Below are 128,125 nucleotides of genomic sequence, written 5' to 3' on the forward strand. Positions count from 1 at the left end.
CATTTTCCACTTCCTTTATTACATTGCACATCATTTCGTACTGACTTTCTCCGGTTAATTTCGAAACAAAAAAATATGCCACTGGCATTCTGAAATCTGATGAAATGCTTTGGTAGTAGAAGCAGAGTAAATGGGTAGCTAAAGATTCACTCACTCCAAGCTCTTCTCTAGATACATCATTTTCACCAAAGAACAAATCAAGCTTCCGATCGTAAAGGTATTTTGCCTTTATTGCCATTTCATCAAATATCAATGATCCTAGTTTTTGGTGATCTTTTTCTAATTTTTTGTATTCCTCTTTCAGTCTAAATTTGACTAGTGAAGTTACCCCCGTTTCACCTGATGTACTCCCAAGGTAGCGTTTAATTGTCTTGGGGTGAGGCAAATGAAGTATTTGAAGTTATCTTACGTACCTATAAGGAGCGGGTGATTTCTGGTTCCACAACACACTTACTCTTATTGTTGCATCTGTAAACTTAGCTTTTTTTACCAAAGAAAAACAACCGAGACTTCCATTAACTATTGCATTGTTAAATTTTGTTATTTGCGGTAATACATTTTTCCCCAATACCGTAGTGTTACTTTTAAAATCTTTCAATTTTGCCTCAAGTTTTTTAGGACGTGCATGCGCTTTTTCTAATTTTTTTTTAAGTTTGGCAATAATTCGTCCTCGCGTTTACGGGATGACGTTGGTTTTTTTGACTTTCTGTTTTGATTTATACTTGATACTTGAATACCAACATTTTGAGTATTAATAAAGTTGGGAGTTTCATTAGGAACTTGGTCAATTCTTGGAAAAGTACTAGGGGTTGGATCACAATTTAGCTGTATATCACAGTATTCTTGACTATGCACATCACGAATATCTTTCAAAACATTTTCGGCTTTTCTGGTTAAATTTTTTGGAGATAGTATATCTAGTATGATTTTCGATCTCTTCATTGAAGTTGGACTGATGTTTAAATCCGCTTACTCGATAAGGTTTTCAAGAAAATAATATTTTTCGTGATATAGCACCATTATTGTTGCTCTGTTGGCTTTTAATAGTTAAGGCTTGAGTTTGTACAAGAGGTGATCTCTTCTGAGTATTTTCTTCTTGGTATAGCTTTGATTCCTTATTAACATTTGTGCAATTACGATTTTTCGAGACGGAAATATGACTAGGAATTAAAATAGGCTGATTCTTTGGATTGACTTTGGTGGGTGTGTTTTCAATGTCTAGCTTTGATTTCTTTACCAATGGCTCGCCATTAAAGACCGATGGAATGGCATTCGGTAATAATCTTTTTATACTACTAGTTGAAATATTGAAGTCCCTATCTTTGAAATGTTTGCTGCCAATTCTTGAATTTTCATAGACTTTACATTTGATAATATCTTGCCATTTTTCTCGTAGTTGCTTATTTTTAGGGAAAGAATGGAGGCTTACTGTTGTGGTTTGACTTCCATCCTTTTTGCAACCCTTTATAATGCATACGTTAACCATTTTTCTTCTTTAGTTTCCACAGTAGAAAACAAAGTGTCTTTAATGAAAATAAATTAACATGTTAGTTGGTTATTGCCAAGGCTTACACAAATAAGTTTTGATAATATCAATTAAATTCAATTTTAATTTAGTAGTATGCCTGTATAAATATTACGTATGCTTTTTATATATTTCAAAAATATTATTTTATAAGAAATTTAAAGTATGAATGCAAAAATACCTGATTAAGCAGCGATAAATTCATCAGCAAGCACAATCCGCCATTCCCTACAGTCTCCGATTGCCTAGAAATTGCGCAACCCGAAATAAAAAACCCAGGAAAGCGTCCTCTAACGTGAAAACTTGTCAGATAGAAAATGTCAATAAAAAAATTGGCACGGCCGACATTTCTAGGCCTAGTATTAGAGAAGGCAGTGGCCTGACAGATGCAGCTGGGGATTGCCTATCTCCCAGAGAATTATTTGGTTGGAGAGACTGATTCAGTCGGGGAGATCGACCGGGTTGCAACGGAGAAGTATTGGCAGAAGGGACTGAATACGCAGGGGCCAAAATAGAAGAAACTGTGGGACTGTAGGTAAGAGAAGCTAAAGTTTCATCCATTACTGCAATTATGTCACCAAAACCCGCTTCTGGGACTTCTCTGTGGCCAAATGTTCCACCTAAACCCAAAACATGAACTAAGCGCTGCTCAATCGGAGAAAACTGTCCAGGATTTGCAACACCTTCCTCAATTGCCTTCTGGATTTTGTGAGCCTTGGCCCTAGTTGCAGACTTCCAGTCTGTCAAACTCTGTAAATATTATATATGTAATAAAATGACTATTTTTAAAATTAAAACTTACTTTCTTCCACTGTTTTACTTCTTTGGCCGCTCCCCCACCACAAGAGTTGAGCTTTTCTACAAGGCTTACCCACAAAGCATCGTAAGAGTCATTTGTAAATGACGCGTCAAATGTTCTGGTTACAAACCGTTCGTTTGTTTCCATAAATTCTACGATGATTAACTTTTGCTCACCTGTTACTTTAGCTGTACGACTCATTGTTATTTTGAAAAAAACTTACAATGAAGTTGAACGTAAAAAAAACAAATGAAGCTGTCAAACTCAAAACAGCAGCAGACGAATCCGACGCAAAAATGTAATGACGCAATCTCTAAAATTCGGCTGCTCATTGGCTAACTAAACAGGAAGGACGTTCGAAAACTCGCTTGGCGATATTCCCGGCATAACGACATCTTGGATAACGACAGGTTGACAAGAATAGGGTTTTTGGCCAATGTCGTTATGGCGAGGCGATAAGGCGGAGGCGATAAATCTGAACCGAGACAAGAATAGGCCCCCCAGGGCCGTTTTAACCTTTCCGTAGGCCTTAGGGACAAATCTCTCATTTACCGCCTTTTCGGAACTTCGTAGGCCCTATTATATTGAATCGTAGGCCCTAATGTCTACTAAAATTTTCGTAGGCCCTAGGCACTTTGTCTAGTCTGCCTTATGGATAAGGCGGCCCTGGTCATATCTACTTTTGAGGGTACGGAATTATATTTTATCCTTAGTTCTTAAGCCTGGCTAACGCGTTCTATTCTAAACTTATAATAAAATTGAGCGAAATAGAATCATTTTCTCAAACTTCTCATCATCCTAAGCGTTACATTTCAAGTATTAAAATTTGTAAATGAAAATAGCTTAACGACAAAGTGGACCACGAGCAGGCGCCATCTGGTAAAGCTTACTTCAATGAATTACTTAATAGATCATTTATTATAAATTTTGTATAATAAAATAATTTTTTTTAATTTTTGTAAATTAAAGTTCTTGTATTTGTATAGTACATTAAATTAATAGAGCACAGATGGCGCCAAAAAAGTAAGAAACTCAAAAATCCGTTTATGACTAATCTTTCGGTCGCTACCTTAGAGCAAGAGTCAAGCAAGTCTGAAAACCCCTATTTGAGAAAAACCAGTTTTAAGTTCGAAATATAGCATAATAAAAATGATAATCTAATAATGAAAATTGATAGAAATAGAGTGAAAATATATATTGAAAATTTTGTACGGAGTCACCTTAATTTAAGGATTCTTATTTTGAATTTTTTTCAATAGTCACGTATCTCGACTTACTTGACTTTTGCTCTTTGGTTGCGTGGTTTAAATCTTCATGTTCAAACTAAGGGGGGCTCAACCACTACCGATTGTTGGTAGTAGTTGAGTTCCAGCTGATAGTAGTTGAGATCAACGGGTTTTATACCAATGTCTTTTTTAATTAAATTCTTGTTACGATTCTTCGAAGCTAATAAATTTTCTACGAAATTCAAATTCTTTTTACTTTTTCAATTTTTTTTTCTGTAAGCCTTTGCTTCAATGTATAACCAAAAGCAGGATAAAAATACTTCGACATAACAGTGGTAATAACAGCAGAAGTAACATGAAAAATAAGTATGACACTTTATATTGTTTAAATGCTAATAAATATATTCATTTCTACCTTGAATATCTAACCTATTCTACCATCTGGGAATAGGATGGGCGGTGCTTTTCTGCGTTTTACGTCAAAACATCAGAAGAAAGACTCGATCCAAAAGTATTTCCGCTTTTAAACGGTTAAGAAAATTACTTATCATTCTTAGAAAAATACCTGTTGATTATCGTAAATTACGGTATTTTCTATTAATATTTTAAACCTATTTTCTCTCAATCGAAAAGATACCATATAACATAACCTTCCTCCATGCATGTAAGTACGCCTTAAAAGCCTTTAATGAAACCTTGTTATATACTAGGGCGTCACAAAACTCCAACGGGTATTTTTGACAAAAACCTGAGCGGAACGAGCTAGCGACAATATAAATAATTCAAATATTGAACACACATTTAAAGAAATTAAGGTAATAACTTTTATTTTTATGACATTCATATCATAGTAGTTTCAGCCTCTCCAGTTCTTTTTTTTTGAAAGCTAGCCCGGTCTTACTATTGACTTTCAAAAGTCGTTCTACGTTAAATCTGGGATCGAAAATTATTCCATCCAATGTTTTTACGCGCGAAACGACAACGTATGCCATGCCGAGAGCGAATTCGTTGGGTCCGAGATCAACAACTGCTTGCTCAAGTGTTAAGCCCTGGGAACGATGAATGCTGATTGCGTAAGCAAGTTGCAGTGGGAATTGCTTACGAGTACAAGTGGCTGCCCCCTTTTTAAACGAAACGGTGTCTGGTGGGATCGGTATCAGATTGTTGTATAACGACGGACCTGAGTATGTATGTTGGAAAATTAACAAGCACACAAAGTGGCAACTCGTTTAAATACTCGCGAGTATCGGTGGAAATATAGATAATATCAATGACTTTGCCTATAGTACCATTGCCAGTTTCCCTATCTGTCAATAAAAAAACCGTCGAAGGGATTCCCCTCATCAATTACTGTTTTCGAGATATTACGAAATTTCTGCGAATTATCAGAGCCCCCACCCCCTCTACTTCTCTACAAAACGTTCCCGTACAACTCGCTCCTATCCCCACTGAGCGCCCCCCTCTACCCTCTCGCTCTCTCTCTCTCTCGCAACCCGTGGCTCATACAATTCCTCTTTCTCTTCCGCCCCCCTCCTTTGAAACTTACTAACGGACGACCGTTCCTATCCCCGTCTAGCACCCCCCTACCCTCTCGCTTTCTCTCTCTCTCTCTCTCTCTCGCAACCCATGGCTCATACCATGCCTCTTTATCTTGCGCCCCCCCCCCTCCTTTGAAACTTACTAACGGACGGACGGACGGACGAACGGACAAAACTTTCCCATTGAACTCGCTGCTAAGAGAGCTACGCTCGCTTCGCTCAATAACGTAAATTGCGTAACTTCCAACTCCGTGACGAAAAACGCGTCATTTACGTTACTGATGGGAAGCGTAAGTTAGTGAAGCGGATTTGGTAACTTTAACAATATATAGCTTAGCTCGTGCGTCGCGATCACGTTATTTCGTTTCCGTGGAAACCTTCTCAATACTTCAAGAATATAATAATTTACCGTTTTTGCGTGAAACAAGGTCTCATTGAATTTTGGGCTATGGAAATGTTACACAGAGGCAAACTTGTGAGTAATTATGTTAACTATTAAGTCACGTAGAAAAAAATTTAAGAATTAATCGTCGCGCTATAAGACTTGGTAATAAAAATGGTCACGTTTCTAGACGTTGCCCATGGAAACAAATTTAGAGCTACGGCGCGTGATCAACGTCATAACAACGAAGCCCTTCCCATCCCCTCGACTGAAGGCAGACTACCTAACGCATTTCAATACAATATTCATAGTTAAAATGAATTAATTCGTGCTATAACCAGATATACTGGGAGTCGCTGAGCTTATAGGGATGCGAAACTCTCTATAGGCTTCGTGCGTAGTTTAAATTTTGGTCATAAGTATCGCCACCTACCGACCGAGTTTTAAATTGAATATATGAAAGCTGTCTGCTCGATCATAATTATTTCTGCACAACAGCTGAAAGTTCAACCTAAATCCAAAAGACGTCGGCTACATAGTTGACGGATATTAAGGCAGATGGCGCTATATTTCCTTAGCTCCAAACCTATACCCCATCGAACCTTGTTTTTAAAAATTTCGCCGAATAGTTTTCTGCACGTAGTCAGGGCCGTAACTAGAGAAAATGGCGCCAGGGGCGAGCTGCAATTTTGGTGACCCCTAATAAAATAAAATGGACCAATTTTGGCGCCCCTGTACCCTATCGCGCCACCCAGCCCTAGCTACGGCCCTGCACGTAGCTACGTAGCTCTTTTTATTATGGTTGTTTACATACGTTTTTGGGGACTAACGCCAACGATTCACCCAAGTTGAAATTAAAATTTAACTAAGTTAAATAAATAATTGGTATTTTTATGCGCAGCGACATCCAGAATCACTGCTAAAACGTCGCCAGCCTTTTCTCACCGATCCTTTTTCTGACACTGACACTGTAGCTCAGCTCTGACTTGAATTTGCAAACGAACTGGGTAGTAACCGCAGTATATTATCGTCCTTGGTAATACAGATTTAGACTTGGACATATTTAGACACTAAAGTATGCTGAACTAAACCTAAATTGCTCAATAACTCTGGAAATCAGCTAATTGTCATACTTACTGTTGTTACGCAACTTATGATAAGTTTGTTTACGCTCTATGAGGAAAGTTTATTATCGAGTAGAGGCGTAACCTTGGCCTTGGACGAAATTCTATTCAACTAGATATTATTTTATCTCCCTCTCATCGTATGTAAATATCCCCAGGCCCGACGCAGGAAGTAGATTTTTAAAAGTAACGTGAATGCCTGATTTCGGAATTCATTCGTGTTTACATTTCTGAGTATTTCTAAAAAAAGAAGTAATCTATGGATTGCAAAAATGCCAAATAGTTATCGTCGTAAAGTCTGTTCTTTAGTTTCCACTTGAACACGATCCCGAAATCATGTTTGAAAATAAAACAGTAAAGCTATAGTCTGCAAGCAGCAAGCTTCTCTGCTATAAAAGGTAAACATTTCAAAAATGTATTTCTTTGATTATAAATAATTCACTTTCTTCAATTAATAACGGGCAACAATAATGTTCATGTGAAAACTTGAATTTCAAAAGAGTAATTGATCAGGCCAGAAAGAGAATTACGACGGTGCTAATAACTGCCATATTTGTCGTGAAAAAACAGCGCTGCCAGGCAAAGGAATTTTCAGCCGATAAAAATAATATAGCAGCGTTGCCAGATTCAGTTTATTTTGTTTCAAAGACGCCCAAAATGGGAAAAGTTCTCCCGCCAAAATATGGAGGTAGAAAATTAAAATACGACTATTTTCAACAAAGAGGTTTGATGCACGTACAAACTGGCGCCATAATGATTGTGGATGATTCTTGAGATGGTGTGTGTGCAGTTCGAGATGGCAGAAATGATGGAAAAGGATAAAGTCTCATCAAAAGTAAATATTGAGATAAAGTCTAATACTATTGCCTCGATTGTAGATTCTAAGCCTTGCCATTTTAGCTGGTGTACTTTTCCTAATTTTGATCCTTTAAAGCCTTAAACTCATAAAACATAAAAACTAATTAAGCTTACCTTTAATATTGGTGTTCTCTTAAATACTAACTTACTAAGGAAATTAATGGTAAATCACAAAGCTCTAAAAGTGATATTCCACACTACAAGCCTAAAACTTTTTTAAAACTAATAGAATTAACAGTAGGATAGTAGATACTGTATGGAAAACAGCTTTTCATCAACAGGGCTACCAGAACATTTTTATGAGCTTCAATTTCAGACGCCGCAAAAGGTCTATAGAGCTATGTTAGTTATTTAATTTGGACCAATACTTGTATTGGTTAAGGGCGTGTGAAGAAACGAGCAATGCTATTTTCTTCTCAAATAATCACAAGTTAAAATGAATTTATTTCTTTATCTTGTAGTAATTTTATTTATTATGCAATGAACATTCATAAAACGTTAGCTATTTGATAATTATCTGTAAGATTATTAAATTATTGGTTACAAAAAGGCACATTAAATTATTTTTGCCTTAATATCTCGGCTTTAAAAATCATAATATTGTGAAAGACTTTTATTATAGACTTACATTGTTAGTACTTTAAGGCAATGACACCTCAGGATTTTTGGGCATCCTTGAAATAGCGTATTTACAATTGTTAGAGGTTATGCCACCAGAGGCGGTCCCTACGTTTCGCGGCTGTTTTCGTCCTTCTGAAAATATTTCTTTGAGCTAAATCGCCCTAAAATCGTTGCACCCCAATTTAGCTGGTTGGGAATGTGCCCGCTTTCTTCGTCCCCTAATACGACCTTAAGTATGTATTCCGCTTATTTTGCCCAATTACAGATAATAATCTAATCATAAAACTATTACAGATAAAAGCCTTTATTTCGGGTGGCCGGGTTACAATGCGTTGGAGGGCTGTGGCACGCCCTCCATACCACGTGAGCCAACAGCTCCCTACACTATCTATTAAAGTTACCAATACCAGAAGATACAAGAGTTACACTTGCACTATCGTTACAGTCATCTCGATAAATTATCGGTGCTATCATAAGACTATCAAGGCCAGGGCCGTGCTTAGGGGGTGGCGAGCCGGGTGGTCGCCCAGGGCCTCTAAAATTTTACCATTGGGATGTATATACTGGAGGGCCGCCCATGTATTTCGCCCGGGGCCGCGAGACCTCTAAGCACGGCCCTGATCAAGGCCCCCCTAAGTTTGAATTGGCCATAAGGGCCCACGTATTCAGCACGACGGCACTAGACAGGCGCGGGAGAAATCAAAATTAGGATCTACAAACGTTAACTGGCGGAGAAAAAGAGCATATCCTCCCAATCCCTCTCACCTCTTTCCATCTACGAAGCAGTTTCCGTTAGCATTCATTAGGGTATTTGCGCGTAAGTTTCGTTATTTCACCACCAGGTGATTGATGTCAGTTTGGCCAGTCGTTAGCCTAAAGTTAAAATCCCATTCGTTTCAAACTTAAGGGGCTTTACTAATATTTTCATTTTGAATAATGTCGGTAACTTGCTTAGATTCTATAATTTGGCTTTCCTGGGGCGCGTCAAAATTTTAAGAAGGAATTCTTCTCTTGAGAAGAGTTTTTCGTGAGAATTTTTCTCCCCGTAAGAACTCGCTAAAAAGCGTCCAAGGGTCATTCCAGGACAGATTTTCCCACTTGTTCACCCGACCATCGCCGAATTTCGTGAAAACTTGTATTTAGGGTTATTTTGGCCGTAGAAGTCGATTCTGAAATTTTCAGGAAGATTGATAGAGCGGTTGCTGAGATACATTGTAGTCACATTTTTGAAAATGACATTGAACCCTACCATTAACCACTTTTTATCTCAGCTTCTGCTTAACCCAAAAATTCGAAAGAGGGCTCATATTAAAGGAATTGAAGAGCGGAATGTAAATAAGCACTTAGGTTCATGCTATGTATAAGATAAAATACAATAAATCAAGTTTTAAATGGTTGACCTTTGACCCTGAAAATAACTCATTTTTAATTTTCAAAATTTAATTTTTTTCCGCATTCCCTATACGCGCTTTAGTTGCAGTCAAAAACTGCGAGGGTAATATTCTTTGTTTTCGATAAAAAAAATTATTTTGTATACCCCTCCTTAAAAAAATATATACAGGGTGTTAACCAAAAAACAATACAGAGCCAATTACTCAACATGTGTTTTAAGTAAGAATTTTAAATTTGCAGGTTACATAGAGGGTGCAGAGGGACAAATGTTAATGAAAATTTCAATGACCTTGAACCTGGTCTTCAAGGTCATTCAAATTTTATCTCGAGAACCATTAGGATTAGAAAAATGGTTCTACGTTTAATTTTAAGTCTAATCAACTTTGACCCGATCTAATTTAACCAATGGGAAGCCGAGAAATGTTAGACCAAAAACCATAAGGTCGTGTTCTATTCTTATCTTAAATTTCTATATATTTTTTAAGGAGGGGTATACAAAATAATTTTTTTTCTCGAAACAAAGAATATTATCCTCGCAGTTTTTTGACTGCAACTAAAGCGCGTATAGGGAATGCGGAAAAAAATTAAATTTTGAAAATTGAAAATGAGCTATTATCAGGGTCAAAGGTCAAACATTTAAAACTTGATTTATTGTATTTTATCTTATATATAGCATGAACCTAAGTGCTTATTTACATTGCGCTCTTCAATTCCATTAAAAGGAGCCCAGTTTCAAATATTTGGGTTAAGTAGAAGCTGAGATAAAAAATGGTTAATGGTAGGGTTCAAAATCATTTTCAAAAATGTGACGATGGTCGGGTGAAAAACTGGGAAAATCTGTCCTGGAATGACCCCCAAAGTAAAAAGATTCTTCTAAAGATGGCGGCTTACGAGAATGCCATGAATGTTGTAATAGAAGCCTTTGACAATAAATGTTATTTTTACAGTATTTCACGACAATATTATGAGGGAATAAAACAATTTATTGATAATTTAAAAGGAATTTTTTCACTATAAATTAACTTAACATTCGGTTTTCTCTGAAATTCATTTTCGTCCACAAACATATCATAATGTTTATTTTCTTCAGCATCTAGTAAACTGATTGTAATATTAATTATATTATATCCCCCCTTTTTGCCCAAGTGAGAATGCTCGGAGGCATTTTCACTCTTCTCAAGAGAATTCGTGAGAAGAGATTACATCACCTCCTGTGAGAAGGACCGACAAAACGTATTTCATTCATAGATATAAGAAATATATATAAAGGTCTAGATAAATTTCGGGGCGTCTAAGCCTAACATAAAATACGGAATTGACACCTAGCAGACACCGAGGAAGGCACGTGACCAAGAGCGCGAGCTCTCTTAGCAATTTAGTACTACAGGCCGTAGTCTTTAGACACCATCTGTTGGTGACTTTTAGTATAATTTTTAAGTAGGAGACAATGGCTCTCGCGACGATAGCACGAGCTTTCTTACCGATAGGTAGCGCCTTATAAGGATAGCCTGCAGAAATTACGCGTTTCTGCTAGCAGTCACCTCCGTATTCACTCCCTTTGAAATATTTTATCTAGACCTTTATATACGTTTCCTATATCTATGATTTCATATGCCCGAAAAATTTATCACAACTTTTGTTGGTGATTTAGTCGTTCAATTTATGTTAACTTTACTGGCGAATTTCATTTGTTCGAATAATCGTTTGTCCGTTTTTACGAACATTAGGAATTGTTTTTTTTTTAAATATTGTTAATATAAGAAAATAGTAACATTAACGTGAACCTAACCTAACCTAAAATATCCACAACATTCAACGCAATTCGCACTAAATACTAATTTAGTGACAGAATTCGGTCAAGTGATGCTACCGATTCGGACGAATGAAACAAACAAGTTTTCCAATTCGAACAATTGAAACATTTGTTATTTCGGCGGTTCGGATGAATGAAATTCGAACATTTGTTCCACCGTTCGGACGATTGAAATTCGAACAAATATACCTACCCCCATCAAGCGACTTTTAAATGGAATACCTTTAATTTTATATAATTAAAATAATAATAATAACCTATTACTACCTATTGAGCCAAAGAGTAACGCGATACCCGAAGAGCCAAGTTTCAATACGGTTTTTGAAGAAGAGTTTGTCTTACGTAATTTCATCCCGCCGACATTTTCTCAGGGATTCCATATAGCTTCGCTAAGGGAGATATGAAAGTTTTTCGGGAGGCCGTAGCGCCATCTAGTGGAATGGAGTAAAGCTAACAAAAAACACGTGATAATTTTTGGGAAATAATTTTTTTCTCCCTGCCCCTGACGCGCTTTAAATCTTGATTTAAAGGATATCTTACTTAAATTTAATTACTATTTATTATTTTAGTTTACTAAGATTTTCTGTATTTCCGCCATTGAAATACATTGCGATTTAAATCAATGATTTTTCAATCACTTAATTTAAATCAGCCAACCTGGGAACGTGGAGGAACTCTTTAAGATTCGCAGAAATTAGAATTAATTTTAGCACGAGGAAACGGATAATAAATAACTCTCAACCAGATGAGCTCGTTATAGTGATTGCCATACTACACGTACTTCGTGAAAGGAATTTGTTTTTGCATTCGCCACAGGATTTGAAAGATTGAAATTCGATCGAAGTATATACTATCCCAAACTCAAAGTGCAGACTTTTCCAGTACATTAAGTTGTATCATAAGTGGATAATAATCATAAGTATGGCACAGATAGTTAATGATAGTCTGTCGTGGAGTGATTGCGAAATAGGAAGTTTCTGAACAGGAAACACGATCGTTTCTACTCTTTCCGGTGACTAAATAGTTGGTTAGATTGTTGGCGAGGAATACGAGCGTACACGCGTTTAGGTTTGAAATTCGAAAAAAAACTAAGTTCTGAAATGGAGCCAGTGTTTACAATAGTTATTTTTATCTTCCGAAACAATAATTCATCATTATTTTCCAAAAGTAAGCGTTATTTACACTTTTGAAAGCATTTCAATTTCCAATAAGCCTTGGCTGGTCCGTCGAAAAGGCTGCCGACCAGGACCGTCGGCGATTTTCCGGGCATCCTGCAAATACTAGGCGCAGTTTGCGGAGAGTTGTCAGTCCACCGGTACGTAATCGCTTACGTTGTCATTGGTGACAGTGTGAGAAATAAGGCACTATCACAGGACAATCGCCAGTTTAAAAATTAGCTGGGCCAGTTTAAAAATTAAATGCTTGGGGTGTTAATGGCCCTGGTGACCACTTAATTGGTTCAAAGTTTTTCCCTTCAAGATTTTAGTTCATTAAAAAAGTACAATATTAATCCCTAAAATTGTTTGGTCTTTGCTTCTACGCTGTGTGCTTGGACTTGTGTCAATTGCGTGTATGGGTGGGTGATTGGGTGTCGCGAGTATGTTTACTCGGCACTAAGCGAATTTAGCTGTTCGCAAAATGAAATATTAACACTCTCTCTCTCAGTAGGCTTGATCGGGTCGGGTCTATAGCACATTTTGTCAAGAATAGATAATTTGACCATAAATTATCAAAGCCTGATTTTGAAGGTTAAAAATGTTAAGTGGCCAGTGGCTAGTTTTTTAATTAAACTACCTAGGCTCTACTGGCCACAGGTCCAGTTTAAAAAAATTCCTTATTTCTCACCCTGATTGGCGATACAGACTATCATTATAAAATTTGCATTGTGGGAATAGGAAGTGTCATACTTATGAATTGTTTATTATCTACTTACGGTTTTATCTACAAGTAGAGTTTAATTGCAGAGGTCTTTAATTTTTTGGATCACAGTAGTTCTGTTTGGCCGTTGCCATTAATTCAAGTACATGTAAGTAATTCGACGACCGATTGAACAAGGCCCTGTGGATTTAAGTCTAGGGTTATTTCGACTGTAATTTCCGGTCGGGTAATAGGTTTACCCATGGGAACAAGGATCGTATGTTCCCAGGACAATCCAAAGGCAGCTGTAGCTGTCTTCAACCCTCAGGCACAAGTGATCGTGCTCTACGAAGACTCTCACATGGTTGTGGTGGACGTGCTTTTGGGGAATCTAAGCTTATGCCTGTTCTCTATTTACATACCACCAAATGATGACATTGAATTCCATATCGATAAGATTGCGAATCAATTGGAAGTACAGAGTGGAAAAAAGGTTATCTTGTGTGGTGACTTTAACGCCCATCACGCGCTTTGGGGATCAAAGCATCACGATGAGAGGGGTAGGTTGTTAATCGACTTGTTCAACTCGTTTGATTTGAATGTCGAGAACGATCCGGGTAGTGGCCCGACGTTCTGGACCGTTAATGGTAAGAGTTGGGTGGATCTTACGGTATCCAGTATGGCAATTGCGAGTAGAGTAATTGAATGGCGTGTCAGCAACGAGGAAACATGCAGTGATCACAAATACATTTTCTTTGAAATTGGTGATCTTGTCCTGGAGAATGATTCGAATGCAATTCGTGTCAAGGATATCGATCTTGAAAGGTTACAAGATATTATCGTGCCTGACTTGGAGAGGTTGATGGAGTCTCCACTCAACAATGAGGTTGAGGTCGAGGCATGCGCGGTGGAGATTAATAATCTCATTATTGAGCGTTCGAAAGAATGTTCAAGGTTGCGTAAGAATAAGGGGTACAAGTCCACTCCCTGGTGGACGAGCGAACTCAGTGAGAAGAGGAAGGAGTTACGAACGCTCAGGAGGAGGTTCCAAAGAACCAGGGACCATGCAGCCCGGGAGGCGCTAAAGGTCGAGTACCGTCGTGAGTCAAAAAGCTATAAAGCACTTATAGCGGACTCAAAGCTTAAGTCCTGGCAGGATTTCTGCACTAGGGTTTCAAGGGAGGATCCTTTCTCCCTACCCTATAAGTTGGCCACAAAGAAGGTCAAATGTAAGAATGCATTAAATTGCATCAAGAAACCAAATGGTTCTTTGACCTCAGGTATTGAGGAGACGTGGTCTACTCTGATGGATACTCTTTTTAAAGAGGACTCCTTAAATGATGATGAGGAGGTTCATACGACAATAAGGGAGTCATTGCACGAAGACTTCATGAGTCAGAATGATGAGCCATTTACGAGTGATGAGGTCTTGGAGACTATCAACTCTTTTAAGAAGGGCAAGGCTCCTGGTGAGGATGGTATCACCATCGAGCTCTTCAAGATATTTTTCTTAGCTTGCCCAGCGTTGTTTGTCAGGCTTTTCAACACTTGCCTCAGTATGGGATACTTCCCAAAACTTTGGAAGGTTGCTAAGTTAGTTTTTCTTTATAAAGAAGGCAGAGACAGGCAGGACGCTAAGGCCTACAGGCCAATCTCGCTTCTTCCGGTGGTAGGGAAGGTGCTTGATAAGCTGTTGTCAAGAAGGTTGTATTACTTTCTCCACAGCAACAAATTGCTTAGTGATAAGCAATTTGGGTTTAGACATAGTCGATCCACGACTCACTGTCTAACCAATATGGTGAACCAAATCAGGGATAACAAAGAAAATAATTGTCACACCAGTCTGATATCTCTAGATATCGAGGGTGCTTTTGACAATGTGTGGATTCCAGGAATCCTACACGGTTTAAGGAACTTTAAGTGTCCGAAGAACATATATGAGACATATGTTAACTATCTAAAGGATAGAGTTGCAGTGGTGAGGGCAGGTAGTACCTGTGTACGGAGAGTACTGACCCGCGGCTGCCCTCAGGGTTCATGCAGTGGACCTCTGCTATTCAATGTGGTTATGGATAGCGCACTGAGGATTGAGTATCCAGAGGATTCTCTAATCCAAGCCTTCGCGGATGACTTGCAGTCATTATTTTGGGGCACGTCCAGGCGTGCTCTCGAAACCACGGGTAAGGTGATCGTGGATAAATTGACTAAGTGGAGCCAAGTCTATAAGCTGAGTTTTTCCATTAAAAAGTCGGCGGCTATCACCTTCGCCGCAAAATCCATAATGAAAAGGCTCCCAATCTATAAGATGGGAGCCGTCAACATTGCAAATGTTGACAAGTTGAAAGTTGTCGGTGTCACCATCGACAGCAAGCTTACCTTTCTTCCTCATCTCGAGGAAGTAAGTGTCCGGGTGACGAAGCTGGTGCAAAGCATTGCTTGTTTTGCAAAGGTTGAGTGGGGCCTCGACCATAAAGCGTTAAGGACTATCTACAATGGGTGTATTGTGAGAGTAGTGGCTTACGCTTGCGGTGCTTGGTGGAAGAGCACGCAAAATAGTGTGATGGTGAGGAAGTTGAGCTCAATTCAGAGAATTGCGGCCCTTCGTATTACTTGTGCTTACCGGACTGTCTCGAGCGATGCGCTGCGGATCCTTGCTGGTATTCAACCGTTAGACCTGGTGGTGAGTCAGGAAGCTGCTGTGTTCAGGTCCTTTTCTTTTAGGGAAGACAGTAAGCATTGTGGGGTGGAGTTACGTGGTGGTAACTACCTCTACCCAGGCGACCCATGGGAGGACCACCCAGCGGTCAGTAGCAGTATAAACATCACAGAGCAACTACCCAATGGCAATGGGATAGAGGTGTTTACTGACGGTTCGTTATCCGGTCGGGGTGCCGGAGTGGCATTTGCTGTGTACAGAGATGGTGTGGAAGTGTACAATGAGGTCACTCGCATTAATGGTAAGGTGGATGCGTTTTCTCTTGAGCTGTTAGCAATACACGAGGGTATTTGCTGGTTAAGGACGCATGGTCAACGTCCTGGTGATGGTGCAACGGTTTTTACAGATTGTCTTTTTGCTATTAACGCATTAAGCAATCATAAAAACAATCATGGTTTATGCCATGATATCCGTAAGGTGTTAAAACGGATGGAGACTCAAGTCAACTTTACTTGGATAAAGTCGCACACTGGGTGTGTAGGGAATGAAAGGGCTGACTTTCTTGCAAAATCAGCAACCGATCTTCCCGAGGAGAAGGAGATGAAGCCAACTAAGTTGGTGATTAAAAGGTGGCTCAATGAGGTGACGACTCAAAGGTGGCAGGAGTCATGGGATGAGAGTGAGAAGGGAAAGGTAACTAAGAGGTACTTTCCTAAGGTCAATGGTAGCTTCAACACGAATTACTATTTGACGCAAATCCTAAGTGGACATGGTAAGTTCCCACTCTACCTGTTCAACTTGGGTCATATTGCATCGCCCAAATGCATATGCGGTGCTCTGGAAGCAGACTCAGAGCACTATGTTCGTAATTGTCCTAGAACGAACCATTTGTTAAGGAGACCAATCCGCGAGAATGGTCTCCACAATCTGGATAACGAAACGATCAGCGATCTTGAACGCGTAATGCGTTATATCGTTGTGAATTTTGACGAACTCACGAGTGAGTCGTGAGTAGGAGATGCAGGTATACGGGTGTATACCGTTGTGTGTATGTGATTTAGGAAGCATTTCCTATCTTTGTATACAGGTCGACGGCTCGGCCGGGACAGATGATGAGTAACCCCTGTAATGCTTTGGCGGTGCACGGGGTATATAAATACAACAATCTGATGTAATTTCCTCTGAAAATCCGGGGGGGGGGGGGGGTAAATATCGTCTGCTTAGCGGATAAAAATCATCGCGTTGGCCGCTACTTGTCTTTTTTTACTTAGTGTGACATAAAACGAATAGGCACAAAGAAAATATCGAAGTCAGTAGAAGATGGACCGAGGCTTAGTGTTATTAATTAACATTGTAGCTACAATCGTGCCCGGTTTAATTTTCTGTGAGAAATTTCGACCACTACTAACTATTTCAACACCATTCTCTTCAAAAATTTCATCGTTAGCAATTTCATTTACAATTAAATATAAAAAATTTAACTTCTTTTGGTTTTCTGCCTCAGAAAGAAATTTTAGCGCCATTTTCAAAACCACCGATGAGTGAAATAAAATACTAGGTCAGAATGACGTACAGGCTCAGTGATTACAAATTTTAGAAAACAGTTGTTTTTAGTCGATGAGCTCTACTGAACGTACCCAGCATAGATTAACCCACTCACATAGAGTGAAAAACTATCAGCGAAGCTTGTGAACACTTTTCGTACGCAATAAATAGTTTCCGAGGCGTGGAATAAACAAGTTGGCCTAAAGGTAATGTTCAATATCTGGACAAAAAGTAAGTTTATACTCTAATAAATGTAAAGACAACAGCATCTATCTTCGGACTATATTTATTCACGCCTAGAAAACCAGCCGGCCCGTTAGGATTAATGTTTCACGCGCTTCCATAGGGCCTTCCACTCTATGCGAGTGGGCTACTATTTGATGTTTTTCGTATTTCCAATTACCTAAATAACATCGAATTTTCTAATAGCATGAATTGTTTTCTTTTATCAGATATTATCAGGAATTCATACAGCTAACTTGGAATGCTTATCCCGCCATATCCCCTATGTTACGATGTGCCTGATCGTTTAGGCTCCGCCCACTAGAGAAAATATTCCCTCTGTTTCGTTCTCCCTCGTGTAGCTGTTTTGATACTAGAAAATTCTCCCGTATTTTCTACTTTGCTTAGCAGTACTATCGTCTGCTATTCAAATTTTATTTTATGGCGTCGTGATGATATTTGAATCCGCGATTAAAAAAACCGTCGATCTCAGTCTCGATCTGGAAGCCAAAACAGTTCATGATATTTCATCTTCAAAACGGTTAGTAATTATTTCGCGTAAAAATCATTTCTTTTTCCCGAAGAACCCAAAACAAAGGCTTAACGGTGAAGATTTGGATAAAGATGCCTTATGGAGCGAATTGAACTGCTATAACAACCCCATACGCGTTGTAATAACATCCACCAATCTTAGAGGTAGTCTTCAAGTATTTGGAACTGAAATAGAATTTGCAGAGCCTGTGATAAGCTCCACTTCAATCGTGACAGTTCCACAAACGCCACAATAACACAATTTGTACAAAGTACATAATTTTATACCTACATTTTAAAACAATCTGTTTTCCCACATCAAGGCCTTCCTCTATAATTCTTGAGTTGCTGGCATACCACAAACCTAAAAATTTTGCCTTTTTGGTATTATTGCTATAATTTTCTAGACATTTTCTCCATAAAGACATGCACAGTTTTTGAAAATCATTATCTCTATTAGGACTATTATCTTTACCATCTAAAATCTTTTCTTGACTTTCACTCAAATTGAAAAGTCCATTTTTTAACCACGAATTTACTCCTTCAATAATATCGCTTGACTCAATGGAAATTAACTTTTTAACTTGACTCAAAGCTATCGCCTTCGCGAACATTTTAAGCCTAGTCAACTCATAAATTTCAGATACTGAAGCAGACGACTTCACGCTGAATTTTGGGTCCTTTTGGGAGATTTTGGTAGTCGTTTTTTAAGCCAATGAAACGCGCCGAAAAAAAACGTGTATTTTGACGTCAGAGGGAGGAGTCTAAGCGATCAGCCAGATCGAGACGAAAAACAGCCCGGATAAACATTCCAAGTTAGCTGTATGAATTCCTGATATTATCTAAAACGTGTTTTAAGTAATTAAATAATTAATAAAAGCAAAACGTGAAAGATCTAAAATTAAAATGTTTTGTGGTTTTGAATTGGTACAATTTGTGTTATTCTTATAATGTGTTTTCTTACAGTAATTGCAAGAAAATGATTGGTCTAGAGATAACATTAAACCAGGTCGAAAAGTAAAAAAAGACCAACAACGTTTGGGGAAACTAAAATATATGTATTTATTAACCGAAAAAGCTATGACCAACTTGGTTACTTTTCATGACCTCGTATCTTTATGAGAAATCGATCTTTTTCAAACGGACCAACTTTATTTGTACGTTTTCAAATGTGCTCTATAACTGTATCGTTGATTACTGGTCAAAATCATTTTTTTTTTGAAAAACATTAAAATTATAAATTAGAATTTTCCCTACGTCATACGTATATCCCGAAAACTTCAAACTCCGACACCCTGTATTATATTATACTTATTATGAAAATATGAATGCCAGTTTGCAAAAACATATATTTGGTTTCCAGAACAATTCAAGAAATAAATATTTTTTTCTAAACCATATCTTTATTTCTGATTTTCAGAGATCTCAACCCTTTTTAAACCGATTTGTAAAGAATCATTCTTAAAACGCGCACACAAGGTGAGAACTGGAAATTTCAATACTTTTATAGGTTTTCTCAAGAATGTATTTATTTATGCTTAAGGGGGAAGACTACAGTGGCCATAGTCTACGTTTGCGCTATTTCAAGTTGAACTCTTTTAATTTTGTATTTTAACTTATTAAATTAATATTTATGTGTAGAACAGCCTCTTGTTTAGTGATTAAAATAATTTTGGCAATTTTCAATTTAAAAGTAATTAAGTTATTACGTTTTAATTCGGACCCCCGGAGCTAAACAAGTTGGGCAAGCGCCCAAACTACCCTTTAGTTAGGACCTTATATCTCTTTAACTACTAATATTAGAATTATCAAAATTATTTTAAGCACTAGGGGAAGGTTCAGCTTAATAAGAAAAATCTAATTCAATAATTTAATTGTTAAAACAGAAACGTTCAGCTTGAACGAAAAATATGCTTTTACTGTATTCTTCCCCCTTAAGGAAAATGACCATAGAGTAACCCACTCGCATAGAGTGGAATGCCCTATGGAAGCGCATGAAACATGAATCCTCACGGGCCTTCTTGTTTTCTAGGCGTGAATAAATATAGTCCGAAGAGCGATGCTGTGGTTTTTACATTCTTCAGAGTATAAACTTACTTTTTATCCAGATATTGTACATGACCTTTAGGCCACCTTGTTTATTTCAGGCCTCGAAAACAAGACGTTGGCTACGAAAATTATTAGCAAGTTTCGCTGATAGCCTTCCACTCTATGAGAATGATTATGCGACATGTTGATCGAACGTTCTCGCCTGCCTACAGGCTGGTTTTCATTTGGGCGAAAACGCCCCGACGGTGAACGGCGACGCGAAAAATTCCAGTTAGGCCTAATGCAATATTTTCGCGTTGACTCTCGCCGTTGTGGCGTTTATGCCCTAGTGTAAACCAGGCTTAAGAGGGGGAAGGAAAAAGCGCGTCAGTTTGAGGGATTCAATGAGATGCCGGGCTGATTTGACTATGTTGGGGGAAGGATCTTATACTAATCGAGCATAAGGAGGATTGGCAGTCATTTTGCAAATTGGTGTTAACATGCTCCCTAAGCATAAATAAATACATTATTTTCCTGACAACGAATTATTGATTTATTTATAATCTTACACGTATATATTTCTTGATTTCAGGACAGCAACGCTTTCAACGAGATCAATGAAATTTCATGGTCAATTCTCTTAAACGTTGGTTCTCTCATATTTGATGACTATTTAACAAATTGAAAAGTTCTGAAAGATGGAAATCGCGGTGATTGTCGCTATATTTGTAATATTGCTTCTTTGGTTATATGTACTATGGGACCAAGCTGAAGTTCCACAACTGAATAGAGGTTACGTCCAATTACAAAATGAAAGACGATATGGTGGTTACATACTCCAAGTAAACCGACATGAATCTACATTAAATATCAGAACGCGAAATACCGCGATAAGAAACGAAACAGCATCGCCAGTTCATCCAAAAGTAGCTAGAGTCAAGGTGATCAAAGTTCCTGACGGTGATGGCGTCAAGGCGTTTGATGATAAAGCTAATACAACCTTGATTGTCCGTTTGATCGGTATCGACGCTCCGGAGATGAAGGGTCGACAACCATTCGCGCTCGAAGCCAAAAGGCACTTGGAACGTCTTGTGCTGCACGAAACGGCGATTTTGACCAAGTATGATCTGGACCAGTATGGCCGTGTTCTGGGCCATTTGCGGGTGCCAGGGCGGGTGGACAATGTCTCCCTGGAGATGCTCAAAGCGGGTCTCGCGGAGGTTTACAAAGGGAGAGGTGCCGAATTTGGAGGAATGTGCAAAGAGTTTTACGAGGCCCAGCATCGGGCCAGAATGCAAAAGAGGGGACTTTGGGCCCAGGATAGAGTAACGTCACCCCGGGAACACAAAATAATGCAAAGATTCACAAACCAGACGACTTCTTCTAGTTGGTGTTAGCAGACCAAACACGGATAAAATGTTCATGATAACATCAGTATGACACTTTCTTCATAGTGACTCTCAAACTATTTTCACCACCGTTCGCTTGTTTGCCGTTTGAGGACAAGGCTTATCGATACTTAGCCCGCTTTCAAAATTAAAACTAGCGCACGCTTTGGAAAAATAACGAAAAATTATTATTCTAAATAGATTTGTTTATAGGGGATATTTTTCTAATCTGATATATAAACGCTTTTTTGTGTTCAGGGTTAGTACACGACCTGGAATACCTGGAAAACCTGGAAAAGTCAGGGAATTTGAAAATGTTTCCAAAAGGTCAGGGAAAAGTCAGGGAATTTGAAAATGTTTCCAAAAGGTCAGGGAATAGTCAGGGAAATTTAAAATGGTCCGAAATAGTAAGGGAATTTTTAAATGACCACATAAATAAATCCGGAACATAAATTTTTGAAAAATGTCTTAAAAATAAATAATTATAATTTTTCAAGATTTTACCTCAAAACATAAATTTATTCTACAAAAATGGTCAGGGAAATTTGTCAATTTAGTCGGGGAAATCCTGGAAATGTCAGGGAATTTTATTCCGGAAATTTTGTACGAACCCTGGTGTTGAGTTTATTAGCCAATGTTGAATCTAGGATTTCATTTCGCATGGGGTTTAACCTGTGCACCCCACTCTTGAACCAAAACCCAATAAAGATTTTCACTCCCTCTTGAGAATTAAGTTTCTGAACTCCCAAAATGCCCCTCACTTTCCGTACCTCGTGACAGTAAATACGATTAAAAAAATTTGGCCTTTTCAATTCCCTATTCCCGAAAGTCAAACGATTCGCATGCCCTTAAAGTCGAAAGAAACATATGTTAGAGAATTCATACTTATATTTCCAATATGAAAATTTTATGTTTTTCCAATGTACTTCCAATTAAACTCCATTTTAATATAAATTTTTTTTTAACAAAAACGTGTTTTACTTCTTACAAAGGATTAAGTTTGTAACTTTTCCAGATTATAAAGTGTTTCAGAAATAGACCAAGAAACAGATCTCAAATTCTTTGGAGTACCAACTGGGAGAACTAGGAAATTGGATGATTTCTAGTTAGGGGCTCACTTGGATATACCAAAAAAAAAATAACTACGGTTTTCCACTTTATTTTTTAGAAAAAACAAGGTATAGTAAGTTAAACTATCTTTTCGCAATATATTTATGTATAATTCATAATTAAAAAAATAGTACCTTATAAATATTAAATGAAGAAAAAGAGACGTGTTTTTTACGCGAAGGCGCCATATTAGTATACGTAGTTTTGAAGGCTGTAGAGGTGTTTAGAGCGTTTTGACGCGTAAATAATGTCTCTTAAAATTTATAAATCTTTAATAATAACAAATCTTTATTAATAGTATATATATATAGCAAATTCACGAGTTTATAACCGTTCTTAGGTAGTATTTTCTGTAAATCTAATTAGTTTTAATAGTAAGAATCTTAAAACTAATATAATTGAAGATAAAAGATGCTTAGGTACATCTTTGGAACTAAATAGGTAAAAGGTAAAAGATGATGGTCTTCAGCCTGCATTTCAAGGAGGGTGATTTCTGTTCAGGTTTGCACCTTTACTATGGAAAAAGTTTCAGACAGATAAAATTACAAACCGGCCCTTTCTAAATATACAATATTCTTCTAGGTTTAAAAAGATAAAAGCTTAAAACTTGTTGAAACCTAAAATTATAATTTATTGCGCTTATAATATATTTTAACTTAATATTATTTAATAAAAAATGTTAAAATAATATATTTACCGTGAAGTTACAGTTATCTTCTTTTCACTTTTTGTTTTAGTTATTTATTTACATGTGTTTCAAGTATTAAACAATAATACTATGTTGCTGGCAGCATCTAGAGGATGTTCTTGGTTTCTGTTTAACTCTTTTATAATTTATAAAAACCTTAAAAAATTTGAATCATGAAAAAAATATTATACTATTAGTTAAATATTAACCTACATTCGGTTTAATTCAATGTTTTTCAAAATTTTATTTAAAAATAATTGTTTTTTGTGGATTTTTCCTATCTAACTAACGTAAAATTTTGGTCGTAGCGATAGCCTGGTGGGAAAATATATACACGGTAAATTCAGGCGATTGACGGGGCCGCTAAAGCGCGGTACGCGCGATCGAAGTTGGCCGTGCCTATGGAGCCATTTCCCTTTAGGGTTTTTCATGTTATATGAAGGTCTACCAAACCCCCGAGTTTGATCAAAATTGGTGTGTTACACCTCGGGTAGTCTCCTTGTTAGTCAACACTAGATGGCGTTCGGGAAACCGGAAATTTCTGCTTGATTTTGCCAAAGGTAATTTAAACTTGTACCCTAGATTCAAAATCACTCTATCGCGCGTTGCCGATAGTGTTTACCCACTTCCCGCCGGAACTCAGAAAAAATTCGCTACATGGTTTGCGCCTTACCGCAACCGATGGAGCCCGATTTTTCTGAGGTCACGTGCCGGAAAAGGGTAAACACTTCGTAACAAAACCGTCAATGGGACAGCTCTCAGTATTCGAATCTAGGGTACGAGTTTAAATTATCTTTGATTTTGCTCTCATTTTTTTAATTCTCCCTCCCCCCTACTAAAATGGCCGCCTGTATTGGTGGACGACCAATTTAGTACGCGTGAAGGTACCAGAGTCATGTCCTAGATTGATCATTATTTGGCCCATGCAGTAAGCTTCTGCACCCTCAATCAACCTACGCCCTGGTGACGTTGTTCACTCCTCCCACAATAAAAACATTCTCGGTTATAAGGAAAAAAAACATGTATTTTGACCCTAAAATCTTTCTTTTTCCACTAGGTGTTTTTATAATAATAATCAGCTAGGCTAATACCCAAGGAAAGTTAAAAGGAACCACCTATGGACTGCATTGTAAAGGATGATAAAATTAGCGAATAAGTAGATAAGTCCATTATGATTAGGGATAATAAAGCTAAACCCTAAACAAATTTGAAGAAATTTAAAAACTTACTAATAGCTCGTACCGATAGGTCTTCGAGCGAACAAAAAGACGCGAACCTCGGACCAAATAGATCTTCGAGTGAAAAATTTTAAAATAAAATAGCCAGAAATTCCAACGGTAGACCGGTTTCGTCCTATTTGGGACTCTTCAGTACCATGCGGGAAATCTGGTTCGCGACTATAACACCGAATAGAGAAACTAAGCCTAAATATTAAAAATTTCAAAACGAGTTGCGTAACAACGGAAAGCTGAATAGGGGGAGAGTGGTGGAGATTAGTATATACTTATTCGCTAATTTTATAATACCCAAGGCACCACCTTAGACCTAAGTCATCAAGTGACTTTTAAAGCCATTAATTCAGGTGGCCCGGTTACAATGCGTAGGAGGGTGGTGGCAAGGACTTGTAGGGACTACAGCGTTTTCCAAAACAGCCACGCGAGCCAGCAGCTCCCTACAATCACTATTACCGCTAACCTCAACAAGCTTTTATGGAAGGGGAAACCGAAGAGCTGGGGCGAAAACCCCTATAACCAGTGGGAAGAGAACTTGTAAACCCAACGCAGAAGGAGTTGTTTGCACCCAAAGCCACAAGTTGGAATCGAACCCGGCTCCTCTTGCTGCGAGGCGAAAGATATCACGGACATTTAAGTACACACAAACCTATCGATGTATTATATATATTTGGAATACTAAATTTAAATTGGAACAAATTTGCAATCATCTTGTACATTACTATTAGAGATGGCAATGAATCTATCCGTTTCTTCGAAAACACGTCTTTACTGGAGAGCCTGGTACTGAAGCGAATGTTTCAAGTTCGAGCGAACAGCATATTTTTTGAGCGTTATTTGAAGACCACTGGTTATTTTTTTCAGATTAGACCGAAAAGAAATGCACTCAACGAGAGAGAATTATCTTTAACTTTTTGTTCAGAAACGTTTTTAACAAAAAACCCTTCGCGGTAGTTAACGAAAATATCGATCTTTCGTCGCGAAAGGACGGCGAGTTACAGAGGTGGGCAAAACTTGTGAGCGAATTCTGAAATGAACGCTCAGACATTTTTAATTTGAGTGATCAAGTAAGCTAGTGCTCAATACTGGTGATGCTATTTACTCTATCTTAAACTGAACCAGCTCAGGCCGAGCGCCGTGAAATTCTCTCAATCACTGATCGTTCACGGTGCGTTGAGCGAAATCAGCTGATCGACACGCTAGCCTGCTCAATAAGAAGCGCCACGTCCTCTAGCGGCGGGATAAATCGTTCACTAAAAAGCGCTGACGGCGGGCTCAGTGAGATCGCGCTGAGAGAAGCGCTAGTTTTTTACCATAGGAATTTCTCAACCCACTGAGCAACGGGATAGTCTTTTTTCCGGAATTCGCTCACAGCGCGGTGAGAAAAAATTATACAAATAATATTTTTTTGACGATATTTTTTTCTCACAGCGCTTTGAGCGAATTCCGGGAAACAGTCTACCCCGTAGTTCAGTGGGATGAGAAATTCCAATGTTAAAAACTACCGCTTCTCTCGGCGCGATCTCTCTGAGCCCCCCGTAAGCGCTTTTTAGTGAACGATTTATCCCGCCGCTGGAGGACGTGGCGCTTCAAATTGAGCAGGCTAGGGCGTCGATCGGCTGATCTCGCTCACCGCGCCGTGAAAAATCACTGACTGAGCGAACTAATCGGCGATCACCCTGAGCTGGCTCAATTTCTCATTCTCGCTTAACAAGACCAACCGACCTTCGTATTTGAAGTGCTCACTCGTTTCGAGAGGATTTTCAAAAATGAACGCTCACAATGTTTGCCCACCTCTGGTACTCGAACATCATCGAGTACTCGGCATTTTTTGACCTCGAATAAGTAATTGGAAAATACTCGTCGATTATCGAGTTCCAAAAAAGTGCATAGTCGGATACACGATTACTCGAAAAAGCAACGTCTTGTTTCCGAGGCGTGAAATAAACAAGTTTTCCTAAAGATCATGTATAATAACTGGATAAAAAAGTAAGTAACAACACCATCGCTCTTCGGACTATATTTATTAACGCCTCGAAAACAAGCTAGCCCGTTAGGATTAATGTTTCATGCGCATCCATAGGGCCTTCCACTCTATGGGAGAGGGCTACTCTATGGTCTATAGCTAGAAGCCGTCACACCATATATTTGGAGACAGATGGCGCTTGTATTCCGAATATTACGTTGGTACGAAATACAAATTTCAAAATTAAAATGAACAAAAACACTAAATTATGCAAATGACCAACTTCTCGGGCTCCGATTTAACCAAAATTAATTGGGCTACCGACGGACCATTTTACTACAAATCTGTTGAGCGTTATGCCCCAAACGGTGGCGGTGACAACGGCGGCGGCTACGTAACAAGTGAAAATAGTACACACAAATCTCTAAGGTATTGTGAGTAAAGACATTTCTATAACACGTTACTCATCGGGAAAACCGACTCTTCAAGCCGATGACCTCGATGAGCAACCTATTAGCACTTTCGACTCGCAGCAAGAAGAGCCGGGTTCGATCCCAGCTTGTGGCACTAGGTGGAAACTCGGAACAACTCCTTCCGCGTTGAGTTTCCAAGTTCTCTCCCCACTAGTTTAAAGGGTTTTCCCCCGAGCTCCTCCATAAAAACTTGTTGACGTTAACGGTAATAGTGAGTGTAGGGAGCTGTTGGCTCACGTAGCATGAAGGGCTTGCTACCACCCTCCTAACCCGGCCACCTGTTTAAGGCATTAAAAGTCGCTAAATGACTTGAGCCTAAGGTGGTGACTTGGGTGCGTTTAATCTAAGAGGAGCAGAGAGGGGGGGCGTTTAAGTACTATAGGAGATTAGGAGTGGGCCAAGGTCATTGAAGAAAAAAATATGGCCCCCGTCTATCGACCAGGATAAAATGTTGTTGGCACTATAAAGAAGAAGAAAGATGTTCACAGCGATAATTTTTACACCGAAAGGTTAGTTTTCGATTATTTTAATGTTTTATAATTAATACGAGTAGTTTACTAGATTTAGAAATATTACGTTTCTAAAATTATCATTAATAAGTTAGGCCTTTGTTCGTCTAAATAGTCCGAGGCTTAGTTGAGTAGTTGATATTTAGACAGAGAGAATACACGCACTGTTTGCTTTTCGACATTTGAGTAGGCTAATACATACTACGCATTCCTTGTAAGGTAAATATACATAAGACTTACAGTGCCCCCGCCAGCAGTAGGCACAAGTAGGCACGTGCCTATGTTCAAAAATTTTAGGCCTATTTTAGGGGCCTCTAAAAGTTTAAAAAAATTGCCTCTGGGGCCTCCAAATGTGATTTTTAAATTTTATTTATTTTTAAAAATTAGTCATCTAGGCCCCTAAAAAAAGAACTCCCATTCAATTTCAATTTCCAAGAGTCCTAAATGGCCCTAACAAAACGTTCCCTTTTGAACCACCTATACTCGAAATCAATATTACTTGAGTACACAAACAAAGGCAGCGAACTCTGTGGTTTCTGCTTTTGGTAGTGTACTCTGTTAACATTGATATAGAGTATATGACAAATGAATGGCCCGGGATGGGGAAGTCCGTCGTGCAAGGAAAGCAGCAAAAAAAAACCACCTGTTCGCCTCAGTGATAACTTAGCTCCAACCAACACAATAAACATAAGCTTAGTTTCTAGAAATTCTACAAAAGGGGGCATAAAGTGAGAAACTGGATTTCTTTAGTACGACTTAAACCGTTGCAACGCTTAAACGAAGGGAAATCCCAGCGGAGCTGAAGTCGAAGCGTAAAGCATCGTACCAGTCACTACTTTGAATAGAGAGCGTCCTGGGGATTAGGGTTTTTTCTTTTTTACTCCTTGTCCCTTTTGCGAAATCACGTGATATCAGTGACCACTGATCGTAGAGAAAGGACCTAGACCTTCGGTGGTCGGACTTGTCGCAGATAACGCGTTTCTTCATTTCGTTTTCTGCTCCTGAACAAACAGGTAGTTCTCAATTTCGATTCTCTCCCAGTCAAATTTTTTCTAAGACTCTTCCGAGACTAACTTTGCCAATACAGCCTTTTTAAAGGCTATTTAGCTGTTTTAAGCTAATTTTTAAACACCCTTTTTCAAGGCTAATTAGCTATTCTAGCTAAATTATTCAAAAAGCCCTTTTCAAGGCTAATTAGCTATTCTAGCTAAATTATTCAAAAAGCCTTTTTCAAGGCTAATTAGCTATTCTAGCTAAATTATTCAAAAAGCCTTTTTCAAGGCTAATTAGCTATTCTAGCTAAATTATTCAAAAAGCCTTTTTCAAGGCTAATTAGCTATTCTAGAAAAAATATTCAAACCGATTTTTTCAGGGCTTTGATATAGCTGGTATTATTAAAATGTCTGTTTGAAGACTACATAGCTTTAACTAAGCTTTATTTTCTTAAACCTTTTTAAGGTTATTTCGCTATTAGTATATAATAATAGCATTTTCAAATATGAGTACCAGAAAATTTTTATCTGGGTCCCAAAAATGAGAAAAATGGAAAAGGGAAGATAGTTTCGTTAGTAATCAGAAAGGTGCAATGGCACGTTTTTTGAAATCGTCGGCGCAAAGCCATAACTATAGTTCTGAGAAAAACCTAGTCAAAGAACTGGGGAAAGGGTTTAGAATCCTTGGAGACTGATAACAGTCACTGTTTTAGTAATACTGCTGAAGTTCTTCCAAACGTCAGTACTGATATGGAAATGGAACTGAATCATGAAGGAGAAATTACAGAAGTAATTGCAAACCCCAACTCTAACCATGCATAAAATACATCAAACAACGTGTCCAATTCAAAATAAATGGGCTTGCACGCGTTGAATAACTTGGATATTAGTCTAGATAAAGATTGCCTTCCAGTTCAGCCTAAACTAAATCCTTTTACTAAAAGATTAATTGGCGGTAAAAATCGAGGTTTCAATTCTTCTTGGTATGACAAATATCAAATGATTGAATATTCAGTTGCAAAGGATGCAGTGTTTGGTTTTTGTTGCCGTCATTTTTTAGGCAGTAGAAACACTGCATTTCTAAAGGGATTTTCGGATTGGAAAAACATGGGGACACAATTCGAAGAACACTTCACTTCCAACAAATCTTCTCACCAACTAGCCTACAAAATGTACTTAGACTACATGGAATCCAAATCCCGTGGATCAATAGTTTGCCAGGTTAACGACCACCATAGACTAGACGTTATTAGAAACAGAGAGGTCCTATCTACACACGTGGAAGTGATTATTTTATGTGCCCAACAAGATTTAGCACTTCAGGGGAACACTTACACATCCGCCGACAATATTGGGAATAGGGGAAACTTTATTGCAATATTAGATATTTAAAAAAAAATGTCATGATTTAAAAGCAAGTTTAGTGAGAAAAATTATTGTTCAAGAGGTCAACTACTAAAGAGTAGTTTGGGCGCTTCTCCAACGTGTTTAGCTCCGGGGGTCCGAATTAAAACGTAATAATTAGATTACTTTGAAATTTAAAATTGTCAAAATTATTTTAAGCACTAAACAAGAGGCTGTTTTACACATCAATATTAATTTAATAAGTTAAAACACAACAATAAAACAGTTCAGCTTGAAATAGCGCGAAACTAGACAAGCCTAAATAAGTAGTTGATGAATTTGGGTAAAGAGGTAATCGTAGGGTGGAATTCTTCGTTTAAAAGTAAAGTTGGTAATATTTATTTGTAAATAATATACTTAATAATAAAAAAATTATTAATTTAATAATAATAAAACTTTTATTAATTTAATAATAATAAATTTTTTATTAATTTAATAATAATAACATTTTTATTAATTTAATAATGATAACATTTTTATTAATTTAATAATAATAAATTTTTTATTAATTTAATAATAATAAAAATTTTATTGATTTAATAATAATAAAATTTTTAAATAATTATATACAATTTGGCTAGTTAAAGAACAACAAAAATGACAAAGGAGTTTTTTATGGGGGCCTCTTAATCACGCAGTGCCTACTCGCGAAACAATCCAGGCGGGGCTACTGAAGACTTAAAGCTTTAATTAATTTAAATAATGTTAAAGAATGAAAAATGACAGAGAATAGAAATTCCGCCTTATTGCAACGCCATTTTGAAAATTTAAGTCACGTGGTACAAATGACATTCGCAGACTCCCATAGAACCTTTCGGGCTGATCGAAGCGCGGGGAGATGAAATTTATACAGTGGGAGGCTAGTTGTCTAATTATAATAATTAAATGGTTCTCTGAAGACGTTATTGTTTCGCTATTTTGCATTGTAGTTTCCTTTGCCATGAATAGATGGCACCACAATCTCCAATAAAGTCGTTATACCCGAATATTTACTAGATTCAAGTTACCCGAGTTACAAAACGGCGGCCATTTTTCAAGATGGCGGACAACCATACCAGAGTGCACCGACTTTTCCGCATCCCGCAATGATCCTTTTGACATCCCAAAAGAGAAATCGAATGGACATCGAAGTCATACGTGGGCAATTTTCAGTGGCGTAGCTGGGGGGGGGGGTGGACGGCCCGTGTGCCACCCGTTTCGGCGTGATTTTGGGGTTATTCCGTTTGCGATCAGTCTAGTATGCGCTACAACTGGCAGTTTTAAAAAAACCATTCTGTTAATTTCTCGGTCACTAAAACTCCAGTAGGAAGGGGATAACGCGCCGTCCTTTCGCGACGAAAGATCGATATTTTCGTTGACTACCGCGAAGGGTTTTTTGTTAAAAAAGTTTCTGAACAAAAAGTTAACGATATTTCTCACTCGTTGAGTGCATTTCTTTTCGCTCTAATCTGAAAAAAATAACCAATGGTCTTCAAATAACGCTCACCGCTTTGCACGACAGCGCGTTAAAAATATGCCGTTCGCTCGAGCTTGAAACATTCGCTTCGGGGCTTCCGCTAAAAAGATTCGTGGTTCGAACGACTCCCCGACAGATCCCAGTTTACCCTTTCGCGGCGTCAAAGTTCACTATTTTATAAATCGAGTTTGAGTGTGTCTGTCTGGTATTCAACGTATTAAAGGGGAATTGTCACCACCCTAAAATTGGTTAAAAACCTTTTAAATGGATAGAGGACGTCCGAAAATGGTTATACAAAACATTTCATGTTAATATTTCCAGTATTTGATTTATTATTAGCAAGGATCCTATATGTTAGAAGGATAGGTAGCCCTCCGGCCGGCCCGTGTTTTGAAAACGCCGGCAGCGCCGTCGATATTAAGAGAGCCTCTAAACGTCTTGTTTCTATTCCCTGAAGAACAAATTTTTGGCGGTGCTTCCTCCATGTTTTGTCCTTGACGGAATCTAAAGACGGATTCTCTATCGCGCATGACCCACCGACGGCGCTGCCATTTTTCGTCCCTCGCCTCATATCCTTCTAACATATAGGATCCTTGTTATTAGCAACCAAATTTCGTGTTTTATCCTCCCGACTCGAGAATCTCAGAACCGGTTGGTTGAACCTATACCTGCAGCGCCATCTCGTGATAGAAATATTATTTTCCCCGGTTTTATCGTTTTTCGGGTCGGAACTGTCGTCTGCTACGACATTCTCTTTGGTTTTCAAACGAGTTATACTCGTAAATTGTAGTTTATCGTGTTTTTAAAATGCCTTACACGCCGCACTTTCTAAAATTTTTGCCGCTTCATTTTTTTGCCGCTGCAAGCTTGGAGGAATAAAACAAGTATACAGGAGCTACGGAGAGCTACGAAATCGGTTTCGTCAGTGACCGTGAACTCGCGCGAGACGGAGGTGTTCAAACCTGACTAGCGCCAACTACATACGGAATTTTGCAACTATTCTCATTTTATAGCATTGTTTTCGCGTCGTCTGGTTTGTTTTGAAACCTTTCTAAATTCTTTGCGCCTTTTTCCAAAATGACTCGTATTTGTTTGGAGGAATAAAACAAACCAGACGACGCGAAAACAATGCTATAAAATGAGAATAGTTGCAAAATTCCGAATGCAGTTGGCGCTAGTCGCGTTTGAACACCTCCGTCTCGCGCGAGTTCACAGTCACTGACGAAACCGATTTCGCAGCTCTCCGCAACTCCTGTATACTTGTTTTATTCCTCCAAGCTGCAAGTAGGTTCAACAGCGATTTCTTAAATTTTTGGAGCCGTTTGATGTAGGTTGCGGAAAAAGTAGCGTAACTTTTTAAATACTTTTCCAATAACTATAATATATTTTCTATCATTCTGTTAAAAAACCTCGTAAATTTTGGTTTTGGTGACAATTCCCCTTTAATGAACGTTTATCCATGCCAAATTTAAAAATTCGTTCATTAGGAAAAAAATTAATTTTTTTCTGTAAAACATGAAACTACATACACGCTACAGCTTTAGGATATCATTTAATATCAGTCAATATTTCAAATCACCACTTTGTATTTTAGCGATAAATCTTAATAAGCTTTTGAGAAAATTAAAATGGTATTACCATTCGTACGCGTTTTGACTCACCGTGCAATTTTGTTTCGTCTACGTCTACTATCTCTAGTCCAAGATGGCGGCCATATTATTAAAAACCACGAAAGGTTTTCTTGATAATAACCACGGTATTTCTTTTTCAGGTTTTTCGTTTTTTTTATATCCGCTATTCGGATTCTGAATTTTACCCGGCAACTGCAAATCAGCTGTAAAATTATATTTCATTATTTAAAAGCGGAATTCGGGGAATAATCGCGAGATGCTTTTGTAAACTACGAGATAAAATACCATAGAGTAACCCACTCGCATTGAGTGGAGAGCCGTATGGAAGCGCATGAAACATTAATCTTAATGGGCCAACTTGTTTTTGAGGGTTGAATAAATATAGTCCGAAAATCGATGCTGTTTGGTTTTACATTTTTTACAGTATAATACCTAAGGGATTTGTGTGTACTATTTTAATTTGTTACGTAGCCGCCGCCGTTGTCACTGCCGCCGTTTAATAATAATAATCAGCTAGGCTAATACCCTTGGCACCACCTTAGGCCTAAGTGATCGAGCAACATTTAAAGCCTATAATTCAGGTGGCCGGGTTACAATGCGTAGGAGGGTGGTGGCAAGCCCTGCAAGCTCCCTACACTAACTATTACCGTTAACCTCGACAAGTTTTTATGGAAGGGGAAACCGAAGAACTCGGGGGAAACTCCATTAACGAATGGGGAGAGAACTTTCAAACTCAACGCAGAAGGAGTGGTTCCGAGTTTTCATCCAGTGCCAAAAGCTAGAATCGAACCCGGCTACTCTTGCTGCGAGGTGAAAGTGCTATTTATTTAAAGGCCCTGGTTCCTTTTTTGCGGGAAACTGTATATGTTGGGTTTAAATATAAAACAAACCCGCTCCCCCAATGCAAAGCCCATGAACTAGCAGCTGCTCATTAGCTACAATAGAGCTACATTTTCAGATAAAATTGACAATTGGTGTTACACTTATCGCAAAATATATTAAATTGAAACTAATTATAACACACACTAGTGTTCCAGTGGTTCCTTCCTACTCAAAATAGTCTGTACAATCAATTTAGCGCAAAAAAGAAATCAATTGTTAAAGGCAACACCTGTACCAAGTGCAAATGTGGACCGATTCCTCAAATCCTCAATAGCGCTCCATTGGATCAAAGGCAAGGCACTCAATCATGTGCCTCGTATCTGGAACCACGTCAAGGGTAAAGAAAATCCCGCAGATGTCCCAACAAGAGGGTGTACAGTTCAAAGCCTGGTCTCGAGTCAAATTTGGTGGAAAGGTCCAGAATGGCTAAGGTCCGAAGAAAAGAACTGGCCTGTCACAAAGGTAGAAGAACCCCGTAAAGAAGTCGTAGAAGAAGAGTCTCGTACGAAGTACCTCGAGTCAATTCAAATGAACTGTACCGTCACGGAAAACTTCAAGCCCATCCTTAACTTAAAAAATTATAGTTCCTTGACAAAGGTAAAAAAATAATGGTCTATATATTGCGATTCGTACAACTTATCAAGAAAAAAGAAATCACTACGGGAATCCCAACAAGTGAAGAACTCTACGAAGCAGAAAAAATACTTGTTAAGGAAGCGCAGACCGAAGATTTCAAAGAGGAGTTAACTTCATTGAAAAAAGATAAACGTCAACTCCCCAATGGCTACGTTGAATCTAGTATTGGACGAAAATGGGCTGATCCGCGTTGGAGGACGACTACGTATTCATACAGCGAGAAACATCCCTACATACTGTCCGGTAAAAACCGATTATCTGAATTAATCATCTTGTCTTCTCATAAAAGGCTCATGCATTCTGGTTTCCGAGATACCTTGAACGACGTCAGAGAAAACTTCAGGCTAACCCGAGGAAGACAAGTAGCAAAAACTCTACTAAATCAATGTACCGCCAGTAAGAGGTTCACAGCTAAACTTGGTTCAAATGCCATTGCACCATTACCCAGAGAGAGGGTGACAGAAACTCCGCCATTCAATGTTACTGGTCTGGACATTTCTGGACCTTTCTTTGTCCGGGTTAACAAGAAGAAAACCGTTAAGGTCTACATAACGATGTTTACCCGCGCAGTGACACGGGGACTCCACTTGGAACTCGTTTCAAATATGGAAGCGGAAATGTTCTTGCTAGCGTTCAGACGGTTCGTATCGAGAAGTGGAGTGCCATCCATTATCTACTTTGATAATGCATTGAGCTTCAAGCGAGCTGACAAAGACCTAAAAGACATTTGGGCCAATCTGCAATCTCCGCGGTTAAAAGAATATGTCGCTAACCATAACATTACTTGAAAATACATAGTCGAGAAAGCCGCATGGTGGGGTGGCTTCTACGAGAGGCTGGTCAGATCTATCAAATGCGCGCTGAAGAATTGCAGACTATCTTGACGGAAGTCGAGGCCGTTCTCAATTCTAGACCTCTAACTTTTAGCTAAAACGACGTCGAAGAGCCAGCACCCTTGTGTCCGAGTCATTTTCTCGTCGGTCAGCGGCTCATGGGCTTCCATCCAGAATCTACGATGTCAACAGAGCTGTATCCTCCACCAAGCGAGATCTCACAAGGCGACTGAAATATAGACAATCATTGCTTGATCAGTTCTGGGGACGTTGGCGAAATGACTACATCATGGAGCTCCGATCCGCTCATCAGTACCAGAATCCTCGAGAAACGAGAGAGATTAAAGAGGGAGATATCGTTCTTGTCCACAGTCAGTACCTACCGAGAACTCACTGGAAAATCGCCCGTGTTGAAGAACTGTTCCGTGGTAGAGACAACAAAGTTCGTGCGTGTCGAGTCCATCTTGGAAAAGGAAGCTATCTTCGAAGACCGATCCAATTTCTTTATCCATTGGAAGTTCAATAAAGACAAATTGTGTAACCAGAAATTTTGGATGTAAAACTAAAATTAGATAAGAAAAAAAAGAGTAAAGTTTTTTATGACATTTTATTATCTTGTAAATATATTATATTTTTTAACTCCGGTATATAAACCGGCTTCACTATTGTAAAAAGCACTTCATCATCATGTAATAAAGAGTTCTTACCAAAAATTAGTACTTGAGAAATCCTTTCGTAAACTTAGCCAGCCAAGATTCGGGTAGCTGCCTTCAACCGAAAGAAATTTTACACTTTATTTTCCCCTAAAATAACCGTAAGGAAACTAACATTTAGTGTGGACTCTAGGGATTACTTAATCGTCGATAATTTCGCGCCAAGTTGTGGGCCATACGATTATTTCAAAGGCGTAATATAAAGCACTCTACTTTCGATAACCAGACCTAAGCTTTCAATTTTGCCAGAAAACCGGTTAAAACTGTAACTTTTAATATAGTTTTCTTTTTTTTGGTAAAGATTTTTATAATTGGGTCACGCTCGATTTAAGCGTTATTAATATTTTTGATTTTCATAAATAAAATTTTTACGGAGTTTAACGCTGAAATCGATAATTTTCAAACCTCGGTACTATAATTTGATTTTCAGGATCTGGCAGCCCTGGCGCGGAAGACAAAAAGGAAACGAGAATGCGATAAACGTCTCTCAAATAACGATATTTATAGTTCTTACTTTTTATCATCAAATTAACCTTCACCTTGCAGCTACTCATTAGATTAGACAAGTTGCATTTTATAACCTATACCGCTAATGGCATTCCCGAGCGGCAGGTCACTTCCATTTTGGGTGCGTCTTAATCATAGTAAAATGATTAAATCAGGGTAATCAAGATTAACAAATCTAATCAACATTAGAAATTCTAATCACGATTTAAACGAGATTTAATCATTCTAATCATGATCTAATCTTTTTAATCAGGATTTAATCATTTAAACGAGATTTAATCATTTTAATCATGATCTAATCTTTTAATTATATTTAATCATTTTCATTATATTTAATCATTTTAATTATATTTAATCATTTTAATAATATTTAATCATTTTAATTATATTTAATCATTTTAATTATATTTAATCATTTTAATTATATTTAATCATTTTAATTATATTTAATCATTTTAATTATATTTAATCATTTTAATTATATTTAATCATTTTAATTATATTTAATCATTTTAATTATATTTAATCGTTTTAATTATATTTAATCATTTTAATTATATTTAATCGTTTTAATTATACTTAATAATTTTAATTATATTTAATCGTTTTAATTGTATTTAATCGTTTTAATTATATTTAATCATTTTAATTATATTTAATCGTTTTAATTATATTTAATCGTTTTAATTATATTTAATCGTTTTAATTATATTTAATCATTTTAATTATATTTAATCATTTTAATTATATTTAATCATTTTAATTATATTTAATCATTTTAATTATATTTAATCATTTTAATTATATTTAATCGTTTTAATTATATTTAATCATTTTAATAATATTTAATCATTTTAATTATATTTAATCATTTTAATTATATTTAATCATTTTAATTATATTTAATCATTTTAATTATATTTAATCATTTTAATTATATTTAATCATTTTAATTATATTTAATCATTTTAATTATATTTAATCATTTTAATTATATTTAATCATTTTAATTATATTTAATCATTTTAATTATATTTAATCATTTTAATTATATTTAATCGTTTTAATTATATTTAATCATTTTAATTATATTTAATCGTTTTAATTGTATTTAATCGTTTTAATTATATTTAATCGTTTTAATTATATTTAATCGTTTTAATTATATTTAATCGTTTTAATTATATTTAATCATTTTAATTATATTTAATCATTTTAATTATATTTAATCATTTTAATTATATTTAATCATTTTAATTATATTTAATCATTTTAATTATATTTAATCATTTTAATTATATTTAATCATTTTAATTATATTTAATCATTTTAATTATATTTAATCATTTTAATTATATTTAATCATTTTAATTATATTTAATCATTTTAATTATATTTAATCATTTTAATTATATTTAATCATTTTAATTATATTTAATCATTTTAATTATATTTAATCATTTTAATTATATTTAATCATTTTAATTATATTTAATCATTTTAATTATATTTAATCATTTTAATTATATTTAATCATTTTAATTATATTTAATCATTTTAATTATATTTAATCGTTTTAATTATATTTAATCATTTTAATTATATTTAATCGTTTTAATTATATTTAATCATTTTAATTATATTTAATCGTTTTAATTATATTTAATCATTTTAATTATATTTAATCGTTTTAATTATATTTAATCGTTTTAATTATATTTAATCGTTTTAATTGTATTTAATCGTTTTAATTATATTTAATCGTTTTAATTATATTTAATCGTTTTAATTATATTTAATCGTTTTAATTATATTTAATCATTTTAATTATATTTAATCATTTTAATTATATTTAATCATTTTAATTATATTTAATCATTTTAATTATATTTAATCATTTTAATTATATTTAATCATTTTAATTATATTTAATCATTTTAATTATATTTAATCATTTTAATTATATTTAATCATTTTAATTATATTTAATCATTTTAATTATATTTAATCATTTTAATTATATTTAATCATTTTAATTATATTTAATCATTTTAATTATATTTAATCATTTTAATTATATTTAATCATTTTAATTATATTTAATCATTTTAATTATATTTAATCATTTTAATTATATTTAATCATTTTAATTATATTTAATCATTTTAATTATATTTAATCATTTTAATTATATTTAATCATTTTAATTATATTTAATCATTTTAATTATATTTAATCATTTTAATTATATTTAATCATTTTAATTATATTTAATCATTTTAATTATATTTAATCATTTTAATTATATTTAATCATTTTAATTATATTTAATCATTTTAATTATATTTAATCATTTTAATTATATTTAATCATTTTAATTATATTTAATCATTTTAATTATATTTAATCATTTTAATTATATTTAATCATTTTAATTATATTTAATCATTTTAATTATATTTAATCATTTTAATTATATTTAATCATTTTAATTATATTTAATCATTTTAATAATATTTAATCATTTTAATTATATTTAATCATTTTAATTATATTTAATCATTTTAATTATATTTAATCATTTTAATTATATTTAATCATTTTAATTATATTTAATCATTTTAATTATATTTAATCATTTTAATTATATTTAATCATTTTAATTATATTTAATCATTTTAATTATATTTAATCATTTTAATTATATTTAATCATTTTAATTATATTTAATCGTTTTAATTATATTTAATCATTTTAATTATATTTAATCGTTTTAATTATATTTAATCATTTTAATTATATTTAATCGTTTTAATTATATTTAGTAATTTTAATTATATTTAATCGTTTTAATTGTATTTAATCGTTTTAATTATATTTAATCGTTTTAATTATATTTAATCGTTTTAATTATATTTAATCGTTTTAATTATATTTAATCGTTTTAATTATATTTAATCATTTTAATTATATTTAATCATTTTAATTATATTTAATCATTTTAATTATATTTAATCGTTTTAATTATATTTAATCATTTTAATTATATTTAATCGTTTTAATTATATTTAATCGTTTTAATTATATTTAATCATTTTAATTATATTTAATCATTTTAATTATATTTAATCATTTTAATTATATTTAATCATTTTAATTATATTTAATCATTTTAATTATATTTAATCATTTTAATTATATTTAATCATTTTAATTATATTTAATCATTTTAATTATATTTAATCATTTTAATTATATTTAATCATTTTAATTATATTTAATCGTTTTAATTATATTTAATCGTTTTAATTATATTTAATCGTTTTAATTGTATTTAATCGTTTTAATTATATTTAATCGTTTTAATTATATTTAATCATTTTAATTATATTTAATCATTTTAATTATATTTAATCATTTTAATTATATTTAATCATTTTAATTATATTTAATCATTTTAATTATATTTAATCATTTTAATTATATTTAATCATTTTAATTATATTTAATCATTTTAATTATATTTAATCATTTTAATTATATTTAATCATTTTAATTATATTTAATCATTTTAATTATATTTAATCATTTTAATTATATTTAATCATTTTAATTATATTTAATCATTTTAATTATATTTAATCATTTTAATTATATTTAATCATTTTAATTATATTTAATCATTTTAATTATATTTAATCATTTTAATTATATTTAATCGTTTTAATTATATTTAATCATTTTAATTATATTTAATCGTTTTAATTGTATTTAATCGTTTTAATTATATTTAATCGTTTTAATTATATTTAATCGTTTTAATTATATTTAATCGTTTTAATTATATTTAATCATTTTAATTATATTTAATCATTTTAATTATATTTAATCATTTTAATTATATTTAATCATTTTAATTATATTTAATCATTTTAATTATATTTAATCATTTTAATTATATTTAATCATTTTAATTATATTTAATCATTTTAATTATATTTAATCATTTTAATTATATTTAATCATTTTAATTATATTTAATCATTTTAATTATATTTAATCATTTTAATTATATTTAATCATTTTAATTATATTTAATCATTTTAATTATATTTAATCATTTTAATTATATTTAATCATTTTAATTATATTTAATCATTTTAATTATATTTAATCATTTTAATTATATTTAATCATTTTAATCATATTTAATCATTTTAATTATATTTAATCATTTTAATTATATTTAATCATTTTAATTATATTTAATCATTTTAATTATATTTAATCATTTTAATTATATTTAAACATTTTAATTATATTTAATCATTTTAATTATATTTAATCATTTTAATTATATTTAATCATTTTAATTATATTTAATCATTTTAATTATATTTAATCATTTTAATTATATTTAATCATTTTAATTATATTTAATCATTTTAATTATATTTAATCATTTTAATTATATTTAATCATTTTAATTATATTTAATCATTTTAATTATATTTAATCATTTTAATTATATTTAATCATTTTAATTATATTTAATCATTTTAATTATATTTAATCATTTTAATTATATTTAATCATTTTAATTATATTTAATCATTTTAATTATATTTAATCATTTTAATTATATTTAATCATTTTAATTATATTTAATCATTTTAATTATATTTAATCATTTTAATCATATTTAATCATTTTAATTATATTTAATCATTTTAATTATATTTAATCATTTTAATTATATTTAATCATTTTAATTATATTTAATCATTTTAATTATATTTAAACATTTTAATTATATTTAATCATTTTAATTATATTTAATCATTTTAATTATATTTAATCATTTTAATTATATTTAATCATTTTAATTATATTTAATCATTTTAATTATATTTAATCATTTTAATTATATTTAATCATTTTAATTATATTTAATCATTTTAATTATATTTAATCATTTTAATTATATTTAATCATTTTAATTATATTTAATCATTTTAATTATATTTAATCATTTTAATTATATTTAATCATTTTAATTATATTTAATCATTTTAATTATATTTAATCATTTTAATTATATTTAATCATTTTAATTATATTTAATCATTTTAATTATATTTAATCATTTTAATTATATTTAATCATTTTAATTATATTTAATCATTTTAATCACGATTTAATTAAACCTGATTTAATCAACTTAATCAAAATAATCACGATTAAATCGGATTTAATCTTTTGAGGGGTGCGTAGAGGATAGCGCCGCCGATCAAACGCCGCCGCCGCCGATTATTTAGATAACGCCGAAACGCCGCCGCCGATAAATTTAATTTCGGCGGCGCCGCCGCCGCCGAAACATTTTCATTTCGCCGCCGAATTAATTTTCATTATTAAAGTATAATAATTACGTTTTGAGATCTAAACTAGATAGATTTTTCTTTTGGTAGTGCTAGGCTGTTGGGTGCACCGTACTAGCGTTATAAAATTAAAAATAATTAATAATTTCCAAAAGATCTGGCACCACTGCACCGCGCGCAACAAGATTTTCTGCAGCAAATAGCTGGGATAGGAGAGAGAGAAACGAAAACGGCTTTGGAGTTGCCTCGTCTCGTATTTTGTAATAAGTACCGAAACGTATCAGCTGCATTGGCTGCATTCAGCAATAACTATTCTATTACATTTTAAAAATTCCTTTGATTTTTGATTTCTAGTAACGGTGTTCTTCTATTTGCAGAAATAGTGGTTTTTGGTTTGTATAAATAGTGGTTTTATTTTTAGAAGTATTGGTTTTGAAATTTCTAGTAATAGTGTTCTTCGATTTGCAGAAATAGTGGTTTTGGTTTGTAGAAGTAGTGGTTTTTGATATAATTTGTGATAATAGACTTAAATGCGCGGGGGAAAACTGGATTTGGGAGGATGAAATTTATGCGGTAGAGGGCTGGCTCGTTGGTTGTCTGTACGATAATGGCGGCGCCCAGCAAAAGTTTCTAAAAAGAGTGTATAGATAATAATACTAGTGAAATGGTAGTAAATTAGTACAGTATTGTTATTACTAGCGTAAATGTTTTAGTTTAATAGTATCAGATGTGACATAGTTACTCATAAGTGTGCCTCTGTTTAACATATCTGTATTAAAAATTTAAATGAGACCTTGTTTCACAGCCACCAAAGACTATATAAAGCTACGCGTAACTTTATATAGTCTTTGACAGCCACCAAAGAAAATACAGCACTAACGTCGCGTAAAACTGGTTTTAACTTCCTTCCCCCCCTACGCGAGAACTAGTTTTGATGACGATAAAACCGTCATCGACTGGGAAGTGACGTCAATAACGTCATATCCTTGCAACAAGGTATCATTATGAAAAAATTCTTTCAGGCACACTTATGATTAAATAAGTTACATCTGATAGTATGTAACCAAAGTTACCTCTTCTTTGTTTTGGAAACAAGTGGTTCCTATTTTAATAAAATACATTCTATTAAACATGTATTTTTTTAAATGTGTTTAACAATTTACGTTCTAGCGGTCTTTAAAAGGCTGGCGCTATTTCTGAGGGGGGGGCAGTTTTTCCCCTTAGGCGCCGCCGCCGCCGATTTTTTTCAACGCCGCCGATTATTTTCTGAAAATCGGCGCGCCACGCCGCCGCCGAACTAATCATCGTTCCCGCCGCCGCCGTTGAAAATTGGTTCGGCGCTATGCTCTAGGGGTGCGTCGTTAATCAAGGAAGTGACCTGCCCCTCGGGTATTCCCGTGAAATACATGTACTTAATAAAAGCGGTCTTTATACCAGAAAAATGAGGAATACATTAAAAGAGCGAAATCATCAGCACCGCCCACAACCTGGCCGAGTTTCTCCTACAAAAATATTAACCAGGTCATTAGAAAGTCAAATTTCGTTTCAGAATTCTCGTACGCAAATTAATTTATAGAAATTGAAAGTGGCGGCATGCCTACTCCCAATTTTTATCTTTACTTCTCGAAATTAGTTCCGAGCATCTTAAAACGCAAAAAGGACATTCGAAACGAAATAGTGTTTGGACAGCTGCTGACCGTCAAATTCGCTCGTTTCGGGGCCAGGGTGGTCATCTGGGACGTAAACGAAGCCGGTTGCCTCGAGACCGTCCGGAAAGTGGCTAGCGAGGTCCACGGGCCTAGGGCAGTCTACTCTTACGTCCTGGACGTGTCCGATCGCATCAAAGAGTACGAAACGGCCAAAAGGGTGAAGGCGGAGGTCGGACCATCTTGGTCAACAACGCTGGAATCGCCCATAACAGTTACTTCCTGGACACGTCCGATTCCTTACTGGAGAAATTAATTCGGGTGAACACCATGGCCCATTTTTGGACGTTGAAGGCGTTTCTACCGAAAATGATAGAAAACAACCACGGACATTTGGTGACAGTCGCCAGCGCTGCCGGGTTGATATCGTTCCCAAAAATCAGCGCTTATACGACGAGTAAACACGCCGCCATCGGATCACTGGACTCGGTCTCGATGGAATTGATCCAATGTCGCAAGAGCAACGTCAAGACCACGGTTGACCTCCCCGGATTCAGCGACACTCCTATTTTCCAAGGCGAATATGACGGCATTTTGCCTTTTCTGAACCCCGACGTCGTGGCGAATGAGATTGTCGAAGGAGTCTTGACCAACAAAGAAGTCGTGTACATTCCGCGTGTCGTTATGCTTTTAAGTTTTCTAAGTCACTTGGCGAGCAAAGCGGTGGCGCTGAGAGTGCTAAAGTCTTTTTTGGGCGAAGCGTTGATGAAAACAGGGAAAGTCAGGGTTGTTTTCGACGAACAAAGAGATTTGAAGCAGTAAGCGAATTTCAAGGCGTAAACAAATATTAATAAAAAACATGTGTCAGATTGAATTAAAGGTTATATTGGAAAATGGTTTAGGTAAGAAAATTAAAAAACTAAATTTATTTTAAAAATTTCAATTGATTTGGCTCTCCCTTTTGTAAACTGATAAACATATGTCTCAGGTGGAGTTTTAAAAGTTTTTATTTCTTGTGACCGTACAATCGGTTCCAAATACATAGCTGAACGGGCTCGTCTCACACTTCCATAGACGTAATGTAAAGCGAGCCCGAGCCTTCCTATGGACAATTAACATGCGAGTTCGCGGGGCTCACGAGCCCGTTCAGCTATGTCCAAATATCAATATTTGTCCCAAAATAACAATACAAAAAGATGTTTTGGATGCTCATAGTTGATTTGATTTACAGTAATAAAGGTACTAGAAATTTTTGGATCATCATATTGGATTTGATTTACGGTAATTAAGATACAAAAAGATGTTTGGGATCATCATATTTGATTTGATTTACGGTAATTAAGATATAAAAAGATGTTTGGGATAATCATATTTGATTTGATTAACAGTAATTAAGATACAATTTTAAAATGTTCTGGATTTTCATATTTGATTTGATTTACAGTAATTAAGATACAATTTTAAAATGTTCTGGATTATCATATTTGATTTGATTTACAGTAATTAAGATACAATTTTAAAAAGTTCTGGATCATCATTATTGATTTGATTTACAGTAATTAAGATACAATTTTAAAATGTTCTGGATTATCATATTTGATTTGATTTACAGTAATTAAGATACAATTTTAAAATGTTCTGGATCATCATATTTGATTTGATTTACAGTAATTAAGATACAATTTTAAAATGTTCTGGATCATCATATTTGATTTGATTTACAGTAATTAAGATACAATTTTAAAATGTTCTGGATCATCATATTTGATTTGATTTACAGTAATTAAGATACAATTTTAAAATGTTCTGGATTTTCATATTTGATTTGATTTACAGTAATTAAGATACAATTTTAAAATGTTCTGGATTATCATATTTGAATTGATTTACAGTAATTAAGATACAATTTTAAAAAGTTCTGGATCATCATTATTGATTTGATTTACAGTAATTAAGATACAATTTTAAAATGTTCTGGATTATCATATTTGATTTGATTTACAGTAATTAAGATACAATTTTAAAATGTTCTGGATCATCATATTTGATTTGATTTACAGTAATTAAGATACAATTTTAAAATGTTCTGGATTATCATATTTGAATTGATTTACAGTAATTAAGATACAATTTTAAAATGTTCTGGATCATCATATTTGATTTGATTTACAGTAATTAAGATACAATTTTAAAATGTTCTGGATTATCATATTTGATTTGATTTACAGTAATTAAGATACAATTTTAAAATGTTCTGGATCATCATATTTGATTTGATTTACAGTAATTAAGATACAATTTTAAAATGTTCTGGATCATCATATTTGATTTGATTTACAGTAATTAAGATACAATTTTAAAATGTTCTGGATCATCATATTTGATTTGATTTACAGTAATTAAGATACAATTTTAAAATGTTCTGGATCATCATATTTGATTTGATTTACAGTAATTAAGATACAATTTTAAAATGTTCTGGATTATCATATTTGATTTGATTTACAGTAATTAAGATACAATTTTAAAATGTTCTGGATCATCATATTTGATTTGATTTACAGTAATTAAGATACAATTTTAAAATGTTCTGGATTATCATATTTGAATTGATTTACAGTAATTAAGATACAATTTTAAAAAGTTCTGGATCATCATTATTGATTTGATTTACAGTAATTAAGATACAATTTTAAAATGTTCTGGATTATCATATTTGATTTGATTTACAATAATTAAGATACAATTTTAAAATGTTCTGGATCATCATATTTGATTTGATTTACAGTAATTAAGATACAATTTTAAAATGTTCTGGATCATCATATTTGATTTGATTTACAGTAATTAAGATACAATTTTAAAATGTTCTGGATCATCATATTTGATTTGATTTATAGTAATTAAGATACAATTTTAAAAAGTTCTGGATCATCATATTTGATTTGATTTACAGTAATTAAGATACAATTTTAAAATGTTCTGGATTTTCATATTTGATTTGATTTACAGTAATTAAGATACAATTTTAAAATGTTCTGGATCATCATATTTGATTTGATTTACAGTAATTAAGATACAATTTTAAAATGTTCTGGATCATCATATTTGGTTTGATTTACAGTAATTAAGATACAATTTTAAAATGTTCTGGATCATCATATTTGATTTGATTTACAGTAATTAAGATACAATTTTAAAATGTTCTGGATTATCATATTTGAATTGATTTACAGTAATTAAGATACAATTTTAAAATGTTCTGGATCATCATATTTGATTTGATTTACAGTAATTAAGATACAATTTTAAAATGTTCTGGATCATCATATTTGATTTGATTTACAGTAATTAAGATACAATTTTAAAATGTTCTGGATTATCATATTTGATTTGATTTACAGTAATTAAGATACAATTTTAAAATGTTCTGGATCATCATATTTGATTTGATTTACAGTAATTAAGATACAATTTTAAAATGTTCTGGATCATCATATTTGATTTGATTTACAGTAATTAAGATACAATTTTAAAATGTTCTGGATCATCATATTTGATTTGATTTACAGTAATTAAGATACAATTTTAAAATGTTCTGGATCATCATATTTGATTTGATTTACAGTAATTAAGATACAATTTTAAAATGTTCTGGATTATCATATTTGATTTGATTTACAGTAATTAAGATACAATTTTAAAATGTTCTGGATCATCATATTTGATTTGATTTACAGTAATTAAGATACAATTTTAAAATGTTCTGGATCATCATATTTGAATTGATTTACAGTAATTAAGATACAATTTTAAAATGTTCTGGATTATCATATTTGAATTGATTTACAGTAATTAAGATACAATTTTAAAATGTTCTGGATCATCATATTTGATTTGATTTACAGTAATTAAGATACAATTTTAAAATGTTCTGGATTATCATATTTGATTTGATTTACAGTAATTAAGATACAATTTTAAAATGTTCTGGATCATCATATTTGATTTGATTTACAGTAATTAAGATACAATTTTAAAATGTTCTGGATCATCATATTTGATTTGATTTACAGTAATTAAGATACAATTTTAAAATGTTCTGGATCATCATATTTGATTTGATTTACAGTAATTAAGATACAATTTTAAAATGTTCTGGATCATCATATTTGATTTGATTTACAGTAATTAAGATACAATTTTAAAATGTTCTGGATTATCATATTTGATTTGATTTACAGTAATTAAGATACAATTTTAAAATGTTCTGGATCATCATATTTGATTTGATTTACAGTAATTAAGATACAATTTTAAAATGTTCTGGATTATCATATTTGAATTGATTTACAGTAATTAAGATACAATTTTAAAAAGTTCTGGATCATCATTATTGATTTGATTTACATTAATTAAGATACAATTTTAAAATGTTCTGGATTATCATATTTGATTTGATTTACAGTAATTAAGATACAATTTTAAAATGTTCTGGATCATCATATTTGATTTGATTTACAGTAATTAAGATACAATTTTAAAATGTTCTGGATTATCATATTTGAATTGATTTACAGTAATTAAGATACAATTTTAAAATGTTCTGGATCATCATATTTGATTTGATTTACAGTAATTAAGATACAATTTTAAAATGTTCTGGATTATCATATTTGATTTGATTTACAGTAATTAAGATACAATTTTAAAATGTTCTGGATCATCATATTTGATTTGATTTACAGTAATTAAGATACAATTTTAAAATGTTCTGGATCATCATATTTGATTTGATTTACAGTAATTAAGATACAATTTTAAAATGTTCTGGATCATCATATTTGATTTGATTTACAGTAATTAAGATACAATTTTAAAATGTTCTGGATCATCATATTTGATTTGATTTACAGTAATTAAGATACAATTTTAAAATGTTCTGGATTATCATATTTGATTTGATTTACAGTAATTAAGATACAATTTTAAAATGTTCTGGATCATCATATTTGATTTGATTTACAGTAATTAAGATACAATTTTAAAATGTTCTGGATCATCATATTTGATTTGATTTACAGTAATTAAGATACAATTTTAAAATGTTCTGGATCATCATATTTGATTTGATTTACAGTAATTAAGATACAATTTTAAAATGTTCTGGATCATCATATTTGATTTGATTTACAGTAATTAAGATACAATTTTAAAATGTTCTGGATCATCATATTTGATTTGATTTACAGTAATTAAGATACAATTTTAAAATTTTCTGGATCATCATATTTGATTTGATTTACAGTAATTAAGATACAATTTTAAAATGTTCTGGATCATCATGTTTGATTTGATTTACAGTAATTAAGATACAATTTTAAAATGTTCTGGATCATCATATTTGATTTGATTTACAGTAATTAAGATACAATTTTAAAATGTTCTGGATCATCATATTTGATTTGATTTACAGTAATTAAGATACAATTTTAAAATGTTCTGGATCATCATATTTGATTTGATTTACAGTAATTAAGATACAATTTTAAAATGTTCTGGATCATCATATTTGATTTGATTTACAGTAATTAAGATACAATTTTAAAATGTTCTGGATCATCATATTTGATTTGATTTACAGTAATTAAGATACAATTTTAAAATGTTCTGGATTATCATATTTGAATTGATTTACAGTAATTAAGATACAATTTTAAAATGTTCTGGATCATCATATTTGATTTGATTTACAGTAATTAAGATACAATTTTAAAATGTTCTGGATCATCATATTTGATTTGATTTACAGTAATTAAGATACAATTTTAAAATGTTCTGGATTATCATATTTGATTTGATTTACAGTAATTAAGATACAATTTTAAAATGTTCTGGATCATCATATTTGATTTGATTTACAGTAATTAAGATACAATTTTAAAATGTTCTGGATCATCATATTTGATTTGATTTACAGTAATTAAGATACAATTTTAAAATGTTCTGGATCATCATATTTGATTTGATTTACAGTAATTAAGATACAATTTTAAAATGTTCTGGATCATCATATTTGATTTGATTTACAGTAATTAAGATACAATTTTAAAATGTTCTGGATTATCATATTTGATTTGATTTACAGTAATTAAGATACAATTTTAAAATGTTCTGGATCATCATATTTGATTTGATTTACAGTAATTAAGATACAATTTTAAAATGTTCTGGATTATCATATTTGAATTGATTTACAGTAATTAAGATACAATTTTAAAAAGTTCTGGATCATCATTATTGATTTGATTTACAGTAATTAAGATACAATTTTAAAATGTTCTGGATTATCATATTTGATTTGATTAACAGTAATTAAGATACAATTTTAAAATGTTCTGGATCATCATATTTGATTTGATTTACAGTAATTAAGATACAATTTTAAAATGTTCTGGATTATCATATTTGAATTGATTTACAGTAATTAAGATACAATTTTAAAATGTTCTGGATCATCATATTTGATTTGATTTACAGTAATTAAGATACAATTTTAAAATGTTCTGGATTATCATATTTGATTTGATTTACAGTAATTAAGATACAATTTTAAAATGTTCTGGATCATCATATTTGATTTGATTTACAGTAATTAAGATACAATTTTAAAATGTTCTGGATCATCATATTTGATTTGATTTACAGTAATTAAGATACAATTTTAAAATGTTCTGGATCATCATATTTGATTTGATTTACAGTAATTAAGATACAATTTTAAAATGTTCTGGATCATCATATTTGATTTGATTTACAGTAATTAAGATACAATTTTAAAATGTTCTGGATTATCATATTTGATTTGATTTACAGTAATTAAGATACAATTTTAAAATGTTCTGGATCATCATATTTGATTTGATTTACAGTAATTAAGATACAATTTTAAAATTTTCTGGATTATCATATTTGAATTGATTTACAGTAATTAAGATACAATTTTAAAAAGTTCTGGATCATCATTATTGATTTGATTTACAGTAATTAAGATACAATTTTAAAATGTTCTGGATTATCATATTTGATTTGATTTACAATAATTAAGATACAATTTTAAAATGTTCTGGATCATCATATTTGATTTGATTTACAGTAATTAAGATACAATTTTAAAATGTTCTGGATCATCATATTTGATTTGATTTACAGTAATTAAGATACAATTTTAAAATGTTCTGGATCATCATATTTGATTTGATTTATAGTAATTAAGATACAATTTTAAAAAGTTCTGGATCATCATATTTGATTTGATTTACAGTAATTAAGATACAATTTTAAAATGTTCTGGATTATCATATTTGATTTGATTTACAGTAATTAAGATACAATTTTAAAATGTTCTGGATCATCATATTTGATTTGATTTACAGTAATTAAGATACAATTTTAAAATTTTCTGGATTATCATATTTGAATTGATTTACAGTAATTAAGATACAATTTTAAAAAGTTCTGGATCATCATTATTGATTTGATTTACAGTAATTAAGATACAATTTTAAAATGTTCTGGATTATCATATTTGATTTGATTTACAATAATTAAGATACAATTTTAAAATGTTCTGGATCATCATATTTGATTTGATTTACAGTAATTAAGATACAATTTTAAAATGTTCTGGATCATCATATTTGATTTGATTTATAGTAATTAAGATACAATTTTAAAATGTTCTGGATCATCATATTTGATTTGATTTATAGTAATTAAGATACAATTTTAAAAAGTTCTGGATCATCATATTTGATTTGATTTACAGTAATTAAGATACAATTTTAAAATGTTCTGGATTTTCATATTTGATTTGATTTACAGTAATTAAGATACAATTTTAAAATGTTCTGGATCATCATATTTGATTTGATTTACAGTAATTAAGATACAATTTTAAAATGTTCTGGATCATCATATTTGATTTGATTTACAGTAATTAAGATACAATTTTAAAATGTTCTGGATCATCATATTTGATTTGATTTACAGTAATTAAGATACAATTTTAAAATGTTCTGGATCATCATATTTGATTTGATTTACAGTAATTAAGATACAATTTTAAAATGTTCTGGATCATCATATTTGATTTGATTTACAGTAATTAAGATACAATTTTAAAATGTTCTGGATTATCATATTTGATTTGATTTACAGTAATTAAGATACAATTTTAAAATGTTCTGGATCATCATATTTGATTTGATTTACAGTAATTAAGATACAATTTTAAAATGTTCTGGATTATCATATTTGAATTGATTTACAGTAATTAAGATACAATTTTAAAAAGTTCTGGATCATCATTATTGATTTGATTTACAGTAATTAAGATACAATTTTAAAATGTTCTGGATTATCATATTTGATTTGATTTACAGTAATTAAGATACAATTTTAAAATGTTCTGGATCATCATATTTGATTTGATTTACAGTAATTAAGATACAATTTTAAAATGTTCTGGATTATCATATTTGAATTGATTTACAGTAATTAAGATACAATTTTAAAATGTTCTGGATCATCATATTTGATTTGATTTACAGTAATTAAGATACAATTTTAAAATGTTCTGGATTATCATATTTGATTTGATTTACAGTAATTAAGATACAATTTTAAAATGTTCTGGATCATCATATTTGATTTGATTTACAGAAATTAAGATACAATTTTAAAATGTTCTGGATCATCATATTTGATTTGATTTACAGTAATTAAGATACAATTTTAAAATGTTCTGGATCATCATATTTGATTTGATTTACAGTAATTAAGATACAATTTTAAAATGTTCTGGATCATCATATTTGATTTGATTTACAGTAATCAGAATACAATTTTAAAATGTTCTGGATTATCATATTTGATTTGATTTACAGTAATTAAGATACAATTTTAAAATGTTCTGGATCATCATATTTGATTTGATTTACAGTAATTAAGATACAATTTTAAAATGTTCTGGATTATCATATTTGAATTGATTTACAGTAATTAAGATACAATTTTAAAAAGTTCTGGATCATCATTATTGATTTGATTTACAGTAATTAAGATACAATTTTAAAATGTTCTGGATTATCATATTTGATTTGATTTACAATAATTAAGATACAATTTTAAAATGTTCTGGATCATCATATTTGATTTGATTTACAGTAATTAAGATACAATTTTAAAATGTTCTGGATCATCATATTTGATTTGATTTACAGTAATTAAGATACAATTTTAAAATGTTCTGGATCATCATATTTGACTTGATTTATAGTAATTAAGATACAATTTTAAAAAGTTCTGGATCATCATATTTGATTTGATTTACAGTAATTAAGATACAATTTTAAAATGTTCTGGATTTTCATATTTGATTTGATTTACAGTAATTAAGATACAATTTTAAAATGTTCTGGATCATCATATTTGATTTGATTTACAGTAATTAAGATACAATTTTAAAATGTTCTGGATCATCATATTTGATTTGATTTACAGTAATTAAGATACAATTTTAAAATGTTCTGGATCATCATATTTGATTTGATTTACAGTAATTAAGATACAATTTTAAAATGTTCTGGATTATCATATTTGAATTGATTTACAGTAATTAAGATACAATTTTAAAATGTTCTGGATCATCATATTTGATTTGATTTACAGTAATTAAGATACAATTTTAAAATGTTCTGGATCATCATATTTGATTTGATTTACAGTAATTAAGATACAATTTTAAAATGTTCTGGATTATCATATTTGATTTGATTTACAGTAATTAAGATACAATTTTAAAATGTTCTGGATCATCATATTTGATTTGATTTACAGTAATTAAGATACAATTTTAAAATGTTCTGGATCATCATATTTGATTTGATTTACAGTAATTAAGATACAATTTTAAAATGTTCTGGATCATCATATTTGATTTGATTTACAGTAATTAAGATACAATTTTAAAATGTTCTGGATCATCATATTTGATTTGATTTACAGTAATTAAGATACAATTTTAAAATGTTCCTGATTATCATATTTGATTTGATTTACAGTAATTAAGATACAATTTTAAAATGTTCTGGATCATCATATTTGATTTGATTTACAGTAATTAAGATACAATTTTAAAATGTTCTGGATTATCATATTTGAATTGATTTACAGTAATTAAGATACAATTTTAAAAAGTTCTGGATCATCATTATTGATTTGATTTACAGTAATTAAGATACAATTTTAAAATGTTCTGGATTATCATATTTGATTTGATTTACAGTAATTAAGATACAATTTTAAAATGTTCTGGATCATCATATTTGATTTGATTTACAGTAATTAAGATACAATTTTAAAATGTTCTGGATTATCATATTTGAATTGATTTACAGTAATTAAGATACAATTTTAAAATGTTCTGGATCATCATATTTGATTTGATTTACAGTAATTAAGATACAATTTTAAAATGTTCTGGATTATCATATTTGATTTGATTTACAGTAATTAAGATACAATTTTAAAATGTTCTGGATCGTCATATTTGATTTGATTTACAGTAATTAAGATACAATTTTAAAATGTTCTGGATCATCATATTTGATTTGATTTACAGTAATTAAGATACAATTTTAAAATGTTCTGGATCATCATATTTGATTTGATTTACAGTAATTAAGATACAATTTTAAAATGTTCTGGATCATCATATTTGATTTGATTTACAGTAATTAAGATACAATTTTAAAATGTTCTGGATTATCATATTTGATTTGATTTACAGTAATTAAGATACAATTTTAAAATGTTCTGGATCATCATATTTGATTTGATTTACAGTAATTAAGATACAATTTTAAAATGTTCTGGATTATCATATTTGAATTGATTTATAGTAATTAAGATACAATTTTAAAAAGTTCTGGATCATCATTATTGATTTGATTTACAGTAATTAAGATACAATTTTAAAATGTTCTGGATTATCATATTTGATTTGATTTACAATAATTAAGATACAATTTTAAAATGTTCTGGATCATCATATTTGATTTGATTTACAGTAATTAAGATACAATTTTAAAATGTTCTGGATCATCATATTTGATTTGATTTACAGTAATTAAGATACAATTTTAAAATGTTCTGGATCATCATATTTGATTTGATTTATAGTAATTAAGATACAATTTTAAAAAGTTCTGGATCATCATATTTGATTTGATTTACAGTAATTAAGATACAATTTTAAAATGTTCTGGATTTTCATATTTGATTTGATTTACAGTAATTAAGATACAATTTTAAAATGTTCTGGATCATCATATTTGATTTGATTTACAGTAATTAAGATACAATTTTAAAATGTTCTGGATCATCATATTTGATTTGATTTACAGTAATTAAGATACAATTTTAAAATGTTCTGGATCATCATATTTGATTTGATTTACAGTAATTAAGATACAATTTTAAAATGTTCTGGATTATCATATTTGAATTGATTTACAGTAATTAAGATACAATTTTAAAATGTTCTGGATCATCATATTTGATTTGATTTACAGTAATTAAGATACAATTTTAAAATGTTCTGGATCATCATATTTGATTTGATTTACAGTAATTAAGATACAATTTTAAAATGTTCTGGATCATCATATTTGATTTGATTTACAGTAATTAAGATACAATTTTAAATGTTCTGGATCATCATATTTGATTTGATTTACAGTAATTAAGATACAATTTTAAAATGTTCTGGATTATCATATTTGATTTGATTTACAGTAATTAAGATACAATTTTAAAATGTTCTGGATCATCATATTTGATTTGATTTACAGTAATTAAGATACAATTTTAAATGTTCTGGAGCATCATATTTGATTTGATTTACAGTAATTAAGATACAATTTTAAAATGTTCTGGATTATCATATTTGATTTGATTTACAGTAATTAAGATACAATTTTAAAATGTTCTGGATCATCATATTTGATTTGATTTACAGTAATTAAGATACAATTTTAAAATGTTCTGGATTATCATATTTGATTTGATTTACAGTAATTAAGATACAATTTTAAAATGTTCTGGATTATCATATTTGATTTGATTTACAGTAATTAAGATACAATTTTAAAATGTTCTGGATCATCATATTTGATTTGATTTACAGTAATTAAGATACAATTTTAAAATGTTCTGGATTATCATATTTGATTTGATTTATAGTAATTAAGATACAATTTTAAAATGTTCTGGATTATCATATTTGATTTGATTTACAGTAATTAAGATACAATTTTAAAATGTTCTGGATCATCATATTTGATTTGATTTACAGTAATTAAGATACAATTTTAAAATGTTCTGGATCATCATATTTGATTTGATTTACAGTAATTAAGATACAATTTTTAAATGTTCTGGATCATCATATTTGATTTGATTTACAGTAATTAAGATACAATTTTAAAATGTTCTGGATCATCATATTTGATTTGATTTACAGTAATTAAGATACAATTTTAAAATGTTCTGGATCATCATATTTGATTTGATTTACAGTAATTAAGATACAATTTTAAAATGTTCTGGATTATCATATTTGATTTGATTTACAGTAATTAAGATACAATTTTAAAATGTTCTGGATCATCATATTTGATTTGATTTACAGTAATTAAGATACAATTTTAAAATGTTCTGGATTATCATATTTGATTTGATTTACAGTAATTAAGATACAATTTTAAAAAGTTCTGGATCATCATATTTGATTTGATTTACAGTAATTAAGATACAATTTTAAAATGTTCTGGATTATCATATTTGATTTGATTTACAGTAATTAAGATACAATTTTAAAATGTTCTGGATCATCATATTGGATTTGATTTACAGTAATTAAGATACAATTTTAAAATGTTCTGGATCATCATATTTGATTTGATTTACAGTAATTAAGATACAATTTTAAAATGTTCTGGATCATCATATTTGATTTGATTTACAGTAATTAAGATACAATTTTAAAATGTTCTGGATCATCATATTTGATTTGATTTACAGTAATTAAGATACAATTTTAAAATGTTCTGGATCATCATATTTGATTTGATTTACAGTAATTAAGATACAATTTTAAAATGTTCTGGATCATCATATTTGATTTGATTTACATTAATTAAGATACAATTTTAAAATGTTCTGGATCATCATATTTGATTTGATTTACAGTAATTAAGATACAATTTTAAAATGTTCTGGATCATCATATTTGATTTGATTTACAGTAATTAAGATACAATTTTAAAATGTTCTGGATCATCATATTTGATTTGATTTACAGTAATTAAGATACAATTTTAAAATGTTCTGGATCATCATATTTGATTTGATTACAGTAATTAAGATACAATTTTAAAATGTTCTGGATTATCATATTTGATTTGATTTACAGTAATTAAGATACAATTTTAAAATGTTCTGGATCATCATATTTGATTTGATTTACAGTAATTAAGATACAATTTTAAAATGTTCTGGATCATCATATTTGATTTGATTTATAGTAATTAAGATACAATTTTAAAATGTTCTGGATCATCATATTTGATTTGATTTACAGTAAGTAGTGGTACAATGAGAGAACTATATCGCGTGGTGGAGGTGTGGTGAAGGTGTATGTTAAATTTGCATAGAGTTTTGGTGGATGAGAGTTCTAAATCAGGAATGGCGGAGGTGTACGTTAAATTTACTTTCGAATTTTTTGCTGGATGAGAGTTCTAAATCAGGAATGGCGGAGGTGTACGTTAAATTTACTTTCGAATTTTTTGCTGGATGAGAGTTCTAAATCCGGAATGGCGGAGGTGTACGTTAAATTTACTTTCGAATTTTTTGCTGGATGAGAGTTCTAAATCAGGAATGGCGGAGGTGTACGTTAAATTTACTTTCGAATTTTTTGCTGGATGAGAGTTCTAAATCAGGAATGGCGGAGGTGTACGTTAAATTTACTTTCGAATTTTTTGCTGGATGAGAGTTCTAAATCAGGAATGGCGGAGGTGTACGTTAAATTTACTTTCGAATTTTTTGCTGGATGAGAGTTCTAAATCAGGAATGGCGGAGGTGTACGTTAAATTTACTTTCGAATTTTTTGCTGGATGAGAGTTCTAAATCAGGAATGCTTAAGAGTTAAATTTCGATAGAGCTGGGTGATAGTTCGAGACTATAGAGATAAGTTTATAAGATAAGAACTTGATATCGCGCGTGTGTATTTACTACGAGATAATACTGATATATAAGACGCGTCGGGAGAGACAATCATCCGTCAATTTGTTGAATAAACGAAACACGGCTCCACGTAACCACTCTAAAGATCTAGTCCATTAATGGAGATCGAAGACTTACTTAATTTTCTCTCAGAGATTCAGAAAAATTAACATTTACCTATATACAATGATCAAAGGGATTACATTATATTTGACGCTACCGATTCCCTAAAACAATATGTTAGGTCTTTTCTTCCATGGTGGAGGTGATTTAACTGATTTTCATCCCTACATGGATGTGCTGAAATTTTATCCTAACAAGAATCTGACCCATCATACATTTACCACCAAATTTGAAATCCGTTTTTAACGTTTAGATGAATTCGTGTTTGAATAATATAATGTTGCTAATAATATGCACTGCTAAAAAAAACTTGATAAAAAACTAATAAAATTGATTACACTAATGCCCCGATTCTCATTATCCATTATGGATTTAAGCTTACAACATCCTATGAATGGGCTTGTAGCCGGGTCAACCCAATGCGGGAAGTCATTCCTGGTAGGGCAGTTGATTCAACATAGGAAGACCTGCATATCCCCTCCTCCAGAGAGGATAATATGGTGTTATACCGAGTATCAGCCGAAACTTTTTCAATCAATATTAGAACATACACCCTCAGTCGAGTTTCACGAAGGGTTACTCAACGTTAATATATTAAATTCTCAAATTAGGAATTTAGTTATTTTAGACAATTTATTATGCGAGATAGCTAATAATAAAGACGTAACTAATTTTTTTATTCGTGGATCTCATCACAGAAACACCTCCGTGCTAATTCTAATGCAAAACCTTTATTACCCTGGAAAAGAAATAAGAACTTTAAATTTAAATGCACATTATCTGTTTTTTTTTAAATCACCACGTGACAAATCAACAATTTACCATCTCGCGAGACAAATATCTCCAACCAATAGTAAATACGTTATAGACGCGTTCCAACAAGCCACGTCACGGAAATTTGGGTATTTATTAGTTGACTTGAAACCTCACACCTCAGATCAGTATTTACTACGAACGGGTTTAATACCTGGTGAAGAAGCAGCGGTCTTTATCCCCAAATGAAGTGTATTATAGACAGTTATCAACATTCCTAAGAGTTTCAGTTACTAACATCGAAGATATCGGTTGCACTAAATTATCATAACTAGAAGATATTCCAAGACTGTTCATTACGTTTAAAGAAAGGTTAAGAAAAATCTCTAAATGTATGCCTCCAAACGGGTAAGGGAAAACATAGACTTTCTACGTTTCCTGACATCCTGCAATCCAAATCAAAGAAAGACAGCCATTAAGTACGCCAGTAAGGAAGCTATATTGGCCCTTGTTGAATGTTGTATAAATGTATTACACGGAACAATTGAACTGTCAGAACGTCATCGTAAGCGGTTAAAGAAACATAGCGCGGTTATACGAAACGTGTCGAAGAAGAACCCTATATCAAAACGACGAAAGATACTGGTACAAAAAGGTGGTTTTCTTCCATTTTTATTAAAGCCACAGCTATCTATCGTTAGCTCAGTCGCCGGAAGTGCAATAAGCCGAGCTATAAACCGATGATGGCTCGAAAAATGCTTCTAGTACCTGAAGATGTAATGAAGAGTTTAAAAAACAATACACCTCCCAAAACAGAAGAAACACCTGAACTTCAAATAGAGAAGACACTCGATGATGAAATGAAATATATTCTAGATAATCCAGATTTAAACGAATCAGAGAAATTAGCATTATACAATCAAACTCTCCAACGACGGTTAACTTACGTACGTAAATAGCAAATCTCTCCCGTTATTGTAAACTCTGAACGGCCTAAAACCTGGTTCGCGCAAATTTCTTATTCTCTACCTGCAACTTATGTTAGTGATGCGATTTCATTATACCGAGCGACTACGGAAGATCGGAGATATATTAGATGGACTAACTCAGGAGAGCTTTCTATTCGAGGACAAGTGATTGGAGGATCTAATATAATCGATCTTTTGTATGACGCTGTGAGAAAAACGCCTGGAACCGCGATTGATCCTATAGGAGTTACAGAGTTTTACGAGGGCATTCATAAGTCAAATATTTCAAAACGTTTAATTAAAAATCCTGTACGATTGACACTGTTAAAAACATTCGCTGTATTTCATACACCACCAAGTAGTTCAATGTTATCATCATCTTCACCTAGTCCTCTAACATCTTGGATACATACTAAATAAAATATATTAACCTGATAATTTTGTTCTCATTTCATAGTATAAGCCTACAATGGAAGGTTGTACAGAAACGGTCTCTTTAGGACTTTTAGCCTATTTATCACAATCATTTTCAAAATCACCGAAAATTATCACAGCTGTATTAATTATCATAGTTATTATAATATTAGAATTATTTAATTACCTTTTTTGGCGTTACATGCCATTACATCAAAATATTACCCGATATGGAGAGAGAACTTGAGAAAATCTATACTAATCCCGCAGACCCAGGGTCATTCGCTGGAGTTCGAACGCTCTATAATTCAGCTCGACATAAAGGTTTAAAGGTTTCATTGGAAAAAGTAAAACAATTTCTAATAAAGCAGGATACATATACGCTGCATAAACCTGCTAGAAGATGATTCAAACGAAATCGAACTGTTGTTTATGGAATTGACGAACAGTGCCATCGGACTTGACAGATTTTCAGAAGCTGTCTAAATATAATTCAGGATCTCGCTACGTATTATGTATTATCGACATATTTAGTAAATACGCTATGGCTGTAGCGGTTAAAAATAAGAAAGGTGTCACAATTTTAGAAGCGTTACGCAACGTTTTTGAAAAAGGCCGTCAACCGAAAAGAATTCAAAGTGATCATGGAAACGAATTGGTCTGGCAAGAAGTGCAGAGTGAATTACAGCGAAGGGGTATTAACGTTTTCGCTACTCGATCAGAAATGAAAGTGTCCATTATTGAAAGATTCATTAAATCTCGTTTATATCGCTATTTCACGCAGAATAACACCCTTAAATATATCGACGTTTTAGATGATATTATAAACGCTTATAACCATAGTTATCACAGATCAATTAAATGTAAGCCCGCGGAAGTTACTCTACATAAAATATGGAAAAATCTTTACGGTTCGGTAAATTTTTCTCCTCTGTTAACATACGCGTTTGAAATTGGAGATATTTGTAGAATAAGTAGAAATTTATCAATTTTCGATAAGAAATATATCCCGAATTTTACTACAGAATTGTTTAAAATAGCTGAGAGACTACTACGTGACCCACCTGTATATAAGCTGATGGATTTAAATTCTAACCCCATTTTAGGGGTATTCTATCGCGAGGAGGTTCAGATTGTTGGTCGAGATTTAAAAGACTGTTACTTCATAATCGAAAAAGTAATAAAAAAGAGGAAAAAATCGGACGGCCGCGTAGAACTGTATGTCAAGTGGCAAGATTACGACCCTACATTTAATTCTTGGATACAAGAAGTGGATTTAAAATGAGTTTTTACGTAACGCTACCTTCAGATTCCTCGTCATTATATTACCAAGATATTAGCGTTGGTAAATTTCGAACGTATTTAGCTGAACCATTAAGATTTGAGGAACAGTACGAAGTTGGGTTAGCGGAAATAAGCTATCCTCGGACATGGCATAACGTTCGAAAACCTAATCTATTGGTTATTAAAGACCCTCTCGAATATGATAAAATGACCGATAACCCTCTAGTTAAAGACCCTCTCGTATATGATAAAATAATTGAAGTTCCCGCGGGTTTTTATAAAACTCCGGAAGAACTACTACATGTTATGAACGTCCACAACCAAGAAGAACAAGTTACATTCGCTTATTTAAATTATTCTAATCGAATTAAAGTTAAATTGCAACCGAAAATCAGAGCTGTAATTGGCCCCAATCTATCGATTTTACTAGGTTTTAAGGATAGAAGAGATTAGGGCTCGAGGTTTTCTGATCATTTCGATCGAAAAATTCAGTGAACTATAAATAATCGGACAATTTACAGATAATTTTCCGAATAAATCTCTCGTACGTTTCTACGATGACATTTTAGTTCAAATAAATTTTATATTGTTTAGCTGATTAAGTTTTTATGTATATAAACATAATAAGTTTACCATTGCCTATGTTTTCGAAAATATATTTTACCCGAAAAACCACGAAGAGCTTTAGCAATTTTATTTTGAAACTGTTATTTTATTTTTTAGAAATAACCAAACAGATTATAGGTTCGTAATAGAAAGAAATTGAACATATTTTCGAGAAAAGAAAACATCGTCTTTTTGAACAAATTTTACCGTCATTAATTAATCAAAAATATTTTTCAAATCAAATAGAAATAATGCTATTTTAAACGAACAACAAAACATATGTAATTATCCAAATTCTGTATTACTCGACTAAATTTATTTCAATTATATCGTATAATTCGGGTAATAATGCTAGATCTAAATTCAATATTCTTCGGCTTAAAGCAAATAACATAGACTTAAATACGTCATAACTAAGATTTTGAGTTCCAATTAGAAAGGCTAGAAATGAAATAAGATGAATGTACTTTGACACATTCTCCTTAAATATCGTGTTTTGAAAACGAAGTCTTTGGATACATTAGAACTTTCTAAAGTTTTAAATACTGAACACCCACCAAATCAATAAAGCAGGTGTCGCGCTAAAGTGGCTGAACTGGTCTTGAAGATCTGCAGATCAGAAAATTAGAGACCCTATCATAGCCTGGAGTCAAAGATAACTTGTACTGTTGAAGAAACCAGGTGGTACTTGTACTGTTGAAGAAACCAGGTGGTACTTGTACTGTTGAAGAAACCAGGTGGTACTTGTACTATTGAAAAAACTAGGTGGTACTTGTACTGTTGAAAAAACTAGGTGGTACTTGTACTGTTGAAGAAAACTGGTGGTACTTGTACTGTTGCAGAAACCAGGTGGTACTTGTACTGTTGAAGAAACCAGGTGGTACTTGTACTGTTGAAGAAACCAGGTGGTACTTGTACTGTTGAAGAAACCAGGTGGTACTTGTACTGTTGAAGAAACCAGGTGGTACTTGTACTGTTCAAGAAACCAGGTGGTACTTGTACTATTGAAAAAACTAGGTGGTACTTGTACTGTTGAAAAAACTAGGTGGTACTTGTACTGTTGAAAAAACTAGGTGGTACTTGTACTGTTGAAAAAACTAGGTGGTACTTGTACTGTTGAAGAAAACTGGTGGTACTTGTACTGTTGAAGAAACCAGGTGGTACTTGTACTGTTGAAGAAACCAGGTGGTACTTGTACTGTTGAAGAAACCAGGTGGTACTTGTACTGTTGAAGAAACCGGGTGGTACTTGTACTGTTGAAGAAACCAGGTGGTACTTGTACTGTTGAAGAAACCAGGTGGTACTTGTACTGTTGAAAAAACTAGGTGGTACTTGTACTGTTGAAGAAAACTGGTGGTACTTGTACTGTTGCAGAAACCAGGTGGTACTTGTACTGTTGAAGAAACCAGGTGGTACTTGTACTGTTGAAGAAACCAGGTGGTACTTGTACTGTTGAAAAAACTAGGTGGTACTTGTACTGTTGAAAAAACTAGGTGGTACTTGTACTGTTGAAGAAAACTGGTGGTACTTGTACTGTTGCAGAAACCAGGTGGTACTTGTACTGTTGAAGAAACCAGGTGGTACTTGTACTGTTGAAAAAACTAGGTGGTACTTGTACTGTTGAAAAAACTAGGTGGTACTTGTACTGTTGAAGAAAACTGGTGGTACTTGTACTGTTGAAGAAACCAGGTGGTACTTGTACTGTTGAAGAAACCAGGTGGTACTTGTACTGTTGAAGAAACCAGGTGGTACTTGTACTGTTGAAGAAACCGGGTGGTACTTGTACTGTTGAAGAAACCAGGTGGTACTTGTACTGTTGAAGAAACCAGGTGGTACTTGTACTGTTGATGAAACCAGGTGGTACTTGTACTGTTGAAGAAACCAGGTGGTACTTGTACTGTTGAAGAAACCAGGTGGTACTTGTACTGTTGAAGAAACCGGGTGGTACTTGTACTGTTGAAGAAACCAGGTGGTACTTGTACTGTTGAAGAAACCAGGTGGTACTTGTACTGTTGATGAAACCAGGTGGTACTTGTACTGTTGAAGAAACCAGGTGGTACTTGTACTGTTGAAGAAACCAGGTGGTACTTGTACTGTTGAAGAAACCGGGTGGTACTTGTACCAGTTGAAGAAACCAGGTGGTACTTGTACCTGTTACAGAAACCAGGTGGAACTTTTACCGGTTGAAGAAACGAGGTGGTACTTGTACCGGTTGAAGAAACCGGGTGGTACTTGTACCGGTTGAAAAAACTAGGTGGTACTTGTACTGTTGAAGAAAACTGGTGGTACTTGTACTGTTGAAGAAACCAGGTGGTACTTGTACCGGTTGAAGAAACCAGGTGGTACTTGTACCGTTTGAAGAAACCGGGTGGTACTTGTACCGTTTGATGAAACCGGGTGTTACTTGTACCGTTTGAAGAAAACTAGTGGTACTTGTACCGGTTGAAGAAACCGGGTGGTACTTGTACCGGTTGAAGAAACCGGGTGGTACTTGTACCGGTTGAAGAAACCGGGTGGTACTTGTACCGGTTGAAGAAACCGGGTGGTACTTGTACCGGTTGAAGAAACCAGGTGGTACTTGTACCGGTTGAAGAAACCAGGTGGTACTTGTACCGGTTGAAGAAACCATGTCGTACTGGTACCGGTTGAAGAAACCGAGTGGTACTTGTACCGGTTGAAGAAACCGGGTGGTACTTGTTCCGTTTGAAGAAACCGGGTGGTACTTGTACCGGTTGAAGAAACCGGGTGGTACTTGTTCCGTTTGAAGAAACCGGGTGGTACTTGTACCGTTTGAAGAAACCGGGTGGTACTTGTACCGTTTGAAGAAACCGGGTGGTACTTGTACCGTTTGAAGAAACCGGGTGGTACTTATACCGGTTGAAGAAACCGGGTGGTACTTGTACCGGTTGAAGAAACCGGGTGGTACTTGTACCGGTTGAAGAAACCGGGTGGTACTTGTACCGTTTGAAGAAACCGGGTGGTACTTGTACCGTTTGAAGAAACCGGGTGTTACTTGTACCGTTTGAAGAAAACGGGTGGTACTTGTACCGGTTGAAGAAACCGGGTGGTACTTGTACCGGTTGAAGAAACCGGGTGGTACTTGTACCGTTTGAAGAAACCGGGTGGTACTTGTACCGTTTGAAGAAACCGGGTGGTACTTGTACCGTTTGAAGAAACCGGGTGGTACTTGTACCGTTTGAAGAAACCGGGTGGTACTTGTACCGTTTGAAGAAACCGGGTGGTACTTGTACCGTTTGAAGAAACCGGGTGGTACTTCTACCGGTTGAAGAAACCGGGTGGTACTTGTACCGTTTGAAGAAACCGGGTGGTACTTGTACCGTTTGAAGAAACCGGGTGGTACTTGTACCGTTTGAAGAAACCGGGTGGTACTTGTACCGTTTGAAGAAACCGGGTGGTACTTGTACCGTTTGAAGAAACCGGGTGGTACTTGTACCGTTTGAAGAAACCGGGTGTTACTTGTACCGTTTGAAGAAAACGGGTGGTACTTGTACCGGTTGAAGAAACCGGGTGGTACTTGTACCGGTTGAAGAAACCGGGTGGTACTTGTACCGTTTGAAGAAACCGGGTGGTACTTGTACCGTTTGAAGAAACCGGGTGGTACTTGTACCGTTTGAAGAAACCGGGTGGTATTTGTACCGTTTGAAGAAACCGGGTGGTACTTGTACCGTTTGAAGAAACCGGGTGGTACTTGTACCGTTTGAAGAAACCGGGTGGTACTTGTACCGTTTGAAGAAACCAGGTGGTACTTGTACTGTTTGAAGAAACCATGTGGTACTTGTACCGGTTGAAGAAACCAGGTGGTACTTGTACCGTTTGAAGAAACCGGGTGGTACTTGTACCGTTTGAAGAAACCGGGTGGTACTTGTACCGTTTGAAGAAACCAGGTGGTACTTGTACTGTTTGAAGAAACCATGTGGTACTTGTACCGGTTGAAGAAACCAGGTGGTACTTGTACTGTTTGAAGAAACCAGGTTGCGGCTCATTTCCTCAGTAGCTTTATCTATATCTTGAACCGAAGCTTCCGCCATCGTAACGCGCAGTTAACTGCCGAAAACTAAATAATTCTAGCGTTTGACAAATGTAGTTAAATTGTTCGAATTTCGGATTTTCGAAAGGTTATAAGAAACAAAAGTTCAAAAGTCCTTTTTATCGACAATAGCTAATTTATATAATTTTTGTACGATTGCCGTTTCTCTTTATCGAAAAATAGCTACATTATCTAACTAAAGAACTTGACGGAAAATCATAAAACAGTTAATTTAATTTACGAAATAAAATAAATTTACACATTAGTTTTCATTTGGTTCAAAAATTAACTGTAAAAAAGATTGACATAAATAACTTTTAATTACGACTATAGATTTCCTTAGATAAACAAAAGTATTAAACGATAAATAAACGGTGATAAAATTAATCAAAATATGAAGTGGTTAATTTATTCGGATAAAATTAATCGAATAATACGAAGAACAGCTTTATTCAAATAATAATTTATCGGATAATCTGGAAAATTTTATTTATGGATAAAAGTTTACCAATCCCCGAGCCCTCAAGAGATAATGATTTCACCATTTTAAATTCAATGATAACCCCCAACCCAGTTAATATGGACGCTGGGTTACATTGATTATTCGTTTATTCTGATCTGGTTGAAAATAGCGTTGTCGGAGATAGTTTAGCACCTCTATTAAGAATCATAAGTCTAACGGGAAAACGGTTACAAAAATATTTTTACAACCTCATTACCTACCAGTCGTGTGTAATAATATTAAGACTATAGAGAAGAATATAACAGATGATTTAGGTGAGCCAATACAGTTTCATAGTGGAAAAGCTCACGTTGTATTACATTTTAAACCCCGTAAAATGTGGACTTCACTATAAACCTTTAATCATTCAGGACACACCCTCATTCTAGCTTAAGAGAGCGAACAGTAAACATCATGAGGTCTGAATATTCACCTTCAAGAACTGATTATGAAAGTTACTATTTAAACCAGGTTGGTTTCGGTGGAATACCTGTATATAGAGGTTTAGCTGTGCAAAGAGGACATGGACTAGGAAATATATTATCTTCAGCGTTTAGATTCACGGTACCTTTACTGAAGAAAGGCCCTTCTTACTTAGGAAAAAAAATTTTAAGTACCGGAGCGAAAGTAGCGACCGATGTTGTTAGCGGAGTCCCAATTAAAACAGCGCTTAAATCGCATTCTATTAACGCCGGAAAGGAAACTCTAGCTTCAGCTGCTGATGAAGCCATGAGATTAACATCTTCAGCTACGGATCATATTAAAAGAATGACAGGTTCCGGAAATAAAAGGAAACGAATTCAGCCGAAAAGCGGCATTTCAACAGCAGGCGGGATAGTGAAAGGACGGTTCCCTAAACGTTCCGATATATTCTCATAATGTCCCTTTTACACCCGCACTCAGTTGAGTGTATAAATTCCGAGCTAGATTTGTTTCAAGTACCTATGACACAATCGTCGATTATTAGTGGTGAATGGGTTGAGTATTATCCAATATCAAATATAGTTGATAACGCCTCAATTACATTTTCTATCAACGGTAACTCTGAAACGTATATAGACCTTTCACAAACTTTGTTGCACGTTCGAGTTAAGGTAACTAAAGATAATGGTGAACTACCGCAGCCTGCTGTTCCAGGTGTTGCGGTTGGTGCAGCGGGAACTCCAGCCGATAATATCGCCCCTGAGAACTTGTTTCTTCATACGCTTTTTAGCGACGTTCATTTATTTCTCAATGAAAGATCAGTAACACCTTCCAGTCAAAATTACGCTTATAAAAGTATGATACAAACTCTATTAACGTTCGGAGATTCGGCGAAGAAAAGTTACTTAACAAGTTCACTTTTCTATCGGGATACGCCTGGAAAGTTCGATTCATTTTTCGATAACGATGGTTTCTCTAAACGGGCGAGTTTAGCGCAAAAAGGGGTGATTGACCTGTTAGGCGTAGTCCATACTGATTTATGTCAACAACCACGTTTTTTATTAAATATGGTTGATTTGAAATTTAAATTTGATAAAAATAGAGCAGCTTTTTGCGTTCACTCCGACGTAAAATGTAAAGTGGAGATTTTATCAGCTTCCCTTTATCTGAGGAAAGTTAAAGTGATACCGGAACTATCGCTCGCTCAAGCCAAGGCGCTACAATATGGAACCGCTAAATATCCTGTAACTCGTTCGGAGTGCACCTCATTTTCTACACCCGCTGGTCTTATGACTAGTGTGCAAGATCATTTATTTACCGGACAAGCACCTAAAAAAGTTGTTATCGGGTTTGTGGAACAAAAAGCGTTTCTAGGAGATTTGAAAAAATTACCGTACAACTTTCAACATTTCGATTTATCAAGCATTTGATTGTACATTGACGGTAGCAGAGTCCCTCATAAGGCGTGATCCCTAAACTTTGAGGAAAATCTATATATTCAAGCGTATTGCAATCTTTTCATTCAATCTAATCAGTGGAACGTAGATGAAGGGAATCAGATAAGTCGGGAAGATTACCCTAACGGAAATTGTTTATTCGCGTACAATTTAACCTCCGATCTTAATAACAACGCTAATCACTTGCATCTTGTGAAAAACAGTAACCTGAGATTAGAATTAAAATTTGTAAAACCGTTACCGGAGACGATTTCCATTCTAATTTACGCTGAGTTTCAAAATTTGATTGAAATTGATAAAAATCGAACCGTGATTTTCGATTACAGTAATTAATGGATTCGATACAGATAACTGAAATTCTTGAAAAATATTTAAGTACTAAAAGTATATTTCGAGGCGTGTTCGCGGCTGACAAGCTACCTAAATATGTAAAAATATTCCCTTCTCGATTTATTGTAAATACCGATACGAGTGTCGGACCTGGAGAACACTGGGTTCTAATATATTTTTCTAAACATAAAAATAGTGAATTCATGGATTCCTTTGGAAACCCGCCAGATTATTTTAAATTTAATGACTTTATTGAACGAAACAGTAAAACTGTTACTTTTAATTCTAACCAATTTCAGAGTAGTTCTAGTAATACATGTGGAGCATTCTGTATCTATTTTGCTATAAACAGGTGTAAAGGAATAGAAATGTATAATATTGTGTCTAGGTTTAAGAAAGATAAAAATGTAAACGATAAAATGACTAAAGAGTTTATGTATAAAAAGTATTCAATAAAATAATTTCTTTAAAGCAAATGGTTACTATTCTTGAAAAACAAAAACCATACAAAACCTTATTTTTATTTTGTATATACAAATATACCACCATAAAACACAATCATTTATTTATTTATTAATGCAAATATCTGAAGTCACTCTTACTGTATGTTTACAACAATAACAATGGATTTTATAGGAAAAATAAAATTTATTCACATATTTTCAAGCAATTAACAAGATTTTTCTAAATTTTCTGAATCTTCGGTGGGAGTTTCCATACCGTTATTGTGAATGATTTGATTATTCTTACAATATTCTTGATAATATACCAAAGCTTCCAGCTGTTCATCATTCGGCATTTTTAAATCGGGTGGAAAAACATCGTAAGATGTCATTAGCGAATCAAGAGTTTTTTTGGTCGCTGTTAGCTCGGACGCTGTTTCCATATTTTTAATTTTATCACGTTTGGACGGCTTTTGACATCTGACAATAAACTCGGTAAGATAATCAATAATTTGATCATCTATAGCCTCATCTTCAGCTATATAATGCAAATGTTCACTTGCCAAACAATCGCACACTTCATCATCCGATGATTCATTTATTTTATTACAAGATTATTGACTTAGTAGATGAACTTTAAGTCATCTCGTGGTTAGGTATATTTTCTCACATATCCAGCATTTAACCCTAAACGGGTACCGTCCACAGATATCATTAAAATAGTGATTGCGGCATGGTGGATCAAAATAACACGACTTAGTGATGAGCGAATCACACTTAATCTCCGGTTTTCCCATGAAGAGTTTCACATTTTTGTCGGTTAGAGTTATCCCACTTCCGCCATCCAACACTCCTAGTCTTATTTGGCATTCCGCCGTGATAGTAACACCTTTAGCTCGAGATACTGGAAACGTTTTGAGGTCAGCCCTAAAATAAAGGATACCAGTTATTAATAACTTATAAAAATTATAGATATAGAGCGTTGATTTACTTACATTGTTCAGCTTTCGGAGATTTAAGCGAAAATATACCAAACATCGATCTTATATAGGGTGGTCATAAATAAATGTGATGACGTTTTCCAATAACTTGTGATAAATATTTCTCATCAGCATCGTCTTTTTAAGATATACTGAATTTACACACATCTCCACCTCATTTTATTAGGGTAAATATTCCGATATTGTTGATAAGGTTTTTAATCTCAACTTAAGATATTCCACTTGAGTCAACCTGATCTTGGACACGTGCGTTTATACACGATACAACAAAAATTCCAATACATTCGCAACCTATTCCACCTACTATTACTAAAAAACTTAAAATTTTAACATACAACACCCACCACTACTTAATAAACAAGCCCGACACAAATGTATAATGTTTTACACCCACCGTATGCGGAAAACGCGCTCATATGCTGAAAATATCGCGGAAAACGCGTTCGCGTGCGGAAAATTTATCGCGGAAAACGCACTCGCGTGCGGAAAACGCGTTGGTGCTCGGAAAAATCTTCCGCCAAAATCATAAGCTCAGTCCCACCTCAATCCCACCTCCACCATGGAAGAAAAGACTTAACATATTGTTTTAAGGAATCGGTCGCGTCAAATATAATGTAATCCCATTGATCAATGTATATAGGTAAATGTTAATTTTTCTGAATCTCTGAGAGAAAATTAAGTAACAGTCTTCGATCTCCATTGTTGGACTAGATCTTTAGAGTTGCTACATGGAGCCATGTTTCGTTTATTCCACAAATTGACAGATGATTGTCTCTCCCGACGCGTCTTATATATCAGTATTATCTCGTAGTAAATACACACGCGCGATATCAAGTTCTTATCTTATAAACTTATCTCTATAGTCTCGAGGTGTGAGGTTTCAAGTCAACTAATAAATACCCAAATTTCCGTGACGTGGCTTGTTGGAACGCGTCTATAACGTATTTACTATTGGTTGGAGATATTTGTCTCGCGAGAAGGTAAATTGTTGATTTGTCACGTGGTGATTTAAAAATAAACAGATAATGTGCATTTAAATTTAAAGTTCTTATTTCTTTTCCAGGGTAATAAAGGTTTTGCATTAGAATTAGCACGGAGGTGTTTCTGTGATGAGATCCACGAATAAATAAATTAGTTACGTCTTTATTATTAGATATCTCGCATAATAAATCGTCTAAAATAACTAAATTCCTAATTTGAGAATTTAATATATTAACGTTGAGTAACCCTTCGTGAAACTCGACTGAGGGTGTATGTTCCAATATTGATTGAAAAAGTTTCGGCTGATACTCGGTATAACACCATATTATCCTCTCTGGAGGAGGGGATATGCAGGTCTTCCTATGTTGAATCAACTTCCCTACCAGGAATGACTTCCCGCATTGGGTTGACCCGGCTAAAAGCCCATTCATAGAATGTTGTAAGCTTAAATCCATAATGGATAATGAGAATCGGGGCATTAGTGTAATCAATTTTATTAGTTTTTTATCAAGTTTTTTTAGCATTGCATATTATTAGCAACATTATATTATTCAAACACGAATTCATCCAAACGTTAAAAACGGATTTCAAATTTGGTGGTAAATGTATGATGGGTAAGATTCTTGTTAGGATAAAATTTCAGCACATCCATGTAGGGATGAAAATCAGTTAAATCACCTCCACCATGGAAGAAAAGACCTAACATATTGTTTTAGGGAATCGGTAGCGTCAAATATAATGTAATCCCTTTGATCATTGTATATAGGTAAATGTTAATTTTTCTGAATCTCTGAGAGAAAATTAAGTAACAGTCTTCGATCTCCATTGTTGGACTAGATCTTTAGAGTTGTTACGTGGAGCCGTGTTTCGTTTATTCCACAAATTAACAGATCATTGTCTCTCCCGACGCGTCTTATATATCGGTATTATCTCGTAGTAAATACATACGCGCGATATCAAGTTCTTATCTTATAAACTTATCTCTATAGTCTCGAACTATCACCCAGCTCTATCGAAATTTAACTCTCAACCATTCATGATTAAGAACTCTCATCCAGCAAAACTCTATGCAAATTTAACATACACCTCCACCACACCTCCACCACACCTCCACCACGCGATATAGTTCTCTCATTGTACCACTACTACAGTAATTAAGATACAATTTTAAAATGTTCTGGATCATCATATTTGATTTGATTTACAGTAATTAAGATACAATTTTAAAATGTTCTGGATCATCATATTTGATTTGATTTACAGTAATTAAGATACAATTTTAAAATGTTCTGGATCATCATATTTGATTTGATTTACAGTAATTAAGATACAATTTTAAAATGTTCTGGATCATCATATTTGATTTGATTTACAGTAATTAAGATACAATTTTAAAATGTTCTGGATCATCATATTTGATTTGATTTACAGTAATTAAGATACAATTTTAAAATGTTCTGGATCATCATATTTGATTTGATTTACAGTAATTAAGATACAATTTTAAAATGTTCTGGATCATCATATTTGATTTGATTTACAGTAATTAAGATACAATTTTAAAATGTTCTGGATCATCATATTTGATTTGATTTACAGTAATTAAGATACAATTTTAAAATGTTCTGGACCATCATATTTGATTTGATTTACAGTAATTTAGATACAATTTTAAAATGTTCTGGATCATCATATTTGATTTGATTTACAGTAATTAAGATACAATTTTAAAATGTTCTGGATCATCATATTTGATTTGATTTACAGTAATTAAGATACAATTTTAAAATGTTCTGGATCATCATATTTGATTTGATTTACAGTAATTAAGATACAATTTTAAAATGTTCTGGATCATCGATCATATTTCATTTTCATTAAGTCGTATAGTACTGATTCTCTACGGCGTACTACGAATTGTACTAGCGCTTTTAATGAACGTTTGATGACTGATAGGTTTCGGTCATTTTTGGGCTACTTCCGGTTTCTTGTGTGCCACTTCAAGACTATTTTCGGTCATATTCTTAAATTTCCGTTACATCGTTAAAAGGTTACTGTTTCATATCCATCGTTCAAAATTTAAATAATACCATCAGTAGTATAGTTTCAAGAAGTTAACATATTAATAATAACATGCAAGTCCCTCCTACGTTTTACTATAAGTTACTGTACGAGACTGACCAAGAAAAATGATTAAATCCGTAAATCGGAACCGAAAATGTTATACTATTTGGTTAGTTTTTTATATAATAAATATTTTGTTGGTGACCTCGAATTTGCAAAACGCGTGAAATTTTCGATCACACGTTTTAGGAAAAATTGTCGAGATTTAACGCGTTAATCGATGAAGACAGTTACTCTTAATTGCTAAATAACACAGCTTACACTTTACAAAATATATCAATTACATTAACAAATGTATTTTATATTTAATATTATATAACCAAAATGATGTGTACGAAAATTATTATATTTAAATATTCAGAGCTAAGCTCGGTCAAAAACCGTTGCATTCTTTCAAGGTGCACTGAGATAAATAAAATTGTTTTTACGGGAGTTATAAGAGTTAAATTTACAAAATTACTGGTAATAATCAATTAACAGGATTTCCCCGTGTTATTTAACCTTATTTTATTTAATTTTAACACGTGTAACAGTATATTTAAGTTTACGATTTGCAACTGCAAGTTTTAGAAAATAGTTGGTAGTTTTTGCAGAATATATATCTAGTTTCTTTTACAACAGTGTGGATTTAAGGTAAACACTTCATAAGGCTTGTAAAAATTACAGCTTAGTATTTATTTTACATGAATTTAGGGAACAATCTGGTCATTTTTACAGACGGACGCCCTTTTTTAAACGAGACCATCAGTAACTCCTAAATAACGTTTTATAACTGTAGTTTAACTGTATACCCTTGTGGTATTTAACCTCATTTTAATTTTTTTAACACGTGAAACAGTATATTTAAGTTTACGATTCGCGACTGAAATTTTAAGAAAATTTTAATGTAAAATGAAAAGTTGTTTAAAATTTAAGTTTTCTGAAGCAGGTTACGTTTCAAACGAAAGCCACAAAGTAATTTATTGCTTATTGCTTATAATTTGAAGATAGAAATGGTATTACGACAAAAGTAAAATTAAAATTGAGACAAAATATAAAATTTTAAAGCTTTGTTCTAAAATTCAATGATAGATGGCGACAAAGTCAAAACTGAAAACTTGTGAGGAACACAGAATCGTCAAACACATTTTCCTTTCTCTTCATGAAAACTCTACTCGCACTATAATAATTACCCTTTAAATCTCTTTCCAATAAATATTTATAAATTTATAGATCAGCTAAGTGTTTCCAGTAGCGGCGCTAAGGTTTTTTCACAGGTGGCCTAATTATGTGTGGCCCCTAAGCATTTTGTGGACCCTATAATTTTGTGGCTTGTCCTCCCCAAATGTCCCTTATAATGTATACCTATTTCAAAATTAGAAAATGTAACTCAAAGTATAAATTTCCCTCGTTATCCAAAGACGATTTAAATTTCCCTCGTTATCCAAAGACAATTTAATTTCCCTCGAAATCCAAAAATGATTTAAATTTCCCTCGATATCCAAAGATAATTTAAATTTCTCTCGATATCCAAAGATAATTTAAATTTCTCTCGATATCCCAAGATAATTTAAATTTCCGTCGATATCCAAAGATAATGTAAATGGTAACTATAGCGGTATAGAAATATGAAACAGAACTAACTGTCAACCCACGGACAGTAAATTCACAGTCCCTGGAATCCGTTTGAACTTTTCCTCGAACGGTAAAATCCTAAACTAAGAAATGTTATTCATCGCATACTTTTCTTCTTTGGAAGACGTTCTGTTTTCTTTACCTTAATGTGTATTCGGGTGTTTGTTATTTTGTAAAAAATTGTTAAATAAATAGATATTTTAATATTTCAAGAAATGTTTAAAATAAATTCCAACGGCTTCCCGGCCTAGGAAGGGTATTTTGAATTTGGGGGTAAGAAAAAAAAGAGTAACATTTCGGGACGACATGACTGCTAGCCAAAGCGCTTCACGACTTCAATATTTACTGAGGTTATTTCTATCGTTTTCGCGTCTATGATGATTTAATAATTTACGTTTTAATTTACAGCTAAATTTACCGTTAAACGACCATTTGGTCCAGCTTTTATTTCCTTAATATAACGGGCAGTTTACTTAGATGGCGCCACGTGCTTCAGGAGGAATCATGATCTAGTTATTTTTTTCTCGGCGACCGGCCAAAACTGGTCTCTGCGCATGCTCAAATACCAATCCATCCAGTGTTCCCTCCCTAGCTAGTGTCCAGTTTTAAAGGGGTTAAAATTTCGACCACAGTTTATTTTACCGTCTACGTTTACACTGTTTATTTTAAACCGAAAACAGGAATCTACGAGAGACAGGAAATGATAGCCCAAAGCTACAAAGCGATACTACTCTATAATGGAAATAAATTCGGCGGCGAAATAAATTTATCGGCGTTATCTAAATAATGGGCGGCGGCGGCGTTCGACCGGCGGTGCTATCCTCTATAACTTACACCATGTTCATAAGACCGAGATACAATCATTTTCATTAGCACTATACTGTGAGAAGGCAGGTATTTTATTGATAATTTATTTCACGAGTACCGTTTAATTATCTCAATTTTATATTAGGAAGCGAGTGTAGACCCTGTTCTATTGTATCTATATTTTATATTTAATTGTTATTTGGCCCTTAAAAGTTATTTACTTAATGTTTAATTTACTTTTAAAAGGGTGGGAATGGTTTCTATTAATAATGTTATTAATTTAAAAGATAAAACTTTTGGTATGTTTAACGCTCATATTGATTAAGGTCTACTATAGAAATGGCATAAAATATACATAAATACAACAACAAGATGGACAGAACTAGGCACTTTTTGAAGTGGGGGTTAAATACTTGTAGTAACAACGAATTTAAATACACAAACACAATAAGAGTATGTTGGGGGCCTTTAATATCTTCAAAACGTGACCAACACTTATTTTATCCGTTAATACGGAACAACGTGGTGGACTAACAATTTTGGCAAAAATGTGGCTCCTTAAGTTTCAGCAGGAATCCATAACGCTACTTGGAATGAATATCTCTCCATACCCCCTGTGGTATTTTGTGGCGGAACATTATGGGTTGGGCCAAAAACGCTTATACCGCCTTAAATGACGTCAAATTCGGTGACGTGAAAACTCTCGCGTTTGATTCGTTATTAAAAATATACAGGTTTTTGTTAGTCGTCTGCTAGTTTTTACTATCGGGATAAAATGGCAGAACCCATCGGCATAGTTGATTTAGATGCTTCCCCGGTATTAGAATCCATGATAGATGAGTCATTAATACCAATTCATGATTTAGAAAAACAGTAGTTTGTAACCAAGCTTCAAAGAAAAGAGCAATAATAATGGTCCGTAAAGATAAAGTCTATTTTCCTCCAAATCCTGAACAAAGGCCCAACAGCTCAGCTTTAGAAGCATGGAGTGATGCAAATTTCTATCAAAATCCTGTGAGTTATATCATTCAACAAATTAAAGGCAATCCTATCATGATAGGATTTCAAACATGTATTCCATAGTGCTTGGCAGAAAGTTTTAAACGCATTACATGTAGGTCTTTTCCCTGCATGAACTCAATACAGTTTTTAAACCGGCGCGAAGGGAATATTAAAAATGCCATTCTCTAAAAATATGTTAATTTCCAAAACAACTGCTTTCAACTGTTTTTTTAGTTATTTTATAACTTTTTTCTTATTCATATTTTGGTCTATCAGAACTTTATAACAATATATTCAACTCCAAAAAAGACCCTAATTAGAAAGCAGACGACAGAGCAAACGACACATTAGTCACTTGTTTTTATAGGAGGAGGAGCTAACACTTGGCTTATAAGCTCCGCCTACTATGTTTCGCCACAACAAAGCCGTTATTCATTCCAAGTAGCGTCATGGATTCCTGGTTTCAGTCAAAAACAGCACCATCAGCCACCATGAATAACCATTTAAATTCATTAATTTAACGCCGGGAAATGAGCTAACTGGTCGTTCACCGTCGTCTGCTATAGAAACTATAGATAGCTAGCTTGTTAATATAAAAATGCGAAACTGTTTGCCGCGGTTTTTGCTGAAATAGGGCGCTACGTCTACGTGTGATTTCAATTTCATTTGTCGACTCAGCGGTACCAGTACTCAGGTATGCGAATGGTTTTAGTAGTAGTACGACACCTCCACGTTCGTCAACTTCCGCTTGAATGGCATCTGGTGGCCGCTGATGAGCGGGAGAACGAACTCTGGTTTTTATACGCGGAAACGAAATAAACTGGTTTGTTGCCTTACATAATCCGTGGTTACTTTGTTAGTAGCCGAAATATCTACGCAATATGAAACCGCAAATTGCGCTGTTGTGCTTGGGTATATTTCAAGTAAAGTCGGTTCTCAGCGAGGACGATGAACTCGTGAAGACAGCGAAGCAGTTGGCCTTCATGATGAATTTTATGGGACTTGGAAAACAAGGCGACGATTTCGTCAATTACGTCAAAAACTTGGATAACATTGGCAAAATAGGCTTCATGTTGTTGGATACAGTCAACAACATGCAAAAAGATATGCCAAATTTACAGAAAGCACTTTTTAATTTTATACCAAACATGTTGGACTTTACAAAGCTACAAAGAAATTGCGGTAAGTAAATGTCAACATTCTTAAATAAACATTAGTTATTTCCTAAAAGAGAGCGTTACGAATCTGGTATTGGCACAAACGATTCATCGCTTACAAAAACTCGTAATGTTTCGGAAATTTTATCTATGTGGTATGTCATGAATTTATTTCACCGATAAATACAAAAAATTCATTCATATATTAATGATTAACAATATTTAAATCACTGGTACGTAGAAATAAGCGCACTATAACAACCTAAGTTTTAATATCACCAAAATGAGCGTTATAATAACCACCCTGTCGATTAACATAATCAATGAACAAATTGTTAACAACGGAAGAGTATTTTTACAACAAAAAATAATTACAACGCTTTATAAATCATCATGTACATCAACTTGGTTAGCACAATCCTATATTTCCTATTTTTTCCTATAATTTAACGTCCTTATAATTTCATTAAATTTCCTATAAAACCCTATAATTTAACTCCAAAGTCTGAAGAAATTAAAATAGTTTATATATTTTACCCTTAGAAATCCTTAAAACGTCCTAGATTTTTACGATGCTTATTTCCAACACCGATCGGCGGTAGTTTTCGACTATTTTTATTGATTTATTTCGGATATAAACTATTTTGAAAGTTATACTCCCCTTAAAAAAATTTTACAATCCGTCTTCTCTTATTGTATAATTAATTTTCTCCATTTTTCCTGCCAATTTTCTTCCTTTATTTCGTTTTTTTCCAAAATTTTCTTCCTATTTTTTCCTATATTACACTGATAAATTTCTTATAATTCCTTTAAAGTATTTTAAAATATTTTGTGGTCACACTGCACAATATAGCCACCTAAATGGAATTTAAACCGAGGCAGCACCTTCTACACAACCTTGTGTTAAAAGCGACCCCCAAACACTTTGTCATTCATCCAGTGAAAAATCAATTTTAACAATGATATTACAAACTTTGACCGCTAAAGGATAAAGCTATTTGGTGGACTCATTTTGTATTGAATTATAGGTTGAGGGAGTTAATAGAGTACCGTGAAATTACAAATATGGGCACTGACAAAGTTCAGCCACCCCTTCATCGAGAAAAATATCTAGGGTCGGTATCGATTTCTCTCCTCCGTAGCACGAGCAATTTGGGGCAAATCAAAGCTGTAGTTTTAATCCTAAAATAGAAGGAACTGAAGTGGAGGGATTCTGTTTACTTGTAGAAGTTTTCAAACCAGAGGTTTTTAATCATAATATTTAGGCTTATTATCGAAATAAAAAATAATTTTTTTACGCGCGCGCGACCCGACGTTTTAAGAAGAATTTACAAGGAGCCTTCGGTTTCATATCGTTTTTCTACTACGTATCGGCTTGTGTATGCCTATTTCAATTACTACTGCGTAGGACTTTTTCCTGGGTGTTAAATCAACCAGCTTTTAATCCCAGATGTAAAGAAATGTATTACAGACAATTAGCCAATGATACGCTTCGCATTTTCTGACGTCATGGGTGACGAGAAGAATTTTAGAAGTCTGGGAATTCACCGAAAAACTCGATTTCCACCATTTCAACTTCTTTTTATAATAATTCAAAGACCACTTAACCGATTTTGATGAAATTTTCTGTACTTGCTATAAAATGTTTGCTCTTTCTAATGAGTCATTAATTAGCCATAGCTAAAATTTCGTGCAACCAACACTTTAACTTTTTAGGAAACTACGCCGGAAATCGACTTCAGCTACCCTTAGTTTGTCCACATTGAATTGAAATTACTCATGATTTTCCTATTCCCAGTATTAACGCGTACTTTTTCAACCCTGAACAGTGAGTCCCGTGAGATTCTGGATCCAGGATTTAAAATATATATATAAAAATGTAGGTTTCAAGGCGAAAATCGCTAACCATCACTTAAATGGGAAAATTAGCAACGTTTGAAGCCCCGATTGCCGAAAGGAATTCTGGCTCTCAAGGGTCTGTGCTTCTTTAAAATTTGATGTATCATTTACCAATGGCGGCGGTTCAGTGGCGTAGCTGATGGTCCGGAGGGCCCGCGGTGCGGGGGGGGGGGCTCGAGCTTCCGGGGGGGGGCTCGAGCTTCAAGGGGGCCCCACTAACTATAAAAAAAATTAAATAGGGGGGGCCTCATAGATATTTTTGCGGGGGGGGGGCTCTGAGTTCTCAGCTACGCCACTGCGGCGGTTGCTACCTTCGAAGTGAAAATAGTACATATAAATCCCTTTGGGGTTTGTGTGTAAAAACATAAAAGACCACCCAAATCAAATGGAATAAAATTAATTCGGTCGCTAAGAAAATTATTTTTTTAACCCTATTTTAATAACAAAAAATAAAGTCGATTTATGGCTAATTTCAAAAAGCAATAACCCTGTAGTTGTTAGTTCTACTGGGCAAAAAGAGCTTTGTAATATTAAAAAAAAACCTTTATTAGCTGTTGTTCCACTGAATGAAAAGAGCTTTGCGCGATAATTGGGGACTTCCTCGTTTTCGTTTCGGCCCCAGAGGAATATTTTTCGCCACCCAAACGTTGTGGAGAATTGTGATGTGTTTACATTTGTACGTTTTTAATAACACAGTGCAAGTACATTTTCCATCGCGCCACATTTCACCCTCGACATAAGTAACATAATAACAATAAGTATGACACTTCCTATTTTTTCGGCACTGATACTCTCTTCAAGCTGTGACTTGGACTCGCGACTTACCGTTTTGGATGACTACTTTTTGATACAAAATTTAACCTAATATCGGAGAGCACGTTCTGGAGTCGCGAGGGGCTTAGGATTTGTTTTGAAGCCCGCGTGCGAATCACGCGTGATAAAAAAACATGAGCTCGTGGCGCCGAGAAAAACGTTTTTAATTTTTATCATTTTAACCTAATATTCCGCCTATCTATCGGAAACCAGATATTTCGGCTTAGCGGAAGTCTCGCATATTTTAAACGCTAGAGGACTCTGTGCTGAGAAAACATCTTGATTACGCAATAACTATGAAAATCAGTGTGGTTGTAAATCTCGTTAATTGTCATACTTATTGTTATTATGTTATTTATGCCCTCGATTTTAACGAGCCAGATTCGGTTTTGGTATTTTTAAAGGTGCTCAATGGGTGTTTTCATAAAATCCGTATCAAAGAACCGCCTAGGAGGTGGTATACTCTAGGAAGGGACATGTAACTGTATGTAGTATTTGGTTTTTATTGATTTTTCGGGAAACATGTTTGCCAGCTGGTTGACGTACATTCATGCGAGTCGCGCCGACGGTTTCAAAACTGGAGCGTACTGAACTGAACTGCCAAATAGTATCTTTTGACGACTTCCATATAGAAATTAACTCATTATTTAAATCCTCTGAGTTCATAACTATTGTTGAAAATTCACTGTAATAATATACTCACCCGATCACAATATACTATGTTGTCTGTAATACTATTATTTTTGCCGGGAGTAGTGGCTCACTCCTGTAATCCCAGGCGTCCGGGAGGCAGAGTTTGTGGATGGCCGTGTGAGGACGACCACTAATCCCCCAACGGGTGGTTGTCATACTTCCGCCACGGGTGTCCCAACCCTATCCCCAAGTATCCCCCATTGGCGTGGCCGTAACACATATCTCGAACCTGATTAATCAAATGGACGAGCGGACTGAATTGTCCCACCCGTTACAATCGCTCATAACGAGCTTCTCAAAAAAAACTATTATTTTTATACGATACATTAACCCCCCTCCTAAATACAAGCTATGCTTAGGTATATAATTATTTTTGTAAATTATAAATAATGTATGTTAAAAAAATTATTAAAAAAAATTAGGAAAACACCTATTCTAAAATAGGGTCAAAAACTTCTTATTTTAGGAATCGATTAAATCTATGCCAAATCAAATCAGCACACTGAAAATGTCATACATGTACATCTATACTTATGATAATTATGTTACAGTTTAATATTAATTTAGAATCATTAAGAACTGAACTTGTATCTTTGGATATTGGAGGTATTTGTGGATCACCTGGTGACGCGGTAAGAAAATAATTCACCTGTCTATTATCTATGATAACCTTTTAACGAGAATACGTTTCCGGTTATTATCGGACGATAGAACTGATATCAGTTGACTTTAATGTAAAATAATTAAAACTTAAAAGCTAGCCTGACCATTTTCTTGCCTTATTTTAGCCCTCTTTGGACGCATGCGGAGAAGATAAACTGAAAACAAGTTTATGCCGGCAGTTTTTATTTGATGTAAGTATATCACAGGACATCATTGTAGGCCATTTCAAAATCCTTCTCGGAAGAACTGACAAGGAGACACCCCGAAGTGTAACCCACCGATTTTGTTCAAACTTGGGGGATTGCTAGACCTTCATGTATCATGAAAAATCCTAAAGGGAATTTATTCAATGGGAAACCGTTTTGCCATGGCAACGAAAAATGTTTTCCGCACTTCACGCGCAGCCGTAGTAGTAAAAATGGATCTTGCACCACCAACAGACACCTAACTCACAAAAGAAGCGAAGTCAAAGTCCGGGAGTGAAGGTACCAAAAGGCGGACAACGGGCATATGGAGTCCCAGCCCCGCCCTCAGTGCTGGCCCCGGATATCCCGGTTGGACCCCTCAGCTGGAAGCCAACTCCACCAGAGTGCCGGCGGCGCAAGGACCTCCCCCTTTAGCCCGAGCCGAAGCCCAGGTCCCGGCCCTTACCTGACTGAAGTCCTACTAAGGGCGTAGTTTTTAGTTTTAGAAACTACCGGGGTTTGGGAGAGCTAATAATTTTTACCATAGCGCCGACTGAAAAACGCTAGGTTTACTGTTGCCTGCTCGATTAGGGACTTAAGTATTGGTAAAAAAATAACGATGTTGGTGAAAAAGAAACATTTTATTTCGCGTCAAGTGACAGTCATGAGAGAGTTTTAGAAGAGACAGTGAGTACATTTTTGCGGAGGAGGTATTTATAGTTTTTACAAGATGGGGAGAGAGACCAAGGCGTCAGGTGGCGCCACTGGTGAAAAGAATGTGCAAATCTTTCCCTTCCAACCCGTGACGCTGAACTTTTTCCCACTTTGACCCTCGTGTTGCAATTCACGGGGGCGCGTACAATGGGCAGGATATTTAGGCTTATAACTATACAAGAAAAATAGACAAATACATTAGTGGAAATTTTACTTCCAGACAATCTGGCGCCTAAATATTTTCATGCGACAACTTGTTTTATTTTTATTTCTTTTACAAATTATTAAAGGATTTTACAAAGGGTAACATCTCCCAGTGCTCCACCACTCTTAAGGGTTACAAATGCCGGACCCCGACACTTTGGTAAAGACACCAGTTATTGAACCCATTGAACCCTTAGGGGCTCCTATATCTTAGCATAAGAAAAATGTTATTTGCAATTTTTTATCAAAGTTTTGCGTAGTAGTTGTGGTTTTGGGCTACTTCATCTGAAAATATTAAATTAAAAATTAAAAATAACAATAGGTGTTTTTATAAATTAAGGTGGCCTTATTGTTTGAATGTAGCTACTATGTTACAACTTTAACTTTCGTAAGCAAGCTTAGGGCGCGAGAAACAGAATTTCACGTGAGCGTGGCAAAACTATTCTAATAAAGCGATGACATCGTGTCGTAAGAGCAACATAAAAACAAGTTCAACAAGCGTAGCTGAATTTATAAAAAGAGCTATTTTCTCATTTATTCCAATATACACTTCAATAAAACATATTCAAGGGAATCGCCAAGAATTAATATTTCCGAGACCCAGGACCTTCAAGTTACTGTTTGTATAGTGCTGGTTGAAATAATGGAAACTTTTCACTTGTACGGTATGCAACAAGTGTTTCCTTTTAACCAGGTAGATTTTTTTGTATATTAAGGCTTGGCCAAAACACGACGTTCTATTAGCAGGTGAAAAGTTTCTATTATTTTAACAAGCACTATATAAACCGTAGCTTGCAGGTCCTGGCTCTCGAAAATATTTTGGCAATTTCCTTGAAGATGTTTTATTGAAGCGCCCATTAAATTTTTTTTAAACTAAAAAATATTTGCATTTCAATAAAAGAAAGTTATTCATTTCCCAAAATTACAAAACTATTAGCTAATTACTGCTGAGAGAGATTAACACTCTAGCTGAAATCTCCTTCCCCAAGTAGTAGTTTATAATACCAAAAGTGACATAATTACTAAAAGTGTGACAATCCCTGTACTTTCGTATGCTAAAGGTTTAATGAATGCTCGACTCGAGATCGACAACATAAAAGACTATGTCGCCTTTTTGATCTTTTTTTAGTCTATGGTATTATATCGTAGTTAGATGGCGATAGCATCTCCTCAGAACGACGAAAAATAACACTAACTTGGACCAGTGCTACTTAGTTCCTCCGTTCCTCGCTACGAGGCGTTATTTGTGGGTTTTAACTTCCTCCCCCCCCCCCCCCCCAAGGCATACTTTCCCTTCTCCCCTCCCAACTTGTATTTCGCTCGTCTCATTCATTAAGAAATAGGTCGGATTGACATACTTTTGGTAGTTATGTCACTTTTGATAATACCGGGTGTCAAATAAAAATCGATACAGGGCCAATAACTCAAAATGTGTTTTAGCTAGGAATTTGAAATTTTCAGGACACATAGAACGTGCAAAAGGTCACTTGAAAATGGAAATTTCCATGACCTTGAACCATATCTTCAAGTTTATTAAAAAAAAATAATCTCGAGAACCATTAAAGATACAAAAATGGTTTCAATTAGAAAAGTGCTCCTCGCCACATTTTAGGACTAACTAGCTTTGGGCCCACCTAATTTGACCAACAACAATTCGAGGTTATTTAGACGAAAACCGGTACTCTTGATGAAAATTATTTACCAGGGACCCGGTTAAAGGGCTAATCACTCTAAAGTACTCATGCTAAAGTGTCAACATTTGCTAGACATACTCATCTGGTAGGGGATCTTTAGAATCTTCAAACTCGGATGACCTTTAAACTCATGGTTCCAGGTTATTCAAAGTTTATTTCTAAAACCAATGGATTTAGAGAAATGGTTCCAATTTGAAAGGTTTTCATCATGGTGTTTTGCATCGGGTTAAAGACATTTATACTTAAAATTTCAATTCACACTTTTCAAATTGGAACACAGCTAATTATATTAAGTGTGATAATTATCCTCTATAATTATATTTAGTGTGATAATTATCGTCTATGATTATATTTAGTGTGATAATTATCATATGTGGTATTATATTAGGTGTGATAATTATTATCTGTGGTATTATATTAGGTGTGATAATTATCATAGATTCTGCGATTATATTAGGTGTGATAATTATCATAGATTCTGCGATTATATTAAGTGTGATAATTATCACAGATTCTGCGATTATATTAAGTGTTATAATTATCATCTGTGATCATACCAAATTTATTACTATTCATCAGTGATTATGATACATGTGATAATAACCATCTGTAATTATATTATGTATTACGTATTACCGAAATAAATTATCTTCCGCTATAATTACCTTCACCGGCTACTTGTATCTTGTTCCCTAAGTTATTGCAAATTAATATTTTTTAAGATGGCTAACTAAATTATTTAAAATTATTAAAGAAAAAGATAAAACTTCGTTAAATTTGCATATATATTTACTTTTTCTATAATAATTTTAGCTAAGCATATAGAATTGCGGCCCTTGTTAGCTATAATCAGAAGTAAATGAACCGAAGTTATCAGACTGTTATACTCCCCATGTTATAGGCGTTTTCCTTATGAAGTTACATTTATACCTCGAATTTGAAATTTTGTGCGCTCCTAGACCGAAAAAAAAGGTTTTTCTTTTTATGAAACCATTTTTATACACAGAAACAGCTATACCCACAATTCCCAAGTGCAGTTTATCGCGTCAAAAGACGGGGATGGAAATTAGCTTTTATTTGACTCGATTTAAATAAGGAAAACGCCCTCCGATTCTGAGCGCTATTTCGTTAACTTCGGTTCATTTACTTCTGCTGTAATGGATTTGTGCTCTAATATTCTGTTGGTTTTTCAGACTGGTCCAGTAGTACAAAAATGTATGGGTTCTGCGTGGCAGGGTATGGTCCAATACTTCCAAAAAAATCCGAAGGTAATAAAAAGTCTTAAATTATTACTTACAGCGGGAATTCATATACTTTTAGGAATTTGAGACGGGGCAGATCGTTTCGGGCAGCGACGGAAGAGATATTTCTCATTGGCATAGGGCTCGGGGTTTTATGATCATTTCGATCGAAAAATTCAGTGAACTATAAATAATCGGACAATTTACAGATAATTTTCCGAATAAATCTCTCGCACGTTTCTCCGATGACATTTTAGTTCAAATAAATTTAATATTGTTTAGATGATTAAGTTTTTATGTATATAAACATAACTGGTTTTTTAAAGATAATAAGCTTATCATTGCGTATGTTTTCGAAAATATATTTTACCCGAAAAACCAGGAAGAGCTTTAGCTATTTAATTTTTTAACTGTTATTTTATTTTTTAGAAATAACCAAACAGATTATAGGTTCGTAATAGAAAGAAATTGAACATATTTTCGAGAAAAGAAAACATCGTCTTTTTGAACAAATTTTACCGTCATTAATTAATCAAAATTATTTTTCAAATCAAATAGAAAGAATGCTATTTTAAACGAACAACAAAACATATGTAATTATCCAAATTCTGTATTACTCGACTAAATTTATTTCAAATATATCGTATAAGTCGGGTAATAATGCTAGATCTAAATTCAATATTCTTCGGCTCAAAGCAAATAACATAGACTTAAATTCCAATTAGAAATGCTAGAAATGAAATAAGATAAGTCTTTGGAGACATTATAACTTTCTAAAGTTTTAAATAATGAACACCCACCAAATTAATAAAGCAGGTGTCGCGCTAAAGTGGCTGAACTGGTCTTGAAGATCTGCAGACCAGAAAATTAGAGACCCTATCATAGCCTAGGGCCTGGAGTCAAAGATAAATGTCTCGAGAGGGTGGGCATCCGTACTTATACTGTTGAAGAAACCAAGTGGTACTTGTACTGTTGAAGAAACCAGGTGGTACTTGTACTGTTGAAGAAACCAGGTGGTACTTGTACTGTTGAAGAAATCAGGTGGTACTTGTACCGTTGAAGAAATCAGGTGGTACTTGTACTGTTGAAGAAACCAGGTGGTACTTGTACTGTTGAAGAAATCAGGTGGTACTTGTACTGTTGAAGAAATCAGGTGGTACTCGTACCGGTTGAAGAAACTAGGTGGTACTCGTACCGGTTGAAGAAACCAGGTGGTACTTGTACTGTTGAAGAAACCAGGTGGTACTTGTACTGTTGAAGAAATCAGGTGGTACTTGTACTGTTGAAGAAATCAGGTGGTACTTGTACTGTTGAAGAAATCAGGTGGTACTTGTACTGTTGAAGAAATCAGGTGGTACTTGTACTGTTGAAGAAATCAGGTGGTACTTGTACTGTTGAAGAAATCAGGTGGTACTTGTACTGTTGAAGAAATCAGGTGGTACTCGTACCGGTTGAAGAAACCAGGTGGTACACGTACCGGTTGAAGAAACTAGGTGGTACTTGTACTGTTGAAGAACCAGGTGGTACTCGTACCGGTTGAAGAAACCAGGTGGTACTCGTACCGGTTGAATAAACTAGGCGGTACTCGTACCGGTTGAAGAAACCAGGTGGTACTTGTACTGTTGAAGAAATCAGGTGGTACTTGTACTGTTGAAGAAACCAGGTGGTACTTGTACTGTTGAAGAAACCAGGTGGTACTTGTACTGTTGAAGAAATCAGGTGGTACTTGTACTGTTGAAGAAATCAGGTGGTACTCGTACCGGTTGAAGAAACCAGGTGGTACACGTACCGGTTGAAGAAACCAGGTGGTACTTGTACTGTTGAAGAAATCAGGTGGTACTTGTACTGTTGAAGAAATCAGGTGGTACTTGTACTGTTGAAGAAATCAGGTGGTACTTGTACTGTTGAAGAAACCAGGTGGTACTTGTACTGTTGAAGAAATCAGGTGGTACTTGTACTGTTGAAGAAATCAGGTGGTACTCGTACCGGTTGAAGAAACCAGGTGGTACACGTACCGGTTGAAGAAACTAGGTGGTACACGTACCGGTTGAAGAAACTAGGTGGTACTTGTACTGTTGAAGAACCTGTTGGTACTTGTACTGTTGAAGAAATCAGGTGGTACTTGTACTGTTGAAGAAACCAGGTGGTACTTGTACTGTTGAAGAAACCAGGTGGTACTTGTACTGTTGAAGAAATCAGGTGGTACTTGTACTGTTGAAGAAATCAGGTGGTACTCGTACCGGTTGAAGAAACCAGGTGGTACACGTACCGGTTGAAGAAACCAGGTGGTACTTGTACTGTTGAAGAAATCAGGTGGTACTTGTACTGTTGAAGAAATCAGGTGGTACACGTACCGGTTGAAGAAACCAGGTGGTACCTGTACCGGTTGAAGAAACCAGGTGGTACTCGTACCGGTTGAAGAAACCAGGTGGTACTCGTACCGGTTGAAGAAACCAGGTGGTACTCGTACCGGTTGAAGAAACCAGGTGGTACTCGTACCGTTTGAAGAAACCAGGTGGTACTCGTACCGGTTGAAGAAACCAGGTGGTACTCGTACCGGTTGAAGAAACCAGGTGATACTCGTAATGGTTGAAGAAACCAGGTGGTACTCGTACCGATTGAAGAAACCAGGTGGTACCTGTACCGGTTGAAGAAACCAGGTGGTACTCGTACCGGTTGAAGAAACCAGGTGGTACTCGTACCGTTTGAAGAAACCAGGTTGGGGCCTACTTCATCGGTAGCTTTAACCATATCTTGTACCGAAGCTCCCGCCATCGTAACGCGCAGTTAACTGCCGAAAACTAAATAATTCTAGCGTTTGACAAATGTAGTTAAATTGTTCGAATTTCGGATTTTCGAAAGGTTATAAGAAACAAAAGTTCAAAAGTCCTTTTTCCGACAATAGCTAATTTATATAAGTTTTGTACGATTGCCGTTTCTCTTTATCGAAAAATAGCTATATGATCTAAATAAAGAACTTGACCGAAAATCATAAAACAGTTAATTTAATTTACGAAATAAAATAAGTTTACACATTAGTTTTCATTTGATGGAAAAATTAACTGTAAAAACAGATTGACATAAATAACTTTTAATTACGAGTATAGAATTCCTTAGATAAACAAAAGTATTAAACGATAAATAAACGGTGATAAAATTAATCAAAATATGAAGTGGTTAATTTATTCGGATAAAATTAATCGAATAATACGAAGAAAATCTTTATTCAAATAATAATTTATCGGATAAACTGGAAAGTTTTATTTATGGATAAAAGTTTACCAATCCCCGAGCCCTACATTGGCAGCTTCGAATTTCGGCTTAGAGCAAAACTGACGTAATTGCCAAAAGTGTGCCAGTTTCTATTCCTTTACTGATTGATACTATCCGGATAGAGTTCACAAATAGTAGATAGATGGCAGTAGCGTTTCTATTGAATAGCTAACAATCAATAATCTTTCAAAATTTCTGCAGTGCCCTCTTAGTTCCCAAATCTCTCACCTGGTGACACTATTTCTACTTTTAAACCCATTCATTTTAAAAACTCTTCCATTGACACACTTTTGTTAATTATGTCAATTTTTCGCTTAGAGTTGAATGCAAATTTAAATGCGTTTTAAAGGGAGTAGTAACAAAAAATCGAACACGAGCTACGATTTGTTCTTACCTTAATTACCCCTATCTTGTCATAAACCTGCTGGCTGGAATATGTTAATCCACCATAAATAAAGAAGTTGGTACTCCTTTTAAGGTGCTAGTACTGGAAATTGAAATTTTGTTACCACGAAATTTTAGCAGTGCTTTTATTTGAAATTGTTATAGGCGTGCATGATGAATATAGCAAAGATGATTCTCTCGTCAAAATATGGAACACCCGAAGCCAAGGAATATGCCAGTCAGATGGAAATTTCTAACGATTAGCAAACTGTCGACAAATGTTGAAAAATTCGAAGAATTATATTTTTATTTTTTTATCAAATATTTAATAAAGATTCAGTATCAAATGTTATATTATTAAAAAATCTGTTTGAACAAGAAATTTACTAAAACAAACCAACTTTCTACCAAGTACAAACCTTCATTTTGTGTCTTAACGGCCATGGGTGATATCTCATGATCAGTTTTCTGGGCCCCAGTGTCGTCACTACAGTTGGTAACACACGGTATGGTAACACGAAAGTGTCACCCCCTGAATCGTCTTCAAAAAATCATTTTGATGAAATCGTCAACCCCTTTAAGACGTATAGCGTCATTTCTTAGTGCATTTAAATCTACAGAGGTCAGAGGTATCATTGACATTTATCACTTTAAAGGCTTAAGAGATATTTCGTCTTGAATTTCCTGAGGCCTCTTTAAAAACGCTGGTGAACAAGTTTCCGATCCTAAAGATCACCTTTTTTGAAGGACAGGATCATCATTTCTAAGCTCAACACAACTTTTATGATAAAAGTTTAGTATATTTTCGAGAAAAACATTTTGAAGGTCAAGATTACCATTTCGAAGGTCGGGCTCGTGCCTACCATACATCATATACGTCGAAAGGGGCAAATAAATTCAACGATTAAACTTTCATTAGAAATTAGGTAAACGCCACTGTTTTGGGAATAGCGGCTGTAAGAAACCTATATCATGTATAGTCCAAACTAACTACTTACATATAAGCCACGCAAAAATTTACCCTTTCTTTGAGCAATTTCACAGGGACACTTATGAAGAGTGCGACTTTGTACTTAAACGTGTTACCAAATACTTAATTAATTAGTGTATACATTTTATAAGTAAGCAGGTCAGGAAAAGAATTAGATACCCAATTTAAAGTTTATATAACTACATTTTTTAATTACTATTGCTTTTCAATTTAAGACTATCACAGTTCGAAATGTGTCGAAGATGACTTCATGGGTCCTGAAGTGCCTAATTTGCAGCCAAAATTGAATTCGAGGTTATTGTACCTTTCTGCAAACGCTGAGGGTCATTTCCGAGCAACGTTTATTTAGATAAGCCAAAGCTTTGTGTTGTGTATAGTTAAAGAAATGAATGAATGAATATACTTTATTTCTTTATTTATTATCGAGGGGGAGAATGAGGTTTTGCCCCAACAACTGCCTAGTAAGAAATGCCTAGTGGAAATTTAAAATACAACACTTAGTTTCAAATAACGGGTCTAAGGCCACATTTTCATTCTAGTTATAAGCTGGTTTAATCAGCTTTTGCTGGGATAATTTTAATTTTCTATTTCAAACAGATAATTTCCAGCTTAATTTGAAATTATCCGCTACTAGTTTTAAGTAAATATTATTAAAATAGACCTTAATAATGTATTTTTATTTACTACACACATTGCAAAGTTGAGTGACGCGCTAGTAGAAACAAAGCATTACCCTTGGTTTCCATTAGCGCACGTAACGTCGCGTTACCCAACTTTGGGACGTACACAAGTTTAGACTTGAATAATTAAAAATGCAGTAACACGCGCGCTAGTGGAAACCAAGCATTAGAATGGCTTAGCAACGAGCACTAGGTGGTGCCATTGGGTAACTACTTAAAATGCAATCCAGTCTACGGCCTGCTTACGCAGGTTTTAAAATTTTGCTTTCTGATCGAGGTATGAGAACACCAATAACACATTCTGGGAAATTAAAACGATTTTAAGGAACTGTAAGGGTAATTATTCCAAGTAGTACGTATGACTTCTTTTTTATCTAGCATTAATTTACCAAATAACGTCAATATTATAATTTCTTCTAGGGATGCACCGATATGGGTACAGCCGATATATCGGCGGGAATATCGGTCGATATTAACAAAGTTATCTATCATATCAGTAGTGTATATGATAAAATCATTGTAAAAGACGGTTCAGTACACTTTCATACCATATTATTAAAAATGTTAATGAAAAAAAGTTTGCAAGAGCATATCCGAATATATTTATTTTCATTTTAAGTGATACATTTTCTATCTCAAATCGAATATCGTTTTTCTTATTTGTTTACATTCGTAACCACCTGACTTAAAAAAAGGTATGATCTAGGTTCTGAAGTCTGGCGTCCGTGGCGCGGCCAATCAAATTAAATATTATCATTAGTTAGTTAATCGGGAATTTTCTTATTTTTAAATGTTTTTCTGGAAATATTTTTCTAATACCGGTATCGGCCAATATCGTCTTCGCTCAAGCCGATATTGACCGATACCGATATTAGAAAAATAGTCCGATATATCGGTGTATCCCTAGTTTATTCCTACTCTATTAACTCGATATTGTGATTCTATGTTTGTGTTGTAAAGTACTTAATTTATAAATGAAATGCTAAAAATCGTTAGTTATTTGAAAATTAAATTTATTCGTGTTCTTTTGTCAAAAGTTACTTTCCGTAAAGTTCATCAACCAAAGTTGTCAGTCGGTCCTTCTCGTTCTTCTGAATCAGAGAATCCACGCAACGCCAGATGTACTCGTTCTTGAAACAATTTGATCTACAATTATAATTATTATTAGCCCCTCAACCTGGTCTCTGGTACTTTTTTTTTCATCACAACCTTCATGTTTTTGTCTAATTTTTTTCGACTTGTAACTGGTCAAATAAGGAAGGTTCAAAGTTATTTACACCTAAAATGTAAAGGGCAACACTTTTCTAACTGAATCCAACTTTCTATCTCTAATGGTTCCCGAAATAAATTTTAAATGACCTTGAAGACACGGTTCCAGGTCGTGGATATTTCCCTTGTCAAGTGACCCCATGCACGTTCTAAGCGTCCCGGAAATTTTAAATTCCTAGCTAAAATACATTTGGAATTATTGGCCTTGTATCGTTTTTTAGTTAACACCCTGTCTAACAGGAATTCGAAGCTGCTACTAGGAATGAAAAGTTAACTCATCTTCTATCTCTCTGTCCGATCAAAAGCGCAATCGCCCTTTAACATACCTGCATAATGAATGTACTTCCGGTTCCCGATAGAGTTGGTAGCATTCCTCGCAGACTCGATCGAGGCGAGCGAATTTGGCAGAATCGTAGACTCCGGAGCAGCCCAGTCCTTCGAAGGTTTTCTTTTGCAAGTCATACTGAGGATGACCCACGATCGCCGAAATCAAAGCGAAGAACACAAACAGCCGATAAGCCGAAACACTCATTTCTTTCGACGCTGCGCTGGTTCGTTGCATGGTCTCGGAGATTGCTGTGATAATATTAATTATTTACTTTTCCAAACGTAACGCTTGCTTAAAGTTGTTAAGAAGTATTTAAAAAATATTGGTAGTAATTGTGAGGGCAGTGACTTAATGTAAAATCCTCATTTCACATATAAAAATCTGTACTCCACAAATCATTACGAAAAATTCGTCTGGAATTTCAACTACATGCTCGCAAATCTGAACGATTAAATTTGGTATTTTCAAGCCCTAAATCCGAAATTTCAAAATTCAAACCACCGTATGGCCCTTTAATATTACTTTAAGAGTTTTCACCAGGAGGTGGGGCACCCAGTGTCCAAAACCAGCAGTGAAATTCGTTGCTAAAACACTCTACGCCATTTAACATTCAACGGAAAATGCCAAGAAATAACTGTTGTAACTAGTGCTTCCATGGCCACCTGATCGAGTTATTCAAGTTTTAATTGTCAATTACCTGTGGATAGTCAGTTTTACAGTTCAGGTTAATCTTTTATATTCCCTTCACACAGAAATCAGATTTTAAACTGTATCTTAAGTAACCTATCTGAACGGATCAGTTTTAATTCATCTGTATACAGATAACTGAACCGATATCCGACTTCTACGTTTAGTAATATATAATCTAAATAAAGTAATTATTAATTAACTGTGAGGGATCTAAGATCCGGTCATCTTCGGTTTGGCGGTTTAACATGACTACAGATTAGTTTCGGGCTTAAGCTACCTGTTGCACATTGACCAATATCAACTGTTCTGATAATATCTGAGCTAAAATGTAGCTAGCCTTTAAACACGCTAACGCAGTGTTGTGTACAAATTTCCTTGGATGAGCCTTTAGGCTGAACGTTTTACGAAAAGGAGGAAGACAATTTCCGAATTTTCCCCTTCCGACGGCAGCAGGAGCTAAAGCGTCTAACCAATGAAAAATGTACCCAAGAAAATGCACGACTTTTGACGGGTTGCGTTCTCCTTGTGTGGGATGCTGTGTTTGTTGCTCCTAGGTGGAAAGCCCTTCATGCCTCGCTATGCAACAGCAACCTACACTCACTAATACCGTTAACCTCGACCAGTTTTTATGGAAAGGGGAAACCCCTATAACCATTAGGAATAGAATTTGAAAACGCGTACCATCCATATTTTCTCAGAGAAATCCCGGGGAAATCGGGAAAATGACAGAAACTTACCTCTTCTTGGAGACTTCAAAGCAAAATGATGCTGAGCTCTCATCCTCCACGCTTTTTATATCTACTTTCGTGAATGGCATCCCATCGCAATATCGGACACTTGATTACAGCCATTCAGAAATTTTCAACTGAAAAATAAACAAGTCTTTTGAAACCATTTCTGTAGGCATCATTTGGAACTTTATTGAAGTGGGAATGCAATGTACGATCTTTTTTTAATGATATGTCAATAGATATATATTAAAAGTTGGCTGACTATTTCCATTAGCTATAAATAATTTTAATCATACTTGGTTTTTGTTTTAGGCTCAAAATCAAAAGAAAAACGCAGGCCCAAACAGTTGCGGCACTAAGGGTATGCCGAGGTAGGCTATAGAGTAGTATCAGTGCTACATCACGCAACGTCACCCATGCTATTTCCTCTTTAGAAAAAAATGCGCCTAAAATGGCGGCCATGTCCAAAGCTACGAGGTGATACTACTCTATAGTCTACCTGTGATTTTAGCAAGGGGCCACACATATATAATAAAGGAACCCCACATATCCAATAAAGGAGTCACACACGTCCAATAAAGGAACCACACATCCAATAAAGGAACCACACATATCCAATATAGGAACCACATATATCCAATAAAGGAACCACACATATGAAATAAAAAACACACATATGAAATAAAAAACCACACATATCCAATAAAGGAACCACACATATCCAATAAAGGAACCACACATATCCAATAAAGGAACCACACATATTAAATAAAAAACCACACATATCCAATAAAGGAACCACACATACTCAATATCATCAGCTAGGCTAATACCCAAGGCACCACCTAAGGCCCAAGTCATCTAGCGACTTATAATGCCTTTAAACAGGTGGCCGGGTTGCAATGCGTAGGAGGGTGGTAGCAAGCTATTCATGCCACGTGAGCCAACAGCTCCCTACACTTACTATTACCGTTAACCTACACAAGTATTTATGGAAGGGGAAACCGAAGAGCTCGAGGGAAAACCCCTTAAACCAGTGGGGAGAGCACTGCAAACTCAACGCAGAAGGAGTTGTTCCGAGTTTTCACCCAGTGCCAGAAGCTGGGATCGAACCCGGCTCCTCTTGCTGTGAGGCGTAAGTGTTAACCACTCCGCCACCCCACCCAATCACACATATCCAATAAAGGAACCACACATATACAATATAGGAGCCACACATATCCAATAAAGGAACCACACACATCCAATAAAGGAACCACACATATCCAATAAAGGAACCACACATATACAATATAGGAGCCACACATATCCAATAAAGGAACCACACATATATAATATAGGAACCACACATATACAATATAGGAACCACACATATCCAATAAAGGAACCACACATATACAATAAAGGAACCAAACATAGAATAAAGGAACCACACATATCCAATATAGGAACCACACATATCCAATAAAGGTCCTGGCTCTTGGAAATATTACTTCTTGGCAATTTCCTTTATTTAAGCGCCTATTGAGTACCGTAAAAAGTCCTGACGCTGCTGGTGGCCAATGCTAATAGCGTCTGCTAGTAAGTTATCAAACTAGTCTCCGACGGCAACCGACAGGGGGCGTAGCTATAAATTTCGGTCGATAATAATGTATTTGATAGTATTTCTGACAGCTGAAAAAATTTATAACATTGGAAATTAAAAGTAAACCAAATAATTTAATTAATTAAGAATGCTTTATTGTTTTTAGTTTAAATTACCAATAAAAGAAAATTCACAATCAATTGAACCCAAAAAAAGGTGATTCGTTTGAAAAAGTCGGCCTCAATTTCATGTGACACGTAATTTTGTTGCACCACCCTCAAAATTGATATCATTCGGTGGCCCTTCAATTGTATTAATTAATAATAAATCAAATGATTAAAAATATTTTAATATAGAAAAGGCAAAATTGGATCTGAAAATGTCCGAAATAGGTTTAAGAAGTTAATGCTCTTTGGTATAATTTGGTTTTTGTCGATTTATGATAATTAATTATTTTCCTGTTGAAAGCGAATGGAAAACTTCCTTAATGGCTCGTTGCAATTAGGATAGTTTGTTCAACTGGTTCTTCGCTTTTAATAAAAATATTATTTGACTTTGTCCGCCTTATTATTTACCGTACCTCGGTTGCGGAAATAATCTTTACTTGAAACAGGAATGTCACTTTTAATTGCAATAATCTTCCCCTATAAGCGATTATTCAATTAACAAAATGTAATTCCCCCAGTGTACAAAAAAAAGTAAAATATGGTATCCAATCAAAATGCTTTTCTAAGGTGATAAAAACATACACATAATCTCGATCGTAGAAAGAGTCTCAAAACCCGCTTAAACAGTTTTAAATTATGAAATGCTAAAAGCCAACGGGGCGCATCTCTGGAACTCGTTTTTGAAAAGAAAGTTGAAACGCGAAGAGAGAGCCAGCGGGCGATCTGACCAGTGACGTCACTGGTCAGATTTTGAAGAGAACGATTAAGTCTGTCTTTCAAAAGTTGCCTGTTAAAGCTTCTAGCGTTTATACGAACCTTTGTATATGGCTATATAGCGCTTTTACTGCTTACACGAAACTCAACATTTTTAATGCAATAATTTCTTAAATAAAACTTTTATTTCAATGCCACAATTTGGGTATAGAACAAAAAATAAATATTAAAATCTTTAAAACAACAGTCATGCGACTGTAAGAATCAAACCAACATGCAATGGTGTACCATCTTTACGTTACTGACCTCCAATATTAATTTAAAGCTTATAGTATTAAATGTATGAACTTTAAAAAATACAATCATATCTAAAAAACAGAAATAAATATGAAACGTTTGCTAAAGTAAATCAGAAATATCTATTTTTGTTGTTTATAATCAAATTTGGCTGATATATCCATTCAGTGGAAGTTGTTTTTTATTCCTTTGCACCTGCGCCGTAGATATAACAAATATAACATCACGCCACGTCTTGTTTAATTTTTCTCACTAACGACTAGGGGAGACAACGCTCTCTTTCCCCTTTCCCACACATAATCTTAAAAGTTTGATTACGGATCTTTAAATGTAAGTCTAAGAATGGTGTTATTATTATAAAGCGGAATATTATCTAGTCTTTAAGTATTCTAGACCCTAATAGGGGAAGCGAAGAAACATTCTAAGGAATAGGAATTTCACAATTGAATTTGCACGTTTCTTGCAGAAATGTCACGGTAGAAATGGTAATTTAGTAATCGATGTTGAGAACACTGTTATCAAACAACCACAAAACGCGTATTTTGGCATTACTAACAACTGGCAACAGATTTTGGTCGTTCAACTGACCAATCGGTGGAGTTAAAGCAACTGTCGGCTCTTTCATTGCCACCTGTACTATGAAAAGGCCCCTGTTATTAGAGATGGCCACGCATCTATCAGATTCATCGAAAAACGCGACTTTATTGGAGAGCGAAGTGCCATCTATTAATCGCCAAGGATGCTAAAATCCAAAGTAGCGAAATTGTAACGTTGTCAGAGAGCCATTGTAGAGTATTATATTAAGACCACTTCAGGCCCGTAGTCAGCAAGGGGGCCTGAGGGGGCCTGGTCCCCTCAAAAATAATTTGTGCCCCCTCAAAAAAATCTGAGTGCCCCGTGGTGCCCCCTCAAAAGGTCTCGGTGCCCCCTTAAAAATATTACTGTGCCCCTAGAAAAATCTAAAAGTAAGTAAACAAAATCAATAAAATATGTCCTATTTACATAATATATTAGTTTAGTCCAACTGTACAAAATATATTACCTTTCGTGTACCTCGCCTTACTATATTAGTTATCTTCCACGTGTGCCAAGTTGAAAGTCTAAGCTGTAACAGAAACAATAATATTGGTCGTAATCTGGTACAAATATTGATTTGACTATACTAACTAAAGTTAATTTCCCGTAGCACTGTGTTCTAGCTGCTAATGGTCATCGTCGTCGTGTATTCAGTTGTATCCAAGTTATCCAACTATTAACGGCGGCGTATTTCACTTTATTCCCACCGCGTAGTTCTCAGTTTATAACGGCTTTAATAAAACACTGTCGAAGAATGGACTTATCTTTATTCGATCTCGTTGGCAATATATTAAATTACCGGTAGAATAGAACCAACGACGTAAGAAGTAAGGAAGAAAAGCAATTTGTTTGTTGTGAAATTAGTCCAGATCGTCAATTTAGAATGTAGTCTATATCGAAAGGCCATTATGGAGATTTCTAGTTGTTTAACAGACTTTAACAGAAAGAGTCTCTTACTTTTATAAAGAATTTTATCAAGAATTCAGCAGATAATTATAGGTACTAATCTATTAGGTGTCAGTTTCTGTTACTTATTATTTTTAAAGTTCGTAACAAACAATTAAAACAAAACCCAAATTGGGGCAATCAATTGAAAAGTAAGTTTATATTTGTGCTATTGTTACATGATTATCGTTTATTATAAAAGTTATGAGAGCAGAACTTTTCAATGTGCCTAAAATATTAGTAATTAAAAAAACTAAGCCTTTCACGTTAGTTTGTAAAATACAACAAACGGTAAAAGTTAGGAACAGTGTCAGTAATAGTCCTATTTATAAAAAAAAGTTTAAATTTTTAAAAACAGGACTATTATTGACACAGTTCCTAACTTTAAATAAGTGTTTTAGTAGAAAATGTCTTAACGTAAAGCGAATGGCGATTATTATCGAAAAAGGAAAAGAGATGCCGGTGTAGAGGCTTCTAAATCCAGTAAATTCATCGTGTTTAAATCATTTATTTCAATATAATTAAAGCAAGTGTCGGATCTATCATTACCTACGTTATTTTGGATATGTAATACATAAATTTAAAGTTTGGTGAGATTCGGTTGAACAGATCTTCTGTAAAATGCAATCAAAGTGCCAATTTTGACCAAAATACGGCTTTTACTAAAGGCTTTTTATCCAAAAGTTGCAAGTTGTTGCAAAATATTTCATCACTGTCTAGTAGAACCGTTCCCGTAGGATAGCTTACAAAAATCCCGAGTACCAATCACCTCCAAGTTTTTAAGGTGTATCAGGTTTTATCACGTTTAAAAATATTTCTTGAAATAGCCAATTCATGGTGTACATCTTGTTTGCCTTTTCGTTACTATAACACCTACAACGAAGGAGAAAAACCTGACAAGCAAATGACTTTTGCGACAGCAGCGCCGCTTCGGCGAAGTTAGCGGAGAATTTCCGAAACTCCCGTAACACGTAGCCTTCTACAAGGCAGAACCCGTAACAAACACTTGCACGGAACGCTAGAGTGATATATCCAGGTAAATAATAATAATCCAAGTTTAAATTATGTTGGGTAATGTGCCTAATCAACTTGTTTAAATTTGCACGGTGGCGACAACTGTCGAGCCAAAACGAAACTCAACTAGAGCCGACACTTGCTTTAAAGTAGTGTGTAAAGAATACTTGTTCCTAATTTACTTTAATTGGGGGCGCCATATACACATTTTGAACCAGGCGCCACAAACCCTCGGTACGCCACTGAGCGTGCCCCCTTAGGAATTTTTCAGGCCCCCTCAACTGAAAAATCCTGGCTAAGGGCCTGGACCACTTATACTTTATTTAGTGGACTTCAACCTAAATTATATATCCAATATAAAAATATTGTTTAAAATTACTGTAATTTATGTTATTGACCAATTTAAAAACGAGCCAATCAACGCGAGGGATACCTATAATTTCCCGCCTTTTGGGTCAAAATATAGCTTAAGCATCTTGTTTTGATATCGACGATAGCAACATCTTTTGAAAAAAGAACTACTTCACGTCGAGCCTACACTTGCTTGAAGCTCTCGAACTTCTGATGTTCCCTTGTCCGTCTTCTCTCCGGTTTAAAGCAATAATACCTCTTTGGCAATTGAAATTTCTGTTCAGACCTCCAGGGACATATGTTTGAAACAATTTGATGCCTTGACAGTGATCATCATCGTATAACTTTAATCAAGAAAATTATTCATATATATGCAAAGTTAGGTAACACAGTTTAGCCAATAAGAAGAGCCTAGAATTGAAGGACCAAGCAATCTGGCCCAAATACTCAAAATAAAATAAATTTCAGCTTTCAGGGACAATAATTTCTTACATTTATATAGTAATCACATGATTTCACATCTTCTTGTAATTGACAAACTGTATGTTAGTTTCAGAACTTTACATTCCTTATACCAAGCCCATGAAGCCTTGGCTAATGGTTTCTTAAATTAACAAAAACCAAGATACATTCTTAATTAATAGATTCACTAGCCTTTGTCATTGATTTCCCATAAACGAGTAGACTTTTTTCGACTTATAATTTAAATAATTTTATAATTTAAAATTACACAGCCAAGATCGAGACGCATTTGCTTTATCGGTAGCAAAACAGTACATGGGAGTTGAAATCACGTGCCATTTTTTAATCTTGCTGATTGTTGATAGTGCCATCTATCAACAAAAAGCAAAATAAAAATATAACGTTGCGCATCCAGAAAATACGCGTTGTCTGATAGTTCTCGCTTCCGTATCAGTCCCTCGTAGAATTGTAGATCTACAGTATGCTATTTCATATATCTATGGTTGGAGAGTTTTTGCTCTATGAAAACCAGCCTTTAAGGTCACCGAACTATTTTGCATTACTCATTAGCGTATTCATTGCACGATGAAAAATGTCGAAAGTACAGAATTTAACAAGTGAAAAGTTATTACATTAGCCTAAGGGAAATTTAACAAGTGAAAAGTTATTACATTAGCCTAAGGGAAATTTAACAAGTGAAAAGTTATTACATTAGCCTAAGGGAAATTTAACAAGTGAAAAGTTATTACATTAGCCTAAGGGAAATTTAACAAGTGAAAAGTTATTACATTAGCCTAAGGGAAATTTAACAAGTGAAAAGTTATTACATTAGCCTAAGGGAAATTTAACAAGTGAAAAGTTATTACATTAGCCTAAGGGAAATTTAACAAGTGAAAAGTTATTACATTAGCCTAAGGGAAATTTAACAAGTGAAAAGTTATTACATTAGCCTAAGAAAAATTTAACAAGTGAAAAGTTATTACATTAGCCTAAGGGAAATTTAACAAGTGAAAAGTTATTACATTAGCCTAAGGGAAATTTAACAAGTGAAAAGTTATTACATTAGCCTAAGGGAAATTTAACAAGTGAATAATTATTGCACTATCCTAAAGAATAACAAAAAAAATTACGATGGAGGACAATATCATGACCCTTTGCAAGTTGTTTATGATCATTTCATCACGTTCTCCACTGTAGAGGCTGCAGCTAATTAAACTTTATCCGCGTAGTTTAAACAAACTAGGTTATTCATATGCAAAATTGAAAACGCGTAATGAATAGCAAGTCCTGTCGCTTGCTTAGCTGGAATTGTATTAGCAGCCATAAAGAATTAAACGCATTAAAATACCTTTGCTTAATTATTTATCGTCAAACATTGAAACGGAGACGTATAATTCTCCCTGAAATATATTTAAATATACTTCAATGCGTTTCATATCGTCATTAGGTTAAAAGTTTGTCTTCAAGACGAGCTTTCCGCAAGATATGCGTAGAATAGGCAGCCTTTTAGTGACGACATGGATCATATACTTACACGTTGAAGGTTCCAAGGCCCAATTGAGCGGCAGTGCCCCAAAAGTAGTCGGAGGGACAGATGGATCTGGCGGACTTAGCGGCGGCGGAGGTGGCGCCGATGGCAGCCTAGGTGGCAGCGGTAGTGGTCTGGCGGGTGGCGGAGGTTTATCCGGTAGTGGTTCCCTTCCAAGTGGTAAGCTATAATTTTTTTGTTCAAAATATTAAACTAGAATTAATTGTAATGTATTTGGTAGGATCCGCTGATCTTGGTGGTGGAGCAGGTAGTGGATCCGGTGGTGCAGGTGGCTTAGGCGGCAGTGGCTCGCTTCCGGGTGGTAAGTCATTAATTTTTGAACGTTCAAAATAATAAATACAACCCTAATATAATTAACGAATTTGGTAGGATCCGCTGATCTTGGTGGTGGAGCCGGTGGTGCAGGTGGCTTAAGCGGCAGTGGAGCCGGTGGTGCAGATGGCTTAAGCGGCAGTGGATCTTTGCCAAGTGGTACGTTATAAGGTTTTTAATCAGTTGTAGGAAATAGTATGTCCGGCACAGTACCATTTTTCTATGTAGGGTCAGGTCAGGCAGTCAACGCCATATTTATTACGGCTCGGCAAATAGGACTTTTCTACCAAATCTTTAAAATGTCCAAATATTCGACCAAATACCGCAAGGTTTCAAATTTGAAGCCAATAGAAATTTTTGTGAAATTATTCTACCAAATATCAAATTTTTTCTGATGGAGATTCCATCAACTAAGGAAACGTGTTTTAACTTAATATAAAGGTGTAAAAATCAGTAAATATATAATGCCAAAATTTATTTTATTTATTTATTTTAAGTAAAATATCACTGCTCAGTGCTGACTTTTCAACATTTTATCACACTTAATTTGGACACTTTAGTTTGATTAAAAATTAAATTTTATACTTTTAAGTCAATGACCTAAGCCTAGTTTTTAGTTATATAAATAATTAACAATAAACATTTGTAGCACAAATAGTTCCCAATATTTAATGAACTCTTCCACAACATGTCATTTCTTAAATTTAAGGGGGAAGACTACAGTAGCCATTGTCTACTTTCGTGCTATTTCAAGCTGAACTCTTTTAATTTTGTATTTTAACTTGTTAAATTAATATTAAGTGTAGAACAGCCTCTTTTTAGTGACTAAAATAATTTTGACAATTGTAAATTTAAAAGTAATTAAGATATTACGTTTTAATTATGTAATTATTAAAACAGAAACGTCCAGCTTGAACGAAAAAGAGGCTTTTACTGTATTCGTCCCCCTTAAAGTTAACTTGTCCTTTGATACTTCATTCTTCGTTAGAAACGTCAGACCAACTTCTCATTATTGACATAGCGCGAGATAATTGTAAGCGCCCTTTTGCAAACACGGCAAAAGTTGCAGGGCTTACAGCAGAAAATTTGGTACCGAAAATAGTTTGGTAAATTTGGTTCAAATTTGTCAAAATCAAATATTCAAAATTTAGAAATAGAATACTTGGATTTTTAAAATTAATTATTTGGTATTTTAGAATATTAATAACCAAATTTCGATTCGTCGGTGCGGGTGGGTGGTAAAAATGTACATTATTTCCCAGGTAAAATGTACCCCGCAGAGGTAAAAAGGTACACCACATAACAATAAAATAGTTTCATTCAAATATATGTTATAAAAATATTTACAAGTCACTTTTAAAAAAATGTACAATTACAAATGTAAAGCTATTTCGGATAGCAGCTGTGAATCCCTTGCTCTGTTTTTGATCTAACTGAGTGTAGGTGTCAACGACACATATTTTCGTTTGGTAGAAAAACTGCTACTTCATCAGGCAAATTGACCAGGGGCGTAGGAACTGGGGGGGAGCAATGCCCCTCCCTAGAATTTAGCTGGGAGGGGCAACTAATTTTAGTGCCCCCTACAACTTTTTAGTCAGTTGAAATCTTCAAAAGACTCCACTTCTCATTTTCCCCTTCCATAAAAACTTGTTGAGGTTAACGGTAATAGTTAGTGTAGGGAGCTGTTGGCTCGAACGCGTGGCATGCAGGGCTTGTCACCACCCTCCTACGCATTGTAACCCGGCCACCTGAATTAAAGGCTTCAAAAGTCGCTTGATGACTTAGGCCTAAGGTGGTGCCTTGGGTATTAGCCTAGCTGATTATTATTATTATTATTATTATTATTATTATTATAAAGCTTAAGAACCTCAACTGTGTTTAAATTTCAGTATTTTCCCGCCAATTTTATAGTAGTAAAAAGTACAAATGCATTCGGAGAATCTACTCTCCATTAAAAATTCAAAACCATTCTCTAGACCCCTTTTCGTTTCTCTTTGCCCCCTCCAACTTCTAGAACGTTCCTACGCCCCTGAAATTGACGACTACGTTGGTAAGAAGTTCTTGGGGGTTTTCATTAGTTGATCAGCCTTTACGCTTCATCACTGGTCTGGCTTTAACAGACTTGACTCGAAGTTCATTACCTGGATGGTTATGGTTCTTAATTATAGTTGGATGTGTCATACAGATTGGTTAGAAGAATTCCACGACTGTCCAATTTTGCAGGCTGAGCACAATTCCAAGATATACACATTTTCCCAGTATGTTTCATTGTATACATGAACCCAGAATCACAAAACTTATCCGCGCCAGTGGCGAATATCATAGTGTGCTACTTACTAGTCTCTAGTTTATGTAAGTTTTTATTTTTTCACGGTCGGGTGTCACCCCCAAATTACGCCCAAACGGGTGGCACCCGGGGCGGACTGCTCTACACCGCCCTCCTAGCTACGCCACTGCTTCGCTTCCATCTTCTATGATTACTAACCAAGAATGACATATTTTACCGAGACATTTTACATTAAATACGTTTAATTTAAAAAAAATTGATTAGATAACTTTTTTGGACCTTGTACATTTTTACCTTTGTACATTTTTACCGATATTATAAATTATTGTACATTTTTACCTTTGTACATTTTAACCTGGATTCATCGGTGCGAATACTTAATGTGAAATTTTTCCAAATAATTTGGTCAAATCGAATATTGACAAATACCTTGCACAGCCCTAATATTTATTGCATTTAAATAAAGGGATCGTAACGTCCCAAAATGTTTTGAGCGAAATTTTACTCATAATTTCTATTTATCTTCGAAAAAGAAAACGTTAATGGGTTAACCATAGCTTTTATCTCTCTATAATATACTTTATTATCTTTATTTATTATCATAATAAATAGGTGACGGAGGTGTTGGACTAAGTGGAGACGGGAAAATTCCCGGTATGAGTGGCGATGGAAAAATTCCGGGAATGAGTGGCGATGGAAAAATTCCGGGAATGAGTGGCGATGGAAAAATTCCGGGAATGAGTGGCGATGGAAAAATTCCGGGAATGAGTGGCGATGGAAAAATTCCGGGAATGAGTGGCGATGGAAAAATTCCGGGAATGAGTGGCGATGGAAAAATTCCGGGAATGAGTGGCGATGGAAAAATTCCGGGAATGAGTGGCGATGGGAAAATTCCGGGAATGAGTGGCGATGGGAAAATTCCCGGTATGAGTGCCGATGGAAAAATTCCCGGTATGAGTGCCGATGGAAAAATTCCCGGTATGAGTGCCGATGGAAAAATCCCCGGGATGAGTGGCGATGGACAAATTCCCGGTATGAGTGCCGATGGAAAAATACCAGGATTTGGCGGCGATGGAAAAATCCCCGGGATGAGCGGCGATGGAAAAATTCCCGGTATGAGTGCCGATGGAAAAATACCGGGATTAAGCGGCGATGGAAAAATCCCCGGGATGAGTGGTGATGGAAAAATTCCTGGAATGAGTGGCGATGGAAAAATTCCCGGTATAAGTGCCGATGGAAAAATACCGGGATTTAGCGGTGATGGAAAAATCCCCGATATGAGTGGAGATGGAAAAATCCCCGGTCTGAGTGGAGATGGCAAAATTCCCGGTATGAGTGGTGATGGAAAAATACCCGGAATTAGTGGTGACGGTAAAATTCCCGGTATGAGTGGCGATGGACAAATCCCTGGTATGAGTGGCGATGGAAAAATCCCTGGTATGAGTGGCGATGGAAAAATTCCCGGTATGAGTGGCGATGGAAAAATTCCCGGTATGAGTGGCGATGGAAAAATTCCCGGTATGAGTGGTGACGGAAAAATACCCGGGATGAGTGCCGATGGGAAAATACCCGGTATGAGTGGCGATGGAAAAATTCCGGGACTGAGTAGCGATGGAAAAATTCCGGGACTGAGTGGCGATGGAAAAATTCCAGGACTGAGTGGCGATGGAAAAATTCCCGGGATGGGTGGCGATGGAAAAATTCCCGGGATGGGTGGCGATGGAAAAATTCCGGGAATGAGTGGCGATGGAAAAATTCCCGGGATGAGTGGCGATGGAAAAATCTCCGGGATGAGTGGAGATGGAAAAATACCGGGATTTAGCGGTGATGGAAAAATACCCGGGATTAGTGGTGACGGTAAAATTCCCGGTATGAGTGGCGATGGAAAAATTCCGGGACTGAGTGGCGATGGAAAAATTCCCGGTATGAGTGGCGATGGAAAAATTCCGGGACTGAGTGGCGATGGAAAAATTCCCGGGATGAGTGGAGACGGAAAAATTCCCGGGATGAGTGGCGATGGAAAAATACCTGGTATGAGTGGAGATGGAAAAATACCGGGATTTAGCGGCGATGGAAAAATACCTGGCATGAGTGGCGATGGAAAAATACCCGGTGTGAGTGGCGATGGGAAAATACCCGGTATGAGTGGAGACGGAAAAATTCCCGGGATGAGTGGAGATGGGAAAATTCCCGATATGAGTGGCGATGGAAAAATTCCGGGACTGAGTGGCGATGGAAAAATTCCCGGAATGAATGGAGACGGAAAAATTCCCGGGATGAGTGGCGATGGAAAAATACCTGGTATGAGTGGCGATGGAAAAATACCCGGTATGAGTGGAGATGGAAAAATCCCCGGTATGAGTGGAGATGGAAAAATACCGGGATTTAGCGGCGATGGAAAAATACCTGGCATGAGTGGCGATGGAAAAATACCCGGTATGAGTGGAGATGGAAAAATACCCGGTATGAGTGGCGATGGGAAAATACCCGGGATGAGTGGAGACGGAAAAATACCCGGTATGAGTGGCGATGGAAAAATACCCGGTATGAGTGGAGATGGAAAAATACCCGGTATGAGTGGCGATGGGAAAATACCCGGGATGAGTGGAGACGGAAAAATACCCGGTATGAGTGGAGACGGAAAAATACCCGGTATGAGTGGAGACGGAAAAATTCCCGGGATGGGTGGAGATGGAAAAATACCGGGATTTAGCGGCGATGGAAAAATACCCGGTATGAGTGGAGATGGAAAAATACCCGGGATGAGTGCTGACGGAAAAATACCTGGGATGAGTGGAGACGGAAAAGTTCCAGGGGTGAGTGGCGATGGAAAAATTCCCGGCGTCGGCGCAGACGGAAAGATCCCTGGAATAAGCGGGGACGGCAAAATTCCTGGAATTGGTGGTGCCAACATAGATGGGAACATGGGCGGTGGAAGCGGAAATATGGGCGGCAACATGGGCGGTGGAAGCGGGAACATAGGAGGTGGAATGGCTGGAGCCAATGCTGGTGGAGGAATGAATAACAATAACCCAATGGGTCAATATCCAAATAGAGGAGGAAATGGACAATATCCAATTGTTGTCATTAATAACCAATATTCCGGTGCAGGACCTGGTGGTCAATACCCTAACGGCCAATACCCTAATGGCCAATACCCTAACGGTCAATACCCTAACGGCCAATACCCTAACGGTCAATTTCCTAACGGCCAATATCCTAACGCTGGTTTTAATGGTCAATATCCAAATGGCGGTAATGGTGGAGTTAATATGGGAGGCCTAGGAGGAAATATGGGCGGTACTATGGGGGGTACTAACGGTAATGTTGGAGGTTTAGGGGGCGCAAGTGGTAATATGGGAGGCGTAGGTGGGAACATGGGCAGTGGAGCAGGGAGTTTGGGTGGAGCTGGAAACATGGGCGGTGGAGCGGGAAACTTGGGCGGTGGGGCAGGGAATATAGGAGGATCTGGTAATTTGGGTGGGGGAGCAGGAAATTTGGGAGGAGCTGGAAATATGGGAGGCGGCGCGGGGAATTTGGGAGGCTCTGGTAACATCGGGGGCGCTAACGGTAATGTTGGAGGTTTAGGTGCAAGTGGTAATATGGGAGGCATAGGTGGGAACATGGGCAGTGGAGCAGGGAGTTTGGGTGGAGCTGGAAACATGGGCGGTGGGGCAGGGAATTTAGGAGGATCTGGTAATTTCGGTGGCGGAGCAGGAAATATGGGAGGATCTGGTAACATCGGCGGTGCTGGAAATTTGGGAGGTGGAGCAGGGAATTTGGGAGGAGCTGGAAACCTAGGCGGTGGAAATATGGGAGGTGGCTCTGGAAACGTGGGTGGAGGTGGGAATTTGGGCGGCCTAGGCGGAAATATGGGAGGTGGAGCTGGAAACCTGGGCGGTGGAAATATGGGAGGTGGTGCTGGAAACATGGGTGGAGGTGGAGCTGGGAACATTGGCGGTGGAGGCGGTAACATGGGAGGTGGAGGTGGGAGCATGGGAGGAGGAGGTGGAAATATGGGAGGGGGTAACATGGGACTGGGAAACATGGGCGGTGGAGGCGGTAACATGGGAGGTGGAGGTGGGAGCATGGGAGGAGGAGGTGGTAACATGGGAGGGGGTAACATGGGACTTGGAAACATGGGCGGTGGAGGCGGTAACATGGGAGGTGGAGGTGGGAACATGGGAGGAGGAGGTGGAAATATGGGAGATGGTGGTGGAAATATGGGAGATGGTGGTGGGAACATGGGAGGGGGTAACATGGGCGGTGGAGGCGGTAAGATGGGAGGAGGAGGTGGTAACATGGGAGGCGGTAACATTGGAGGCGGAGGCGGTAACATGGGAGGAGGAGGCGGTAACATGGGAGGCGGAGGCGGTAACATGGGAGGAGGAGGCGGTAACATGGGAGGTGGAGGTGGTAATATGGGAGGAGGAGGCGGTAACATGGGAGGTGGAGGCGGTAACATGGGCGGAGGAAATATGGGAGGAGGAGGAGGAGGAGGGGGAAATTTGGGAGGGGGCGGTGGAAATAAAAGGGTTCGAACTGGAAACGCTGGTGGAAGTGCCGGAAATGCAAGGGTGGGTAGTGGAGGAAATACTAGATCTGGAAGTGGTGGTAACGCTAGGGTAGGAAGTGGAGGAAGAAAGATTTCTTCCGGTGGTGGAAATTCCGGTCAAGGTGGTAGAGGAAACGGTGGGGGAAATGGCGGAGGGTCCAGAAGAGGTGCGACTGCCGGGGTCAGGGGTGGAAGTAACGGAAGTACTCGTGTTGGTGGTGGAACAGCTGTTAAGCGTGGAGGAAACGGGGGTAACAATCGCGGTGGTGGAGGAAATGGAGCCAACGGCCGCGGGGGTGGAGGTCGTTTCAAAACTGGTTCTAACATCGGTTCACCTGGGAAAACCATAAATGTTGGACAAGGCCCCGGGAAATCCTTCCTTAAAAATCTCCAAGGTAAACTTAACGCGGCCAAGGTGGGCGCCAGCATGGGAGGCGGCGGAAACTCCGGTGGAGGTGCAAGGAGAGTCGTGTCTGGTGGAAGCTCGGGCGGAAATATGGGTGGTGTTCGCTATGTTCCAGCCGGTAGTCTTCAATCTGGTGGCTCAGTGCCGTACGGAAGTGTTGGTGGTGTGAGATATGTACAACCAGCAGGAGTACAATACGGAAGTGGTGGTGGTGGCACTAGATTTGTACAACCCGCAGGAGTACAATACGGAAGTAGTGGTGGTGGAACCAGATTTGTACAACCGTCTGGAGTACAATACGGAAGTGGGGGTGGAACCAGATTAGCACAACCGTCTGGAGTACAATACGGAAGTGGTGGGGGCACCAGATTTGTACAACCGTCTGGAGTACAATACGGAAATGGTGGAACTAGATCAGTACAATCTTCTGCAGCGAGGTTTTCTCAACCATCTGGTGTTAAATATGTTCAACAGGGATAATATTTTCTTTATACTACGAGTCAAATGCTATGTAATACAATTTAATGAAATGCTTTGTTTTTAATTTTTTAATTTTACTCTTAGTATTATTAATTATATTATATTTATGTGTTTTTTTATCATATTAACCAGTTCAATGCAGGACAGAAAGAATTGGAGATAAACAAGAAAACATTTTTCGTATCTGGAAAATTGATTAAGGATATTAAAAACATAAATATTAAATACCAAATAAAATGTTATAGCTTGACCCATTATTTGTTAAATGTTATTTATTAGATGAAATATCGCTTTCGTCATCTCAATATTATCGATATCAGTTGCTTGTTATCGGAATTAACCAAACTTTGGTTAAACACCATTATACAAAGGGAGCACCTTTAAGAGCAGATTAAAACAGAAATAGCCACTCGCTAAATTGTATTTTGGGCAATTTTGGGAAAAATAAAACATCATTTGTCAAAGTTCGAAAAAGCTTGCATCCATAATTCGGTGGGAGAAAATATTTCTGCCCCTTTTTTTGTAATGTCGTCTGTTCCGTATTCTTCAGTGATGCCAGATCGAGGGAAATTTCCCACATTTAGGGAAATAAGAATTGGGAATGATTTTAGAATAAAGCTATTAAGAATCCGAGTAAAGTGATTAAATTTGAAAATACATTTTTTAAAGCCTTCGTTAATAAACTAAACTAAAATTCGAACAGTATTATAGATGAATTATTGGTATATAGCTCGATATTGAGAATATAGATGGTGCTTTATTTTCTATACTAATCAATTAAAAGAAATTTTCTCACGGTTAATTATGTAATTTTTAGATAAATATGAATGTTTCCCAGGTTGTGGAAAACTAAGGAATTTTGGATCTGAAAACGAACATTTTAAGAGGAATTTAAATTTTTGTGATTTGGCAACAGACGACGTAGGATCTGCACGGGATGGGGTTTTCCACTCGGTGATTTGTCACCTCTTACCAAGAATGGAAAAAACTAGAGTTCTTAATTTTCCGGAAAAATTAAACGTGGACCATTTTCGCAAATCGGAAAAATAAAAAATTGAAACATATATTACTTTTTAAGGGTTTTTCAATTCAATTCAATTCAATTTTATTTATAAACAAAAAGGCATTTAACATAGAGGTAAGGGACTAAATCGATACGAGTTAGTCTAGAGATTTATTTTTACTTTTGGATTCGAAAAAATGAGGCAAAAATGCGAGCGAAATTTAAATTTGCCAACAATATTAGGCTTTTCATAGAATAAAAACCTATTATATAAAAACGTGCAATACGTAAGTAGAATTCCGATTAGAAAGGGGTTGCACAGTTTAAACGCAAACCTGAAATTAAATCCTTGATTCGACCTTGGTCTTGAAAACTCTTATGACTGAGCGGAACGTCTTGTTAAATCGTAAACTATGAAAATGTTATCTTTATCCAGCTTTTAACCCTTGACGTATTTTCTCACTTGGAAGCTGAATGAGCACTGATCAAATGGCCATACGAATATGGGATTAAAGGGTAACATGCAAATGTCCGCCCAGTGCTGACTTGCAAAAAAATGTCCAGTAGAGGGGTATTCATATCTCTACTTTCGTCTGGTCCCCCTATCCTGTACTCATTGAATATATCTGCTCTGAGAGTCGAGGCGTAAAAGAAATCGAGAAAGCAGGAAGCAGTTCCAAACAATAGATATTTCACAATAGGTGCTTCCATAAAGTCCCCATCAAAGTCAAATAAGGACTTCACGCTGCCGCGACTTACAACCTGTTTTCGATATACTGCTAAAGCTGCTATCAAAGTTCTGGCAGTGAGGCAAGACATCGATTAATTAATTAATCCCCGATTAATTAATGATTTTTTAGAAAGAGGTATTATTGAACGTTTTCAACGGAAATGGCTGCCTTTGGATGACGAGTAGAAAACTTTCGTTACCTTCGACCGAATCGATACGACGATTCATGATGGATGAAATTTTCTCTTGATCACGATACCCATTGGGGCCCTCAGGGGTTCATAAATTTAAGTCTTTGATTTCTCACGAACCACTGAGGCGACAAACATGAACGACACGTCTTGATTGGGCCCTCGCGGGCCCTTAAATTTTGGAACCACCTATGGACTGCATTGCAAAGGATGATAAAATACGCGAATAAGTAGATTAGTCCAATATGAAAAGGGATAAAAAAGCTAAACTCTAAACAATTTGGTCCGAGATTCGCGTCTTTTTGTTTGCGCGAAGACCTATTGGTTCGAACTATTTGTAATTTTATATCAAATTTCTTTAGGGTTTGCTTTTTTATCCCTTTTCATTATGGAAGTTGATTTCTTGGAAACCGCTGAGACCACATACGATACGTCGATTCATGAGTTATAAAATTTTATCTCGATATTGATGCCCATATACCGGTGTGTATAACAGCAGATATTTCACTCGCGACGTACTAAGGTAAACACGGCGCCTAGTCGACACTAAGCCTCGTCTAGAATAGAAGTTCGGGTAACTTATGTGCTCTTTTTAAACCACCTATATCATCGATTTTACGTTAAGAACGTGAACAATTCTACAATATATTCATTGTCAGAACTAATCGGGGTTTCTTCAATTCGTTTTCTGTTCAGTTTATTTTCTTCGTAGCGATGGCAGCCAGCTAATCAAATTTAAAAAAAGGCCAAAACATTTCGTCGTAGTTTTCGATTCTCGAGCCGCTTTCGAAGCACGGAGCCAATAGTCTTAGTCGATAGCTACGCCGCAAAATTTTCGTTTTGAAAACGAAAACATTTGAGAGAGTTGGCCGTTTTTGGTCTATCGAAATCTGGCAGCCTTGCCTGCCTTCCGGCATGTATCTCCATCCCGAAAATGGCCGACGATTACGCTGCCGAAAATATTTTACTAAACTAATCGGCAGCGTTTTTGACCGTTATTTTGAATTATCGACTAAGACTATGGATACTTACACATTCCAGGTATATGATTTAAGTTTCTTGGTGATCCTTAACTTAAAGAAACTTATACTAAAGTTTACGCTGCTCTAATAGCCTCTCTAAAATGGCGGCGCCATGATATTTTGGTATACACTCTTTTCGCGGTATTTTCCTGGGCGCGTCCATGTTTTGTTTTCCCCCTTTCAGCCCCATCCTCCATTATGGATACCCAAAGAGTGCATGCTAGACTCCCCGCTGAGGGCAGAGGCAATGGCCGACGAGCGGGAGGCAAGTAATAGGGGTAAAATAAAGGCGCGAAAAAGAGTGTATAGCAGGCCAAGTAAGTGGGACCCCTATTTTAATATTTATTTACTCCTTTTTCATTTTCTAAAGCTCGAAAAATATGATGTTTCACCCTCAAAATATGTATACCATCTGTAATATTATTATAGAATTATAAGGAATTTCAATAAAATTTGTTCTGGCTACTTGTGCATAAATTACAAGTTAAAAAATAAAACAACGTTTTTTTATTTTGCACAATTTATTAAAATCAGGAAAAATGCATGTTCCCCTGATGATGGCCTAAATAAGCCGAAACTATAGTCGGTCTTTGTAAATACTGATTTTAATATTGTGCAACATAAAAAAACGTTGTTTTATTTTTTAACTTGTATAAGGAATTTATAATTTAACCCGCAAATAATTTCGGGGGACTGGCCTTAGGGCCACATGGGACACTGGCCTTAGGCCTAAGCGAACCAGCCGGAGTCTAGTATAAGCTTGATTTAATCTTCGAAACTATGCCCGATTCAAAATAAATTCAAAATATTCACCTCATTTAAATCGAAAATTTTAACAAATTTTAAAACAAGTATACAAGCAAAAAATTTCAATAATTCTACATATACACATTTATTTGTTGTCATTAGTCTCTCACTCTATCAAGCATCAAAACAGGCATACTTTACGTGACATTTACATTTCATTGTTTCGCTCGCTTGAAATACTGCGCCAATTTTGGTTTTATTTGAAAAGTACTAATTCGACTAAGGATTACTAAACACGAGGGGTCGGACGTTTAAAGAAATCCCGGACATTTCCCAAGAAATCCGAGAGGAAATCCGAAATTTAGCCTACATTTCTTCTCGAAATCCGGCAAGATAACCAGAATTCCGACGGGAAATCCGTTTTCGAGCCTACATTTCTCGAAATCCGGCAAGAAATATAGAAATCTACGGGAAATACGAAACTCAGCCTACATTTCTCGAAATCCGGCAAGAAATCCAGAATTCCGACGGGAAATCTGAAATTCAGCCTACATTTCTTCTCGAAACCCGGCAAGAAATCCAGAAATCCTACGGGAAATCCGAAACTCAGCCTACATTTCTTCTCTAAATCCGGCAAGAAATTCCGAAATCTCACGGGAAATCCGAAATTCAGCCTACATTTATTCTCGAAACCCAGCAAGAAATCCAGAATTCTGACCGGAAATCCAAAATTCAGCCTACATTTCTTCTCGAAATCCAGAAATCCGACGGGAAATCCAAAATTCAGCCTACATTTCTTCTCGAAATCCAGAAATCCGACGGGAAATCGAAAAATTGCAAAATCCGACGTGAAATCTTGAAATCCAGCCAGAAATTGTGAAATCTCGAAATCCGCGACAAAAGGTAAGAAGTCCGAAATCCAAAAAGACATCTTGAAATCTGGCGTCAAGAATTTAAGAATAATATATTAACGGAAACTAAATTTTTGAAGGCCACACTGGCTTTCGAAATCATAGCGTACCAACCCATGGTGGCCGATTTGAAGTGAAATTTGAAATAAACGCTTAGCAATGTTTTATAACGATACGTAATACTTTAATCTGAAAATCTATTAACTTCATTTTTTAGAAGTAACTTACGGCTCTTGTACATAAAACAATGAAGAATGTATATACTCCCAAAAATTCATAAACCGTCCCTTAAATTCCGACCAATTGTAGAAAACGTAAATTCGTCAGCCCAACCAATTGCCAAACTTATTGTCAAAAAGTAGGGACAACTCACCAAGCAACATAAATATTCCATCAACAACTCCACCGAATTAATAAAACACCTAAATAAACTAACAATATCCGAAAATGACTTTTTTGTGTCCGTTGTAGTTTCGCTTTTCACTAGTGTTCCCGTACCTGATGTGCTGGACGTTTTTAGACAAAGACTTGTTGACAACATATTTAATCCGTTGGAAATCAATGACATCCTTAATTTAGTTGAACTTTGCGTAAAAAAACCCATTTTTCAAAGCCAACAGTAAAGCCTGGTTTTCACTTGGCGGAAAATCAACGACTGAAAGTTCGACGTCGGCGATATGGTTTTCGACGTTTCGCTCACTGTCGGCGTTTTAGCATTTTCACTTGGCGTTTTTTTTGGGCGGAAATAAAGCGATTTTGTTTCTGCCAGCGAGTTCGTCGGTTTTCGTCTGATAGTGGAGATTTAAGCCTAGGCCTAAAAATGGATGATTTATCTGATCATAATAGTGAACTATTGATTAAAGCGCAGGCAAGCATTTTAAATTTAATGTTTGTTTACATGATCTATCGTGTTCAAAGAAATATGAGTTATGAAAGATCGGTTTGTGTGAAAGAAACATACTGGAAAAGAATGCAACAAGGGTATCAAGAAAAAAAAAACACGTTCCAAAACACAGAAAAGCACGTGGCCGAGTTCCGGATGCAAGAAGCAGGAAATTAACCATCCCCCCTGACGTCACAGTCACCTTTCGATAATGGTTTTTGATTGGTTGAAAAAGAGCGAAATCGCCCAACTGAGCGAAAAAAATAGAAATGAAAATCGCCACACAAAACCGAAAACCGACGGAATTTCCGCCCGGCGTCGACGGAAATTTTCGCCCATTTTCCGTCGACGCCGGGCTTTTTCGCCCTAAAACCGCCAAGTGAAAACCAGGCTTAAAACTTTCATAATAATTTCAGATCTCGCAATGGGCTCCTCTCTGAGCCCACTACTACATGTATGTGACATATACGTGGACAAACTAGAGAGTATTGCTCTGTTAAATTCCCCATTTAAGCCTGGTTTTCACTTGGCGGTTTTTGGGCGAAAAAGCCCGGCGTCGACGGAAAATGGGCGAAAATTTCCGTCGACGCCGGGCGGAAATTCCGTCGGTTTTCGGTTTTGTGTGGCGATTTTCATTTCTATTTTTTTCGCTCAGTTGGGCGATTTCGCTCTTTTTCAACCAATCAAAAACCATTTTCGAAAGGTGACTGTGACGTCAGGGGGGATGGTTAATTTCCTGCCTCTTGCATCCGGAACTCGGCCACGTGCTTTTCTGTGTTTTGGAACGTGTTTTTTTTTATACCCTTGTTGCCTTCTTTCACACAAACCGATCTTTCATAACTCATATTTCTTTGAACACGATAGTTCATGTAAAATAACATTAAATTTTAAATTCTTACATGAGCTCTAATCAATAGTTCACTATTACGATCAGGTAAATCATCCATTTTTAGGCCTAGGCTTAAATCTCCACTATCAGACGAAAGCCGACGAACTCGCTGCCAGAAAAAAATCGCTTTATTTCCGCACTAAAAAAACGCCAAGTGAAAATGCTAAAACGCCGACAGTGAGCGAAACGTCGTAAACCAAATCGCCGACGTCGAACTTTCTGTCGGTGATTTTCCGCCAAGTGAAAACTAGGCTTTACAATCGACTTCTGGAAACGGTATGTTGATGACATTTTGGCTCTATGGCGACACGGTATAAATAATATCGACAAATTTCTACACTATTTCAATTCTTTGGATAAATCCATTCAATTTACCTTCGAATTGGAAGTTGATAATTCGATTCCATTCCTAGATATTTTAATTTCTAAAGCCAACAATACTGTTAATACTAAAGTTTATCGTAAACCCTTCTCCGTTTGTATTCCACCACATGAACGATCGTCTCACCCCCAAATCAAAAATTAAGTTCTTTTTACTTCTTCATTGATCCTAGGAGAATGTAAATTATGGAGAGGAAATTATGGGTAGGCTGGGTAGGTAGGCTTGGCAACGTTAAACCATTGAACTTAATACAATTCAGACATCTAGCGGAAATTGTTTGAACTTAAGAAAATATTTTCGTCTGCTAGTTGTTGGCACGCCACGTGTTTTTATAGTTTTCATAATGAAACAAGGAAAGCGTTCAATTTAATTTAACAATAACACAAAGATACCGTTTTTTGCAAAATTAAAATAGAGAAAAATAATGGTAAATATATATTTTTCTACTATAAAACCAAACATTCAGCTTCTTCCACTAATTAAAATCAGTTTCCACTACTAAAAGCCGTTACTACTTCTTATTTTGAAGGTCTCAGGCGAAATTATAAGTACACGGCACATATATTAATCTAGTAACTGCCTGCCGTAAGATGGCGCTACAGGCTTAGGTTAAAGTTTTAGCTCGAGCTACGTTACCGTAGGTGTGACGGGGAGCCCGTATTGGGGGAATACAGTTTTCCATTCCAGGATACTGGTCATTCATATTCCTAGATTGATCGCGCAGTCAAATTGTGTTCAAGTGAAACTACCCTAACTCAAGAATTAGAATTGGTCATATCCATCGCTACTGATAGAGGTTGTAACAGTGATATTTTAAATAGAGGCATAGACCGTATTGTACATAGAAATAAAATCGAATCCAATACTTCCTTTATAAAAGAGCCTAATAAAAAAGAAATAGTTGTAATACCATACATTAAAAATGTCTCTGATGTAATCGGTAACGTGTTCGGGAAAAATAATATAAAACCTGTATACAAACCCTTAAATAAATTAAACTCTTATTTAAAATCCATCAAAGACCCTATTAGTAACTTGGAAAACTATGGGGTATACAAAATATCATGTAGCTGTAACCATGTGTACATTGGCCAAACCACACGGAATTTGAAATTTAGAATAAATGAACACAAATTAGCAGTTCGGAACCAAAAAACAACGACATCTGCGCTAGCCGAACACGTTACCGAAACGGGACACGAAATTAACTTCCAAAAAATAAATATGGTATATAAAACCGACCATTATTTAAAACTAAACATTAGAGAATCTCTTGAAATTCTAAAAATACGTAGAGACGGCAACACACTCAATCGTGATGATGGTCCAGGTAATTTCATTGCCCAAAACTGGCTCAATACTATTCCCTAACTCCAAGTTTGGTTTATATAATTGCCCTTTGCGCTTACTTAATCTAGTTATATAAATAAAAAATAATTGCTATAAAAAATGTAGCTGTGTGAGGGCTATATAAAGCTCTGTATCGCGAGCAACGGCGTCTGACCTGACGAAGCCCCCGAATGGTGGCGAAACTAGTCGTCCGAATTTTAAGATTTAAATAAAAAAATTAAAGATTTAAATAAACGTTTATGTACAAGAAGTGGTTTTTGCAATTTTTAATCTTCAATATTCATATTTACATAAAAAATTACATAAGCAGCCCTGAGAAAAATAAGTTTTCATTTTTTCCCTAGTATAGAAAAAAAGCGTCATATATATTCTAAATATTGAACTATATTCCCATAATTTATATCTATAATATTGTTTGATTTTCAATTTAGATTTTTAATTAAACTTTAAAATCATCCCCACCTCGAATTTCCATATATTTCTAAAAAGGTTTATTACGTTTTTACTGTCTATTTCAGTATTTGGAGCCTGGGTACTTTACAGATTGATTCCGATACTCCCTAAAATGCTTAGGTGGTATAGTTGGCATAGTTCCGGCATATAGTCTAGTCAAATTACCCGAAAACTGGGCTCGAAATGGAAACAATTCGCGACAAGCAAAACTCAACGGAATTGAACTTGTATTGGGGTCCTGTAAGACATACTAAAATTTACCACTTTGTACACGAGCCAAAGTGGTCTAAAAATGGCCGCCATTTTGTCTATTTTGTCAATTCCCCATATTTAACTTACCCTTTTATAGATAGAAAAGTTTAGTCAATTACAATGTTGTATAACTTTCCATTGTACATATTTTGGCATATAATTTGGTGATGTAAACCGAATCGATACATAACGACATAGACTAGATCTAAGTCTGAACCGAAATTCTCGAAATCACTTGTACTTGTAAGCCGCCCTTGAATTACCTCTGTCACGCTAAAATTTATCGATGATGAAACAATTAATCTTAATGTGGTATCCCTAGCGCTAACAAAGGTGAAAGAAGGGTCTCGTCTGATGGTATGTATATGATCACCCGGGGTTTGGGGTTGTGATAGGTTTCAGTGAGTAAAGAAAGAACTTAACAATCGGGTGTCCAAACCATATATTTAAGTTATCAATATTAATGTAATACACAATAAAACAAGTAATGACGCTTAAAACAATACAAACAACAATTTACCTTAAAATATTAAAATATTCATGCAAATCATGCAATATACACTAAAATAATATAATTTTCATGTCGCCGGCTTATATTTAAAATGGGGTGGGGGGATAAACGTTTAATAGCTCACCCTGTCGTTGTTCGTGCGCGCAATTTGGCTTTGACGGTGGTCCACTCGGATAATCGTGGTCTAAGCTACTTCGCCTACTTGTACCTCTAGGTATCTTTTTCTCAGGACTTATCCGTCCTTACTCTTATTTTCCTAACTTTCGCTCCTCGCACTCGCTGTCCAAACGTCTTCCTTGACACTCGTCCTTCGACTCTTGGTTTCTTCGACAGTCACCCTCGTGTCCAGCGTTTTTCTTCTGGGTCGAGTTTTGTTTTTATTTTTTTGATTGGATAAAGTTGAAAGAACGGTATAGTAAAGATGGTTAAAGCTCTGTTGATTGGTGGGAAAATAGTGGTATGACGAAAAGCGTAGAGTTGGAAGTCGAGAGACTATGAACTCCTTGGAGAAATATATCTATTGTCGGCGGAGGACCATTTATGGCTTTTTATGTTGGAAAGGCGTAAGAGTTTCTTTGAGGAAGCCGAATGTTCGACGAGTATTGAGAGAGAGAGCGAGAGAGAGAATTCTTTCGCGTCCAGTAGCGCAAATTGGGAGCGGGGAATTCAAATACAATGAGGGGGTACACTTAAAAAAAACCAATAAACATAGAATGCGATGGTTTGGCGTGGACGTACAGCGTGTGTTAACACTCAAAAATGCGATACGGGAGAACGAGAATCTCCTTTTACAGCTGGCGACTTAAATAGGGGGGAGAGTGGGGGATGGACGGACCGTGGCCTTTGGTCCTCCAAGCCACTCTTAAGGGTGACTCTGCGAAAGACCTAGGGGGCGTTATTTGCAGAGTTCGGGTGGTAAACCTGTCAACCGTCATGCAGAGCGTCCAGCGCTCATACACGACGATTGATAGTTTCAAGTCGAAAATGGAGAACAAACGTTTTATTGTATTTTACTGTTTCTTGTTATATGGTTCCGAAAATAAAAATTGCTTTAAAATTATAAAGAAAGATTTCGAAAATAAAAAAAAACATCGAGAAATACAAAATTACAATTAAACTGAAATAAAAAATAAATGCGAATAAGCTAATTAAGTTGGTCCATTAAAAAAATATATTCAATAAATGTCAACGTGACATCCAAGGGAATATTTTAAATGTGATACATTTTTATATGTGACACCTCATATTTTCCTCCAAAAATATTTTATAATAGAATTGTTTGCACGCTTAAGTCGCCCGAGGAATTAGAACAATGTTTTGGGTACGAATTGTCTTCATATCCTACATATATATTCAACGAAGGTATTATAAGGGAAAATTTTAAATCAGATTTACTAGAATAGTTGGATAAACTTGACCCTCCGTCAAACGTATTAACTAAGAATCTAAATAACAGATACGTTATTGACGGAGGTTATCTCTTGCACAAAGTAAAATGGCAACGCATTTCGATATCCTCTAATATTTTCAACAATATGTTAACATATTGTTGGAAAATATTAGTTATCTAACGTATAACTACGGTCTGCACACCACAATTGTTTTGATGGATACGACTCCGAGAAAACCAGTACAAAGAGCGAAGAACATAGGCGCCGAACAAAGACCATCAGCCCTACAGTCTTAATTCACAATGATCTTGCGTGCATTATGTCGCAAAGTGATTTTCTATCGAATGTCTAAAACTAAAAAATAATTTATAAAGAACCTATCTTTGGAACTAGTGAAAAAGGGGTTCACTGTTTGTCACGCGAAAAGCGATGCTGATACGCTCATTGTTTCAAAGGCTATAGAAATTAGAGCGCAAAGTAATCCTACATTTGTCATCTCAGAGGACACCGATGTAATGGTTCTAATAATTTACCACTGCAAAGATAACGATACTTTTATGGTACGACCAGGTAAAGGCTCAAAGGCTGTCAAGATTACTAATGTACATAATCTGGAAGTTAAATTAGGGATCTTAGCTGATATTTTGCCATTTCTTCACTCATTTTCTGGGTGCGATACCACCTCAGCATTTTACAGAAAGGGTAAAAAATCGGTATCGAAACTCTTTAAAGACAATGACGATTTGGCACAAGACGCTCTTATTTTCAATTCCGTTAACCCTAACAAAAATAATCTAAACAAAGTTGGAGAATGCTAATTTTAAAACTGTATGGACCTTTAAAACTAAACCAGGAGAGGTATCTCATGTACAATAAATTTACTTCAAAGCAGGTTATCAGCAGCACATTTGAGATGGCGTCACTCGCATCAACATCTGAAGCCGCCAAATATCACATACACCGAGTGTATTTTCAGACTCAGGAATGGCAGGGGACGGTATTGTTACCCCATGACTTGGGGTGGAAAAGCAATGCAAATCTAGTAACTGCGGAATATCATGCACCTGCAAGAAACTTGGAATGTACTGTACAGCAATGTGTGGACAGTGTAACGGCATAACATGTTTAAATTCTTTTAAAGACGAAGAAATACATAATTGAAAGTAGATATTTTTACTACACAAAGTGTAAGAGAAAAATGGATATTAAATATTAAATACATGTAGGGTAAATTGAGGTAAGTGTGATCAGGGGGTAAGTGTGATCACCCCTTATTATTTCCCCAAATAATATTATAACATAATATTTGATGAATGGATATTGAAATATACTTAATTGTACACATTTTGTATATTTTCAATATTAATTTGAATTAAATTTCGTTTTTAAAAATTTTAGTTGAAAAAATGTTATACTCTTCTACTCGTGTTTTGAGATTTTATGCCCTAAAGAAAAGTTCTGTAATTTTTTTTCTAACTGACAAACCGATTTTACATTTTGGTATTTTGTAGTCTGCTTAACCTTTTACCTGCTAGGAAAATTTGGTGTTTTTGCTAATATTTTGAGGTTTTCAAAATTTAATCTGAAAAAGGTCTTTCAAAATTTGCGGTGCGGGGTAAGTGTGACCACACGAAGATATTATTTTACAGCTATGAAAAAAATTGAGCATTATTGGGACACCATATTTATCCGCTGTATACAATTTCATTGCGATTGATCAAGGATTTCACAAGATCACAATTAACCAACCTTCCTATCAACTTGCCCCGCATTTTGGGGGTAAGTGTGACCACACGAAGATATTATTTTAGATCTACGAAAAAATATAGCTTTATTGGGACACCATTTTTAACCTCTGTATGCAAATTTATCGCGATTGGTCAAGGATTTCAAGTGATCACAATTACCCCACCCCCCTATCACACTTGCCCCGCATTTTGGGGGTAAGTGTGATCAGTAACGGAGTTAAATTAAATAATAAATATTTATATCACTATTTAATTGATATTATATTTGATTGCGTGGTTGTGTAGGATAAAGAGGCCGTATTAATTGTACCAATTCTTAAGAGGGTGCTATTTTTAGTTTAAGAGTAATTTCAGGTAAACGCCAAAAAAAAATATTTTGATCACACTTACCTCCATTGACCCCTATATTTATAAATAAAAATAAAAATACTAATATTTGGTTAAATAAAGGACTGCTCTGGCTAAATAATCCAATAAGTCTTTTTCTAGATTTAGTGTAAATAATTTCTGTAAATCCTTAACAACGTATTATATATAGATTGAGCGGTTCCGACTTTGATCTAGTCTATGCAGGTATGTATCGATTCGGCTTACATAACCAAATGATACGCCAAGATATGTAAAATATAAAGTTATACAACATTATAATTGATTAAAAGTTTCTATCTATAAAAGTGAAATATGGGGAAATTCTAAAATAGACAAAATGGCGGCCATTTTTAGACCACTTTGGCACGTGTACAAAGTGGTAAATTTTAGTATGTCGTACAGGACCGCAATACAAGTACAATTCCGTTGAGTTTTGCTTGTCGCGAAATTTTTCCATTTAAAAAGTTAAATTGACTAGACTATTAGGTCAATTTCCTACCGTAAACATTGCTACTATAGCAAGTAAACCAAGGAGCGGAATCACTATTTTTAAGGCATTGTTGTTTTGTATCAGGCATAGCTCTTTTTGCAGCTCTCTGGCATAGCTCCCTAAAACCGATCGACGCGACATCGGCCCACGAGAAACGTGCCGGTTTGGATTCACCGGACTTAGCGCGCGATTCCGAGGGGGGATCGAAGTCTTCGCCGAGTAATGTCGCCTGTCGGCGACGCGCACTCACTTCGCTCGAGCGCGCGGCGCCCCCCCCCCCCAACCCCATACTAAAAAAGGATATGGGCCATCTATAACGCAACCTAGAGGACAGCACCAAGCCTTACGCACCAGGTATGTGGAATGTATTATATCCCTACGAATCTCGACAAAAAGAGCTGTGCCTGATACAAAACAACAATGCCTTATAAATAGTGATTCCGCTCCTTGGTTTACTTGCTATAGTAGCAACTTTTACGGTAAAAAATCGACCTAGGCCGGAGCTATGCCAACTATGCCACCTATGCATTTTAGGGAGTAGGGAATTTGTTCTCTACATATCACTGGATTATTTTTACACTAGCTGGGAACTTGAGTCTTTCTCATTCGTTTGAACAGAATCATCAGAACAGTCAATTTTCTTTTCTCCTTCGAGCTTCACAAAAAATATCTTTCTAGCTAAATGAATGTTCATTTTTTAGGCAGAGAATGGCGTTAAACACTCATACTTTAGTTTCCGATAAAACATCAAAATTATTATCTAGAAAGGTTGAAACGCAAAATAACGCCAAGTATATGGGTTTGAATTTTCGCCGCCATCTTAAGGTGTATCGCCAGCGCCAGCAGCACCTTAGTGAGTGATTTGCGAACTTTTCTAACTTTTAAAATAGCGCAATTTAGGCTTAGGTCTCGTATAACTGGAACGCGCGCTTTTCAATTTCCCGAAATTTCTTTATTTTATTAAAAATTAACCGCTTAATATTTTTTGATGCGGTTTTCGCCATAAGTTTTAAATTTAACGGGCTATAGGGCTATCTAATTGGTTAAACTTTGACCATTCCCCTTTAAAGATTTTATAAAGTGTAGTGAAATAGCTAACGGGCCACTTTCACTTTTTAAATGCCGTACTTCCTCACCCCTAGGCCTCCTTAAAGTCGGCTTATAGCCAACCGGATTAACTTTGTACTGAAACGAATTTTTCTACTATAGCTCAGGGGCTTTTATCATTTCAACTCAATGAGAAAAAAGCTTCATAGTTTTATGATCTACCAAAACCAATATCACCTAGGAAAGCGCGGATAGTTAAGCCAAAGACTGGATAATAATAAAGCTATATACTCTTCCGAGTCCTCCCAAGAAAGCTCTTAGCACAGCATTGCCCGTGAATTCGAGGCGAGAGGTACAATGAGAGATAGAGCTGGAAACATCATAATGCATAAGCGTCGAGGCAAAGACAGATACTGAACAGAAGGGCAGGATGCTAATAAAGGTGTACTCTACCGAGACCTCCTCCTTGAGTTTTCAATACAGGTATCTTTGACTGGCTGCGTTCAGTAACTCTAAAAAAATCTCAGAGCTGAGCTCAACAGTCAGCGTTTTTTTTAGACCGTTGCTAACGTGACGTAGGATCTTGTAGAGCACTTTTAACGCTGGTTGTAAATTTTGTAAAATATCGTCTGTTGCGGCGTCTGCAGATAGCCTTACTCCGTGGTGCGACGTCACGTGACCGTTGACCAACGGAAAAACCTGCTCTTACAGCCGATGACTTTGTTGCTCAACGTGACGTCAAAACCGGAAGGCAAAAAACCCGTTCAGTAAAAAACCGCTGACCGTTGAGTACAGCGCTGAGCTTTTTAGAGATTCTGAACGCCGACAAGCCTAGCTGCAGACGCCGCAGCAGACGGTATTTTACGAAATTTACAACAAGAATCAAAATCGATCAACAAGATCCTACGGTCTCAACGAAAAATAATTTTTCGGATACTTCGTTGAGAGTTACTGAACGCAGCCATAGAGTATAAAAAATATCATGGGATAAAATACGGGCGTTCCACTGTATTGCCCCCCGATGTTTAATATTTCTTTGTAAAATAACTAATGGGTTAAATCAAAATCAGTGATGACAATATCCGAGAATCGATATCGTAGATTCCGATACACAAATCAGATCGTTTCTATCAAAGCGCAAACGCTCCCTACAAAGAACCAGATATGGCATTCGTTATCTCTATTTGTCTTTTGTTTTGACGATTTTTAATAAAATAACCAACGGGTTGATACGAAAACGGACAGCACATATTTTGAGAACTCAAGCCAAAAATCATACCGACTCTATTAAAGCCCAAAACGCGAACGGTATTATTATTTATTTATTATTTTTATTTTATTGTGCTTGGAAGAAAACCTTTTTAGAATAGATTGATGAATAAAAATATTGCACAACAGAACAGAACAGAATTTATAATCCGAGAAAGCCTCGTTTCAGAAGGACGTTGACGTTCGTCGCTTATTATATAGATTTATCATCCGCTACGTCATCGTTTCTTATCTTGTAGAATTTATTATCAGCGGATATTTTAAAGGGCCACACTAGCGTTTGAAAAAATTCAGCCTGGAATAAACACGTGGTCGCAGATACGACCAATCTGGAAACAAGCGCGTGAAACTGGTTAAATTCAAAAGCCGGTGTGTCCCTTTAAGATAGGCAACACGCACTTCTCAGAAGCTTGTCCGTTGCCTAGGTTACTATAAAGGTCAAAAAATTAAATCACATCCAGAAATATTTCATAACGCAACAGTTTGCAATTTAGAGCGCAATGTTTTTTGTAAGTCTTGACTCTTGAAAGTTTAAAAGTAGCCGTTGCCGAGGTAACGGGGTCCAGATACGAGATATCCTAGTGGCCACAATTGTCGAACTAAAATGCTAGAAATGAATTGAAGAAATTTCCCTGCACGGGCCATTATAATAACGTAGGCAATGGCTCGTCGCGTAAACAGTTTCGCGGTCTCTTCCATCTGGTTTTCTTCTCTCGGGATGGTGGAGTGAGTAGTCGGTGACTGAAAGGTCGCCTTTTCCTGATTTCTGGCTGATTTAATCGCCGAATATCGAGCGCGGGTCATTTGATCATGGGTTTCTTTACATCTCGGACTCTCCAGGTTCTGTTCTATCAGAAGAAAATAGGGGAAGTACTGATCTGTAGCTTTGAGCTGTAGAAGTCGTCGTGTGACCCACGAAAACACCTTTTTACGCATAATTAACCAAAATGAAAAAGTAGTTCCACTTTTGTTTTGTTTCAACACGGCGATAAACGACGAGAGTAAAGACGCCTTAGCTCATTTAGCAGATAATGAAAAGGACAATATGTTACGATTGTTCAATTTGATAAAAATTTATTATTTAAACGATGTATTCATCTGCGATTTCCCGCCAAACCGTTCTGGCGCGAAAATTCGTGAAAAGTGACGCCTTTCCAATGCTGACTAGAAGCGTACTTCCCCCTATTTTCTTCTGGTTCTATGTATAGGGCTGTGCGAGTAGTGGTTTTATGCAATTGAGTCGTGTTTCGAATTGTAATAAATATTTCATCGGGTGTAGTTGAGTCTAGTAATATTTTGATCGAGTTGGGTTGTCGAGTATTCGATTATTACAAAATTTTCCTTGTTCGAGTAGTCAATTAGTCAGAAAACCCCTTTCGGGTACTCGAGCAGTTAGTTAAAATAGCTTACTAGTTACTACTTAAATGGACGTTAGGTAACTTAGGTAACAACTAACAAGTTAAAAATATAAAAATAATTAACAAAACGCTAAACTAAAGAACATTACTCGGGTAATCACGGCAGAGAGAATTCCGAGGTCTCTCAAAATCCAAAACGAAAACTAAAAAACTTATATACAAATCCAACCAGCCAATCACTCAAGGTCGTTGAAAGATGTTCATTTTTCCACCCGAGATTATTGACGAGTACCCGACGAGTGGTCGATTACCCGAATATTGTCGGCGATAAAAAAATTCGGCAAGTTTAACAGGTGGCTTATTCGAGTATTCGAGTATCCGATTAAGGCAAATTTCTGATACTGGATAATCGACGAGTATTTAAAATTTTCTTATTCGAGTTCGAGTATCTGACCTCAAAAATCGTCAGTTACTCGATGCTGATCGAGTTCCCACACCGCCCTATCTATGTAGCATTCTGGATGACATATACGCCCGTGACCCTTGACATTGTGAGTGGGAGTAGTATTTTCTGTAGTTGTAGAATGAAAAAATACGTACAGGCAGCGGGATTGAGGGCGGTGAACCCAGAAATGTGCCCATGAGATCGCCATGAGCTGAGAGTGGTTGTTATCCTGGCCATTTCTGGGGAATGTCGGAAAGTGTTTTAGGGTACTGCACTATGATCATACGACTTCTATTGGCACTATAATGCGAGCTAGGTTAATTTTAGCTTTGTGGAAAGCAGGGATTTGTTTTATAATTTATTTACAAAACTGCTTAAAGCGAGGGTATGATATCTATGATTTATATTTAATCCTTATTTGGCGTTCAAAAGTAATTTACGGTAATCGCTTAAGCTATTTTAGTTTATTTTAAAACGGAGGGATTTATAGTGTTTACATTTCTAAGATCAATTTAAGATCTACAATTAAAATTACGTAAAATATCATATATAAAAACAACAACCAGATGCACATAACCAGCCACCTTT

The 128,125-nt window shown here is 34.9% G+C and overlaps 4 protein-coding genes and 1 pseudogene across 4 annotated transcripts; 4 read left to right on the forward strand and 1 right to left on the reverse strand.

Annotated features, from left to right (window-relative positions):
• The first annotated feature begins 19,518 nt into the window (after positions 1 to 19,518).
• LOC149966753 (uncharacterized) lies at positions 19,519 to 89,994 on the forward strand. The gene is made up of 7 exons (XM_090172437.1): positions 19,519 to 19,568; positions 20,710 to 21,551; positions 77,422 to 77,969; positions 81,917 to 81,981; positions 82,138 to 82,203; positions 86,003 to 86,077; positions 89,873 to 89,994. The coding sequence occupies exons 3-7, from the start codon at positions 77,669 to 77,671 to the stop codon at positions 89,969 to 89,971; spliced, it is 606 nt and encodes a 201-aa protein (XP_090028563.1). The 5' UTR covers positions 19,519 to 19,568; positions 20,710 to 21,551; positions 77,422 to 77,668; the 3' UTR covers positions 89,972 to 89,994.
• LOC149966754 (uncharacterized) lies at positions 34,457 to 35,272 on the forward strand. Its single transcript, XM_090167606.1, has one exon. It carries the CDS (start codon positions 34,457 to 34,459, stop codon positions 35,270 to 35,272), a length of 816 nt encoding a protein of 271 aa, XP_090023732.1.
• On the forward strand, positions 43,892 to 44,383 carry LOC149966755 (estradiol 17-beta-dehydrogenase 11 pseudogene; annotated as a pseudogene).
• A 2,400-nt stretch (positions 89,995 to 92,394) lies between the features above and the next one.
• Positions 92,395 to 93,219, reverse strand: LOC149966756 (crustacean hyperglycemic hormone B-like). Its single transcript, XM_090172448.1, has 2 exons — positions 92,974 to 93,219; positions 92,395 to 92,524 (listed from the first exon to the last, which is right to left on the reverse strand). The coding sequence occupies exons 1-2, from the start codon at positions 93,207 to 93,209 to the stop codon at positions 92,416 to 92,418; spliced, it is 345 nt and encodes a 114-aa protein (XP_090028574.1). The 5' UTR covers positions 93,210 to 93,219; the 3' UTR covers positions 92,395 to 92,415.
• Positions 93,220 to 101,901: 8,682 nt separating this feature from the next.
• On the forward strand, positions 101,902 to 110,342 carry LOC149966757 (uncharacterized). Its single transcript, XM_090167607.1, has 5 exons — positions 101,902 to 102,215; positions 102,277 to 102,357; positions 102,426 to 102,527; positions 105,268 to 110,127; positions 110,229 to 110,342. The coding sequence occupies exons 1-4, from the start codon at positions 101,993 to 101,995 to the stop codon at positions 110,094 to 110,096; spliced, it is 5,235 nt and encodes a 1,744-aa protein (XP_090023733.1). The 5' UTR covers positions 101,902 to 101,992; the 3' UTR covers positions 110,097 to 110,127; positions 110,229 to 110,342.
• Positions 110,343 to 128,125: the final 17,783 nt, after the last annotated feature.

The sequence above is a fragment of the Leiobunum rupestre genome, chromosome 1 (assembly GCF_980474605.1).
Source record: "Leiobunum rupestre chromosome 1, qqLeiRupe1.1.hap1, whole genome shotgun sequence".
NCBI classification, from domain to species: Eukaryota; Metazoa; Arthropoda; class Arachnida; order Opiliones; family Sclerosomatidae; genus Leiobunum; species Leiobunum rupestre.

Coding starts and splice junctions, on each gene's coding strand:
- LOC149966753 (XM_090172437.1), top strand. CDS start 77,669: ATGAAACCGCAAATTGCGCTGTTGTGCTTGGGTATATTTCAAGTAAAG. Junction 81,982..82,137: donor GTGGATCACCTGGTGACGCG/GTAAGAAAATAA, acceptor GCCTTATTTTAG/CCCTCTTTGGACGCATGCGG. Junction 82,204..86,002: donor GCCGGCAGTTTTTATTTGAT/GTAAGTATATCA, acceptor TTGGTTTTTCAG/ACTGGTCCAGTAGTACAAAA.
- LOC149966756 (XM_090172448.1), bottom strand. CDS start 93,209: ATGCAACGAACCAGCGCAGCGTCGAAAGAAATGAGTGTTTCGGCTTAT. Junction 92,525..92,973: donor GAAGTACATTCATTATGCAG/GTATGTTAAAGG, acceptor TTATAATTGTAG/ATCAAATTGTTTCAAGAACG.
- LOC149966754 (XM_090167606.1), top strand. CDS start 34,457: ATGGTCTATATATTGCGATTCGTACAACTTATCAAGAAAAAAGAAATC.
- LOC149966757 (XM_090167607.1), top strand. CDS start 101,993: ATGCGTAGAATAGGCAGCCTTTTAGTGACGACATGGATCATATACTTA. Junction 102,216..102,276: donor TAGTGGTTCCCTTCCAAGTG/GTAAGCTATAAT, acceptor TGTATTTGGTAG/GATCCGCTGATCTTGGTGGT. Junction 102,358..102,425: donor CAGTGGCTCGCTTCCGGGTG/GTAAGTCATTAA, acceptor CGAATTTGGTAG/GATCCGCTGATCTTGGTGGT.